This window comes from Aotus nancymaae, unplaced genomic scaffold, assembly GCF_030222135.1.
Source record: "Aotus nancymaae isolate 86718 unplaced genomic scaffold, 86718_ANA_hifiasm-v0.15.2.pri h1tg000069l, whole genome shotgun sequence".
Classification (NCBI taxonomy): domain Eukaryota; kingdom Metazoa; phylum Chordata; class Mammalia; order Primates; family Aotidae; genus Aotus; species Aotus nancymaae.
In genome coordinates, this window is record NW_026988484.1 from 64,014 (window position 1) to 205,921 (window position 141,908).

Genomic DNA, 141,908 nt, shown 5'->3' on the forward strand with positions numbered 1-141,908 from the left:
CGACCCTAAACCCTGCAGAGAAGGGGGGACTACTGTATTTTTAAAAAGTACGCAAATCCAGAGACAAGACAGGAGATGTGAACCCGCCTCTCCCAATAGCTGATGCTATAAGCAGTCAGTCTCATCAGCAAGAATGGAGAAGGCGTCAGCTCCACAATTTTAAACATAAGCAGCAGGAGAGTGGGTGCCCTGTGTCTCCTCAGCCACTGTCACCCCAGCAGCTGGCTCGGCACCTAGCGTGTCATCGGTGCTCAAATATTAAATGGCTAGAGAGTTACTGATTGTCAAAAGGGACTTGCTTCTGATAAGGCAGCCCAGGAAGTCCTCCCTGAGGAAGTGGCGCTAAGGTTGGGACCAAACACATAAGGAAATAGCTCGTCGTGTGAGGAGGAGAGAGTGTCAATGGAAAGAAAAATTGAGGGGACAGAAACCTCATGGCTCAGTGATAGAGAAAATCTTAGCGTTAAACAGAAAATGTGAATATTTACTAGAACCTGATGAAAACACACAGAGAGCCCGGGCGTGGTGGCTCCTGCTTGCAATCCCAGCACTTGGGAAGACTGAGATGGACAGATCGCTTGAGTCTGGAGTTCAGACCAGCCTGGGCAGCATGGCAAAACCTTGTCTTATATAAAAAAATACAAAAATTAGCTAGGCATGGTGGTGCATGCCTATAGTCCCACATACTCAAGAGGCCGAGGTGAGAGGATCACTTGGGCCCAGGAGGTTGAGGTTGCAGACTGCACTCCAGGCTGAGCAACAGAGTGAGGACCTGTCTCTAAAAATAGAAAGTGAGATGGCGGACGTGAAATGCTATATACTTCAGCTGTTGCTACCATTCTGCTTTTGCTTCCTGGGGATTTAGAGTTCCTCAGTGTAGCTGTTCAAACCCCCAACTCCTGCTTTTACCTAAGGGAACCATTGACCAGGATTGTGATATTTTTTTCTTTTCTTCATCTTCACCTTTTCTTCTTAAACGACTGAGTTTGTTATTGGCACTTACCAGTTGCATAGCTGTGAACAAGTTAGCTTATCTTTCTGAGCCTCGATTTGCTCATCTATAAAATTGGGATGGTGTCTTCCCGCATGGAGATTTTATGATGACTGAAAGAAAAGTCATACACACGGCACTTAGCACAGTGCCTAGCGCGTGTTCTCAACCAGTGGTGGGTTCTGGGTGAAGGATATATTTTTTCCTGGTGTATTAGTCATCTATTTCCATGCAATGAATTACTTCAATGCTTAGTAACTTAAAGCAATATAAAGATGTGTTGTCTTACACAATTTCTGAGGGTCAGCTATACAAAACTGACATGACTGGGTGGTTCTGGCTCGTGGCCTCTCACAGGGTCTCAGTTGAGCCACTGCCTGGGGTTTGATGAGGGCTGTTGAATCTGCTTCCAGGCTCACTTGTGTGGCTGTGGGCAGGGGACCTCAGTTGTTCTCCAGAGGGCTGCTCATGATATTCCAGCCGGCTTCCTCCAGAACCAGAAGCTGAGAGAGGCAGAGGCAGAGGGAGACGGTGGCCAAGAGAGATGATCGACAGCCCAAAACAGAGCCACAGTCTTTTATTACTTAACCTTGAAAGTGACGCCCCATCACTTCTGCCTTGTTCTATTGGCCACACAGTCCAGCCCTGGTCCAGTGAGAAAGGGAGCCATGCAAGCGTGTGATTAGCAGGAGGAGGGATCATTGAGGCTGACTTGGGTGAACCCCAAGGCACTTTGAATTCATTCCTGAGCTCCTGAGAGCACCCCTATTTATCTTGACCTACTGCAGGCGGCCAGGGTGGCCTCCTAGGTGGTAAATTTGTGTTCTAGATGTTTTGCCTACTTTTGGGGGGGCTCCAAAAGAAAACCAAATGTAAGAAAACAAAACTTTGTTTTTATCCTTCCCAGGGAGAAGAAAGACAGTGATGAAGTGGATATGCTGGCAGGGCTGGAGGGCCCCACGGTGAAAGGAGACTTCCTGAGGCTAGTACAGGACTGGCATTCTTAGCGCTACGATGAAGCAATAGAAACCAACCTATCTGGACCTCTGGTGCCTGATCTGGTGGCCCTCTGGATACGTTGTTTTTCCTAGTGAGAAATTGAGAAGCAGTTGCCTGTTTTGTGGACCGTCCTGAGTCTGGAGTGGCTCCATTAGTTCTGGGAACTGGTGTAGGTTTGACCTCCAAATAGCTCCCTCAACGTTATGGGGTGTCACGTGTTAACACATAGATTAGTCACTGCATTGGGGGCACCAAGGTAAGGCGAGTTGCAACCCACATCTACTCCTGGCTGCCGGAACGTCTTTGAATATGTGATGTAAACATCTCCTCCTGGAGATATGTCTTCATATCTTCAAGAATACTAAAAAATTTTTAATTAACATATGCATACATGCAATTTGAAATTTTTTAGAGTGTTATTTATTTACCAGTAGGCTGGTCCATCAACTCTTAAGGAAGAAACCTGTTTCTTAATGTGTCTGGGGAAAGTGTGCACAAGGAATGTCTAAGGAAGATAATAAATAAGTACTGAAAAAAGGGAATCACCTCATGTTTAAGGAGCTCTAAAAATGAAGTGTAACTCTTAATTTTTTAAGGTCCTAACTAATTACTACATTTTTTTTTTTTTGAGACGGAGTCTTGCTCTGTCACCCAGGCTGGAGTGCAGTGGCAAGATCTTGGCTCACTGCAGCCTCTGCCCTCTGCTTCCTGGGTTCAAGCAATTCTCCTGTCTCAGCCTCCCGAGTAGCTGGGACTACAGGCGCCCACCACCACGTCCAGCTAATTTTTTATATTTTTTGTAGAGACGGGGTTTCACCACATTGGTCAGGCTAGTCTCGAACTCCTGACCTTGTGATCCGCCCACCTCAGCCTCCCAAAGTGCTGGGATTACAGGTGTGAGCCATCACACCCAGCCACTAACTGGTACATTGTTAAATTAGATATGGCAGCATTTAGAACTCAAAGATCCAGAAAGCAATCACAGTGGGTTGTTTTTCTTCCTTCTGAAACAGCCTTTTTTTTTTTACAATGTAGCAATCATCCAGGTTGGTTTCTCAATTCAGAAGAAATTTCATTTCAAAAGCCAGAGCAGTTGGGATCCTCAACCCCACCCTAGCAATCCAACTGCTAGGTGTGTACCCCAAAGAAATCAGGTATCAAAGAGATACCTTTTGCAAGCATAGCCCCCTCCCAATTGTTAGTTCCCCTCCCCTTCCACCTGCCCGCCTGCCCGCCCGCCCGCCCGCCTGCCTGCCTGCCTGCCTTCCTGCCCGCCCGCGTGCTTACCTTTAACCTCCACCCAGTTGTTATTTAACTCTCGGTGAAGTTCTGACCAGTCCCACACTCCCCTCCAGAAACCTGCACAGAGGCTGAGAAATCCCTGGGGTGATCCTAGGATGAAGGCAGGAACCTATCAGAAGGGGAGCGGGAAACCGAGGGATGAAAGGTGCCAGGTTCCTGGCTGCCTCCCTGCCGATGGCTGAGAAGTTCTGGTGGGAAGGAACCATGGAGGGCCCATCCGGACATTCTTCCTCAGCGAAAACTGCCTCCTTTCAGAAAGGAAAAAAGAAAAAGCAAGAAAGAGAAAGAAAAAAAATGAAAGAGAAGAAGAAAAAGGAAGAGAAAGAGGGAGAGAGAACGGGAATATTGCTTTATTGCCCAGGCTAGAATGCAGTCTAGAAATGGGAATTGAAAACCTCTTTCATGCCAATAATTGTGCTTAACAATGGAGACAGGAAGGAATAAGGGAAGAAAATAACAAACAAGCAGCCAACCAATATTTCATTTAAACCTATGAAATGCTATGCGATTACTGAGGAGTGATTTACTTCCAATTATATAGTCACTTTTGGAATAGGTGTGATGTGGTACTGATAAGAATGTATGTTTTGTGTATTTGAAGTGGAGAGTTCTATAAATGTTTATTGAGTTAAAAAAAAAAAAAAAAAAAGAGATACCTGCACTCCCGTGTTTACTACAGCACTATTCACAATAGCCAAGATTTGTAAGCAACCTAAGTGTCTACCAACAGATGAATGGATAGAGAAAACATGGTGCTTATACCCAGTGGAGTACTATACAGCCATGAAAAAGAAACTTACATCTAGAAGCCATGGTATCATAGAAACAGCACACTGGTGCTCAGGTATTGTTTTCTAAGTACCATTCTTCATTAAAGAAACCCAGAATCTTGAGAGAAAGAGCTGACACCACAGTTAGTGCTGGGAATGTATAGAGTGGGCCCGGAACATCTTGTGCCAGAAAGTGAAGTGGGAAATCAGAGACTTGGAGGCACTGATGGGGAAGCGGGAGGATTTTATTTAACGTGATCTCTGTGATACGGGACGAAGCAGGAAATGACTTTACAGACAAAGAACAAACAGCAGTTAACCTGTGACATGCCTTGTGGTGTGCTTGACATTCTAAAAATAGCATCTTGAGAAACACATTTTACATTCTTCAGGCTTTATCTGCCCTATGACCTTGCAGGTGGTCAGTGAGAAAAACAGGGACCCCTGGATGCCTGGGAACTTTGCTAAGAACGTGGGGAGGATAGATAAGGTTGAATGGTTTACAGAGTTAGTCAGTTTTAAGCAGAGCTGGGGAGTAGGTTTTATATTGAACACAACACAGTAAATTTCACTTTATTGTACAGCAATTGCAAATTATTAATTTTCCTCTTCCAAATGAAGATGATGCAAAGAGAAGAATGAGAGCCAGGCCAGTGGCTTATACCTGTAATCTCAGTACTTTGGGGGTTGAAGTGGGAGGGTGGCTTGAGTCCAAGAGTTAGTGACCAGCCTGGGCAACATAGGGAGACCCCATGTATATTAAAAATGTTTTTAAAATGGCCTGGACATGATGGTGCATGCCTGTGTTCCCAGCTATTTGGGAGGCTGACGTGGGAAGATCACTTGAGCCCAGAAGTCCAAGGCTGCAGTGAGCTGTGATGCCTGCCGCACTCCAGAGTGAGACCCTGTCTCTGAAAAATAATAATAATAATGGGGACATAGCAATAGGAACAGAGAGCCTGATTGAATGAGTTCCCACTGGCCGAATCTGGAGTAATTTAATCATCAAACCAAATAATGGTAGAAATGTTGATGGCAGTCGTGAGGGCTCTGTTCTTGTCTTAGTTTAAAAGAATTTAAGGCCAAGTGCGGTCGCTCACCCCTGTAATCCCAGCACTTTGGGAAGCCAAGGTGAGCAGATCACCTGAGGTCAGGAGTTCAAGACCAGCCTGGCCAACATGGTGAAACCCCGTCTCTACTGAAAATACAAAAATTAGCCAGCCGTGGTGGCGGTTGCCTGTCGTCGAAGCTACTTAGGAGGCTGAGACAGGGGAATTGCTTGTACCCAGGAGGGGGAGGTTGCAGTGAGCCGAGATCACACCGCTGCACTCCAGCCTGGACAACAAAGAGCAAAACTCCGTGTCGAAAAAAAATTTAAACAGACACACAGCAAAGGAGGTTCAGCATAGGGCAATGTATTGCAAAGGAAAAAGAATATTTTGAAAGTTAGGCGCAGAATAGACAGGACACCCTGAGAGAATTCACAGCGTGCTGCTCATGAGGATGAGACAGCAAAGGCTGGCACTCGGGAGACTCCCTTTATGGAAGTTTTACGTGATTCTTCTTCCTAAGGAGGTGGAAAGAGGCGTTCCTAGTCACCATGTTCTGGGTGCTCCTCTGGGCGCACATGCGCAGCAGCTGTACACACTTGTTCATACGTCACGTTTCATTAGCATCTTAAATCTCCACCCAGAGGTGTAATTTTTACTATTATAATGAGCAAAAGGTCGGTTTGAGGACGGGTAAAGTCAAAAGAAAGGAAATTAAATAACAGCAATAGTAGTAAAAGAAAACCTTATAATTTGTAGTTGCTATGTAATAAATTTTGCTGTGTTGTGTGCTGTTTAATACAATACCTCCCCAGCTCTGTTTAAGGCAAAATAACTGCCTTCCTGCAAACCACTGGACCTCATTTATCCTCCCCACATTCTTAGCAAAGTTCCCAAGCACCTAAAAATTCCTGGTTTTCTTGCTAACCAGCTGCAAGGTCACAAAGCCAATAAGCTCAAAACTGCAAAATGTGTTTCTCAAATGTGACTTTTCCAATGTAAAGTACGTCACAAAATACGTCACAGGTTAATTAACTGCTCTTTGTTCTGGCTTCTGTAAACCTGCTTCCTGCTTCGTCATCCTGCACCATCCAGGTGCATAAAAGGCACCCAATTTCTTTGTCCTTTGCCCAGAATTAAAAAGCAATTCCACTAAGCCCGTAATCATGTTAAATAAAATCCTCCTGCAACCCTACCAGCCTCTCCAAATCTCTGACTTCCTGCTACAAAGGTTCAAACGCTCTCTACAGGGGAAAGTTCTTCCTGAAGATGGCTTTGCTTCGCTGAGCTGAGCTGCAGTGCAAATGCTGAGGCTTACTAAGTTGATGGGGTGGTCGCCTTAGTTGTCACGTTCCAAGGACATGTTTAATTCCTTCACTACCTACCCTGCACCAGTAACAAATAATAATCTAATAAAAGAAAAATCTGGCTGGGCGCGGTGGCTCACACCTGTAATCCGTGCACTTTGGGAGGCTGAAGCGGGCAGATTACCTGAGGTCAGGAGTTCAAGACCAGCCTGGCCAACACAGTGAAACCCTGTCTCTACTAAAAATACAAAAATTAGCCGGGCATGGTGGTGAGCGCCTGTAATCCCAGCTACTCAGGAGGCTGAAGCAGCAGAGTCGCTTGAACCAGGAAGGCGGAGGTTGCGGTGAGCCGAGATCACGCCACTGCACTCCAGCCTGGGCCACAAGAGCGAAATTTCATCTCAAAAAAAAAAAAAAAAAGGAAAAAGAAAAATCCATGAGTCATAATGATATAATAATGTATCCATTTAATGGTAGCTAAAATAGAGAAGAGGGTAAAATGCTCCCTTACGGTAGATTACCAAGCACACATTTTAAAAGTGAGCAAATAAGTGAAGAAATGTGGCATTAGAGAAAGCACCAGCAGATGCTGAAACCAGTGGACGAGGCCCGATGCACCCCCGTGAGTCTTTTTTTTTTTTTGAGACGGAGTTTCGCTCTTGTTACCCAGGCTGGAGTGCAATGGCGCGATCTCGGCTCACCGCAACCTCCGCCTCCTGGGTTCAGGCAATTCTCCTGCCTCAGCCTCCTGAGTAGCTGGGATTACAGGCACACGCCATCATGCCCAGCTAATTTTTTGTATTTTTAGTAGAGACGGGGTTTCACCATGTTGACCAGGATGGTCTCGATCTCATGACCTCGTGATCCACCTGCCTTGGCCTCCCAAAGTGCTGGGATTATAGGCGTGAGCCACCGCGCCCGGCCCCTCGTGAGTGTTTAAGGTTCTCCCAGAAGCTACGCGTGAATCACAACGTGAGAGTAGGGGCAGAACAGGGCAAACGGTGCCTTAGCCACGTGCTCAAAGTTAACGTCACGGATAATAAGACCAGTGGATGGGATGATGTGCCTGCGGAGAGCCAGTGCTGAGCTCGATGAGGGAAGAAGGCGGCCCAGGTGCCACCGCAAGAGACTGAAGTCACAATCTGTCCCCACGTAATAAATGACCGATTGCTTAGTTACAGAAATGACACCAAACAGGTGTTAGATTCAGTCACGTAATCAGTTATATAATCAATCTTATTACCTCATTCTCTATTAATCTTTGTTTTAGTGTAGGAACATTTTAGTCTTATAGACATAATCGGGTGAAATATAATTCGGAACTGAAGGGACATTCTGAGAAGTGATGAGGAGGCGAGGGGGAGAGCCTTGCGCCAGCGTCTGGGAAGCCGCCCGTTACTCAGCAGGCCGTGAGGGGCATTTCCCTTTCACTGGGGCGTTCAGAGAAAACTCTGCTCTGTGGCTCTCGAGGAAGGTCTGACGCTGGCCAGGCCGGCCGCAGACATCCAGGGGTTTAAACACTTCTCCGTGGTGCTGTGCTCTGACGGTCACCATCCTCGTCCACTTTCCTGTTCACTTTCCCACGCAATGCTGCCTTGTAAATTCTGAGAAGCTGTGAGAAGTAGGACTAGAGGAATCCTAAAAGCCTTTGATCTCTCCGATAAGTGCATAGAAAGATGCTGACGCATGTGCCTCCCCTCCTTGAAGGGGCTACCTGAGAGAGAGGGGCCCTCTGCACTGCACCCATGTGACCCCCTGAACTGTGCCCACGTGGCCCCCTGAACTGTGCCCACGTGGCCCCCTGAGCTGTGCCACGTGGACCCCTGAACTGTACCCACATGGCCCCCTGAGCTGTGCCCACGTGGCCTCCCCGTATTGTAAGAATGTGATTTGCTTGACCCCTACGAATTATGTCAGATGAGCCACTCAGCAACCGTGCCCCCTGCCCTGCGTACAATAAACATCAGTGTGCCAGGCATTCGGGGTCACTGCTGGATTCCGCCCCGTTGGTAGCAGTGGTCCCCCAAGACCAGCTGAATTTTTCTCGTTTATCTGTGTCCTTGTTTCTTTCTTTTCTATGATCTACCACCTCCACACACAAAAGAACGCCCACTACACGCTGCTGGGCTGGACCCTGCAGATCAACACGACGAGTCACAAGGAATGTTGGCAGGAGCCGTTTCAGACGCAGGAAGACCAACCCAGTAGACGAAAAAAAAAAAAAGTTGGCCGGGCCGGCGGCTCACAGTTGTAATCCGTGCACTTTGGGAGGTCAAGGCGGGCAGATCACCTGAGCTCAGGAGTTTGAGACCAGCCTAACCAACACAGTGAAACCCTGTCTCTACCAAAAATACAAAAATTAGCCGGGCATGGTGGCGTGCACCTGTCATCCCAGCTACACAGAAGGCTGAGGCAGGAGAATCACTTGAATCCGGGAGGCGGAGGTTGCGGTGAGCCGAAATCATGCCAAGCACTCCAGCCTGGGCGACAGAGCAAAACTCAAAAAAAATTGATAAATTTAACATCAATTTATGATTTTTTTAAAAAACCCTAGCTGTCTTCACGAATAACCACAAATAGCAGCTGAAATCACACCCATTTCCTATCCCACAGTTGTGTGGGGCTGAAGTCCAGCCACAGTGCAGCTCCACATGGGCCTGTGCCGAGCGTTCCTAAGGACATAGTCACCAGGCAGCCCTGCGCTCCTTTCAGCCCTGGAGGAGAAGCCGTTAGTACAAGGAGCCACACATATAATCACACACTGCATGATTCTGTCTACATGGAACTCTAGAGAAGCTAAAACTGCGGTGGTTGAAGTCAGGTCAGCGGTTGGTTGCCAGAGGCCAAGAGTTTTAGGTAGAGGACTGACTGCAAAGGGTCACAGAAAACCTCTTTGGGGTTTTTATTAAAGATAATAACTCTCGCTTTCCTTTGCTCTATGTGCCCTCACCAGTTTCTCTATACGTGAGACCCTCCTGCAGAAGTCAGTGTGCTTTGCTGAAAAAGCCTTTAAATGCTCATTTTCCCTTACAGCTCCAAGCTTTATTTCTAACACTATTCGTGAAGTTTGTGTATTTCTCCATTTATTAGGCATTCCTTAATTTTGAGACAGGTTCTCACTCTCTCACACTGTCTCTCTCACACACACACTGTCTCTCTCACTCTCTCACACACACACTGTCTCTCACACACACTGTCTCACACAGTCACACACACACTGTCTCTCACACACACACTGTCTCAGACACACACACACTCTCTCACTCTGTCTCACACACACACTCTGTGTCTCTTACACACATTCTCTTACAGTCACACACACACTGTCTCACACACACTGTCTCAGACACACACACTATCTCTCACACACAGTGTCTTACACACACACTGTCTCACACAGTCACACACACACTGTCTCACACACCACTGTTACACACACTATCTTACACACACACTGTCTCTCACACACTCACACACAGTATCTTACACACACACAGTCTCACACACTGTCTCACACACACTATGTCACACACTGTCTCTCACACACTCACTGTCTCTCACACACACTGTGTCTCTTACACACACACACTGTCTCACACACTGTCTCTCACACACTATCTTACACACACAGTCTCAGACACACACACAGTGTCTCTCACTCTCCCACACACACACTCTGTGTCTCTTACACACACACTGTCTCACACAGTCACACACTATCACACACTGTCTCTCTCACACACACACTATCTTACACATACACACTGTCTCAGACACCCACACACTGTGTCTCTCACTCACACACACACTCTGTGTGTCTTACACACACACGCTGTCTCACACACCCTGTCTCTCACACACTCTCACACACACTAATTGCCGCAGGACAGCCAGGTGAACGCGGTAAGCATCTAGGTGCCCTGAGCACAGGTCTGCGGGGAAGGGCAGCATCTCTGCAGCAGCAGCACCTGTGTGAGCGGTCATGCAGGTGCAGAGAGCACCTGATCCCTGGGCTGGTCGTTGAGAGCCGGCTGCAGCCAATGGACAGCGCTCCCCGAGAACTACTGCCACGGGGCGTGGGGCTGGGCGTGGGGCCGGGCGTGGGGCCGGGCGTGGCCTTCTTTTTTCTGTAGCTGCCCGTGGGCCCCGAGCAGGACCTGATCTTGGAGGTGAGGGGTGAAGTTGGTGAGTATTCCTCCCGCCCTGCTCCCTGGTCTGTCTGCTTTTTCCTCCACTGCTGCTTAGTACCTGCATACTGAGCTCGCTAGCTTCCCCCACCCACTCCCTTCTGGCTGCTCAAAGCCAGGGACCAAAGGATTCCTCTGGAGAACAAAGTCGCGTTACCCCATTTTGCCGAAAAGATCTTCCTCTAAAATCTCATATGTATTTGGGGTTTTAGGTAAGTCTCTCTCTTCTTCCAGACATTCTGTCTAAAATACGGTACAGAGGGCTAGGCACGGTGGCTGATGTCTGTCATTCCAGCACTTTGGGAGGCCGAGGCATGCAGATCACCTGAGGTCAGGAGTCCGAGACCAGCCTGGCCAACATGGTGAAACCTTGTCTCTAACGAAAATACAAAACTTAGTCGGGCGTGGTGGCAGGTGTCTGTAGTCCCAGGTACTCGGGAGGCTGAGGTACGAGAATCGCTCGAACCTCGGAGGGGTAGGTTGCAGTGAGCCAAGGTCACACCACTGCACTCCAGCCTGGGTGGCACTGAGACTTTGTCTCAAATTTAAAAAATTAAAAAGTGAATAAATACAGTACAGAGTAGAAGGTACTGTGACTTGAATGCCAGGGTTAGCTAACGTCTGGTCCACATTTGGTAGGAGTCTGTGGGGGGGGGGGTGTCACGGTGCTAATTGTGCTAATATGTTAACGGTAACTTGGTTATTAAAATGCCATAAAATTCAGACTCTTGTTTGTCCTGTTTACAAGAAAGTAAGTTGAGCCTCAGATAAACGGCTTGCCTGGGGTAGAAAGCGGCAAATCAGTATGCAAAGCTGGGTCTGAGGCTTCAAGCCCTACGAGCTTAACTGCTTCTTTTTAATCATTCAGGACACCTGCGTAGAAGAGTGTCGTGGGCCAGGTGAGGTCTGTAGAAAAAGCGTAGCAGCGAAGTGCAAGCTTAGGTAAGTCACTCATCCTCAGAAAATCGCCTCAAGCGCTAGCCTGCCTTTACCTTGCCCCAGCCGCAGTCCTGCCTGGACTCGAATAATTCTCCCCAACTCCTCCTCACCCACCAACTTCACGGGAGAAAGTGACCGTGCCTATCCCCAAACCATCCCTACGCCTGAGCTGTAGTCCACTCAGTCACCTTTCTCTGTGACGACTGGGAAATACGGGGCATTATAATCACGTATGCATTAAAGCACCTTCCCGTAAGACCAAGAAACCGAGTCAGCATCCCAGAACCTCAGCTTTGAACTTGAGTGAGGAGGGTGATGCTCTTTGTAAATCAATATGCTGTGTGAGGCCGGGCGTGCTGGCTCGCACCTGTAATCCAGCGTGTTGGGAGGTCAAGGCGGGTGGATTACCCGAGGTCAGGAGTTCGAGACCAGCCTGGCCAATGTGGAGTTACCCCGTCTCTACTCTTTAAAAAAAAAAAAAAAAAAAAAAAAATAGCTGGACGTGATTGTGGGTACCTGTAATCCCAGCTGCTTGGGAGGCTGAGGCAGGAGAATCGCTTGAACCTGGGAGGTGGAGGTCGCAGTGAGCAGAGATCACGCCTCTGCACTCCAGTCAGGGTGACGGAGAAAGACACTGTCTCAAGAAGAAAATAGATACATAGATAAGCTATATAGAGTTTAAATGAAATGCTATGCGTCACCTAAGGCAGGAGGAAGACAAGAGTCTTCATCATCTTATTACTGCTTCTACCTTCATTCTCAGCTCTGAACATACGAACTTGCTCAATTACCTCATCCTCAAAATAAAACGCCCGTCCCTACACCACACTGATTTCCTTACCCACCCCTGAGGGTTTCATTATTTTTTACAGCCCTGATTCTCTTCTTGGTCCTCTAACCCCTTTAGAAGATTGTGTAGTGTGGTAAGGCAAATGTTTAAATTACACGTATTTAGGTAGCGTTTAGAGCATTTAGATATGACAATCCGAAATTCGTTCTCTTTTAAATAAACTTCCCTTCTTAATTTCATTGCCTAAGTTGAGAGTCTTTGTCTTCTATGTATCCAGATGGTTTATGTTGACCTAGAGGGGAGAAAAACCAGAAAATGTTTTGTTCTGTGGTTAGGATGTAACCTTCTTGACACGTGCTCAAAAAGAAGTGTCTTTCCATTTGCCAATGGTCAATATTGTCCCTAAAAATTGGAAGGTGTAGAAAAACTGACTTTCTTGCCACTGTTCTATTTGAAGCAACACAGCACACCGGCTTCAGTGTTCCATCATCAGTACCACGTGTACCTGCTCTTGTGGTCTTCCATGGATGGATAATGGTAAGAATGCTCAACTGTTTTGGTGAAATTCATTTGTCTACTTCTATTAAAATGACTTTTTAATGGGGGTTGTACTTTTTAGTATTAATTTGGTGATTTGGGGTTTTTGTTTTTTGACGGAGTCTCCCTCTGTCGCCCAGGCTGGAGGGCAGTGGTGATCTCAGATCCCCACTCTCGGCTCACCGTAACCTCCGTCTCCCAGGTTCAGGCAATTCTCCTGCCTCAACCTTCCAAATAGTTGAAATTACAGGCACCTGCCACCACACCCAGCTAAATTTTCATTTTTAGTAGAGACGGGTTTCACCATGTTGGCCAGGCTGGTCTCAAACTCCTGATGTCAATTGATGCGCCTGCCTCGCCCTCCCTAAGTGCTGGGATGACAGGTGTGAGCCGTGCGTCCGGCCTTTCTCAGTATTACTTAGAGCTGCAATACGAGAAGGTCTGGCGTGAAGTGAGTCCTTCTCTGCCCCGCTGGGTGTCTCCTCCCTGTTTTCTGCTCATCGCCCAAAGATGTTCTGTGCACGTGTGTGGTGTTAAGCACCTTACAGGTGGGGGCACCTTTCTGCGCCGATTGTTAGGCCTTTTTAAGGATGCAGGGTACTTTGGTGCATAAATTAACACAGCTGTTATTAATCGACTCCTATATGGTCTTCAGTCTTGCTGTTTTGAGCAAGGCTGGGTCTAATAATACTTGTGTTTAAAATGGATCGATAGTGCCAAAGTACCCTCCAAAAAGATGGGACCCATTTACACTTCCGGTAATGTAGGAGCACTTTTTCCCTCACCCGTAGCACAGCGGGATCCAGGCGACCATCGTGGACATCAGCCTCACGTGTCAAACGTGGTGCATCATTTTGGCTCTTATTTATGTTATCAGTAATTCTGGCTTTTCTTAAAGTACATTTAAAAGTCACATGCTGTTTGGCTTTGTTTTGTTTTTTTGAGACAGCGTCTTAAAAAAACCCAGGCTGGAGGGCAGTGGTGTGTGCTTGGCTCACTGCAACCTCCTCCTCCTAAGTCTAACTAATTCTCCTGCCTCAGCCTCCAGAGTAGCTGGGGTTAAAGGTGTGCAGTACCACGCCCTGCTAATTTTTGTATTTTTAGTGAGAAGGGGTTTTACCATGTTGGCTAGGCTGGTCTTGAACGCCTGACCTCAGGTGATCCACCTGCCTCAGGCTTTTAAATTGATGGGATTACAAATGTTTTATGCAGTTTCTTAATTCTTCAACATCATTTTTGTAGGCTGGGCACAGTGGCTTACGCCTGTAATCCCAGCACTTTGGGAAGCAGAAGCAGCCAGATGATCTGAGGTCAGATGATCAATTCCAGCCTGATCAACATGGCGAAACCAGTCTCTACTAAAAATGCAAAAACTAGCTAAGTGTGGTTGTGGGTGTCTGTAATCCCAGCTACTCGGGAGGTTGAGGCAGGAGAATCACTTGAAGCTGTGAGGTGGAGGTTGCAGTGAGCCGAGATCACACCACTGTACTCTAGTCTGGGCAACAAGAGCAGAACTCCATCACAAAAATATCCTTTTAATATGCTAAGCTATTGATCATTTTCACGGGTTGGGAGAGCTGTTTACGTAATGCATTCTTTGTCATAATCTCAAATTTATTTGTAGCAGTTTTTTTAGGGGGGCTTTAAAGTTTTGTTTTTCTGGAGCGGGGAGGGTACTGCATTGAATTAATCTGTCATTGTGTGTCGTTTATACCATTCAATTGCGACCTCCTATTCCATTTGCTCATTGGGGCTAAATGTAAAGTAGGAATTGACACAAATATTTCCGGTTTTAGCACGTCTGTGTGAGGCCCCAGGAAATGGTGACATTCTTTCTTAGAATGTAAAAGTCCAGCCTAAGCATCAATAGAGTGAATATAGTTCTGTTTAGAATTCTCTTGTCTTGTTTTGGCTTTTTATAGAAAAGTTAATGAGCTTCTTGTCCTCTTAAAATACATCATCGGGACTTCTTGGATGATACTACCCTGATGAAGGATCATTGATATGTTGGAAATCTGCTTCCTGTCTCGCCACATCAAGGTTTTTATCTAGCGGAAGCCTTTTAAAGCTGTCAAAGCAGATACGCCACTTTGCTAAATTCCGTACACTTTGTTCTTTTTCTTACCTCTCGTTGCTGTTCATCTGATCTCATGTTTTTTTAACTGGTTATTTAGTGTGGGATTTTAGTTAAAATTATTACCAGCCCAATTTAATAACTGCATATAATTTAAGTAATTCAAGTAATTTCTTTATTAGGCATACATATAGGTAAATATAAATAATGGAATATCGGATATAAAAACGAGTACAAAACCGAACAGAAGTGCTGACAGCTGACTTTAACGTTTAGTTTTGGGGGTACACGTGAAGGTTTGTTAGGTAAGCTTGTGTCATGGGGGTTGGTTGTACAGACTTTCATCACCCAGGCGTTAAGCCCAGGACCCAGTAATTACTTTTCCTGCTCCCCTCCCTGCTCCCACCCTCAAGTAGACCCCAGTGGCTGTTGTCCCCTTTTTGTGTCCATGTGTTACTTAGCTCCCTCTTATAAGTGAGAACATGTGGTATTTGGGTTTCTGTTCCTGTCTTAGTTTGCTAAGGATAATAGTCTCTAGCTCTTTCCACGTTACCGCAGAAGACATGATCTCGGTCTTTTTTATGGCTGCATAGTATTCCGTGGTGCATATGTAGCATGTTTTCTTTATTCAATCTGTCATTGATGAGCATTTAGGTTGACTCTATGTCTTTGCTGTTGTGAACAGTGCTACAGTGAACATTTGTGTGTGTGTGTCTTTATGGGAGAATGATTTGTATGCATCTTAATGTGTGTATATACACACACGCACACACACACCCAGTAATGGGATGGTTGGGCCCAATGCTACTTCTGCTTTTAGCTCTTTGAGGAATCACCACACTGCTTTCCACAACAGTTGAACTGATTTACACTCCCATTAACAGTGTATAAGTGTTCCCTTTTTTCTGCAACCTCAAAAGCATCTGTTTGTTTTGTTCTATACTTTAAGTTCTGGGGTACATGGGCAGATCATGCAGGATTGTTACATAGGTATACACATGCCCGCACACGTATGTTCATTGCGGCACTGTTGACAATAGCAAAGACTTGGAAGCATCTGATTTTAATAATAGCTAACATTTTCTTTTTTATTTTTGAGATGGAGTCTTGCCCTGTCACCCAGGCTGGAGTGCAGTGGCACGATCTCCACCTCCTGGCTTCAGGCAATTCTCCTGCCTCAACCTCCCGAGTAGCTGAGACTAACAGGCATGTACCAGTGTGCCTGGCTAATGATTATTATTATTGTTTGTATTTTTAGTGGAGACAGGGTTTGACCGTGTTGGCCAGGCTGGTCTCAAACTCCTAACTTTGTGATCCACCTACCTCGGCCTTCCAAAGTGTTGGGATTACAGCTGTGAGCCACTGCACCCAGCCGATGACAGCTAACACTCTCAAGGGATTCTCTGTAGGGCTTGTGTGTCAAATCCAGCCCAGTGCCCATTTTGTAATAGATTTATTAGAACACAGCTTTTCTCCTTTGTTGACAAATTGTCTACAACTGGTTTCACACCACAGCAGCAGCTAAGTAGTGGTGGCAGAGCACATGGTCCCCAAAGCCGGAGATTTGCTGATCCCTGATCTTTGTCAAAATTACATCTATTTGTTGCAGTTTTTCCTTTATTTTAGTTGACATATAATGGTACATGTTGAGAGAGAGCGATAGTTTGATACTCATATACAATGTGTCATGATCAAATCAGGATACTTAGCATATTCATCACCTCAAACATCTGTGTTGTGAACACTGTCATCTGTTCTAGCTTTTTGAGAATAGACAAAGCCGGGCGTGGTGGCTCATGCCTGTAATCCCAGCACTTTGGGAGGCCAAGGCATGTGGATCACCTGAGGGTCAGGAGTTTGAGACCAGCCTGACCAACAGGGAGAAACCCTGTCTCTACAAAAAATACAAAATTAGCCAGGTGTGGTGTCCTGGTCCTGTATTCCCAGCTACTGGGGAGGCTGAGGCAGGAGAATCACTTGAACCCAGGAGGCGGAGGCTGCAGTGAGCCGAGATCACGCCATTGCACTCCAGCCTGGACAACAAGAGCAAAACTCCATCTAAAAATAAAAGACAAGTCAACCATATTCACCTACAGTGCTGCAAAACACCTGCACTCAGTTCTCCTGTGTACCTGTAACCTCAGTTTCCATGAACCATCCTCCCCTCTTCCTCCCCTTCCCAGCCTCTAATACCCACAAGTCTATCCCCTCATTCCATGCGCGGCCCATTTGCTCGGTTTCACTCACACCCACATGTGAGTAAAAGCACGCAGTATTTAGTTTTCCACGCCTGGTTTGTTTCCCACAGTGAACTGTAGGCTCATCCATGTTGCCACACATGGCAGGATATTTTGAAGGCTGTGTTCCCTTGTATGTGTACCACGTTTCCTCTTTCCATTTGTCTGTTGATGAACACTTAAGTGGATAACACATCTCAGCTATTATGCGTAGTGGGATGGTGAACACAGAAGCACAGACATGCCTTTGGCATGCTTGGGGTGAATGACCAGATCGCTGGATCATATGGTATTAATAATTCTATTTGCAGTTTCTTGAGAAAGCTCTATGCTGTTTTCCATAATGGCTGTGCTAAGTTACATTTCCACCGACAGTGGAAAGGAGTTTTTCTCTGCATCCTTGCCAGCATTTATTATTCGTGTTTTTTCGTAATAGCCATTCTAACTGGAGGGAAATGCAAATCACAACCGCAGTGAGATTGTGATATGAGTAATGTCGGATGTGTTCGCATGTCTGTTGGCCCTTTGTGTGTCTTGTAAGAAATGTCTGAGGTTTTTGCCCACTTTTTAAATGGCTTAGTGGGAATTTTGCTATATAGTTCTTTGAGTTCCTTGTATATTCTGGGTATTAGGCCTTTTCCAGATTATTTTGCAAATATTTTATCCCATCCTGCAGGTTGGTTGGTTGGTTGGTTGGTTTGAGACAGAGTCTCACTCTGTTGCCCAGGTAGCAGTGCAGTAGCGCCATCTCGGCTCACTGCAACCTCTGCCTCCTGAGTAGCTGGGATTATAGGAAAGTACCACCATGCCCAGCTAATTTTTGTATTTTTAGTAGAGACAGAGTTTCACCTTGTTGGTCAGGCTGGTCTTGAACTCCTGACCTCAGGTGATCTGCCCGCCTCAGCGTCCCAAAGTGCTGGGATTACAGGCATGAGTCACATACAGCCATCATTGTTCTGAGTTACATTTCTTCTGTGTTTTTACCGTAAAGGGATGTTGAATTTTATTCAAGTCTTGTTCTGCACGTCTTGATGACTATGTGGTCTTTGCTCGTAATTCTGCTGACATGGTGTATTACATTTATTGATGCACACATGAGGAACCATCCTTGCATCCCAGAGATGAATCCCGCTTGATCATGGTGGATGATCTTGATGTAATCTTAGATTCGGTTTGCTAGAATTGCGTTGAAGATTTTTGCGTCTATGTTCATGAGAGATGCTGGCCTCTAGTTGTGTTTTCTGCATGTCCTTGTCTGGTTTTGGTGTCAGGACAGTGCTTGGCTCATAGAATGAGTCGGGAAGAATTCTTTCCCCTTCGGTTCTTGGAATAGTTTGAAGAATTGATGTAAGTTATTTTGAAAGTTTAGAAGGTACCTGGGCGTGGTCATGCCTGTAATCCCAGCACTCTAGGAGGCTGAGGTGGGCAGGTCATTTGAGGACGGGACTTTGAGACCAGTCTGGCCAACATGGTAAAACCTCATCTCTACCGAAAATACCAAAAACTTTGATTAAAATACCAAAAAATTAGCTGGGTGTGGTGGCGGGCACCTGTAATCCCAGCTACTCGGGAGCCTGAAGCAGTAGGATCACTTGAGCCCAGGAGGCGGCAGTTGCATTGAGCTGAGATTGCATCACTGCACTCCAGCCTGGGTGACAGAGCGAGACTCTACCTTATTAAAAAATAAAAAAATCTAATGTGAAGGGTATCTAGTGCTAGTTTGTAAAGTGTTTCTGTTGATACTATTTATGCATCCATTGAAGGTACATATTTTTTCTTTATTCTCTGAGTGTTGGAGGTAGGGGGCAAGAAGTACCATCTACTCTTAGAAATGCTTTTATCATAATCAAAACAACCATGGTAGCACAAAATCGGACATCTTTTTCTGGAGGGTGGGTAGGTTAATGGAAACATTGCCTCTTCCAGTGAAATTAAGTAGGAATTCCAAAGATCTGATTAGATTCCTCTTATCTCTGTCCTGAATTTCAGACATTCTAAAATTATAAAAATAGAAACCTGGTATGGTAGTCTGCGCCTGTAGTCCCAGCTACTTGGGAGTCTGAGGCAGAAAGATCACTTGGGCCCAGTTCAAGGCTGGGCCATATGATAGTCGCCGTACTCCAGCCTGGGACGGAGTGAGACCCGACTCTAAAAAATAGACATATATGAGGCCAGGTGTGGTGGCTCAGGCCTGTAATCCCAGCACTTCGGGAGGTCAAAGTGGGTGGATCACAAGGTCAGGAGTTTGAGACCAGCCTGATCAACATAGTGAAACCCCGTCTCTACTAAAAATACAAAAAAATTAGTGGGGCATGGTGACAGATGGTATTTGATATTTTGGTACTCGGGAGGCCGAGACAGGAGAATCACTTGAATCTGGGACGCAGAGGTTGCAGTAAGCCAAGATGGTGCGATTGTACCCCAGCCTGGGCGACACTGAGACTGTCTCCAAAAAAAAAAAATACACACACACACACACACACACAAACACACGAATACTTTACCCTCAACTGCACCTTCACAAATTGAAGCAAATCCTAAATCCAGCTTTATTTTTAATTGACAATAATTGTATATATTTGCGGGGTACAATGCGACATTTTGATATATGTATACCTTGCAGAAAAAAAGCTAACATGTCCATCACCTCAGTTACTTTTTGTGGTAAGAATGTTTAAAATCTACTTTTAGCCACTTTGGAGCATAGATTAATAATACATCTTTTCTTGAATTCCATGGCGGATTAGATGTATCATCATTAACTCAGTCACCATGCTGTACAGGAGATCCCAAAACTCATCTCTCCGATCTCACTGAAACATGTTTGTACCTTTTCACCAACATTGTTTCCCCATTTCTCCCCCAGTCTCTGGCAAACACCTTCCTACTCTCTGCTGCTATGAATTTGATTGTTGAAGAATCCATGTAATTGAGATCCTACTAAATCTAAAGATCCCAGTAGCCTCTTAAACCTGAGTGTTTATTAAGTAGCAGACTCTTCTGCTCGGGACGTCTGGGTCTGCGTCTGGCTGTAGCTTTCGAGCAGCTGGTGGTCAGGGTCCACATGCATGCTCTGTGCGAGCCCTTCAGACCGGCTCACTTGCTGCCTCACTGAAACCCCACAATAACCCTTGAGGAGGTAGATTGTCTGATTTCCAGCTTCCAGAGGAAAGATCCCAGCCTTAGATGTTGAGTTAGTTTCCGTGGGGATGTATCACAAGGGTTGTGGAAGGGCTTGAGCTTGGAGCTGCCACTCCGCTCTGAGAATCGCCACAGGAGTCTACAGCCTCTGACAGTTGGGTCACCTGTGAGGAAACTGACCCTCAGCCTCGGTACCATGATACATAGATCTAATCCCTGCCCTGGCTGCTGGTTGCTGCAGTGTTATTGGCGATGCATTGTAGCAGAACTCTACTGGGGTAGAAAGAAAATAAGGAAGGCAGGAAAAAGCCTTCTTAGCTTCTCCAGGAAGTTGGTCAACCCATGGCAGTTGTCCAGGGAATGCCACCTCGGCTCTCTTCAGAGACCCTTCCTGTAAAGAGGTTATTTGTGATAACCTGTTTGCTATATGCCAGGAAAAACTTGTGCCCACATATGTCACCTCATCTTTTAAATTGTATTAAGTTACTAAATCGGAACAGGGCTAGAAATACTCAAACTTGGCTGGGAGCAGTAGCACATGCCTGCAATCCCAACACTTTGGGAGGCCAGGGCAAGAGGATCACTTGAGCCCAGGAGTTTGAAGCCAGCCTGAGCAACATAGTGAGAACTTGTCTCTACTGAAAACATGCAGTGATTGCAAGCCTGTGGCTCCAGCTACTAAGAAGGCTGAGGCAAGAAGATTGCTTCAACCCAGGAGTTCAAGGCTGCAGTGAGCTGTGATTGCGCCACTGTACTCCAGCTTGGGCAACAGAGCAAGACTCAGTCAAAAAAAAAAAAAAAAAAAACTCGAGGCCGGGCATGGTGGCTCATGCCTGTATTTTCAGCACTTTGGGAGGCTGAGGTCGGTGGATCACAAGGTCAGGAGTTCGAGACCAGCCTGGTCAACATAGTAAAACCACGTCTCTACTAAAACTACAAAAATTAGCTGGGCATGGTAGTGCATGCCTGTAGTCCCAACTGCTCAGAAGGCTGAGACAGGAGAATCAATTGAACCCGGGAGGTAGAGGTTGTGGTGAGTGGAGATAGCACCATTGCCCTCCAGCCTGGTGGCAGAGTGAGACCCCATCTCAAAAAATAAATGAACTCAAGCGTATTAGATTTTAGCTATTATGGCATCTCTAAGGTCTTGTCCCCCAGGTCAATCCTTCTATAAATATATTCTGTGTAATTTACAATTTATCTTCTGACTCTGATGATTACTTTAAGTTAATCTTAGCCCATCTTAAAGCTTTCTCGTTGAAACAAGGGTAGACAGAAGGAAAGACAGGTGGTAACTACTGGGGACAAGTTTGTGCTTGCAGGTCCAAGGAGCGTAAAGCAGGTGCCCTGTCTGAGCGAGCAAAACAGACATCATTGTTAACCGGACCTGCCCCTTGCAGGCTGATCGTTACCTTGGTGGGATGGTGCTTCCAGTACCAGGGAAGTGACATGCCAGGACCGCACTGTGTATCTGCAAGTCTAGCTCAAAAACTGCTATAAATCCACAGATGTCAGCAAGGGTGGCCTCGCCAATAGCGCCCCTCAGAAAATGACAAGCTGCCGCCTACTTGAGCCTTTAAAACATTTCATTACCCGGCCTTCCTTGGATTGCCCTGTCATCTACCACAAGTTAACGGTTGGTGAAAACCAGATTTGCTCAAACTGACCAACTAGGACTGGTTGTTGCTATTTATAGAGCTTTTATAATGGTTAAAAAAGGAAATTTGAGACATTTAGGAAATACCGCTGGGGCCTTATAACAAGTGCTACGTTTTGGCGTCATCGTGGACCAGGATTCGAGACAACATTGAGCAGTGATCATAGCAGAGGTCCCGAATGTGCACCTGTAAAACGAGCTGGCAGGCAGGGAGGGATAGAGTCAGTCCTGATGTGAGTTACAACGTTAACCTTTTCTGTGGTCGTTAGCCATTTGCGTAGCTCTCTGGAGAGATGGGTATTCAGACCCTTTGCCCATATTAAATTGGGTTATTTGCCTCCCTGTTAGTGTATGTATATTATCTAGATATAAACCTCTTATCAGTTATGACCTTCAAGTATTAGTTTATTGTTATACCAGGACTGTTTAACTGTGTTTATGGAACTCGGTCTTTACAGGTGAAACAGAAATCAACTTCGCTAAGAACCCTGTAACTGGTTATTAGTAACTGATGGGAATCTCTTTGCCGGGATTTTTTGTTTTTTGAGATGGAGTCTTGCTCTTGTTGTCCAAGCTGCAGTGCAATGGCGCAATCTCACCTCACTGCAACCTCTGCCTTCCAGGTTCAAGCGATTCTCCTACCTCAGCCTCCCAAGTAGCAGGGATTAGAGGCATGCACCACCATGCCTGGCTAATTTTTTTTTTTGTATTTTTAGTAGAGATGGGGTTTCATCATATTGGCCAGGCTGGTCTCGAACTCCTGACCTCAGGTGATCCACCTGCCTTGGCGTCCCAAAGTGCTGGGATTACAGGTGTGAGCCACCACGCCTGGCCGTTGCTGGCATTTGAGTATAATGTAGTAGCCGAGAGCATCCGTGACATGCATGTCAAATTTTATTCTAAGATGCTGTTTGGGAACTGAGGGTACAGCCCACAAAACACCCAGCACTGATGTTCCAGTAACAGGATAAACAGGTACTGTGGCAATAAATGTTTTGTCCATGAAGAATTGAAAGAGTGAAGTCTGTTCGTTAGTGAGGTGACCGACGTGAGTTGTATTAACTTGACAATTCGCTGCAAACTCGTCTTTTGAGCCTTGTCACTCTTTCCACAGGTCCTACCTGCCCTGTATCGCCAAAGAATCCGCTTCTCCCACCAAACCCCCACTTCTCAGCCTCCTATCAACATGGAAGAAAACAAACTGCTCACCTTTTCCAGCTACGGACTGCAGTGGTGTCTTGACGAGCTAGACAAGGAAGAATTCCAGATATTCAAGAAATTGCTCCAGCAGACATCTTCAGAGTCGACCACATGCACTATTCCACAGTCTGAGATAGAGAATGCCAACGTGGAATGCCTGGCACTCCTCTTGCATGAGTATTACGGAAGATCGCTTGCCTGGTCCATATCCATTAGCATCTTTGAAACGATGAACCTGCGAACGCTCTCCGAGAAAGCAAGGGATGACATGAAAAGTAAGTGACACTTCGGGCAAGTCGAGGGCAGGGGAGGTGGCTTCGGATTCTCGTGGGAACAGGGAAGGCTCATTGTTCTGTAGTCGGTGTCACACCTCTGCAGTGTGAGTCTCGGCTGTGAGAAGGGTCTTGCTGGTCGTTGTTATTGGCTGGACATTGGTCTCTAGCCTGTGAAATGAAGGAGGGAGAAATGGGTAGACAGTGACTCCCCTCCCCACGGACTCCCGTGGAACTTCAAAGGATTTGAAGTGTCTGTGCTAAGCTTGAGCTCTGGAGCTATCACGGGTCAGTCGTGAGACCTTGGGAACGTCTCCTTCTATTCTGACCCTTGGTTCCCACATCTCGGAATAGGGAACGCGATACCGTGTGTGCTATCGCAGGAGTTCACTGGTGCAATGCACGGAACTGGCTGAGGACCTCACTGGGTTATTGAGAACACTGATGGTCGTTCGGGCAGGTCTCGCGCTTGGTCATGGGGTGGAGGGCTCGGGTTCCAGGTGCTGATCTGTGGCTCGGTCTTACTTAGATTGTTGGCGTCCGTATTGCAGCAAGAATTCAGATCAGATTCTGTGATTATTTTAGGGTATTGAGGAGAAAGGTTATTTTTTTAAAAAAAGTACTACTTTTATCTGGAAAATCTCGTCAACTGTAGACTGAAAAGAAATCCCTCGACAGCCCCTGAATTGGCCCTACAAATACAGGTGTGGGCTGGGCGCTGTGGCGCATGCCTATGATCCCAGCACTTTGGGAGGCCAAGGTGGGTGGATCACCTGAGGTCAGGAGTTTGAGACCAGCCTGACCAACATGGTGAAACCATGTCTCTATTAAAAACACAAAATATTAGCCGGGCATGGTGGTGTGTGCCTGTAATCCCAACTACTTGGGAAGCTGAGGCAGGAAAATCGCTTCAACCTGGGAGGCAGAGGTTTCAGGGAGCTGAGATCGCACCATTGCACTCCAGCCTGGGCAACAGAGTGAGACTGTGCTCATCAGTCATCTGGAAGCAGCCCAGCAGTTTTAGCTGCAAAGGACTCGAAGCACACTCTGTTCTGAACTTGGAAGACGCCCCGTGTGCAGGGCATGTTGGTATTATTCACAGGAAGAGAGGGCATAGGAATGAGAGCTGGGGTTCATCAAGTCAGCACTGCCCTGAAACTGTCATGTACCCCACCACTGACTCTCAACCCTCCCCCTCAATGAAGTGGACTCCTGGTGACTGAAGCTGTGATACAGAATCTTCTACATTACGTAACTTGGCCAAGTTCACGGGCTAATAAGTGGCAAAGGTGAGTTTCGTGGTTTAACGTTCATCTACCATGGCATGTGTTTAAATTCTCAGAGGTCAAGTGCCAGAGATTCGCAGCTTTCCATGAGGTAGGAAGAAATGGGCAACTTTAAAAATGGATGGTATAGGCCAGGTGGGGGTGGCTCATGCCTGTAATTCCAGCACTCTGGGAGGCTGAGGCGGGTGGATCATTTGAGGTCAGGAGTTCGAGACCAGCCTGGGCCAACATGGTGAAACCCCATCTATACTAAAAATACAAAAATCAGCCTGACGTGGTGGTGCTTGCCTGTAAACTCAACTACTTGGGAGGCTGAGGTAGGATAATTGCTTGAACCCGGGAGGCAGAGGTTGCAGTGAGTCAAGATGGAGCCAGTACACCCCAGCCTGGGTGATAGAGTGAGACTCTGTCTCAAAAAAAAAAAAAAAAAAAAAAAAAAAAATATATATATATATATAAAATATAAACGTCTTAGAGTTCCTATTCCAGATGAGAGGGAAGTCTACAGTCACTTCCTGGAAGGAATAAGCTTTAGGTTGAGACGAATGAAGAAAAAAAATGGCCAATTTGCCTGATCATGACAGAGAAAAATATTCTGAGCATAAGCATTACAAAGTCTTTAACAGAGGGCTTGGCTGGGCCATGGAGAATGAGGAGGTGAAGACCAAGGATACAAGTCAGGTGATGGAGCATCTTGAAAATATTTGTAATAGGCCGGGTGCAGTGGCTCACACCTGTGATCCCAGCACTCTGGGAGGCCTAGGCAGGTGGATCATAAGGTCAGGAGGTGGAGACAATTCTGGCCAACATGACGAAACCCCGTCTCCACTGAAATACAAAAAACTAGCCAGGTGTTGTGGTGGGCACCTGTAATCCCAACTACTTGGGAGGCTGAAGTGGAAGAATTGCTTGAACCCGGGAGGCAGAGGTTGCAGCGAGTTGAGATCGTGCCATTGCACTCCAGCCTGGTGACAGAGCAAGACTCTGTCTCAAAGAGAAAATATTTGTAATTGCAGATAGAAGCAATTAAATAGCTTTAAAGGGTTGATAGTAGAAATAATCACTTTGATTTCGGCACTGTTGCAAAGTGCAGAGTGACCCAGGAGGGACTGTCGGATAGATGTGGGGAGAAGAGTTTCGGGTCTTGTCCATGAGAGAAATAAAGCGGGGGTCAGAATAGGATGATGGCAGAGAAACAAGTAGAAATGGAAGATGCTTCAGAAGCATACGAGACAGTTCCTAAGAACTAAACGCAGAGACAAGACAGTGTCATGGGTGATCCCCGTGTTTCTGGTGTGATAAACTGGGTGGATGGGGTTCCATGACTTCGCCCCACGGAAGGGATGTTTTGTGAAAAGTAGATTGGGGGATGGGTAGCCGAGGTTGGACCTTGTAAGTTGAGGGCACCTGTATTTGGATAACTCACAGGCATCGAGTGAGTCATTGACTCACTGGGTCTGGCGTTCAGGCCAGGTTTTGAGAAGGAGTCCTGAAAATAAACAGTTAATCACCATAACTAACCTCGTCGTGTGACTTGCCCAAGGCCATCCAGCAAAACTGGGGCCAGAGAATTCTTTGTAAGCCTCCGTTCATCAGTGTGCCGCCGGCCCAGGCAGGTCCGACTCCATCGTTGCCGTTACAGGCTGAGACCCTGAGGTTTCTTGTTCCCTCCATAATCTGGGCACAGGAGATTCTTAACCTTGGATTGGGGAATTACTATGACTTCATTGACCCCAGTCTCCCCTTTTCTTTTTTCCTTGCAGTACATTCACCAGAAGATCTTCAACCAAGAACGACTTACCAAGGACCAAACGAGAAGGGAGTGCCAGGTTAGTGGGGTGGGGGAAAAAAGGGTGTGCTGAAGGCCACGTGGCAGCCAGTTTGCACCTTTTTTTATTTTTGAGATTGAGTCTCGCTCTGTGGCCCAGGCTGGAGTGTAATGGAGCGATCTCGGCTCACTGCAACCTCTACCTCCCAGGTCCTGGTTCAAGCAATTCTCCTGCCTCAGCCTCTGGAGTTGCTGGAATTACAGGCATGAGCCACCATGCATAGCTAATTTTCACATTTTTAGTAGAGACGGGGTTTCACTGTGTTGGCCAGGCTGGTCTTGAACTCCTGACCTCATAATCCACCTGCCTACACCTCCCAAAGTGCTGTGATTATAGGCATGAGCCACTGCGCCCAGCAACCAATTTGCACTTCTGGGAGTAAAACCATGACTTCTGATAGCCCAGCGTTCTGTGTACTCTAACCGCCTTACCGTTAGCTTACCAGGTGGGCTCTGAGGATCTGATCATTCTGGTCCCTCTCTTTACAAGTTCAAGAGTTCTGTGGTCTTAAGGCTTTCTTACAACGTGAGGGCCTCCCGTCTTCAGTTTGGATAACTCTATGACGCTACTATGACAAGCTCCTCCCATTAACCCAGTTCGGAGGCTTTGGTGGGGAGAACCAGATAGCATGAACCCAGACTCAATACAATTCCCCAAACGTTTGAGTCCTGACCCCGGGCCAGGCGCCGCTCTGCACACTTCCTACACGTCGCTGGCCAGAGCACAGGTGGGTCCTGTGTGTTCATGAAGTTCACACGGTGGGACAGGAGAGACAAACCGAAAAATGAAGATGAAACCGGGGAGGCAGAACCGACAGGGAGAAACGCAGGCTCGTGTAGACAACACGCGTTCTCTGCTGCACCCTCGCCGCCACCAACTCGCCCACCTCCCAGCAGCCAGTGCTGACCATGAAACCTAGTCTGGTTTGGAAGGGGTTGAAACCAATCTCGTTTTGATGGAGTTTGTTCAGGCTGTGGGAAGGAAAGAACCCTTCAGCCGGGCACGGTGGCTCACGCCTGTAATTCCAGCACTTTGGGAGGCTGAGGCAGGCAGATCACAAGGTCAGGAGTTCGAGACCAGGCCTGGCCAATATGGTGAAACCCCATCTTTACTAAAGATACAAAAATTAGCCAGGCATGGTGGCAGGTACCTGTAGTCCCAGCTACTTGGAAGGCTGAGGCAGGAGAATTGGTTGAACCCAGGAGGTGGAGGTTGCAGTGACCCAAGATTGCACCAATGCACTCCAGCCTGGGCAACAGAGCAAGACTCTGTCTCCAAAAAAAAAAAAAAAAATTGAAAGCTGACATCTGAGTCAGAGGCCCTGAGTCCCAAACTTCTACATTGCTCAGAGTTTGGTGTTAATCTAGGCTTTACAAGGTGAGTGTTACGTGTTATCCTTAATATGATAAAACTGTGTTACAGGTGTAAGGTCCTCCGAAAGGATGGACAGGCACACCCAGGGTCAGGATTAGCAAGTTTATTTCAAACTGCCAGGCTGGCTGCCTCACCAGAGGCAGTGAAGGCAGCAGCCTGGCTTTCAGACTACAGGGATTATGTAGAGGGTTGGCAGGTAACCAGGTGCTATTCTAAGAAAAACTGCCTCTTGGTTCTTAAGTGCTAACATCCTGCTTAATTGGGTCACCATCCTGGGTTTAAGAGCCGGGTACAACCACATCCCGGAACCCAGGTGCCCATGAGGCTGTTTTTGCTGTGAGCTCGGCTTAGCAGGGGAGAACGGGGAAGGGGGTCTATGGGCTTGCCTTGCTGTGACCCTAACAATAGGTTTTATAAGTGACTGAATGGTGGCTTTAGAGATAGCATAAAATACACACACACAGTAACCTCGATAGCAGGACCAAAGGAAACTGTCAAAAGCCAGGAGTCTTGCCATCAGCCACAGGAGGAAATTGCTCTGAACTACCCCTGTACACAAGAGCTACCACTTGAGACCCTGTGGGTCACGCATGGCACCAGTGCTCGAGCTCATGAGTCTGAAACCTGTGTGTACCTTAGTGACTGCTGTCACTTGTCCGGTGAGACCCAGAAGCTCAATGGCACACTAAAACCTCATATGGTAAATTGAGGCAAGGCCAGCTTGTGCCAGAAAGACTTGATTCCTGGTGTTGTCCGTGTACAAAGACCCACTCTCCCCTCAGAGCTTACATCGTAGGGGATCACAAGCCTCATCATCCCTCCTGATTAGCTGGATACAGAAAGGTGTCCGTTGAAACTAAGCCAACCCAATAATGCAGTTTTTTTTATCAAGCTGTAGAATCCAATGTGATATATGCATACAATAATATTTGGCATAAAAAGGAATGACATGGCTAGACACGGTGGTTCATACCTGGAATCCCAGCACTTAGGGAGACTGAGGCAGGTAGATCGCTTGAACCCAGGAGATCAAGACCAACCTGGGCAATGTAGCAAGATCCCATGCCTACAAAAAAAAATTTAAAACAGCTGGGTGTGGGAGTGCGTACCTGTGGTCCCAGCTACTTGGGAGGCTGGGTCATGAGGATTGCTTGAGCCTGGGGGTGGGTTGAGGCTGCAGTGAGCCGTGATTGAACCACTGCATTCCTGCATGATAAAACGAGACTGTCTCAAAAAAGTACTAACGTATGCTCCAAAATGGATGGGCCTTGAAGACACTGGGCTAAATGAAGGAAACCATTGCTAACGGATATATATTGAAGGATTCCCTTCATATAAAATGTCTAGAATTGGCAAATCCATTTAAATACTAAAAGTAGATCGGTGGTTGTGTAGGGCTGGGGTGAATAGGGATGATGACTAAGAAGGCAGCGTTTCTCTTTGAAGGTGATGGGGAAAAAAATGTTCTAAAATTGTAGTGATGGTTGCAGTCTGAATATTCTCAATCATGATTGTACACTTTGAATGAGTGAGTTGCATGATTTGTGAATTTTATTTCAATCTATGACAAAACTCTAGAGAAGACACGTATATCCCTCTGATGTCAGCATTGTACACATGATTCTAAAGCCCAGAGAGACAGATTTGCCCAAGGTAGATCAGCCAACAGAAAGCCTGATTTCTTTTTTTTTTTTTATTTGGACTAAGATGTCATCTTTGTGTTAGATCTTAGAAATTCTGTGTAACTTCAGATTGTTTCATCTCTTACGTGGCTAATCGATTTAGTCTAACAGGTTGAATGTATTATGATGCTGAAGCCATAGCTCCTCAAATAAACCCACCCCCACAAGGGAAAGTGTTCTTCCCTGGTGTTTTTCTTCAGATAACTCGATGCCAGTTTACATATCGTAAAATCTTAAGAGTACAATTCAAGGATTTATAAACATGAAATGATCGCCACAATCCAGTCTTAGTACATTTCTATCTACCTAGTAGGTGTGAAGTACTCACTGTGGTTTTTATTTGAATGTCCCTAATTACATTCAGATTCTTCTCGGGTGCTTACCGGCCACTTCTATGTCTTCCGATAAATGTGTGTTCAAATCCTTTGTCCATTGTTAACTTCATAATATTGTTGACTCACAATACTTTTATTTTATTGTACTTTAAGTGGGGTACACATGCAGATCTTGCAGGATTGTTGCATGGGTACACGCAAGCCATGGTGGTTTGCTGTCTCCATTCCCCCCATCACCTACATCAGCCATTTCTCCCAGTGTTACCCCTCTCCAACCTCCCCGCCTCCTGCTATCCCTGCCCTGGCCCCCTGCCGTCCAACATAACCCACTGTGTGATGCTCCCCTCCCTGTGTCCATGTGTTCTCATTGTTCACCTGCCTTTCAGTGAGAACATGCGGTGTTTGGTTTTCTGTTCTTGTGTCAGATTGCTGAGAATGATGGTTTCCAGATTCATCCATGTCCCTATGAAGGGCACGAACTCCTCATTTTTTATGGCTGTATAGCTTTCCACGGTACCACATTTCTTTGTCCGGTCTATTGCTGATGGGCGACTTGCCATACTTTGCTAAGGTTCTGACCAAAAAAATGTTCTTCAACAGGGACAAAAGAACAAGGTGAAGAAAATTGGCCTGTTTTATTTTTGTGTAATTTGGCGTGATCTTACAATTATTTACCCTAAACCTGTTATTGTCATGAATGACACAGATTTATTTCCAGTGTTAAATTGCTCTTGCTTTCCTGGAATACATGTGACATAAGCACCGTTATATACCTCTTGATACGCTTCTGGACACAGTTTGCTGATAAGTCTCTTAGGATTTGGCTTCTGTGTTTGAACTGGCGTATAATTTCTTTATTTTGCTTTTTTAAAGTTGAGATGAAATTCACATACCATGAAATTAATCTTAATACAATTTACTGTTTAGTGTGTTAACAAAGTTGTGTAACCATCACTGCTACCTAATTTCAGAAAACTTGCATCACCCCAAAAAGCCACATACCTGTTAGCAATCATTCCCCAACACCAAACCCCTGGGAACTGGTCATCTACGTTGTTTCTGTGAATTTTGCCTTTTCTGAACCTTCCATATAAATGAAGCCAGACACTTTGTTGTATTTTGTGACTGGCTTCCTTCATTAAACTTTTTTTATTTATTTATTTATTTTTTTTGAGACAGAGTCTTGCTCTGTCACCCAGGCTGGAGTGCAGTTGTGCCATCTCGGCTCACTGCAACTTCCACCCTCTGGGTTCAAGTGATTCTTCTGCCTCAGCCTCCCAAGTAGCTGGGACTACAGCAGCCTGCCACCATACCCGGCTAATTTTTGTATTTTTTAAGTAGAGATGGGGTTTCACCGTATTGGCCAGGCTAGTCTCAAACTCCTGACCTTGTGATCCACACACCTCAGCCTCCCAAAGTGCTGGGATAACAGGTGTGAGTCACTGCACCTGGCCCATTTAACATAATACTTCAAATATTAGTCAATATCGTACCGTGTTTCAGGACTTCATAACTTGTTATGGCTGAATAGTATTTCATTTGTATATACCACTTCTTATCACATGATGGACATTCGGGTTTTGTCTTCTGGGCTATTATGAATGATGCAGCTATGGGTTCTCACATGCGTGTTTGTGTAGACACGTGTTTCCAATTCAGGGAGGTGTATGCTCATGAGTGGAATTGGTGGGTCCTGTGCCAACCATGTTTAACTTCTTGAGGAACTGCCAAATGGGTTTTCCTAAGTGATTGCACCATTTTGCATCCTCACCAACACCTTAATGAAAGCTACAGTAACATTTGCTACTCCATTTTTTATAGTAACCATCCTAGTAGGTGTGAAATAATCACTGTGGTTTTGATATAAATTTCCCTGATGATGTTCAGAATCTTTTCATGTGCTTACTGGCCATGTCTATGTCTTTAGATAAGTGCGTATTCAAATCCTTCGTCCACTTTCAACTTGATCATGTTGTTGATTTGCAATACTTTACTGAGGTTCTATCCAGGTTATGTAGAGACAGGATTTTAAATAGAGATTCCTCTGTTCTCTGGGTTGTCTTTTCACATTCCTGATATGTCCTTTGAAGCACAGCAGGCTTGAATTTTATGAAGACAAATTTATTTCTTTGATTGTGCTTTTGATGTTATACCTTTTTAAAAAATTGCTTAACCCAAAATCAGAAAGTTTACAACATTTCCTCTTAAGGATTTTGTAGGTACAGGTCCTTTTTATTTTATTTGTTTGAGATGGTGTCTTGCTTTGTAGCCCAGGCTGTAGTGCAGTGGCCCAATCTCAGCTCACTGCAACCTCCACCTCCTGGGTCCCAAATAGGATTCTAGCTATTCTCCTACCTCAGCTTCCCAAGTAGCTGGGACTACAGGCACGTGCCACCACGCCCAGCTAATTTTTGTATTTTTTAGTAGAGACGGGGTTTCACCATGTTGACCAGTCTGGTCTTGAACCTCTGACCTCATGATCAGCCCTCCTCGGCCTCCCAAAGTGGTGGGATTACAGGCATGAGCCACCGTGCCCAGCTGTAGGTACAGCTCTTAAAGGCATTTAGGTCTTTAAACATCTTGAGCCAATTCTGTATATGGCATGAAGTAGAGGGTTCACTTCCATCCTTCTGTGTGTAGATAACCAGTTCTCCAGCAATGTTTATTGGAAGGACTATTCTTGCCTAGATATTCTTGTGTAAAATCATAGATGTATGGATCTATTTGCAAACTGTCGAGCCTATTCCATCGATCTCGATGACCTTGTGCCTGAACCACACTGACTTAATTGCTGTTGCTGTATGGTTTTGAAATCAAAGCGTGATTCTCCAGCTTGACTTCAAGATAGATTGGCTGTTCTGGGTCTCTTGAATTTCCATGTGAATTTTAGTGTCAATCAGCTTTACAATTTTGGCAAACAAAGGTAGCTGGAATTTTGATTAGGTTGAATGATGTCATGTAGATGAATGTTGGGTATATGACACATTAACAACATTGCCTTTCAACCCGTAGACACAAGATGGCCTTTGCATTAATTTAGGGTGTTCTCAACTTTTTTATTTTACAGCTTTCAGAATAAAAGTCTCTCATTTCATTTGTTAAATTTATTCTGGAATATTCTATGCTATTATGAATGGAGTTGTTCGCTTTGTTAATTGCCGGTGCATAGAAAACCTCTGGATATTGAATCATCTGATCTTGAATCTAACGCTCATGTTACCAGCATGCTCGGCCCTGGCGCCCGGCCAGTGGCTCTGTGCTCTAAACCGGTCAGAAGATTAGATGTGGCATGTAATCTAAGTTTATCTGGGATGTCCAACATCTCTGATTTGAGTAATAACACAGTGTATTGGTGTTTATTCTTCTCTCTTCTCTTTTGCAGAAATTTCACAAGCTATGAAACGAGATAGTGCCACAGCTTCAGAGGCAGAAGAACAAGGTGAATGCAATAGTCATTCGTTTGTTGCCCTCCTGGAAGGAAGTTGGGTGAGAGACATCCACATTGTTTAAATGGCAGGGAAATCCACTTTCCCTTTCTTGATCTTCATTTGTCTCTGGTGTGTGAGTCCCTCCCTAAGAGACCTTGGGGTCAGCACCATGGACACAACCTTGCACATTCACTATGATTACCTACATTACAGCTTTTTATTTTTAACTGAAAAATAAAAATTGTACATATTTATGGGGTTGTGAAGTTTCAATACATGTATATATTACAGAATGATGAAATCAGGCTAATGAGCCTATCCATCGCCTCAAATATCCTTTGTGCTGAGAACATTTAAAATCCTCTTCTAGCTATTTTGAAATATACCTTGTTATTAACCTGTCACCATGTTGTGCGGAACACAAGAACTTAACTCCTCCTTGTCCAGCTGTCACTTTGTACCTGTTGACAAATGTTTTCCAACTTTGCCTGTCCACTGTCTACCGCACCAGCACTGGTAACCGCCACTCTACCCTCTCATTCTGAGTTTGACGTTTTTAGATTGCGCATGTGAGATCCTCTGGTGTTTCTGTGTGCCGGGCTTACTTCACGTAACATCACATCCTCTAGGTCCCTTGATGCTGTAGCAAATAACAGAATTTCCTGTGTGTTTTAGGGCTGAATAACCCGTTGTGTATATAAACCAAATCTTTTTTTTGTTTGAGACGGGGTTTCGTTCTTTTTGCCCAGGCTGGAGTACGATGGCATGATCTCTGCTCACTGCAACCTCTGCCTCCCATGTTCAAGCCACTCTCCTGCCTCAGCCTCCTGACTAGCTGGGACTACAGGCATGCACCACCATGCCTGGCTAATTTTTCTATTTTTAGTAGCGAAGGGTTTCTCCATGTTGGCCAGGCTGGTCTCAAACTCCCGACCTCAGCTGTTTATTCTTATCCCTTTTCTTTTGCAGAAAATTCACAATATGGTCATTGCATTTTTAGTGTTCTGAGGAATCTCCGTGCTGTTTTCCAAAACACCTGTACTAATTTACAATCCCACTCACAGCGTATAGTTGTCTTATAAAGATAAATTCCAAAGATCCATAATTCTAGTGGACTGGAGCTTCAAGCACAAGCTTGTTCAGTTGTAAAGATAGAGCTGAGAGTAGAGAGTAGTCAAGTGCTTTGTTCTAAATTAGGTAGAATCTTTAATTCCTTCTAGTAACCAGTGCTTAGTGAATAACTATCATTTGAAGAACTGTGATGGGAGTAAATGCTAGGAAAAACATTTCTTGCCTTCACGGCGTTGAGAACTCCAGAATTCCATATTAATTAAAGATTAATTAATCTTTAAGATTAATAAGATTAATCTTTAATGTTAGTGAATAAATCTTTAATGATAGTGAATAACTATCATTTGAAGAACTGTAATGGGAATAAATGGTAGGAAAAATTCTTGCCTTCATGGTGTTGAGAACTCCAGAATTCCATATTAATTAAAGATTAATAAGATTAATAATCTTTAATGTTTATTATATTTACATATTATATATTTAAATATATTTATATTAATTATATATATATTTATACATATATAAATATGGTTAAATGTAAATATTTATAAAATATTAATCTTTAAGCCGAGAAGAATGTTTCAGAATTTTTCACTGTTGTAGCTCCTATCAGCACTTCTTTAGTTTTTATTGCCAAGAAGTACTCCATTGTACAGATACACCATTTTCTTTTTCTACTTATGGCCGTGTGTGTTTTGTTCTGATGACATATTACAAATATGCAATCTTTAATATGGAAATAATTAGGATTAATTTATGATTGATTAATATGGAATTAGGATTAAGACAATATAGAATTAATTGGGATTAATTTGATGTGGAATTAATTAGGATAAAGATGGTATCCACCACTGGACATTTTGAGATGGGAGTGGAACAGTCTAAGAGCAGGCTTCCCCCAGGAAATGGGGCTTGAGGCTTTTTATTGAGATACAACCCACACTCCATAAAGCTCATTCTCTTAAAATGTGAAACTGAGCAGGTTTGCTAGATTCCCAGTCGCACAGCCGTCTCATTCTACAACATTTTCCTCTCCCAGAAAGAAATTCCTCGCCCTTGGCAGTTGGTCCCTTTTCTCTTTTCCCTCAAGCCCTGGAAACCATTTAACTTGTCACCTCTCTATGGATTTGCCTCTTCTGGGTCTTCTGTATAAATGGAATCATTCAAGATGTGGCTTTCTGTGACTAGCTTCTTTCTTTTTTTTCTTTTTTTGATGGTGTCTTGCTCTGTTGCCCAGGCTGGAGTGCAGTGGCATGATCTCAGCTCACTGCAATCTCCACCTCCTGGGTTCAAGCAATTCTCCTGCGTAAGCCTCCCAAGTAGCCAGGACTACAGGCGTGCACCACCACACCCAGCTAATTTTTTTTGTTTTTTAATAGAGACGGGATTTCACCATGTTGGCCAGGATGGTCTCCATCTCCTGACCTTGTGATCTGCCGGCCTCAGCCTCCCAAAGTGCTGGGATTACAAGTGTCAGCCTCCACGCCCGGCTACTGGCTTCTTAAGCTGAGCATAGCATTTCAAAATTTCTTGCTGTTATAGCTCACATCAGCACTTCCTTAGTTTTTATTGCCAAGAAATATTCTAGCATAAATACGCCATTTTCTTTATCTACTTATCAGTTGATGGCTCTGTGTGTGTGTGTGTGTGTGTGTGTGTGTGTGTGTGTGTGTGTGTGTGTGTGTGTGTTTTGCTCTGATAACATAGTGCTATAAACATTCATGTGCAAGTTTTTATATGACATGTTTTCACTTCCCTGGGATTTATACGTAGTGTGTGAACCAACAATTCCATTCCCATGTCCACTTAGCCTTTGATGGGACTGCCAGACCGTTTTGCTAAGTTGCTCTATCATTTTGCATCTTCAGCAATTAAGGAAGATTCTAATAACATTTGCTGTTACCCGTCTTCACTATAATCATCCTAATGGCTATAAAGTGGTACCTCTATGGTTTGGATTTGAATTTTCCCAATCACATTGAAATCTTTTTTTTTTTTTTTTTTTTTTTTTTTTTTTGAGATCGAGTCTTATTCTGTCACCCAGGCTGGAGTGCAGTGGCACAATCTCGGCTCACTGCAACCTCTGCCTACCTGGTTCAAGTGATTCTCCTCTCTTAGCCTCCTGAGTAGCTGGGACTACAGCTGTGCACCACTACGTCCAGCTAAATTTTTTTATATTTTTAGTAGAGATGGGGTTTCACTATGTTGGCCAGGATGGTCTTGATCTCTTGACCTTGTGATCCGCCTGCCTTGGCCTCCTAAAGTGCTGGGGAGTACAGGCGTGAGCCACCGCGCCTGGCCTAAAATCTTTTCATGTGCTTATTGACCATTTCCATGTTTATTGAAAGAAATGTGTATTCAGGCCGGGCGTGGTGGCTCACGCCTATAATCCCAGCACTTTGGGAGGCTGAGGCTGGTGGATCGTGAGGTCAAGAGATCGAGACCATCCTGGTCAACATGGTAAAATCTCGTCTCTACTGAAAACACAAAAAATTAGTTGGACAAGGTGGCGTGTGCCTGTAATCCCAACTACTCAGGAGGCTGAGGCAGGAGAATTGCCTGAACCCAGGAGGCGGAGGTTGTGGTGAGCCGAGATCGCGCCATTGCACTCCAGCCTGAGTAACAAGAGCGAAACTCCGTCTCAAAAAAAAAAAAGAAACGTGTGTTCAAAACTTACCCAAGTATGCTGTCTTACTGAGTTGTAATACATCCTTATATATTCTGGACGCTAGAACCTTAGCAGATAAGATTTGCAAAGGTATTCTCTCACTCTGTGAGTTGTCTTTTCGCTTTCCTGATAGTGTTGTTTGAGGAACAAGGGGCTTTAATTTTTATGAAGGCCACTTTGGATCTGGTTGGTTGTTAATGCTTTCACTGTCGTATCTAAGAAACCACTGCTTAATCCAAGACCGTGAAAGTTTACACCCTGTTTTTCTTTTAAAGTTTTATATTGGTAGTGCCTACAGTTATGTCTTCGATGCAATCTATATGAATATTCCACCCGCACCACCCTTTGTGCACAAATTGAATGATTCTAGAATTTATACAAAAATTCAGAGGACCCTAAAATAGCCAAAAAGTTTTCAAAAAAAACTTGGAGTTAGGTTTTGCAAGGGATATGGGGTGGAAAGCCAAGCTCATTGTTCGGCTACTCCGGTGTGCCAGCAACACTGTTAAACACTCTCCTTGGCCAGGTGGGGTGGCTCACGCCTATGATCTCAGCACTTAGGGAGGCCAAGGCGGGTGGATCACCTGAGATCAGGAGTTCAAGAGCAGCCTGTCTAACATGGTGAAACCCTGTCTCTACTAAAAATTAAAAAACATCATCAGGTATGATGGCAGATGCCTGTAGTCCCAGCTACTCGGGAGGCTGAGGCAGGAGAATTGCTTGAACCCAGGAGGTGGAGGCTGCAATGAGCCGAGATTGCACCACTGCACTCCAGCCTGGGCGACAGAGAAAGACTCCATCTCAAAAACAAACAAAAAACCCCCTATTCTTTCCTGATATATTGATTGCTGTTGCTTTTTATAGTAAGTTTTCGAATAAGAAATGTAAGGTTTTCAACTTTTTTCTGAGACTTTTGGCTACTTTTCGGTCCCATGAATTTTTGTATAAATTTTATGATTATCAGTTTCTGCACAAAAGATGGGGCAGATGGAATATTCACACAGATTGCATTAAAGCCTACGGACGCACTTAAGGCAGATTGCCACATCGGCAATACTAGTTGTTCTAATACAGGAATACAAATTCCCTTTGTACTTGAGGGACGCCTTTAATTTTTCATGTTTGATTTGTGGTTCAGTATGTAAGTCTGGCACTTCATTTGTTAAATGTATTCCTAAGTATTTTGTTTTGCTATGATAAATGGAATTGTTTCCTTAATTTCATCTTGTCTAATTTATTGCTAATGTATAAAAACACACAATTGATGTTTTTGTTTGATCCTGTAGTCTACATTCTTGCTGAACTTTTTATTAGCTGTAATTTTCTGTGGGTTTCTTTAGGATTTTCTCAATATACGAGATCATGTCTTCTGCTAAGAGATTAGTTTCTTCCTTTTCCTGTCTGGATGCTGTTAATTTTTTTAATTGCCCGGGATAGAGATTCCAATGCCATGTTGAATAGAAATTGTGACAATAGGTCTCCTTGTCTTGTTCAGATCATGAGGGTAAAACTTTCTTTCACCTTTACATTGTGTGGCTTTTTAAAAAAATACATAAATTCCTTTTAATGGATTAAAAAAATTTATCTCTATACCTTATATCCCTTCGTCATGAAATAGGTCTGATTTTTGCCTAACATCTTACCTATGGAGATGATGGGGGTTTTTCCCCCTTGATTCTATTAGTATTCTGTATATTACAGTGATTTTTTTTTTTTAATGGTTAAAATAATCTTGCATTTCTGGGATAAATCCCACTTAATTATGATGTATACTTTTTATATATTGCTGGATTCCATTTGCCAGTGAAGATTGTTAGATTTATATTCATAAGTGATATTTATTTTAGCTTCTACAATGATAAGAGATGATCTTTTCTGGTGATGTCTTGATTTTTAGAATCACTAATTTAGAATACAGCAATTACTGTATTAACTGGTTTCATGGAATGAGTTGATGGGTATTTCCTTTTTTTTTTTTTTTTTTTTTGAGACGGAGTTTCACTCTTGTTACCCAGGCTGGAGTGCAATAGTGCAATCTCGGCTCACCGCAACCTCCGCCTCCTGGGTTCAGGCAATTCTCCTGCCTCAGCCTCCTGAGTAGCTGGGATTACAGGCACGCGCCACCATGCCCAGCTAATTTTTTGTATTTTTAGTAGAGATGGGGTTTCACCGTGTTGACCAGGATGGTTCTCATTTTCTTTACTTGTAAGTGCATTCATATTTTTCTATTTCTTTTGGAATAACTTTTAGTGATCTGAGTGTTTCTAAGAATTTGCCCAGTTCATCCAGGTTATCTATGTCGATAAACAATTCTTCATAGTGTTCCCTTAAAACCCTTTTTTTTCCTTTTTTAAAAATAAATTAAGCACCCAACACACACGATTAGTAACAAAACCCTTTTTTGTTTTTTTGAGATGTAGCCTCATTCTGTCTCCCAGGCTGGAGTGTGGTGACATGATCTTGGCTCAGTGCAGCCTCCAACTCCTGGGTTCAAGTGATTCTCCTGCTTCAGCCTCCTGAATAGCTGGGACTACAGGCGCCCACCACCATGCCTGGCTAATTTTTGTGTTTTTAGTAGAGGTGGGGTTTTACTATATTGACCAGGCTGGTCTCGAACTCCTGACCTTCTGATCTGCCCGCCTCAGCCTCCCAAAGTGCTGGGATTACAGGCTTGAGCCACCGCGCCCAGCCCCTTTTCATTTCTTTAAGGTTATTGGTTGTGACTCTCCTTCATTCCCGATTCCAGCAATTTTTTTTTTTTTTTTTTTTTTTTTTTTTTTTTTTTTTTTGAGACGGAGTTTCGCTCTTGTTACCCAGGCTGGAGTGCAATGGCGCGATCTCGGCTAACCACAACCTCCGCCTCCTGGGTTCAGGCAATTCTCCTGCCTCAGCCTCCTGAGTAGCTGGGATTACAGGCACGCGCCACCATGCCCAGCTAATTTTTTCTATTTTTAGTAGAGATGGGGTTTCACCATGTTGACCAGGATGGTCTCGATCTCTTGACCTCGTGATCCACCGGCCTCGGCCTCCCAAAGTGCTGGGATTACAGGCGTGAGCCACCGCGCCCGGCCGATTCCAGCAATTTTAGCCATCTCTTTTTTTATTCTTGGCCAGTCTGGCTAAAGCTTTGTCAATTTTGTTCTTCTGAAAGAACACGCTGCTAGCTTTCTGCTCTCTATTGTATTTCCACTCTATTTTGTTTACCTCTGTTCTTTATTCCCTTCCCCTGCCTGTTGCAGGGTTTACTGTTTCTTTCCTACTTTAAGGTGGGAAGTTACGTTATATTTCAGATCTTTCCTTCCTGGGCATTTAGAGCTGTAAGTTTTCCTTTACGCACGGGTCTAGCTACACGTCATAAATACTGCTGTGTTTTGTTTCTGTCCATTTCAAAGGATTTAATTCCCTTTTGCTTCCTGTTTGACCTGTTGAAGACTATGTTGCCTCACTTCCATATATCTGGAAATTTTCAAATTTTCTTACTGATTTCTAATCTCATCTCAGTGGGATGAGAGAGCATACTTGGTATAATTTGAATGCACATCAACTTGAAACGTGTTTCATGCCTAATACATCTGTCTTGGAGAAGGTCTGTCTGCAGTTGAGAAGGGCGTGTTTTCTGCTGTTGAGTGGAGTTTTCTCTTGATACCTGCCTCCACTGTTTTCCGTGCCAGTAAACAACATCACCGTATGCCTGGTCATTCATATCAAAAGCTTAGTTATCTTTTCTTGGTTTGTTTTTGAGATGGAGTCTTGCTCTGTCTCCCAGGCTGGAGTGTAGTGGCACAATCTCAGCTCACAGCAACCTCCACCTCCCAGGTTTAAGCGATTCTCGTGCCTCAGCCTCCTGAGTAGCTGTATTAATATTTCTTTTGTCCACCTTGTATCTAGCAAATCAGAAAATCATATGGTCTTTAGCTGTAATATGACCCATTTTTACACAGTTCTTCCCATCTGCTGCATTTAAAGGCATTCACTTGCATCTCAGACACAATCCCGTTTTGCTTAGAATCCGTGTTCATACAATAACCAAGGTGATGCAAAACTTTACGTCTGTAAATTTGCTCCCACACATAAAAATCCTAAAGTGGTTTTTATTCTATTGGTCATAAAAATCTATAATTTTTCTCTGATTTACAAGACAAAGACCACCCTAATGATTATTCTTTAAAATGGCAAATCTATTCCCATGCATTCTAAGATGAATTTGTATTTACCCTCTACATGGTAACTATTTCCCAATATGCATCATGGTTATTCTCAGTCCGTGGTAGCTATTGTGTGCCAGAGGCTGTGTTACGACTCTACCAAATCATCTCCACGGCCACTCAACAATGTAGGAACCATTTCTTTGCTTTTCTGGATGAACAGACAGAAACATGTAACTTCACTAATTTGATGAACATCTTACAAGTAGCATATGATAAGTCCCATTTGAAAGCTGTGTCTGACTCAAGATCTTTAATTTTATTTTTTTTTTAAGAGAAAGAGTTGTGCTTTATTGCTGAGGCTGCAATGCAGTGGCTGTCCACAGGCACGATCATAGCACACTACAACTTCCAGCTGCTGGGCACAAGCGATCCTCCTGCCTCAGCCTCCCAAGTAGCTGGGACTACAGGCATGTACCTCAACACCTGGCTCTAAGATCCTTAATTCTTTACTATAGGTTTTATCCCTTATTTAATTTTCTTTTTATTACTGAGACAGAGTCTTACTCTGTCACCCAGGCTGGAGTGCAGTGGCACAATCTTAGCTCACTGCAACCTCTGCTTTCTGGGTTCAAGTGATTCTCTTGCCTCAGCCTCCTGGGTAGCTGGGATTACGGGCAAATGCCACCACACCTGGCTAATTTTGTAATTTTTTAGTCGAGATGGGGTTTCACCATTTTGGCCAGGCTGGTCTTGAACTCCTGACCTTGAGTGATCTGCCCACCTCACCCTCCCAAAGTGCTGTGATTACAGGTGTGAGCCACCACACTTAGCCTACCCCTCATTTTAATAGCTTGTGTGAGGCTCTCCAAGGAGAAATGAGCCTGGAACCCACACCCTCAGTCTTTGAATTAGTGCATGTTGTATTAATGCACTCTGTCCTCCAGCTAAGCTGGTAACTGCCATGCTTTAAACTGCCCCAGAAATTAAATACCACATGACTCAGCTTATCTTGGGGGTGTCTGACACATCTGATTTGAACACTAAATGCAGTATGTTGGAATTTATTCTTGTTTTGCAGAAATTTCACAAGATACAGAACAAGGTGTCACAGCAGCAGAGACAGGAAAACAAGGTGAGGAAAATATTTATTCCCTCCTCACCCTCCTGGAAGAAAGTCGGGTGAAAGAAAAGTGTATGTGGTTTAGATTGCAGGGGAGTCCACTCTGCCTTTTTTGATTTTAGGTTTTTTTAAATTATACTTTAAGTTCTGGGGTACACATGCAGAACGTGCAGGTTTGTTACTTAGGTATACATGTGCCACGGTGGTTTGCTGCATCCATCACCCCGTCATCTACATTAGGTATTTCTCCTAATGCTATCCCTCCCCTATTCCCCCACCCCCTGCTAACCCTCCCGTAGCGCCACTCCCCTCAACAGGCCCTGGTGTGTGATGTTACCATCCCTGTGTCCATGTGTTCTCATTGTCCAACACCCACTTACGAGTGAGAACATGCGAAGTTTGGTTTTCTGTTCTTGTGCCTTTGTTCGTTCTCATTTTCCTCTAGTGTCAATTCCTTCGCTACGAGCTCTTGGTCAGTACCATGGATAGAGCTACTCAGGAAAGAACCCATAATTCTAATGGGCTCGAATCAATCACAACTTTGTTTGATAGATGCTAAACATGTAGCCAAGAGTAGTCAAGTGCTCTCTTTAAACCGAAGTGGCAGTCATTATTAATCCCTTCTATCAACTAATATGGAACGAACGCCTGTCATTGCAGAAATTTCACAACCTACGGAACAAGAAGGTGCCATGGCAGCAGAGACGGAAGAACAAGGTGAGGAAAATGGGTTTATTCCTTTGTGAAGGAATTGTGATGGAATTGCAGTGGTGAGGAAAGCATGTCTTGTGTTAATGGCATTTGTAGTCCTGAGTTACACACGAGTTAAACCACATGGAATGAAGACGAACGGAAAGGGTTATAACTTTGCAGGATGGTGATTGAACAGCCAAGGTTACGAGCAGATGTCCCTGAGAAACTCTTGATTGAGGCTTTTTCGTTGAGATATAATGTACTTGCCATAAAGTTTACCCTGTACATGATTCAATGATTTTTAGCCTATTCAGTTGTCCAACCACCATCATGAATTACAAAACATTTTTTTCTCCCAAAAAGCAACCCCACGCCCATTTGCGGCCACCAATGTACTCTCCCTCAAAACTCTATACAATCACTAATCTACTGTCTCTATAAGCGTTCTGATTCCAGATCGGTCATGGAGATGGGATCATGCATTTTCCGTGACTGGCTCCTTTCACTTAGCATAATGTTCCAGAGTTCATGTTGCAGCGTGTATCAGCATTTCATTGTGTGGCTGAATAATATTGTGTGGAAAGACCCCATTTTCATTTTTTTTTCTTTGCTTTTTTTTGTGGTGGTGGTGGTTGAGATGGAATTTTGCTCTTGTCATTCAGGCTGGAGTGCAGTGGTGCAATCTTGGCTCACTGCAACCTCCACCTCCCAGGTTCAAGCAATTCCCCTCCCTCAGCCTCCTGAGTAGCTGGGATAACAGGCGGGTACCCCCATGCCTGGCTAATTTTTCTTTCTTTTTTTTTTTTTTTAGCAGAGACAGGTTTTCTCCATGTTGGTCAGGCTGGTCTCAAACTCCTGACCTCAGGTGACCCACCCCCCTCAGTCCCCCAAAGTGCTGGGATTTCAGGCGTGAGCCCCCTCGCCCACCCAAGATCCCATTTTCTTGATCCATTGTTCAGTTCATGGAAATTTGGCTTTTTCCTCACTTCGGGGCTGGTAATAGTGCTCTGTGAGCACTCACACCCTAGGATGCAGTGATGGGAAGAAGCGATTTTACTAGCATGAGATATTCAAGATAAAAAACTAATAAGAATTGACGATTGGCAGAGTTCTGAAAGAAGCTCTGGGAATTGCTCTGACTTTTCTTCTGAAATGAACTGGTGGGTGGTGATGCCAGGAGTCAGTGGCTTTTTCTCCCCCTGTGCAGTATAACATATGTCTACCCATGTGAGCTACTGAATCATTCACTCAACCAATATTTGAACAACTGATGGTTGCCTGTATTGTCAACTTTAAATTGGAATGAATAATATGTATAAATATTGGTGACATTTACAGAATAGTCACCGTGGGCTAGGCACTGTTACCCACCTTTTCGTTGTCATGATACCTTCACACTAAGCTAGGAAGGGGAGATACTAACACTCTGCGTTGCACCCCCTTTTTGAGATGGGGTCTTGCTTTGTCACCCGGGCTGAAGTGCAGCGGCACAATCGTAGCTAACCGCAGCCCCTAACTGCTGGGCTGAAGCCATCCTCTTGCCTCAGCCTCCTCAGTAGCTGGAGATGAGCCAGGTGTTTGCTACCACACCTGGCTAATTTTTACATTTGTTACAGGAAGGGGGGGGTCAGGCTGGTCTTGAACTCCTGGCCTCAAGTGATCCACTCATCTTGGCATCCCAATGCAGTAGGGTACAGGAATGAGCCACTATTCTTAGCCAATATCTCTATTTTGTAGATGAACAAAGTACCAGATAGAGGATTGATAGAGGCTACAATTAAACAACAACAAACAATAAGCTCAGCTTCTGCTCCAAAGTAAGATCACAAATGCAACCATTTTTTTAATTTATCACTTAGAGAAAACCTATGAGAGAATATTTTTGGTTAGAGGCAAAAGATGAGTTTTTGATGCTTTGAATTTGAGGTCCCTGTGACCCCTTAAGGTGGTGAGTTAGACAAATGAGTCTGGAGTTTTAGCAATAAAGCCCTCTGAAGAGAGGACTAGAACTCTGAAACACAGACCTAATAATTAAATTCATAGAAAAAGAGGGGGCTGAGGAAGAACCAAAGGAGGACTGGGTTTGGATACAGACTGTCTTCCTGGGATTTCCCTCCCTCTATAAAAACCTACATTCTGGCCGGGCACAATGGCTCACACCTGTAATCCCAGTGCTTTGGGAGGCCGAAGCGGGTGGACCATGAGGTCAGGAGATCGAGACCATCCTAGCCAACATGGTGAAACCCCATCTCTACTAAAAATACAAAAAAATTAGCTGAGCATGGTGGCGCATGCCTGTAGTCCCAGCTACTTGGGAGGCTGAGGCAGGAGAATTGCTTGAACCCAGGATACAGAGATTGCAGTGAGCAGAGGTCGTGCCACTGCACTACAGTCTGGGTGACAGTGCAAGACTCCGTCTCAAAAAAAAAAAAAAAAAAAAAAAAACCTACATTCTGGCCAGACATGGTGGCTCACACCTGCAATCCCAGCACTCTGGGAACTTTGGGAGGCAGGTCACGAGGTCAGGAGTTCGAAACCAGCCTGACCAACATGGTGAAACCCCGTCTCTACTAAAAGTACAATAATTAGCCAGGTGTGGTGGTGCATGCCTGTAATCCCAGCTACTTACGAGGCTGAGGCGGGGGAACTGCTTGAGCCCGGGAGCTGAAGGTTGCAGTGAGCCGAGATCACGCCGCTGCACTGTGGCTTGGACAATAGAGACTCTTCTCAAAACGAAAAAGAAAAACCCACATTCCAGTGGCACAACCAGCCCTCTGAGGACAACACGTCAGTCTGAGCTCAGCAAACAGAGGTTCCAATCTCAAGGTCTGCTTCCTGTGGTTTTAACACGGATCTCTTAATGGCTTCCCCTGATGTGGACGACAGATGGCTCTGAATGTCCATGGGTTCTGTGTCCATGGATTCAACTAACCATTGATCAGAATAATCAGGAAAATTCTACAAAGATCCAAAAAGCAAACCTGAACTTGGCACTTGCCAAGCAGTGCACTGAATCCACACAGATGAAGCAATGTGTAGACACTGTGTTAGATATTACAAGTCACCTAGAGATGACTTAGAGTACATGGGAGGATGTGTGTAGGCTATATGCAGTCATAGCATTTTATGTCCGGCACTTGGCCATCTGTAGATTTTGATGTCTTTGCGGATGTCCTGGAACCCATCTTGGACAGACTCGGAGGATACATCTACAATGAAGTATATAAGTTCTAGATTTTATGTGGAGATTGTGCATAGAGTTAGTAATTATGTTACACATTTGTGCAGAGAGACTCCTGCCTTGTTAAGGCAAATGGTAGTATGAGCAAACTTTTTTTTTTTGGAGACATAGTCTTGCTCTGTAGCCCAGTGTGGAGTGGAGTGCAGTGGTGGGATCTCGGCTCAGTGCAACCTCCACCTCCTGGGTCCCAGTTCAAGCAATTCTCCTGCCTCAGCCTCCTGAGTAGCTGGGATTACAGGTACACGCCACCATGCCCAGCTAACTTTTGTATTTTTAGTAGGGACAGGGTTTCACCATGTTGGCCAGGCTGGTCTGGAACTCCTGCCTTGTGATCCACTTGCTGGGATTACAGGCGTGAGCCACCGCACCCAGCAGTCCCAGCAAACTTAAGGTCCCAGGATATGGATCTCTTTCGTGTTTATTGAGTGCCTAGTGGACATCAGACACTGAAGAGGCTAGAAGTGTTGAGGCAAAATGACAGGTATTTTTCTCATGGAGCTTACATTGTAAGCTAGGGGCTAACAAAAATTAAATGCATAAAAGAATTGCATTTTGTGATAAATGTCAGGTGGTATGAAATGATGGTTTGTGATAAGTTTCATTTTTTCACATTTGTCAGGCCCTGTGCTAATGTTGAATGCATATTCTTAAATCTTTATCAGGTGGGCCTGGCGCTGTGGCTGGCACCTGTAATCCCAACACTTTGGGAGGCAGAGGTAGGCGGATCACTTGAGGTCAGGAGTTCAAGACCAGCCTGTCCAACATGGTGAAACCCTGTCTCTACTAAAAAAAAAAATTTTAAATATTGGCATGGTGGCAGGCACCTGTAATCCCATTACTCAGGAGGCTGAGGCTGGAGAATTGCTTGAACCTGGGAGGTGGAGGTTGCGGTGAGCCGAGATCATGCCACTGCACTCCAGCCTGGGTGACAGAGTGAATCTGTGTCCCCCAAAAAATTTGTCAGGTGGGGAAACTGAGCAACAGCTTGTATGAAATCACAGATGCTCTCCAGCAGCGGTGGTCCCCAACCCCCAGGCCATGGGCTGGCACGGCGGCCTGTTAGGAACCAGGCTGTACAGCAGGAGGGGTCGACGCTTCATCTGTATTTACAGCTGCTCCCCATTCCTCACATGGCCACCTGAGCCCGGCCTCCTGCTGGATCAGAGGTGGTGCTGGATTCTCACAGGAGCATGAGCCCTCTTGGGAACTACGCATGTGAGAGACCTAGGTTGCCTGGTGCTCGTGAGACTCCAGTGCCTGAGGATCCGTCACTGTGTCCCATCACCCCAACATGGGACCGTCTAGTTGCAGGAAAGCCAGCTCAGGGCTCCCACTGATTGTACCTGATGGCGAGTTGTATAGTTACTTCATTACCTATTACAATGTAATAACAGTCAAGTGCACAAAAACTGGAATGTGCTCGAATCCTCCCCAAACCATCCCCTTCCACCCTGGTCTGTGGAAACAGTCTTCCACAAAACCAAAAAGGTTGGGGACCACTGCTCTATAGAGCTTGGGTTCCAGGCAGGATCTGTCTCTCAAGGGATGCACTCCCCTCTTTATGTAGAGAAGAATTCCCCCAGTGCTTGGGGAAACCCAGGGATGGAACAGGAGAAGCACACCTGTCCAACAGGTGTAGAACTTGGGGCCATGGAATAGCATCCTCAACTGCCCCCTCCCTGTCCCCTCCCTGTCCCCTCCCTGTCCCCTCCCTGTCCCCTCCCTGCCGGCCTCCCTCCCGGCCTCCCTCCCGGCCTCCCTCCCGGCCTGCCTCCCGGCCTGCCTCCCTCCCTCCCGGCCTGCCTCCCTCCCTCCCGGCCTGCCTCCCTCCCTGCCTCCCTCCCTCTCCCTGAGACTACATATGTTGACATAAATAATTCATTTAACAAACATTTGAGTTCCAGAGTGCCAGACACTGTCATCAGTACTGAAGATCCAAGTCTGAGTAAGAAAGTCCGTGCTTAGAGTCTCCCGGGGTAACCATCAGCAAACAAAATGTAACCCATCAGGTCCCCAGTGCGAAAAAGAGAACTCGGGTTGGCCGAGGGGGAAGGAGAGCTGTTTCCTGGAATGCTAAGAATCTTTAGAGGCCTTTGAAGAAGGGAATGAAGAGGGCGCTTGTTCTCGGCACGTTGCTAGGAAGAAACCAGACGCACGTCTGGAGGCTGAGTAGGACCCCACTGATGCGGGGTCCAGGGTTTCTGTGATGGCGTACTTTACTGAAATTCAGACTGGATTCAAATTTTGTTCCCTGATTTTTTATTTTTAGTTTTTATTTTTGAGATGGAGTCTTGCTCTGTTGCCCAGGCTGGAGTGCAGTGGTGTGATCTCGGCTCACTGCAACCTCTGTCTCCCTGGTTCAAGTGATTCTCCTGCCTCAGCCTTCCAAGTAGCTGGGATTACAGGTGCCCACTATGATGCCCGACTAATTTTTGTATTTTTTAGTAGAAATAAGGTTTCGCCATGTTGGCCAGGCTGGTCTCGAACTCCTGACCTCAGGTAATCCACTCACCTTGACCTCCCAAAGCGCTGGAATTATAGGCATGAGCCACTATGCCTGGTCTGTTGCCTGATTTTTATTCTACCCTCTCTGACTTCAGGCCCCGGAGGTGACGCAGGGGACTACAAGTGTCACGTGATGACGAAATTCGCTGCAAAGGAGGATGTACCCCGTGGTTTTGAAAAACCTGCCGCTGACTGGCTGGAAATACAAATGCTGGTTGGTGCCTTCGGTGCGGACCAGTGGGGCTTCCAGCCCCACACGGTGGTTCTGCATGGGAAGTCGGGAATCGGAAAATCAGCTCTGGCCAGGAGGATCGTGCTGTCCTGGGCGCAAGGTCGACTGTTCCAGAATATGTTCTCCTACGTCTTCTTCCTCCCCATCAGAGAGGTGCAGCGGAGGAAGGAGGCCAGCATGGCAGAGCTCATCTCCAGGGAGTGGCCGGACTCCCAGGCTCCCGTGACGGAGATCATGTCCCAGCCAGAAAGGCTGCTGTTCATCCTCGACGGTTTTGATGACCTGGGCTCCGACGTCCACAGTGACACGAAGCTCTGCAAGGCCTGGGCTGAGAGGCAGCCCACGGTCACCCTCATCCACAGTCTGCTGAGGAAAGTCCTGCTCCCCAAGTCCTTCCTGATCGTCACAGTCCGAGACGTGGGTGTTGAGAGGCTGAAGTCGCAGGCGGTGTCACCCCGTTACCTGCTTGTGAGAGGAATCTCCGCAGAAAGAAGAATCCAGCTGCTCCTGGAGCACGGGGCCGGGGAGCATCAGAAGGCGCAGGTCGCACGTGCCGTGATGAGCGACCGTGGGCTGTTGGACCAGTGCGAGGTGCCCGCCGTGGGCGCGCTGGTGTGCGTGGCTCTGCAGCTGCAGGACACGGACCGGGAGGGCGTCGGCCTCACACTCACCGGCTTATACGCCGCCTTCTTGTTCCATCAGCTCGCCCCTCGAGTCGTGGCCCAGCGCCGTCTCGACCTGGAGGAGAGGGCCGTCCTGAAGCGTCTGTGCCGCATGGCCGTGGAGGGCGTGTGGAGTATGAAGTCTGTGTTTGACGGCGACGACCTCCTGATTCACGGACTCGGGGACTCTGAGCTCCGTGCTCTGTTTGGCATGGACATCCTTCTCCGGGACGGCCACTGCGAGGAGGAGCACTTCACGTTTCTCCACCGCAGCCTCCAGGACTTCTGTGCGGCCTTGTACTACGTGTTAGAGGGGCTGGACGTCGAGCCGGCGTGCTGTCCTCTGTTCGTGGACAAGGGGAAGAGGTCGGCGGAGCTGACACAGGCGGCCTTCCACAGCCACCTGCTTTGGATGAAGCGTTTCTTGTTTGGCCTCATGAACCAAGACGTAAGGAGGCCGCTGGAGGTCCTGCTGGGCTGCCCCGTTCCCCTGGGGGTGAAGCAGAAGCTTCTGCACTGGGTGTCTCTGTTGGGTCAGCAGACCAACGCCACCGCCCCAGCGGACACCCTGGACGCCTTCCACTGCCTTTTCGAGACTCAAGACAGAGAGTTTGTTCGCTCGGCGTTGAACAGCTTCCAGGAAGTGTGGCTTCCCATCTGCCAGAACATGGACTTGACGGTGTCTTCCTTCTGTCTCCAGCACTGTCTGAATTTGCGGAAAATTCGGGTGGATGTCAAGGGGATCTTCTCGAGGGATGAGTCGGCTGAGGCATGGCCTGTGGTTCCTCAATGGTGAGTGCCCCGGGCAGTTTTATTCTATGCCGTCTACCGGGCTCTGTGTCCCTGATGCTGGGACTTAACATATTTCCAGGAATTTCAAGATCCCAGGTAATTGATTCAGGATGAATCGCCCAGATGACGTCCAGTCGGCTAAAACGCCAGGACCTGAATCTGGCTCATTGTCCATACCTCGGAAAGGTCTTTGAAAATGCAGGGCCCCATCCACAACTCTAAAGGCAAGGCTCTGGGGTTGAAACCCAGGAACATGTGGTTTCTTTTATTGTTTAATTAATTTTGTGACATAGTCTTGCTCTGTCGCCCAGGCTGGAATGCAGTGGTGCGATCTCGGTTCACCACAACCTCCACCTCCCGGGTTCAAGCAATTCTTCTCCTGTCTCAGCTTCCTGAGTAGCTGGGACTACAGGCGTGCACCACTACGTCCAGCTAATTTTTATATTTTTAGCAGAGACGGGGTTTCACCATGTTGGCCAGGCTGGTCTCGAACTCCTGACCTTGTGATCCGCCCACCTCAGCCTCCCACAGTGCTGGGATTACAGGCGTGGGCAAGCTCCTGCTATCAGTGTTATCACTCAGGTTTGTGTATTGCCTGTTTGGTATGGGGTCCAGGGCCGTGCTGCCCAGTAGTGTTCTGTGATGAAAATACTCCACATGCCTTGTCCAGTAGGGCAGCATCTGAAATGTGAGAGAGACTGGAGGTGAAACTCGTCTTATTCCATTACAACTCATTTCTAGGTGTTTTTGTTTTTGTTTTTTGAGGCAGAGTCTCACTGTGCTGCCCTGGCTAGAGTGCAGTGGTGTTAGCTCACTGCAGGCTCTTCCTCCTGCATTCAAGCAATTCTCATGCCTCAATTTCACAGGTAGCTGGGATTACAGGTACCCACCCCAACCATGCTCAGCTAATTTTTGTGTTTTTGGTAGAGACGGGGTTTCATCATCTTTACCAGGCTGGTCTCTAACTCTGACCTCATGATCCACCTGCCTCAGCCTCCCAAAGTGCTGGGATTACAGGCGTGAGCCACCATGCCTGGCTTTTTTAATTTTTTTTTTTTTTTTTTTGAGACCATCTCTGTCACCCAGGCTGGAGTGCAGTGGTGTAATCTTGGTTCATGGCAACCTCACCTCCCAGGTTCAAGTGATTCTCCTGATTCAGGCTCCTGAGTAGCTGGGATTACAGGCGTTCACCACCACACCTGCCTAATTTTTGTATTTTTAGTAGGGACAGAGTTTCACCATGTTGGCCAGGCTGATCTCGAACTCCTGATCTCAGATGATCTGCCAGCCTCAGCCTCTCAAAGTGCTGGGGTTACAGGCATGAGCCACTGTTCCCGGCCTCATTTGTATTTAATCACACGTAGCTGATGCTCACTGAATAGTGCAGGTCTAGAAAACACTTTGCTGGACTGTCTCGGCGCCCATCCTCCTGTGACCCAGAACACAGCAGGGAGAAAGTGGACAGGCTGGGTGCGGTGGCTCATGCCTGTAATCCCAGCACTTTGGGAGGCAGAAGAGGATTGCTTGAGGCCAGGTTTTTTAGACTAGCAACAAAGTAAGACCCTGTCTCTACAAGAACTCTTAAAACTAGCCAGTGTGGAGGTGTGTGCCTGTGGCCCCAGCTACTCAGGAGGCTGAGGTGGAAGAATCATTTGAGCCCAGGAGCTGAGCGTTGCAGTGAGTTATGGTCACGCCACTTCATTACAGCTTGGGTGACAGGGTGAGATCCTGTCACTAAAAAAAATAATAATAAAAATAAGAATGTGGACATTCCCTGGTGGTCTCGTTAGGAAATTTAAAACAATAATAAAAATGAATAATCAGGCCCAGCGGTTTATGCCTATAATCCCAGCACTTTGGGAGGCCAAGGCAGGTGGATCACAAGGTCCAGAGATCGAGACCATCCTGGCCAACATGGTGAAACCCTGTCTCTACTAAAGATACAAAAATTAGCCAGGTGTGCTGGTGGATGCCTGTAACCCCAGCTACTCAGGAGGCTGAGACAGGAGAATCACTTGAACTAAGGAGTCAGAGGTTGCAATGAGCAGCGATCATGCCATTCCACTCCAGCCTGGCGACAGAGCAAGACTGTCTCAAAAAAAAAAAAAAAAAAAAAAAAGCGTGGTGAGCATTGCCACCCATCTGCTAATTCCTAAATCCCAGGCCTGCTACTTCCTGGCAGTGTGACCTTGGGCAAGTTACTCTGCTGCTCTGTGCCTCGGTTTCCCCATCTGTAAAACAGGTCATGGCATCTGCCTATCCAGTTGCTAGGAGACAGGTTTTACAGCTGCAGCTCTCAGGAACTGTGCCTGGCACTTAGGTGACAGATGTCAGCTAATGATACTACCAGAGCTAAATTGACTGCTGGCGTACATGGAACCCTGGATGAACCTGGTTTTGAATTTTAGCCTTGACACTAACTAGCCCTGTTGCCATTCACAATATAGGGAAAATAGCACCAACCTCACGGGTTTGAAACAGCATCAAATTCTCAAGTGGGGCTTGGCGTGGCGGCTCACGCCTCTCTAATCCCTGCGCTTTGGGAGGTCGAGGCGGGGGGATCACTAGAGGTTAGGAGTCTGAGACCAGCCTGGACAACAAAGTGAAACCTCATCTCTGCTAAAAATGCAAAAATTATCTGGGTGTGGTGGTACATGACTGTATTCCCAGCTACTTGGGAGGTTGAGGCAGGAGAATTGTTGGAATCCAAGAGGCAGAAGTTGCAATGAGCTGAGATGGTGCCACTGCACTCCAGCCTGGGTGACAGAACCAGACTCCATCTTAAAAAAAAAAAAAAAAAAAATTTCTTGACCATGTGCAGTGGCTCATGCCTGTAATCCCAGCACTTTGGGAGGCCGAGGCGGGTGGATCACTTGAGGTCAGGAGTTCGAGACCAGTTTGGTCAACGTGGTGAAACCCCATCTGTACTAAAAATATAAAAGTTAGTCATGCATGGTGGCACACGCCTGTGATCCCAACTACTGGGGCGGCTGAGGCCAGAAAATCACTTCAACTTGGGAGGTGGAGGTTGCAGTGAGCCGAGATCACACCGCTGCACTCCAGCCTGGGGGACAGAGACTGTCTCCAAAAGAAAAAGGAGTAGAATCATGAAGTCTTTGTCCTTCTGTGGCTGGTATATGTCACCTAACATACACTCCAAGTTCATCCATGTTGTCGAAACGGGAGAATGTTCTTGTTTAAGGGTGTGTAACGTTCCGTTGATGTACGCATCATGTGTTCTCTCTCTTATCCACTAGTGGACATGTAAGTTTTCCACATCTGAGCTATGATGAATAATGGCACAGTGAACGTGGGAGACCACAGACCTCTTCCCTGTTCTCCTGGGTGCATACGCCCGGAAGTGGGATTGCTCGGCCCTACGGTAGCTCTATGGTAGTATTTTCAGGAATCTCTGTACTGTTCTCCAAGCTGTTGCACCATTTAATGTTCAAGTGCGGGCTAGAATTGAAGCAATTATGTGATTGAGGAGCTAGCAGCTCCTAGTCATGCCTGCAATACCCTCTTGGGTACCGATATGTCCAGGAGGAGGCAGGGTGGACACAGGGGCCGTCATCCAGGCTTGATAGCATCTGCTAAGCTGCTTCAGAGCCTCTGAAGCCACCCCGGTCTTGCCTTGGTAGGTCAGTTCCTCTCCTCTGACGTGTTGTGTTAAACCCCATCCCGCCGGAGCTCACGTTTCCATTCCTCTCTGACATAGGATGCGGGGTAAGACCCTCGTTGATGAGCAGTGGGAGAATTTCTGCTCCGTGCTTGGCACCCACCCTCACCTGCAGCAGCTGGACCTGGGCAGCAGCGTCCTGACCGAACGGGCCATGAAGACCTTGTGTGCCAAGCTGAGGCCTCCCGCCTGCAAGATACAGAACCTGAGGTAAGGGTGTCCTGCCCCCTAGGAGAGATTCCCTTCCGGTGATGCTGCCCCAGCTCTCCCCCAGCTCCTGAGTGAAGGCCCATCGGAAACCCCTCAGGTGCATCCTGAGGGCATAAGTGCCATGAAAGGTGTGGGAACCGAGTTCCCAAGAGCACAGAGACCTTGTGATGATGTTACTGAAGCAGGTTCCTTGATGCTGGCTTTGGAAGGATTAAGCTCCCCGACGCAGGGATTATTAATACTGCTTAATACGCTGTTCCCAGTAGCTGGCCAGTCTCAGGCACTCGGGCATTTGTTGCTTTAAAATGAAATACAATTAATTAGAAATTTTCAAGTTAGAATGGGAGAAGGGGCCGGGCATGGTGGCTCCCGCCTGTCATCCCAGCATGTCGGGAGGCAGAAGCAGGTGGATCACGAGGTCAAGAGTTTGAGACCAGCCTGGCCAACATGGTGAAACCCCACCTCTACTAAAAATATAAAAATCAGCCTGGCGTGGTCGCGGGTGCCTGTTATCCCAGCTACTCAGGAGGCTGAGGCAGGAGAATCACTTGAACCTGGGAGGCGGAGGTTGCAGTGAGCCGAGATCATGTCACTGCATTCCAGCCTAAGCGATAGAGCGAGACTTCATCTCAAAGAAAAGGGAGAAGGGGGCCGGGCGCGGTGGCTCACACCTGTAATCCCAGCACTTTGGGAGGCCAAGGTGGGTGGATCACAAGATCAAGAGATCGAGACCATCCTGGTCAACATGGTGAAACCCCGTCTCTACTAAAAATACAAAAAATTAGCTGGGCATAGTGGCACGTGCCTGTAATCCCAGCTACTCAGGAGGCTGAGGCAGGAAAATTGCCTGAACCCAGGAGGCGGAGGTTGCGGTGAGCCGAGATCACGCCATTGCACTCCAGCCTGGGTAACAAAAGCGAAACTCTGTCTCAAAAAAAAAAAAAAAAAAAAAGGGAGAAGGATGAGAAGAAAAATGAAGATATAACTAAACATCACCAGTGTCTAATGTACCTCCCTTTCCCCATCTCCTGCAGGTTGAGAAATGCACAGATGACCCCTGGTCTGCAGCACGTCTGGAGAACCCTCATCACCAACCGTAACCTAAGATCCCTCAACGTGGGAAGCACGCACCTGAAGGGAGAGGATGTCAGGATGGCGTGTGAAGCCTTAAAACACCCCAGATGTATGTTGGAGTCTTTGAGGTACGTTTTTGGTAGGGATTTTGCCTTTTGTTTCTTCATGTTTACTTGTTTTTGAAATGAAAGAAAGTGGCACAAATTTAAGAGTTGTAAAGATAAAAAACCTCTGGTAATGCGTGGTGGTGGTGGTGGTTGCAGGGGTTTTTAGTACCACTGAATTGTACAACTAAATAGTTAAAATAGTCCATTTAAGGTTGTAAATACTTTATCACAATTAAAAGTTTCACAATTTTTCCTTTTGGAGACAGAGTCTCACTCTGTTGCCCAGGCTGGAGCACAGTGGCACAATCTCGGCTCACTGCAACCTCCGCTTCCCAGGTTAAAGCGATCCTCCTGCCTTAGCATCCAGAGTAGCTGGGATTGCAGGCACCCACCACCATGCCCAGCTAATTTTTTGTATTTTTTAGTAGAAATGGGGTTTTGCCATGTTGGCCAGGCTGGTTCAAACCCCTGACCTCGTGATCCATCCGCCTCTGCCTCCCAAAGTGCTGGGATTACAGGCGTGAGCCACTGTGCCCGGCCTGTAAAAACGTTTTTATGCAGAGGCAGGGTATCACTTGGTTGCCCAGTCTGGTCTTGAACTCCTGGACTCAGGAGATCCTCCCACCTCTGCCTCCCAGAGCACTGGGATTATAGACGTGAGCCACCATACCTGGTGAGATTTTAATTGTATAATGATCAAATGTGCCCTTCTGGGCCTGTTGTGGTGGCTCATGCCTGTAATCCCAGCACTTTGGGAGGCTAAGGCAGGCAGATCACCTGAGGTCAGGAGTTCAAGACCAGCCTGGCCAACCTGGTGAAACTCCATCTCTACTAAAAAGACAAAAATTGGCCAGATGTGGTAGGCACCTGTAATTTCAGCTACTTGGGAGGCTGAATCAGGAGAATCTCTTGAAGCCAGGGGGCAGAGGTTGCAATGAGCTGAGACCATGCCACTGCACTCCAGCCTGGGCAAGAAGAGTGAAACTCTGTTGCAAAGAAAAACAAGTGCCCTTGTGGCCGTTCCTCCCAGTGGTTAATCTTACATACTATAGCATAATATCAAAACTGGGAAGCAGAGCCTGGTACGGTGTGTGCACATTATTCTACATCAGTTAATCACATCTAGATTTGCGTAACAATAAGTTACCAAGGTGCTCTGGAGCCACATAGCCCTCCCCCGCCGCACAGCTCCTGCTCCCCATCTCTGTATAATCTTGTCATTTCGACTATGCTCTTAAAGTGAAATCAGCGTGGTACTGAGACTGGCTTTGCTCCATCAGCCCTTAAGCTCCACCCACGCAGAGTCATGTGTTACACATTTTGTTCCTTTCTGTTGGTGACAGCCATTCGATGCTGTAGAGTACCACAGTTTAACGACTGACCTGCCCACTCACCCGCCCGCCTGCTCACTCGCCTGCCCGCTCACTCACGTGCCCACTCACTCACTCACTCACTCACTCACCTGCCCGCTCACTCGCCCGCCCGCCCGCTCACTCACTCACTCACGTGCCCGCTCACTCACTCACTCACTCACTCACCTGCCCGCTCACTCGCCCGCCCGCCCGCTCACTCACTCACTCACGTGCCCGCTCACTCACTCACTCACGTGCCCGCTCACTCACTCACTCACGTGCCCGCTCACTCACTCACTCACGTGCCCGCTCACTCACTCACGTGCCCGCTCACTCACTCCCTCACTCGCCTGCCCGCTCGCTCACGTGCCCGCCCGCTCACCTGCCCGCTCACTCACGTGCCCGCTCACTCACTCCCTCACTCGCCTGCCCGCTCGCTCACGTGCCCGCCCGCTCACCTGCCCGCTCACTCACGTGCCCACTCACTCGCCTGCCCGCTCACTCACTCACTCACTCACCTGCCCGCTCACTCACTCACGTGCCCGCTCACTCACTCACGTGCCCGCTCACTCACTCACGTGCCCGCTCACTCACTCCCTCACTCGCCTGCCCGCTCGCTCACTCACATGCCCGCCCGCCCGCCTGCCCGCTCCCTCACTCACTCGCCCGCCCGCTCACCTGCCCGCTCACTCACGTGCCCACTCACTTGCCTGCCCGCTCACTCGCCTGCCCGCTTACGTACCCACTCACCTAACCACAGAGGGACACTTGGGTTGGTTGGTTCCAGTTTGGGGCTCGTAATGCAGTTTGTAAGTCCTGGGAAGCTGGTTTGTTCATTAGCTTGGTCTAAAGATACTACTCTTTAAATGTATATAGTTTTTTTTTGAGACTGAATCTCGCTCAGTGGTCCAGGTTGAAGTGCAGTTGGTGCAATCTCAGCATGTTGCAGCCTCGACCTCCTGGGTTCAAGCAATTCTCCTGCCTCAGCCTCCCGAGTAGCTGGGATTACAGGTGCCCACCACCACACCTGTATAATTTCCGTATTTTTAGTAGAAATGGGGTTTTGCCATGTTGGCCAGGCTGGTCTTGAACCTCTGACCTCAAGTAATCCACTCGCCACGCCCTCCCAAACACAGCGTTCCGAGACAGACAAGCACAACCCCTGCTTTGAGCTTTGTTAGTGACACATCAACTAACATCAAAGAAGAATAAGAAGAATTTGCTTTGCACCGTACATGTTTTGCCTGGCAACCAGGAACTGCGCTTAAAAAAAAAAGCAACTCGGGGAAATTGGCCACAGCGTGGATGTTCTCTCGGGATGGAAACACTGCCTGATACTGTTGGGGGTTTATCTGGGAACAGATTGGAGGAAGCTGCGTGCTCAGTCTTCTGCTCACTCTCTGCACCACAGGTTGTGGGACTGGAGCTTTGAGTCGAAGAATAAGATAGACGTTGTCAGAAAAGATGGATGAAGGCTTTTTGGGGACGAGGAAGGAAAAGGCGTGAAGTCACTTAGGTCCGGTTTCCTGGAAGACAAACGAGTTTGCCTTCTCATAGCTCACAGGGGCAGGAGTATTGCTCTCTTCACTCCTGTATTCCCAGAACCTAGAACTGTTCTCTTCCCAACACCTGGCCCATATTCTAAATAATCCAAAAATGCCATATTCCAAATATTCCAAAAGTACGTATTGGATAGAGGGATGTGTATTCCATATTCCAAAGTACGTATTGGATAGAGGGATGATGGGATGGTGAGCTAACTCTCTCAATGGGAGACTTTGGCTTTGAAAGATGGATTGGGCCACATTGTGAAGGGTTTCCATTCAGTATCACATTGAGAAGCTGGAATTTTCTTTTATTCAGTGGCAGATACTTGATTACGCATATAGTATGACGACACGTTCCGGGGATGTGCTGATGAATAAAACAAGATTCCTGCTCTCATGATGCTCACAGGCCAGCACAGGAGATCAGAACAAGACAAAAAGAATGCTGCGTGCACAGACGCAGCAGGGGCTTGTAAGGCTTGGAGAGCTCTAACAGTTCTGCCTAAAATTCAACACAGGCCGGGCACGGTGGATCTCACCTGTAATCCCAGCACTTTGGGAGGCCTGAGGTCAGGAGTTTGAGATCAGCCTGGCCAGCATGGTGAAACCCCATCTCTACTTAAAACACAAAAATTAGCTGGGCACCTGTAATCCCCGCTGCTTGGGAGGCTGAGGCTGGGCCGTCATTTGAACCCAGGAGGCAGAGGTTGCAGTGAGCCGAGTCTGCGCCACTGCACTCCAGCCTGGGCCACAGAGCAAAAAAAACTCTGTCTCAAAAAAAAGATAGAGCTGCTCCGTTCACGTCTGCGCCAGCCAGGCACTGGTGTAAGTGTTGCGTGGCTATTCTAACGTTCTGATGCTCACAACCACCACTGAGATTGATAGTGCCGTCTTCCTCATTTCCAGGGTGTAAACTGAGTCACGGAGCTGCTAAACTACTTGCTTAATAGGAAATTAAGTGACGTGTTGGACTTGGGTGGACGTGGTGGCTCGTGGGGCAGCTGTACATTCATCTTTTGTAAATACCGCTGGTCATCGCGGAAGCTTGTGCCTTTCAGCGAATGCTTGAGTGCCTGCTGTATACCAGGCACTGTTGCAGCTGCCGAGAGGAGCGTAGAGAACAAAACAACCAGGCCTCCGCCTTCATGGAGATGACATTCTAGGAAGGAAGACAGGCAGGAAACCAGCACTCACATAGTACGTAAAATGTTGGCTGGAGGCCAGGCACTGGGGCTCACGACTGTAATCCCAGCACTCCGGGATGCTGAGGTCAGGAGTTGGAGACCAGTCTGGCCAACATGGTGAAACCCTGTTTCTACTAACTAACAATACCAAAATTAGCCAGGCCTGGTGGCTCACAACTGTAATCCCAGCACTCCGGGATGCTGAGGCAGGCAGATCACTGAGGTCAGAAGTTGGAAATCAGCCTGGTGAACATGGTGAAACCCTGTTTCTACTAACTAACAATACCAAAATTAGCCGGGCCCAGTGGCTCACGCCTGTAATCCCAGCACTTTGGGAGGCCTAGGTGGGTGGATCACCGAGGTCAGGAGTTCGAGACCAGCCTGGTCAACGTGGTGAAACCCCGTCTCTACTAAAACTGCAGAACAGTAGCTAGGCGTGGTGGCAGGTGCCTATAATTCCAGATAGTCAGGAGGCTGAGTCAGGAGAATGGCTTGAACACAGGAGGCGGAGGCTGCAGCGAGCTGAGACCGCATCACTGCACTCCAGCCTGGGTGACAGCAAGACCCTGTCTCAAAAAATAAAAATGTTGGCTTAGGCGCATTGCTGTGAATGTTGAATAGAGGAGAACAGAGGAGGGAGGTGGGGTAGTTGAAGGTCTGCCTAACCTGAAAGGCAACTTTCAAAAGACGTGAATGAGGACACGAATCCCATGAAGACCTGAGGAAGCAGGGAGGGGGATTTTGAAACGGAAGGAACAGCAACTTCTCAGACAGAGTCGCAGGGCAAGGAGCAGGGGCCGGCATGTGCCCAGCGGAGGGGAAATGGGCTGCTGTGGGTGGGAGCGGAGGGGAAATGGGCTGCTGTGGGTGGGAGCGGAGGGGAAACGGGCTGCTGCGGGTGGGAGCGGAGGGGAAATGGGCTGCTGTGGGTGGGAGCGGAGGGGAAACGGGCTGCTGCGGGTGGGAGCGGAGGGGAAATGGGCTGCTGTGGGTGGGAGCGGAGGGGAAATGGGCTGCTGCGGGTGGGAGCGGAGGGGAAATGGGCTGCTGCGGGTGGGAGCGGAGGGGAAATGGGCTGCTGTGGGTGGGAGCGGAGGGGAAATGGGCTGCTGTGGGTGGGAGCGGAGGGGAAACGGGCTGCTGCGGGTGGGAGCGGAGGGGAAACGGGCTGCTGCGGGTGGGAGCGGAGGGGAAATGGGCTGCTGCGGGTGGGAGCCACGGTTCCCTCATGCTGCTGTTGTCTGCAGGCTGGATCGCTGTGGACTGACCCACGGCTGTTACCTGAAGATCTCGCAGATCCTGACCACCTCCCCCAGCCTGAGCTCCCTGAGCTTGGCAGGAAATGAGGTGACGGACGAGGGAGTGAAGGCTCTCGGTGAGGTCTTGAAGGTCTCCCAGTGCGCCCTGCAGAAGCTGACGTGAGTTCCACCTCCTTTCCACCAGGATTACCTTCACTTGGCTTCTCCAGGTCACAGTGGGAGGGGGGTGAGCAGGTGCACAACGCAGGGGTGAGGAGGGAAGTTGGGACCTCCCAGGGCTGCCCCAGTGTCGGGGGGTAAGAATAACCTGATACACAGCTGTCCTTGCCACGAAACTCCAAATGGATATAAAAGGTTGGGGCTGGAATCAGCCAGGTGGAAATTACACAGTGACCTTCCCTCCTGACAAAGCTCTCTTGGGCGTGAGGCTTACGTGTGCAGCTTACACAGCGGGTTGGTGAATGCTTGGCCTCACAACTGAAGAGATACATCCGCTCAGTCACTCAAAGAGCGTGGGTGGCGGTCAGGCTCCCCTCTGCCTCGTACAGTCCAGGCTGGAGCTTATGCATTCTGGGCTTCTGGGCACAGAGAGGCTCAAAAAAGGAGGAGAAGGGTCTGAGCAGAGCATCACGCAAAATCCCAATCCTCCCCTCCCTGTGGATATGAGGATGCCGAGAGCAGGGATGAACCCTGCGTGTGTTATTCTAGCACCAGTGCCTCCAAGTAGAAACACGCGGGGTGGCAGCTCTGCACCCCAACATCTCATGGTGCAAAGGATACCACTTGTTTCTTTTCTCTATTTCTTTTTTCCTTTTTTTTTTTTTTTTTTTGAGAAGCAGTCTTCCTGTCGCCAGGCTGGAATGCAGTGATGTGATCTTGGCTCACTGCAACCTCTGCCTCCTAGGTTCAAGAGACTCTCCTGCCTCAGCCTCCCGAGTAGCTGGGACTGTGCCCGCCACCACGCCCAGCTAACTTCTTTATTTTTAGTAGAGACAGGGTTCCACCATGTTGGCCAGGATGGTCTCGATCTCTTGACCTCGTGATCCGCCGCCTCAGCCTCCCAAAGCTCTGGGATTACAGGTGTGAGCCGCTACATCCAGCCCGTTTTTATTTCCTGTGTCAGAGTTCTGCTGTTAAAGGCTGAGTGCAGTGGTGAGATCCTAGCTCACTGCACCCTGGACCTCTTGGGCCCAAGCTATCCTCCTGCCTCGGCCTCCCAAAGTTCTGGGACTACAGGTGTGAGCCACCGCATCTGGCCCAAAGGATATCACTTGTTTACTGAGAAATGGTCTAGAAGGGGAGGAGGGCCAGGCACCGTGGCTCATGCCTGTAATCCCTGTACTTTGGGAGGCCAAGGCGGGCGGATTGCCTGAGGTCACAAGTTCAATACCAGCCTGACCAACATGGCGAAACTTCATCTCTACTAAAAATACAAAATTAGCCTGGTGTGGTGGTTCATGCCTGTAATTCCAGCTACTCGGGAGGCTGAGGCAGGAGAATCACTTCAACCCAGGAGGCGGAGGCTGCGGTGAGCTGAGATTGTGCCATTGCACTCCAACCTCGGCAAAAAAAAAAGCAAAACTCCGTCTGGAAAAAGAAAACAAGCGGGGGGCGGGTGGGGAGGAGGAAGCAGCAGTGACAGTTACAGGAACCACTGTTCAACACTTATGAGCTGTGCCAAGCGCAGCACCAAAACTCCTCCAAGACTTCCTCTCTGAGTTCTGAAAACAGGTCTGCGGAGTAGGTGCTGTTGATAACCCGATTGACAGACGCTTCGGAAAGGCTGCATCACTTGTCCACATTGGACGGTGCTCAGGTGGTGATGCCAGGAGTGAAGACTAGGGCTGATTCCGCCGAGCCATCTGGCATTGCAGCCACTATCCATGTGTGGCCAGCCAAATCTAAATTAAATGGAAAAGTCCCCATCACACTAGACCCATTCAAGAGCTCATAGCCATGTGGGGCTAGCAGCTGCCATTCTGGACGGCACAGCTCTAGGTGACCGTTAATTTTACCTGGATGGCAGTGCTGGTATCAGCGAGACACCCAGGCTCATGGTGATGGACTGTGACCCCGTCACAGCCTGAGCGCAGAAAGGGGTGTTCAACTCAAGTTCTTGTTACAGCAGAACACCCGTCACTCATGTAGCAGACTGTCGGGAATCACTTCAGTGCTACATAAAAAGCTGCTTAGATGGCCAGGCATCGTGGCTAATGCCTGTTATCCCAGCACTTTGAGAGGCCGAGGTGGGCAGATCACCTGAGGTCAGGAGTTCAAGACCAGCCTAGCCAGTGTGCTTGAAACACTGTCTCTACTAAAAGTACAAAAGAATTAGCTGGGTGTGGTGGCATGTGCCTGTAATTGCAGCTACTTGAGAGGCTGAGTCGGGAGAATGCTTGAACCTGGGATGTGGAGGTTGTGGTGAGCCAATATGGAGCCATTGTACTCCAGCCTGGGCGACAAGAGCAAAACTCTGCCTTTAAAAAAAAGTTGCTGGCCGGGCGCAGTGGCTCACGCCTGTAATCCCAGCACTTTGGGAGGCCGAGGCAGGTGGATCATGAGGTCAAGAGATCAAGACCATCCTGGTCAACATGGTGAAACCCTGTCTCTACTAAAAATACAAAAAATTAGCTGGGCATGGTGGTGCGTGCCTGTAATCCCAGCTACTCAGGAGGCTGAGGCAGGAGAATTGCTTGAACCCAGGAGCGGGAGGCTGCGGTAAACCGAGATCGCGCCATTGCACTCCAGCCTGGGTAACAAGAGCGAAACTCCGTCTCAAAAAAAAAAAAGTTGCTTTACTTTTGCAAAAGAAGAGGATCTAGTTCATGTCTGAGGCTTATGATGTGTTAAATGTACCTTTTTTGGAGGTGGTCTTGCTCTCTGTTCACCCAGGCTGGAGTTCAGTGGCACAATCACGATCACAGCTGACTGCATTCTCTACATCCCAGGCTCAAGGGATCCTCCTGCCTCAGCTTCCCAAGTAGCTGGGACTACATGCATGCACCACCAGGCCCAGCTAAGATTTTCTTTCTATGTTGCCCAGGCTGGTCTCAAACTGCTGGGCTCAAGCAATCCTCCTGCCTCAGCCTCTCAAAATCCTGGGATTACAAGCATAAGCCATGGTGCCCAGCCTAAGTGTACTTTTAAATTGGAAAAATCAGCCAGGCACAGTGTCTCATACCTGTAATGCCGACACTTTGGAGGCCGAGGCAGGTGGATCACTTGAGGTCAGGAGTTCAAGACCAGCCTGGCCAACATAGTGAAACCCTGTCTCTACTAAAAATACAACAATTAGCCGAGTGTGATGGTGTATGCCTGTAATCCCAGCTACTCTGGAGGCTGAGGCAGGAGAATCACTTGAACCTGTGAGGCGGAGGTTGCAGTGAGCCGAGATCATGCCACTGCACTCCAGCCTGGGCAACAGAGTGAGACTCTATCTCGAAATAAATAAGTAAATAAATTGGAAAAGTCACTGATTTTGGCAAAGCCTTACATTATAGCCACATGGGGGCTGGAAGTGGCCGAGCAGTGAGCACACCCATGCTGCCCGTCCATTTCCCATCAGGACTGGCAGATCTCGTCACCCACGATACCTGTGGTATTTTGGGGGGCTGATGCATTGGAGTTTGCAAGTTAAAGGCAGAGCCAATGTGAACTGGCCATATGTCTGCAAGGACATGCCAGATGTGGGGGTGACACCTCTTTCCCTCTCTTGCAAAGGAGGGAGAGATGGACTTGAAGAATGCACCTCATCCCATTCTCTGGGGTTCTCTTCTTGCAGACTGCAGGACTGCAGCATCACAGCCACAGGCTGCCAGAGTCTGGCCTCGGCCCTCGTCACCAACCACAGCTTGACACACCTGTGCCTTTCCAACAACCCCCTGGGGAATGAAGGTGTGAGTCTGCTGTGTCGATCCTTGAGGCTTCCCCACTGTGGTCTGCAGAGGCTGATGTGAGTCTGGCTTGCTCCCCTCGGGGGCTTCCTAGCTTTCTAACATAGCGTGGTGCAGCTCTCAGAGTGGAAAGCAGGGTTGGGAGTGTGGACCTCGTCACGTGAGGGTACCGGGCACGTGCTGAATCCTGTCCCTGTTCACGGCTCCTAGATCGCATCCTTTCATGGGAAGTTCTGTATCTGCCTTTGTGTTACCTTACAGTGGGAAGTCATCTGTTCAGACGGTGAGCTCTCATAGTTTGAGGTCATCATGTTCTACAAAGTCACCCTTGAGCACTGAACCAGCCCACACGGAGCCGTTGCCCAGGGAGGGTTAGGGTTAGGTTCCTGCAGGCCTCCAGTCACGTTTTCATCCAGCGATGAAGACTCTGTATTTCGTGTTTCCATTCACTGGCTTACTTTAATACCCATCGTTGATTCGTTAACATTGAGCACGTGATCAACAGCACTGTGACCCGTGCCTGACAAAGCCCCTCTGACACAAGTGATGGACCTTCAAGCCTCCCCACCTCCCCAGCACTTCAGCGTTACATTAGGAGGTCATTTTAAACAACAAAATTGTGGCCATGCCGTTGGCTCACACCTGTAATCTCAGCACTTAGGGAGGCCGAGGAGGGCAGATCACGAGGTCAGGAGTTCGAGACTAGCCTGGCCAACATGGTGAAACCCCATCTCTAAAAATACAAAAAATTACTTGGATGTGGTGGTGTGCACCTGTAATCCCAGCTACTCAGGAGGCTGAGGCAGGAAAATCACTTGAACCCAGAAGGTGGAAGTGACAGTGAGCCGAGATCGTGCCACTACACTCCAGCCTGAACGACAGAGTGAGCCTTTGTCACAAAACAAAATTGTCCACAAAAAGCACAAAAAAATCAGCTGGGCACAGTGGTTCATGCCTGTAATCCCAGCACTTTGGGAGACCAAGGTGGGTGAATCACAAGGTCAGGAGTTAAAGATCAGCCTGGCCAACATAGTAAAACCCCATCTCTACTAAAAATACAAAAAAATTAACTAGGTATGGTGGTGTGCACCTGTAATCCCAACTACTCGGGAGGTTGAGGCAGGAGAATCGATTGAACCTGGGAGGTGGAGGCTGCAGTGACCCAAGGTTGGCCCATTGCACTCCAGCCTGAGCAACAGAGTGAGACTCCATCTGAAAAATAAAAAAAAGTCCAACAAACACGGCACTAAGACCTCAGAAAGGCACTTGGTGACGGTGGACAGCGGAAAGCAGCGCAGCCTGCACTGGGAGTGACGTGTGTGCTTGGAGACTCGCGTTCTTCTCTGCTGCGCGCATATGCGTGTCCAGGAGGGCCTGTGAGCACTGCCAGTGTTGATTCGGAGAATTACCAAGACATTTTAGCAAGTAGGAAAATCCACAAAGACAGAATCGGTGAATGATGAGGATCGACTGTATTGATTTACTGTGTTTATTAGTTGCTAGTGATACAGAGACAAAATACAGATCAGTTCTCATTTTTTTATTTTTCCATAAGTTATTGGGGTGTAGGTCGTATTTGGTTACATAAGTAAGTTTTTTGTTTTTTGAGAAGTTGGAGTTCAGTGGTGCAATCTGGGCTCACTGCAACCTGCGCCTCCCCTCCAGGGTTAAAGCGATTATCCTGCCTCAGCCTCCCGAGTAGCTGAGATTACAGGCGTGCACCACCACACCCGGCTAGTTTTGTATTTTTAGTAGAGATGGAGTTTTTCCATGTTGTCCAGGCTGGTCTTGAACTCCTGACAGGTGATCTGCCCACCTCGGCCTCCCAAAGTGCTGGAATTACAGGTATGAACCACCATGCCTGACCAGGGTATGTGAGTAAGTTCTTTAGTGGTGATTTATGAGATTTTGGTGCACCCGTCACTCAAGCAGTGTACACTGCACCATATTTGTTGTCTTTTATCCCTCGCCCCCCTCCCACTCTTCCCCCCAAATCCCCAGAGTCCATTGTGTCATACTTAGGCATTTGCAGCCTCATAGCTTAGCTCCCATTTACCGGCGAAAACATACAACATCTGGTTTTCCATTCCTGAGTTACTTCACTTAGAAAAAATAGTCTCCAATCTCATCCAGGACACTGCAAATGCTGCTAATTCATTCCTTTTTATGGCTGCGTAGTATTCCATTGTATATGCATACCACAGTTTCTCTACCCCCCCATTGATGGGCATTTGGGTTGGTTCCAAGATTTTACAATTGTGAATTGTGCTGCTATAAACATGAGTATGCAAGTATCTTTTTCACATATTGACTTCCTCTGGGTAGATAGCCAGTAGTGAGATTGCTGGATCAAATGGTACTTTTACGTTTAGTTGTTTAAGGAATGTCCACACTGCTTTCCACGGCAGCCGTCCTAGTTTGCCTCCCCACCAGCAGTGTAGAAATGTTCCCTGTTCACCGTTTCCATGCCAACATCTACCGTTTCATTTTTTTGATTATGACCATTCTTGCAGGAGTAGAGGGATGTCACATTGTGGTTTTAATTTGCATTTCCCTAATGCTTAGTGATGTTGAGCTTTTTATTTTTTTCATTTGTTGGCCATTTGTATATCTTCTTTCTGATGGCATTTTTTTTTCTTTTTTTTTTTTTGCTGATCTGAGTTCATTGTAGATTCTGCATATCGTCCTTTGTCAGATTTATAGACTGTGAAGATCTTCTCCCACTCTATGGGCTGTCTGTTTACTCTGCTGACTGTTCTTTCGCCATGCAAAAGCGCTTTAGTTCAATTAGGGCCCAGCTATTTATCTTTGTTTTTATTGCATTTGCTTTTGAGTTCTTGGTCATGAACCCCTTGCCTAAGCCAATGTCTCTAAGGGTTTTTCCAGTGTTATCTTCTAGAATCGTTGTAGTTTCAAGTCTTCGGTAGGTTTAAGTCTTTTTTGGGCGGAGCCGGGGGAGGGGAGATGGAGTTTCACGCTTGTCGCCCAGGCTGGAGTGCAATGGTACAATGTTGGCTCACTGAAACCTCTGCCTCCTGGGTTCAAGTGCTTCTCCTGCCTCAGCCTCCCCAGTAGCTGGAATTACAGGTGCCTGCCACCATGCCCAGCTAATTTTCGTATTTTTACTAGAAATGGGGTTTCACTGCGTAGGCCTGGCTGATCTCAAACTCCTGACTTCAAGTGATTGGCCCACCTCTACCTCTCCCAAAGTGCTGGGATTATAGGCATGAGCCACCACGCCCAGCCAGGTTTAAGTCTTTAATCCATCTTGAGTCAATTTTTGTGTAAGGTGAGAGATGACTATCCAGTTTCATTCTCCTGCATGTGGCTAGCCAATTATCCCAGCGCCATTTGTTGAAAAGGGTGTCCTTTCCCCACTTTGTTTTTGTTCGCTTTGTCAAAGGTCAGTTGGCTGTGTAAGTATTGGGGTTTATTTTTAGGTTCTCCATTCTGTTTCACTGATGTCTGTGCCTATTTTCGTACCAGTACCATGCTGTTTGGTGACTATGGCTTTATAGTATAGTTGGAAATGAGGTAAGGTGATGCCTCTAGATCTGTCGTTTTTGCTTAGTCTTGCTTTGGCTGTGCAGGCTCTTTTCTTGCTTCCATTTGAATTTTGGAATTGTTTTTTCTAATTTGGTGAAGAACGATGGTGGTATTTTGATGGGGACTGCATTGATTATAGATTGCTTTTGTCAGTATGGTCATTCTCACAGTATTCTACCCATCCAGCCATGAGCGTGGGGTGTGTTTCCATTTGTTCATGTTGTCTATGATTTCTTTCAGCCGTGTTTTGTAGTTTCCCTTGTGGAGGTCTTTCACCTCCTTGGTTAGGTATGTTCCTAAGTTTTTTAGTTTTTTTACAGGTGTTGTAAAGGGGGTTGAGTTCTTGATTTGATTCTCTGCTTGGTCACTGTTGGTGTATGAAAGAGCTATTGATTTGTGTACATTAATCTTGTATCTGGAAACTTTGTTGAATTCTTTCCTCAGTTCTAGGAGCTTTCTGGAGGAGTCCTTAGGGTTTTCAAGGTAAACAATGACATAGTCAGCAAACAGTGACAGTTTGACCTCCTCTTTACCAACCTGGATGCCCTTTATTCTTTCTCTTGTCTGATTGCTCTGGCTAGGACTTCCAGGACTGTGTTGAAGAGGAGTGGTGACAGTGAGGATCCTTGTCTTGTTCCAGTTCTGAGAGGGAATGCTTTTAACTCTGCCCCATTCAGTATTATGTTGGCTGTGGGTTTCTCATAGACGGCTTTTATTACATGAAGGTATGACCCTTGTATGCTGATTTTGCTCAGTTTTAACCATTAACTGATGCTGGATTTTGTCAAATGCTTTCTCTGCCTCTACTGAAGTGATCATGTGATTGTTGTTTGTAATTCTATTTATGTGGTGTATCACATTCATTGACTTGCATATATTAAACCATCCCTGCATTCCTGCTATGACGTCTACTTGATCATGGTGGATTATCTTTTTGATATGTTGTTGGATTCGGCTAGCTAGTATTTTGTTAAGAACTTTAGCATGTATGTTCATTAACAATATTGGTCTGTAGTTTTCTTTTTTGGTTGCATCCTTTCCTAGTTTTCATATTAGGGTGGTGCTGGCTTCATAGAATGAATTAGGTAGGGTCCGTTTTTCCCTATCTTGTGGAGTGGTGTCGAAAGGATTGGTACCAATTCTTGTATGAATGGTAGAACTCTCCTGTTAATCCATCTAGTCCTAGACGTTCTTTGCTGGTAATTTTTAAATTACCATTTCAGTCTTACTGCTTGTTACCGGTCTGTTCAGGATACCTAATTCCACTAGGAGGGTTGTATCTTTCCAGGAATCTATCCATCTCTTCTCGTTTCTCTAGTTTATGTGCATAGAGTTGTTTGTAGTAGCCTTGAATGATCTTTAGTGTTTCGTTGGTGTCAATTGTAATGTCTCCTGTTTTCTTAGTGAGGTTATTGAGGTTTTTTCAGTTCTCTTCTTGGTTAATCTTGCCAATGGTCTATCAATTCTGTTTCTCTTTTCAAAGAACCAGCTTTTTGTTGCATTTATCTTTTGTAATTTTTTTTGTTTGAGTTTCATTTAGTTCTGCTCTGATCTTGGTTATTTTCTTTATTCTGCTGGGTTTGGGTTTGGTTGTTCTTGTTTCTCTAGTTCCTTGAGGTGTGACCTTAGAGTGCCTGTTTGTTCTCTCAGTCTTTTTGATGTAGGTGTTCAGGGCCATGAACCTGCCCCCTTATCACGGCCTTGGCTGTGTCCCAGAGGTTTCGATAGGTCAGGGCCACGAACCTGCCCCTTATCACGGCCTTGGCTGTATCCCAGAGGTTTCGTTAGGTCAGGGCCACGAACCTGCCCCTTATCACGGCCTTGGCTGTGTCCCAGAGGTTTCGATAGGTCAGGGCCACGAACCTGCCCCCTTATCACGGCCTTGGCTGTGTCTCAGAGGTTTTGATAGGTCAGGGCCACGAACCTGCTCCCTTATCATGGCCTTGGCTGTGTCCCAGAGGTTTCGATAGGTCAGGGCCATGAACCTGCCCCCTTATCACGGCCCTGGCTGTGTCCCAGAGGTTTCGATAGGTCAGGGCCACGAACCTGCCCCTTTATCATGGCCTTGGCTGTGTCCCAGAGGTTTCGATAGGTTAGGGCCACGAACCTGCCCCTTTATCATGGCCCTGGCTGTGTCCCAGAGGTTTCGATAGGTCAGGGCTATGAACCTGCCCCCTTATCACGGCCTTGGCTGTGTCCCAGAGGTTTCGATAGGTCGTGTCATTATTGTCCTTCAGTTGGAAGAATTTAGTTTCCATCTTGATCTCATTTTTGACCCAGTGCTTACTCAGGAGCAGGTTATTTAATTTCCATGTGTTTGCATGGTTTCGAAGGTTCCTTTTGGAGTGGATTTCCAGTTTTATTTCACTGTGGTCTGACAGTGCTTGATATTACTTTGGTTTTCTTAAATTTATTGAAGCTTATTCTATGGCCTATCATGTAGGGTCCAGCCCTGCAGGGTCCTGTGAGCCCCTCTCTACAGGTATGGAGATCAGAAACTGTAGAAATAAGACACAAGACACAAAGAAAGAGAAAATAGTTTGGGCCCAGGGGCCCACTACCAACCACAGCGTGGAATCCAGCACTGGCCCTGAGTGTCTGGATGCTCTGACTTTTATTGAGTACAAAGCAGGGGTAGGGTAGGGCGAGGTATTGGTGGTCAGTGACCGGCCCTGAGTGCCTGGACACTGACTTTTATTGAGTACAAAGCAGGGGTAGGGTAGGGCAAGGCATTGGTGGTCAGTGACTGGCCCCGAGTGCCTGGACGCTCTGACTTTTATTGAGTACAAAGCAGGGGTAGGGTAGGGCGAGGCATTGGTGGTCAGTGACTGGCCCTGAGTGCCTGGACGCTCTGACTTGTATTGAGTACAAAGCAGGGGTAGGGTAGGGCGAGGCATTGGTGGTCAGTGACTGGCCCCGAGTGCCTGGACGCTCTGACTTTTATTGAGTACAAAGCAGGGGTAGGGTAGGGCGAGGCATTGGTGGTCAGTGATAGGGTGAAGTGAATCCTGTGTCTTGGAGACAGGGGCCCAGGACTTTCAAGTAGCTGAGGCGAGGAGAAAATGTGTAAACACTTTTCACATACTTGTCAAAAGTATCAAGGACATTAAGATTTATGTTACTATTACTAATTCCTCGAAGAAAAAGGAACCAGGTGCAGAAGTGGAACATGAAAGTAGACATGATTGTGACCAGTGAAGCACAGCACCACATAGAGACACGCCCCAGGATGTCTGCAGGCCTCCCTGACACAGCCATCAGGCCTTACCACAAGAGCTCAGAGGAGCAGAGTTTTCTCCTGACTCCCCCAGGAAGGAGATGTCTCGGACATCTTCAACGTCTCCTTCCCTAGCTGCCTAAACAGCAGGCACTTTCCCAGTGCTGGCACTGCCGCACAGCTGAAGTGCCCTCCAGCAGCCCTTATGTGGGTGTGACGGAGGGCTTAGAGCATTTTGCCTTAGGGCCTCCTCCTCCCCAATACCACTTCAGTTCCACACTTGATGACCCCAGAATCATTAGTAAGATTAAAAGGTTATATTGAGTATATAGATATTTATGATTATAGGTAACTACATGATTATATATGATTATATATAGGAATAACTATGTGCTTGTATTTCTAATTCTTTTCTAGTTCAGTATTCACATTGGAACAGGCTGAGGCTTCAGACCCTTGCCTCGGCACTTGCGGGGTTTCCCTCCCACACACTTCCTTCCCACACAGTCTATCTTAGAGAAAGTTCCATGCACTGTTGATTAGAATGCGTTTTCTGCGGTCGTTGGATGAAATGTTCTGTATTTATCTGTTAAATCCTTTTGTTGCAAGGTGTAGTTTAAATCTGTTGTTTGTTGACTTTCCTGTTTTGACGACCTGTCTAGTGCTGTTAGTGGAGTATTGAAGCCCCCCCATTACTGTGTTTCTGTCTTTCTCATTTCTTAGGTCTATTAGTAATTGTTTTATAAATTTAAGACTTCCAATGTTAGGCGCATATATCTTTAGAATTGTGATATTTTCCTTTTGGACAAGGCCTTTTACCATTATATAATGTCCCTCTTTGTCTCTTTTAACTGCTGTTGCTTTAAAGTTTGTTTCATTAGATCTAAGAATAGCTACCCCTCCTCACTTTTGGTGTCCATTTGCATGAAAAGCATTTTTCCACCCCTTTACTTTATGTCAGTCTTTAAGTTTTAGGGGAGTCTCCTGAAGGCAGCAGATGGTTGGTTGGTGAGTTCTTATCCATTCTGGATTCTGTATCTTTTAAGTGGAGCATTTAGGCCATTTACGTTCAATGTTAGTATTGAAATGTGAGGTTCCATTGTGTTCATCATGCTCTTTGTTGCCTGTGTATTTTTGTTTTGTTTTTGCTTTTTGACTTGTATTTTTGTCTTATAGGTCCTGTGTGATTTATGCTTTAAAGAGGTTCTGTTTTGATGTATGTCCAGGATTTCTTTCAAGACTTAGAGCTGCTTTTAGTGGTGGCTTGGTAATGGCAAATTCTCTCAACATTTGTTTGTCTGAAAAAGATTGTATCTTTCCTTCATACATGATGGTTAGTTTCACTGGGTACAAAATTCTTGGCTGATAATGTTTTGTTCAAGGAGGCTGAAGATAGGGCCCCAATCCCTTCTAGCTTGAAGGGTTGCTGTTGAGAAATACGCCGTTAATCTGATAGGTTTTCCTATATAGGTTACCTGGTGCTTCTGTCTCACAACTGTTAAGATTCTCTTCTTCATCTTAACTTTGGATAACCTGATAACATCATGCCTAGGTAAAGATCTTTTTGCGATTAATTTCCCAAGTGCTCTTTGTGAGTCTTATATTTGGATGTCTAGGTCTCTTAGAAAGGCCAGGGAAGTTTTCCTCAATTATGCACCCAAATACGTTTTCCAAGCTTTTAGAATTCTTTCTCAGGAATACCGGTTTCTTAGGTTTGCGTTTAACATAATCCCAGACTTCTTGGAGGCTTAGTTCGTATTTTCTTGTTACTTTGTCTCTGGGGCGAGTGGGTGTGGGGAAAGGTTTGTGGTTGGGGAGCCCTCTCCTGCCCTGCTCATGCCTGACTAGCTACCTACTATAACAAAATCACAAGGGTCCTTCCAAGGGAAGGTAGGAGAAAGGGAGGAAGAGGTGTGGTCAGGGAGGTCACGGGACATGAAAAAGCAAGTACACGGATTCTCCCGGAGTCTCCGGAAGGGAGCAGCCCTGCTGGTGCTTTACCCCGTGAGGCCTGTGTTAGACTTCTGGCCTGCAGAACTGTCAGATAACAAATGTGTTTTAAGCAACAAAATGTGCGGCCCTTTGTTATCTCAGTCACAGGAAACTCTAATACGTTGAGTATGAAGGAAAATTGAAGAGGTCAGAGGACCTTGAACCACACCCAGCCCGTGCCTCTTGCCAGTCACAGGGCCAGGGACCTGTGGTCTCCTGTTCATGAAGGCCTGGTGACCATCTTAAGCACAAATATGACCCCCTGCAGCCGAGCACAGTGGCTCAGACCTGTCATCCCAGCATTTTGGGAGGCCAAGGTGGGCAGATGACCTGAGATCAGGAGTTCGAGACCAGCCTGGTCAACATGATGAAACCCTGTCTCTACTAAAAATACAAAAATTAGCCAGACGTGGCAGCATGTGCCTGTAATCCCAGCTACTCGGGAGGCTGAGGCAGGACAATCTCTCGTGCCCAGGAGTCAGAGGCTGCAGTGAACTGCCGCATGGTAAGCAAGGCATTAAGTACTTGCCACTGTGTTCCAGCCTGGGTGACAGATCAAGACTGCTTCTCAAAATAATAAAATAGAAAAAAGAAAATGCAAATTTGACCCTCTCCTCCACAGAAGCAGACTGGAGCCAGGAGGAGAGCAGCATGTGACCTGAGGTCATGCTGGGGAACAAGGGTCACCGTCTCCTTTCCTGTGTGTGTCCCACAGGCTGAATCACTGCAACCTGGACACAGCTGGCTGTGGCTTCCTCGCACTTACGCTTCTGGGCAATGCACGGCTGATGCACCTGAGCCTCAGCATGAACCCCTTGGAAGACAGCGGCGTGAAGCTTCTGTGCGAGGTCATGAGAGAACCATCTTGTCATCTCCAGGACCTGGAGTGAGTTTCCCATGGGGGTTCCACATGGGGTCTGGGGTTCCCGAAAGGTGAAGAGAGAGGAGCAGGCAGACCGGATGCAGAAACTGCTCTCGGGGTGAGCCGACACTGATCTCGCCAAAGGTGTTCCTAGGTAAGCTGAGGTGTTGCCACCACGGAGAGTGTGGGAAGGGCCAATGAGCCTCATGGGAGGAACCGTGAGTTCTGAGTCAGCCTCAAACTCTAACCTCTGTCCATTCCTCAGAGGAGGGCATCTTGTCCTGAGCTCATCTTCAGCTGTTTTTCTGTCTGTAGGGAAGGGAGAGTTCATGTCTCTTAATCTTGTTCTCTTTGGGGCTCAAATTTCTTCACCCTTGGTTGAGATGAGGAATATCCTATCATTAAACAGACAGTAGACAAAGTAGAAGATCTCAGTGAGCAGAAACAAATCTTCAGCCTCACAACCTTGCCCTCAGCCGAGTTGTTTCGATGTTTTCTGTGATTCTTTTGTCCCAGATGCAAACACGCATTTGATGTTTTACAAAGAAAGGATCATAGGATCATAGTAAGTCAGCACTTAATACAACTTAATGCATTTTTTTTTTTTTTTTTTTTTTGGGAGTGTTGCTCTATTGCCCAGGCTGGAGTGCAGTGGCGTGATCTCAGCTCACTGCAACCTCCACCTCCCAGGTTCAAGGGATTCTCCTGCCTCAGCCTCCTGAGTAGCTCGGATTACAGGCATGCATCACCACGCTCAGCTAATCTGTTGTGTTTTTCGTAGAGATGGGGTTTCACCATGTTGGCCAGGCTGGTCTTGAACTCTCAATCTCAGGTGATCCTCCTGCCTCGGCCTCCCAGAGTGCTGGGATTACAGGTGTGAGCCACCGTGCCCAGTCAAGCACTTAATGTACTCTTACCATGTGGCAGAAGAGCACTGAATGTTTTGTTTAATCTCACGTAGCCTCGCCACCCCCATCATATCAGGTGGAGAACTGTGGCATCGGGCTCACATTCTGTCTTCGAGGATACGTCGGTTATGATAAATGACATGGTACGGTGGCATTCCATTGAATGGTGAATCCTAACTTTGAGTGTTCTAAACCTGGACACTTACATCTAGTGTTTTCATCCTGAGCATAAATGATTCCATTATAAACCTTCGTGTACTTGGTAGCATTTGCTCATGAATTATGAAGGTAGACTTAACGGACAAGTAGGATATCATTTTGACATCTCTCCCTTCCCAAAAATAAAAGGACTTGGGTATGGATTCTAGTTCACAAACTTCCAAGTGCCCCCCAGTATTAATTCCACTATTTGTTTTAATTATTGTTTAAAGCCCTACTCCTGCATGCTGTCAAATCTTAGCCAATTAGAGACAAAGTTGTCCTGTTTTTTTTTTTTTTTTTTTTTTTTTTTGAGACAGAGATTGTTGCTCTTGTTACCCAGGCTGGAGTCCAATAGTGCAATCTCGGCTCACTGCAACCTCGGCCTCCTGGGTTCAATCTCCTACCTCAGCCTTCTGAGTAGCTGGGATTACAGGCACGCACCACCATGCCAGGCTGATTTTTCTGTTTTAGTAGAGACGGGGTTTCCCCATGTTGGTCAGGCTGGTCTCAAACTCCCGACTTCAGGTGATCCTCCCGCCTCAGCCTCCCAAAGTGCTGGGATTGAGCCACTGTGCCTGGCTTAGACATCTTTTTCTTTTTTTTTTGAGGTGGCATTTAAGTGCTGGGAGATTATCTGGACCTCTCCATCACCATTTATCCATGCTAGCAGCAAAGGCTTGGTCATCCCCACCTGACCTTCAAGGGTTAGTCCTCATAACTGCGTCCCTCTTTTTTTTTTTTTTTTTTGGATGGAGTTTCATTCTTGTTGCCCAGGCTGGAGTGCAATGGCACAATCTGGGCTCACTGCAACCTCTGCCTCCCAGGTTCAAACAATTCTTCTGCCTCAGCCTCCTCAGTAGCTGGGATTACAGGTGCCCGCAACCACGCCTGGCTAATTTTTGTATTTTTAGTAGAGACAGGGTTTCACCATGTTGGTCAGGCTGGTCTCGAACTCCTGATCTGAGGTGATCCACCTACCTTGGCCTCCCAGAGTGCTGGGCTGGGATTACAGGCGTGAGCCACCGTGACTGGCCTGCATGCCTCTTGGTTCTTGACCTGATGGCTCCTGAGGATGGACTCTCCCAGCCCTGGTACTCCCATTCTCTACCCTTAGTCTCCCAGGCTGAAGACGGGAGACTTGGAGGCTGTTTCAGTCATTTCCCCTGCCATAAACCAGGTGTTGTTTTGGGGGCCGCCCGCCCCATCTCCCCCATTTTTTCTAGGAATAAAAGCACAATGCTTCCCCTTTTGGATCGCAGATCTTTCAGCGTTTCAGTAACTTCCACCCCTTTTCTCTCCCTCTCTGGGCTTTGTCAGAGGCTTTCCCCCTTGTACTCCTTCCTGCCTTTCTCTCTTCTCCCCCATGGAGAATCTTCACCTCATCTCCAAGTGGGACGCAAACTCAGCTGTGCTCATTGCTTTTAAAGATACAGCCAGGCGTGGTGGCAGGTGCCTGTAATCCCAGCTACTCGGGAGGCTGAGGCAGAAGAATCGCCTGAACCCAGGAGGCAGAGATTGCAGTGAGCCAAGATTGCCCCACTGCACTCCAGCCTGGGTGACAGAGTAAGACTCCGCCTTGAAAAAGAAAAATAAAGATACCACCGAGTGCGGTGGCTCACGCCTGTAATCCCAGCACTTTGGGAGGCAGAGATGGGCAGATCACCGAGAGGTCGGGAGTTTGAGACCAGCTTCAGCAACATGGAGAAACCCCGTCTCTACTCAAGATACAAAATTAACTGGGTGTGGTGGCGGACACCTGTAATCTCAGCTACTCAGGAGGCTGAGGCAGGAGAAATGCTGGAACCCGGGAGGCGGAGGTTGTGGTGAGCTGAGATCGTATCACTGCACTCCAGCCTGGGTGACAGAGCCAGACACTGTCTCAAAAAAATAATTAAAGGTCCCTTCAATCACAGCTGGCACTTTCCCCGCCCTCTGCTGTCACCCCTCTTTAGCCAAGAGATACCACATGGTCTAAGCCCTTCACAGGAATGGACAGAAAAATCCCCATCAGGAAGGAATAAAGAATCCTCGGTCAGTGCTGCTGAACATTCTCCCACTGTCCACGGTCCCCGAGAGAAGCCGACTCGCTCTGTCTCCCGCTGTCCACGGTCCCCGAGAGAAGCCGTCTCGCTCTGTCTCCCGCTGTCCACGGTCCCCGAGAGAAGCCGACTCGCTCTGTCTCCCACTGTCCACGGTCCCCGAGAGAAGCCGACTCGCTCTGTCTCCCACTGTCCACGGTCCCCGAGAGATGCTGACTCGCTCTGTCTCCCGCTGTCCACGGTCCCCGAGAGAAGCCGACTCCACGGTCCCTGAGAGAAGCCGTCTCATTCTACCTCCCACTGTCCACTGTCCCCGAGAGATGCTGACTCGCTCTGTCTCCCACTGTCCACGGTCCCCGAGAGAAGCCGACTCACTCTGTCTCCCACCTCTGCAGGCTGGTCAGCTGCCGTCTCACTGCTGCGTGCTGTGAGAGTCTGTCCTATGTGATCGCAAGGAGCCGATACCTGAGGAGCCTGGATCTTGCGGACAATGCCGTGGGTGACGTCGGGGTCACTGCGCTGTGTGAGGGGCTGAAGCAAAGGAGAAGTGTTCTAAGGAGACTTGGGTAACTTCCTGGGGTGTCTCTGAGGGCCAGGCTGGGAGGAGGTGGGGTACCCCAGTGTGAGGTTGTTTGAATGCACATGATGACGGCCTGCTTTCCATCAGTGCCTCGTTAGATGCCTGGCAGTGTTTATAGCACCACAGGTCTGGGTATAAGTTCCAGCTGGGCTCCTGCAGTGTGGGGTGGCTGCCTGTAACCTCAGCTACTCTGGAGGCTGAGGCAGGAGAATCACTTGAACCTGGGAGGTGGAGGTTGCTGTGAGCCAAGATTGCACCACTGCATTCCAGCCTGAGTAACAGAGTGAGACTCTGTCTCTTTAAAAAAAAAAAAAAAAAAAGTGCTGGTATAGCACTGACAGACGCCACAATGTGGGTGAGCCATGAAAACATCCCGCTAAGTGAAAGAAGCCAGCCACAGAAAGTCACAGGGTGCATGAGATGCTCGGGAACAAGGTCTGGGGGTGGAAAACCCTCAGCTGCCCATTGAGTGACCGCTGTGTGCTAGTCCTGGTGCTAAGTGGCAGGAGTACGGAAGTGAGAAGACGTTTGCGTTGTGGTGTGAATGGTCTAGAGACAAAGACAGGCAGAAAGCAAGGGATGACCCGAGTGGCCCTCAGAACTCAAGTGAGCATCAGAATCACCCGGGGGCTTGTAAAGACGGCGTTCCAACGTGAAGGACTGTGGTTCAGTCATAAAAAGGAGAGTGCTGAGGCCAGGCATGGTGACTCATGCCTGTCATCCCTGCACTTTGGGAGGCCGAGGTGGGCAGATCACTTGAGGTCTGGAGTTCGAGACCAGCCTGGCCAACATGTTGAAACCCCGTCTCTACTGAAAATAGAAAAATTAGCTGGGTATGTGATGGCAGGTGCCTGTAGTCCCAGCTACTCTGGAGGCTGAGGCAGGAGAATCGCTTGAACCCAGGAGGTGGAGGTTACAGTGAGCCGAGACTGCGCTATTGCACTCCAGCCTGGGTGACACAGTGAGACTCCGTCTCAAGAAAAAGTGTCAAGGTGAAATTCATAGGGGTTGAGTGAAGGATCCGTTGTTGATCTTTGGGGTTATTTCCCGGGTGTCCTGGGTGACCCTGCAGGTTGAAGGCATGTGGATTGACCTCTGGTTGCTGTGAGGAACTCTCCTTGGCCCTTTCCTGCAACCGGCACCTGGCCAGCCTAAACCTGGTACAGAATAACTTCAGTCCTACAGGAATGAGGAAGCTGTGTTCAGCCTTTGCATGTCCCACGTCTAATCTACAAATAATTGGGTAAGTCCCTGGCGATTGTCTTCTGAGCTACAGACCTGCTTCTGTTCCAGGCTTCGTAGCTAGTGGAGAAGCAGTTTATGGGGAACGTGGAGGTCACGGCTTGGCAGCCAAATTTTACTCCATTGGTGAGTGCCCACTATGTTGTGGGTATTGTGCTGGGTGCTGGAGATACGGGGACGTGGGAGATAGAGGCCAGGTGCCTGATAACACAGAACTTACTGCTGGGTGGCTTGGAAAGTGTGCAGAGAGAGCATTATTAGTGTTTATGCTGAAGAAAACTGGAATTGCTCTATGATCCAGCAATGTTACTTCTGAGTATAATATACCCAAAAGAATTAAAAGCAAGATCTGATTTCACACTCGTTCCTAGCAGCATAATTCACAATAGTAGCCAAGAGGTGGAAGTAACCCCGGCGTTTCCGGATGAAAGGGTAAACAGAATGTGGCATGTACATGCAATAGAATTGAGCCTTAAAAAGAAAATTCTGATACCTGCTACATGATGGAACCTTGGCCTGCCAAGTGGAGTAAGCCAGTGCTAAGAACACAAATACCATAGGATTCTACTTAACTAAGGCTCATAGAATAGTGAAGTCCAAAGAGACAGAATAGTGACTTCCGAAGGGCTGGGGTGAGGGGTTGGGGAGTTCTGGAATAGGTGTGGAGTTTTAGTTTTGCAAGATGAAGAATTCTGGAGACGGATGGTTGTAGTGACGGCTGCACAGCCGTGTAAATGCACTTAACACCACTGAACAATACACTCAGCAAAACATTTATTAAAGAGCTCACGCATTTCAACTTCTGTTACCCAGTCCTTGTACCAGTCTGGAGAGCTAAGTTGATGGAGTTCACAGAAGTTCTTCAGGACTGTCCCTTAAGACTAGGAGTTTTCTTCATCAGAAAGTGACAGTTTGAGATGCCTTCAGCGTTTGATGGTAGAAAAAGCATTCGTCGCCAGGTGTGGTAGCTGATGCTTATAATCCCATCATTTAGGGGGGGCCTAGGTGGGCAGATCCTGAGGTCAGGAATTCAAGACCAGCCTGACCAACATGGTGAAACCCAATCTCTACTAAAAATACAAAAATTGGGCTGGGCGCGGTGGCTCAAGCCTGTAATCCCAGCACTTTGGGAGGCCAAGGCGGGTGGATCACGAGGTCAAGAGATCGAGACCATCCTGGTCAACATGGTGAAACCCCGTCTCTACTAAAAATACAAAAATTAGCTGGGCGTGGTGGCAGGTGCCTATAGTTCCAGCTACTCGGGAGGCTGAGGCAGGAGAATTGCTTGAACCTGGAAGGCAGAGCTTGCAGTGAGCTGAGATTGCACCACTGCACTCCAGCCTGGGCAACAGAGTGAGACTCTGTCTCAAAAAAAAAGCAAAGCATTTGTCATTTAGGACCTCATACTCATCGACTTCATAGACAAATAGGAGTTCAGAGATATCGTTGAGTGGGAAGGAACACAGTAGTACTTGAAGGGAGTAAAACCTTGACCAGAGAAATATACGGCTGGCAGCATTGACCACCCATTTAAATTTGGTTGTGGTTTCTTGGTTTCTTTATTTTTCTGAGACTGAATCTCACTCTGTCGCCCAGGCTGGAGTGCAGTGGTGCAGTCTTGGCTCACTGCAACCTCCACCTCCTGGGTTCAAGCAATTCTCCTGCCTCAGCCTCCCAAGTAGCTGGGATTATAGGTGCACACCACCATGCCCGGCTAATTTTTGTATTTTTAGTAGAGACAGGGTTTCACTATGTTGGCCAGGCTGGTCTCAAACTCCTGACCTTATGTGATCCACTCCTCTCAGCCTCCCAAAGTGCTGTGATAACAGGCGTGAGCTACCACATCTGACCTGGTTGTGGTATATTTATATCAATAGAAAATTTATCAGTTGAGTAACTATTTTGTCCAGTATGGTCCAGCTGATGGCAGTTGAGTTTATACAGATTTCAAGTTCTGGCATGAGGGTATAACCAGGAAGAAGGCAAGAGTGGCTGTGGTGGACCCTGGGATCACAGGAGGAAAGTGAAGACAGGAAGGGGAAGATGGATTGGGAAACATGGCTCAGTGAATGTGGGAGTTTGGGTGTGGTCACAACTGTTACAGTGACAAAATGAGCTGAAAAGGTAGAGTGTTGTTGAAAGAATGTGTATCCTTAACTTAGGAGGCAGTATAGCTGTTGACAAGATTGGTGGTGACTACAGGACTTAGTAGTTGAAGTAGGATAGAAGTCAGAACTGGATTTACTGATTGACCTTTTATGGGGCTATTTCACCATCTGTGAAATGGGGATGGTGCTATGTACCTATGTAAATGTTTATTTCTCCTGTAGTAGACTTAAAGCTTGGTGAGGGTGGGAACTTTGCCTTGTTCATCCCTATGTGGGAAGTCTTCACTTAATGTCATTGATAGGTTCTTAGAAACGGTGACTTTAAGCAAAATGATGTGTAATGAAACCAGTGTTTTCTCATTGTTATTATAACAATGACTCCAAAGGAAATGATGTTCTTCATGAACTTGCAGTAGTTTTGCTTAAAGTCACTATTTCCAATCAATGACATGAAGGGACAACTTACTGTACCTCCTCAAAAGTTATAGCAGGACCTGGCACAGAGACTGAGGAAGGAATTCATAGATGGACTGAAGGATCATACCTGCCTCTTAAGACTCTTAGGACTGTTGTGAGGAGCAGATGGCTTTAAAAGCTCAGCATATCAGATCTCATGAGACTTTAAAAAAAAAAAAAAAGCTCAGCATAGTCTCTGACATGTCCAAGTTTCTTTACATGCAGAGAATTACTTTTATTTTATAGAGAACATGCTATAGTTACAAAGCAAAAGAGACTCACTGCCTGATGTGCTAGAAACCAATACTGTGACATTGGAGATTTGAGGGGGGAAGAAAGGTTCTACATTACAGGTCAACTCGCAAGGAGACAGGATTCAAACTCAAATCTGTCTCCCCATGCCCGCTTCAAGGTAGTATTTTTATTGGAAGAGGTTCAGGGAGTAGACTCTGAGATTAGAAGGTGATGGGAAGAAAAGAAGAGGTCTGGAAAGTCCTTGGACATTCATAATTACCTGCTCATGCTACCTCATGGGTTGCATGTGTCACTTTAGGGAAGGTTAGTATAAAACATGGTGGAAATTCAGGCTGTGACATCAGCAAGCTCATTCTGTGCAAACTCCAATCTGCCATACTGCTTCTAACCAATTTCAGCCAGTTTTTTCAACTCATAAGTGGAGTGGGGAATCTGTTTCAGCATGGTGTTTCTTTTCTGCTATCCTGAAAACTCAAGAATTCCTGTTAGTCATTGGTTTCTTTAACTCTTTGGGGGCACATTTCACTACTGTTCCTTAAGAGTACAAGAAAAAGTTTGAGATCCTTGAGGCTTCCAGGAATTTTGAGGAAGGGAGAAGAGTTTAAAGCAATGTCTGAGTAACGAGTTCCCTCTCTGCCTCCCTAGGCTGTGGAAATGGCAGTACCCTGTGAAAATCAGGAAGCTGCTGGAGGAAGTGCAACTGCTGAAGCCCCGGATGGTAATTGACGGTAGTTGGTATTCTTTTGATGAAGATGACCGGTACTGGTGGAAAAACTGAAGATACAGAACCCTGCCCCACTCACACCCATCTGATGGAGGAACTTAAGAAGCTGTTGTCTCAGAGCAAGTCATGCCTAGGAGTTCCTTCTCAGGTGCAGAATGATTTCTGATTCTCGCAAAGCCCTCAGTGCTAGTGATTTTTCTGTGTTCAGTATACCTTGATTACTGGATTTAAAGGCTGGTGACCTTCAAATCATAGGGCCTTAGTATCTGCAAAATGTCTGTCCTACCTCAGAGCACACAGAGGGAATGAAATAAACACAGAGCATTTGGAAAAGGTGTCAAGTGGTTTTCTTAGCTAGTTGGGGATATGGTTGAAGAGCAGAGGGGTTGGGAGAACCTAGATCTTCAAAAGCGGCCTCCGAATTTGGGTACCACAACTGCTGGTGTTAAAGCACATACCTGAATGCCAAAGGGTGGTGTGACTATCACTCCATATCAGGCCTATGAACATAGAGCCGAATGCATTGCTTAGTGTAATGAGATGCTGGTATACTGCAGTCTCTGAGTAGAGCAGACTTCTGATCTTTGTAGGTAGGAATTTGGGGAGGTACAGAATGAGACTGAATCTTGACAGTATGAGCTGGCCTGTGGTTACTTGGGTGAGGCTGATTGGCACAGGTGTGTTTATCAGAGTGCATCCCTTCCTGACTGGCTGAATTTCAGATGCAAAGGACAGCTGTGGGTTGGTTTGCGAAAGCACGTTCACTGAGGTGAGTTGTCTTGGATCGATTGACTGGATTTAAACCTGTCTGGGTAGCTCCTTGTTACCATGGCTATAGAACCATCAGTCTATTCCTAGGAAAGTGGAAAACTCTTATATCCTTTTTAAATTTTTTTTTTTAATTATTATACTTTAAGTTCTGGGGTACATGTGCAGATCGTGCAGGATTGTTACATAGGTAAACATATGCCATGGTGGTTTGCCGCTTCCATCCCCCCGTCATCCACATTAGGTTTTTCTCTTAATGTTATCCCTCCCCAATCCCCCCACCACCTGCTATCTCTCCCCTATGTCCAGCCCACCTCCCAGGAGGCCCCAGTGTGTGATGCTCCCCTCCCTGTGTTCATGTGTATGTTCTCATTGTTCAACACCCATTTATGAGTAAGAACATGGGGTGTTTGGTTTTCCGTTCTTGTGTCAGTTTGCTGAGGATGGTTTCCAGCTTCATCCATGTCCCTGCAGAGGACATGAACTCATCCTTTCTTAGGGCTGCATGCTTTCCAAAATGTACGTTTTACGATTTCTTGTATTTTTCTCTACATGTTGATGAATGATACTTAACACAGCCATTACTGTGTACCATGCTCTGCCCTAAGCACTATGAATTATTTGCTGTTTACAACACCCTAGAGGTAAGTATATTTTATGCTTCCGTCTTACAGATGAGGACATTGAGGTGCAGAAAATAATACCACACAGCCAGGCTGGGGCACGGTGGCTCACACCTGTAATCCCAGCACTTTGGGAGGCCGAGGCAGGCAGATCACCTAAGGTCAGAAGTTCAAGACCAGCCTGGCCAACATGGTGAAACCCTGTCTCTACTAAAAATAGAAAATTAGCCAGGCGTGGTGTTATATGGCTATAATCCCAGCTACTCGGGAGGCTGAGGCAGGAGAATTGCTTGAACCCCGGGAGCAGAGGTTGTGGTGAGCTGAGATTGCACCACTGCACTCCATCCTGGGTGACACAGCGAGACTCCATCTCAAAAAAAAAAAAAAAAAAAAAAAAAATGCACAGCCAGTAAGTAGCAGAGCTGCCATTCAGACCCAGGAAATCCATTTCTAGGGTTCATTCTACTACCTGAAATGTTGCCTCTACCATACAACCACCTTGGACGAGCCATTCACTGTGCTGTGTGTAAATCCGTTAACTCCAGCCACCCCTTTAAACCGGGAAATGTTTTAGCCTCGTTCCCTGTCAGCACGTATCAGACAGGGACTGGCATGCCCCCATTTCTGCTCCCACGGCAGTGGAGCTGGTAAAGTTTATATCGGGTACAGCAGAGATGTCAGCTCTGTGGTTCATCTGTACATACAGTATCAGCATTATCTTCAGTCTGTGGTGTCTTCGCAGGAATACTTTTTTAAAAACTTGTGTGTTCTGGGAGTGTTTGTTTATAAAACACTTGGACATTGGACCAGTGTGATGCGTGTAGGAGGTGACGGGGTGGAGGAGTGAGAGGAGAGTTAGCCCTTCTGAATCGGTATCCGTCTTTAGAATACCTTTGCTCCCACATGGGACACGTGCCCACCTAAAATAGAGACAGGGCAAGGAAACCGCCATTAGTACCTGTGTTAACAAAGCATTACTGTTAGTCTTGTTGAAGGTCTGTCACCTTAAGTATAGCTAAAAATACACAGTGTTCTCCTGTGTCTTGAGGACTGCTGCCTACCCCACCCTCAACGGTTACAAATTCCATTTCGTAAAATTACAGCCAAAGGGAAGGTCAACAGGAGAAGCCAAATTTAGAAACAAGGTTTTATTTATTTATTTTTAGAAACAACATCTCGCTATCTTGCCCAGCCTAGTCTTGAACTCTTGGGCTCAGATGATCCTCCTGCCACAGTCTCCTGGAGTGCTGCAATTACAGGTGTGATCCACTGTGCCCAGCTTCAAGGTTCTGTTTTGTTTTGTTTTCTTGAGACAGGGTCTCCCTCTGTTACCCAGGCTGGAATGCAATGGCATGATCTCAGCTCACTGCAACCTCTGCCTCCCAGGTTAAAGCGATTCTCCTGCCTTAGCCGGCTTCAAGTTTTTGATGCTGACCTGTGTTCAAATTCTGGCTCTTCTGACTGACTTTTGTGATACTATACAAATGTCAACCTCTATCTTTTGATTTCTTTTTTTTTTTTTTTTTCTGAGACAGAGTTTCGCTCTTGTTACCCAGGCTGGAGTGCAATGGTGCGATCTCGGCTCACCGCAACCTCCGCCTCCTGGGTTCAGGCAATTCTCCTGCCTCAGCCTCCCGAGTAGCTGGGATTACAGGCACGCACCACTGTGCCCAGCTAATTTTTTGTATTTTTAGTAGAGACGGGGTTTCACCATGTTGACCAGGATGGTCTCAATCTCTTGACCTTGTGATCCACCCACCTCGGCCACCCAAAGTGCTGGGATCACAGGCGTGAGCCACCGCACCTGGCTTTTTTTTTTTTTTTTTTTTTTTTTAAAGAGACGGGGTTTCACCATATTGGTCAGACTGGTCTCAAACTCCTGACCTCAGGTGATCCACCCGCCTCGGCCTCCCAAAGTGCTGGGATTACAGGCGTGAGCCACCGTGCCTGGCCTGCTTTTGATTTCTTATCTGTAAAATAGAGAAAAATGTACTGACCTTACAGAATCAGTTTCAGGAAGAGATGAGTCTCTGCAAAGCAGCTCTGGAAGTGGCTGGAGCATTCCCTCCAATATTTACCTACTTGTATTGTCTGTTGCTGTTAATGACATGACCTCGAATGAAGAAAGCTCTTAGGCAGGTGGTCTACATCTGCAGCTTCCTAGCACTTTGCCATAAGCAGTCTTCTGGCCACCCATCCCACCTATGGCAAAGCTTCATGAGGAAAGCGTGTACACATGCAGAGACAGGCTTGTGAAGAGCACTCAAAGTCCAGTTTCTCCCTCCTAGCTGTACTGCCTGGGTACTGTGTGGTGGCGCTCACCTGTAATCTTAGCTACTCAAGAGGCTGAGGCGGGAGAATCGCTTGAACCCAGGAGGCGGAGGTTGTGGTGAGCTGAGATCCTCCCACTGTGCTCCAGCCTGGACAGCAGAGCAACACTGTCTCAAAAAAAAAAAAAAAAAAAAAAAAAAAAGCACAGCCAGTAAGTAGCAGATAAACACATGACCTGTTAAAGCACATATGATCTCAATGTTTGAGGCGATACGACTCAGCTGGATCCTCTGAGAGTCTCAAGGCTGCAGTGAAGGTGTTGACCAGGGCTGTGGTCTCACTTGAGACCCAACCAAGGCAATGACCTCTTCCAAGTTCACGTGAGTTCTGGGAGCATCTATTTTCAGGCTGCTGGACTGGAGGCCTTGGCTTCTCAACTGTCCGCCCCCGGCCATCCCCAGCTCTCTGCTGCTTGCTCTTCTCCACGTGGCAGATGGCATCTTCGCAGCCAACGAGGCAGTCGGTCACTCGGCAAGACAGACAGTCTCATGTCATCACAGAAGTCGGATCCCATCAATGCTGTCATATTCTGTTTGGATAGAAGTAAGTCACAAGCTCCTCCCACGCTCGAGGGAAGCGGGTGCACCAGGAGGAGGATCACGGGACCGCCTAGAGTCAGAGGCAGTACTTGATACAGGCAGAAAGCCGTGCTCTACGCACTGCTGCGTGCTGGAAAAGGCAAAAATAGAACAGTTGTGGTCTCTTGCTAACATGTCATTTAGCTGTCGGAACACCTGCGGTTCAGATATTTGTCCTCTATTAGAAGGGAATACATTTTGGGAGAACAGAGACCTTTGTCTTGCTCCATCAGCCTGAGGGCAGTGCCCAGCACACAGGGTTTCTACAGACTCATCATTACTTCATCCTTTACTTTTGCCGTTTATAAAAAGAAACAAGGAGTTGGGTAGAAATCAAGGCGTCATCTCTATTACTCAAAGCCCTGAGGCCAGGCCCGGGAGCCCAGGTTTCTTTGTCCTGGGCCTCTTGGCCATCTCCTAGGGTAGAGGGAGTTACCCAAGTGGTGCGGTGAGGAGGGAGAAACCGGACCTTCGGAGTGCTCTTCACAAGCCTCCTGTCTCACTTTCTTTCATGCAGTAAGCTTTGCTGTGTGCGGGATGGGTGGCCGGAAGACTGATTATGGCAAAGCGCTAGGAAGCTCCAGATTCAGGCCACCTGCCTGGGAGCTTTTTTCTTTTTCTTTTTTTTTTTTTTGAGACAGTTTTGCTCTTGTCACTCAAGCTGGAATGCAATGGCGTGATCTCAGCTTACTGCAACCTCCACCTCCTGGGTTCAAGAGATTATCCTGTCTCAGTCTCCCAAGTAGCTGGAATTAAAGGTGCACGCCACCACACCCAGTTAATTTTTGTACTTTTAGTAGAGACAGGGTTTCACCATGTTGGCCAGGTTGGTCTCAAACTCCTGTCCTCAGGTGATCTGCCCGCCTCTGCCTGGGCCTCCCAAAGTGATGGGATTACAGGCATGCACCACTATGCCCAGTCTTTATTATTATTTTTTTTTCCTTTTTAAATAACATTTGTACAGCAGGGAGGGAAGAGCCCCCAGGATGACAGGGGACCCGGTCCTGGAGGGCAACCTCAGGGAGTCTCAGGCCCCACACCGCCTGGCACATCCCGCCATGAGCAGGACTGGCAGGGGCGCTGCCTCCCTGCTGATCTGGGCTCTTGTCAACCTCTCCATGAGGAAGGACCCTTTCCTCACCCACGAGTCACACGGTCAAGAATTCACCTCCACCCGCCCGCCACGCTCTGTAGCTGGGTTGTGTGTGGAGTCGCACGAGCTCTAATGCTTGAAGCCGCATGAAACAGAATGTGCACCTGCCGTCGCCGAGGAGATGCTCCCCAAGTCGATGTCCTGGGAGGCAATTCCAGGGTCAGAGAATCCCGGGGACTCTTTGTGCTGCCGTTTCCCGGATGCCCGCTGGGTGGCGGCAGAGCGTCGTCTCTGGTAGGAAGCAGGTGCTTCAGTGGGAGCCGGGCGGGCTCCCCCACATTCCGCACTGAGGGTTTTCTCATCCAGGCCCGCTGACCGTGGGGCTGGCCCCTTCCACGTCGGGGTCCGCCTGGGGGTGGTAGGGTGTTCAGTTTCGTCCTTCCTTTTACCTGCCAGGTGCCTTCTCTGTCCCGGTTGTGACAATCACGAAATTCTCCAGATGCAGCCAGATGTTTCCTGGGCACCGGCCTGAGACACAGCCTGAGTCCGCGTGAGGCAGGGAGCCCGCCCTCACCAGCACACCCACCACTTCTCCATCCCCTCACTGGCCAGGACTGGAGGAAATCCGCGTCAGCAGTGCTGAGGAGGTATCGGCCGCTTTTGGGTTCTATTGGAGTGACAGCTGTTTTGCAGATGCCAAGAATGTAGTTTTATTCCTTATCTGTGGCTTTATTCCTCATTGCCAAAATGGAATCAACCAAGAGTCTGGAGGCCCAGGTGCAAAATGAAAAAGTGGATGCGCTATTCAAAAAGCAGGAATTTTGGCCTGGCACGGTGGCTCATGCCTGTGATCCCCGCACTTCGGGGGGCCAAGGCAGATGGATCACCTGAGGTCAAGAGTTTAAGACGAGCCTGGCTAACCTGGTGAAACCCCATCTCTACTAAAAACAAAAAAAATTAGTTGGATATCGTAACACACACCTGTAATCCTAGCTACTTGGGAGGCTGAAGCATAAGTATCACTTGAACGAAGGAGACAGAGGTTGCAGTGACATGCAATCATGCCACTGCACTCCAGCCTGGGTGGCAGAGAGACTGTCTCAAAACCGGGGAGAGAGCAGGCTTCGGGTTCCTGGGCCCCATGGCCAATTCTGGTATAGCAGAACCCAGGTGAAGCCTGGAAATAGGCGTTTTTAAAAAGCTTTCCAGCTAGGCATGGTGGATTATGCGGGTAGTCCTAGCGCTTTGGGAGGCTGAGGTGGGCAGATCATGAGGTCAGGAGATCAAGACCTGGCTAACACAGTGAAAAATAAAAAATTCAAAAAATTAGCCAGGCATGGTGGTGGTAGGTTCTGTAGTCCCAGCTCCTTGGGAAGTTGAAGCAGGAGAACAGCTTGAACCCAGGAGGCAGAAGTTGCAGTGAGTCGAGATGGTGCCAGTGCACTCTAGCCTGCTGGCAGAGCAAGATGTGGCCTGGTCACTAGGAACAGCTGGGCTGGAGGGGCTTGGGTCTGACGGTGCTGATGACGGCCACGGCGTGTGGCCTGGTCACTAGGGGATAGCTGGGCTTGAGGGGCTTGGGTCTGACGGTACTCATGATGGCCACGGCGTGTGGCCTGGTCACTAGGGACAGCTGGGCTGGAGGGGCTTGGGTCTGACAGTGCTCATGATGGCCGCGGCGTGTGGCCTGGTCACTAGGGACAGCTGGTCTGGAGGGGCTTGGGTCTGACAGTGCTCATGATGGCCGCGGCGTGTGGCCTGGTCACTAGGGACAGCTGGGCTGGAGGGGCTTGGGTCTGACAGTGCTCATCATGGCCACGGCCTGTGGCCTGGTCACTAGGGGATAGCTGGGCTGGAGGGGCTTGGGTCTGACAGTGCTCGTGATGGCCACAGCGTGAGGCCTTGTCACTAGGGACAGCTGGTCTGGAGGGGCTTGAGTCTGACAGTGCTGATGATGGCCACGGCGTGTGGCCTGGTCACTAGGGGATAGCTGGGCTGGAGGGGCTTGGGTCTGACAGTGCTCATGATGGCCACGGCGTGTGGCCTGGTCACTATGGACAGCTGGGCTGGAGGGGCTTGGGTCTGACAGTGCTCATGATGGCCATGGCGTGTGGCCTGGTCACTAGGGACAGCTGGTCTGGAGGGGCTTGGGTCTGACAGTGCTGATGATGGCCACGGCGTGTGGCCTGGTCACTAGGGGACACCACATCTGCTTTCCTACCCTAACCGACTCCTTCCAGCTCCGCTTTGTTCCATCTGGGATGCTTTGTATTTTTGGCTGTTGTTGCATTTCGACAAGTGCTCCTGGCGTCCCACCCCACAGGGCCTCTCCCTGGCGGTGGCCCTGCCTGGACTGGGCTTCCTCAACGCCCCTTGGAAGCTCCCCTCATCCCTCATGACTCGGCTTCTCCCACTGAGTCAACATCCACTTACTCACCCCTGTTTATTGGGCACCTACTTCCTGCCAGGGGCTCTGCTGAGCAAGGGGACGCAGCGGTGACCTCGACAGGCACAACCTCTGCTCTCATGGGGCAGGGGAGTGGCTTGGAGGGGACACACACAGCTGAGGGTTCATGGCACAAAAAGAGGCTCCCCAGGCCAAGTGTGGTGGCTCATGCCTGTAATCCCAGCACTTTGGGGAGGCCAAGGCAGGCAGATCACAAGGTCAGGAGTTTGAGACCAGCCTGTCCAATATGGTGAAACCCTGTCTCTAGTAAAAATACAAAAACTAGTGGGGCGTGGTGGCATGGGCTTGTAGTTCCAGCTACTCAGGAAGCTGAGGCAGGAGAATTTCTTGAACCTGGGAGATGGAGGTTGCAGTGAGCTGAGACCACGCCACTGCACTCCAGCCTGGGTGACAGAGTGAGACTTTGGCTCAAAAAACAAAGCTCCCGGAGGTGAGACATGGAGGACATCCTGGGCGTGGGCAGGTGTGACAGGCAGCCATGTGGGAGGTGGGTCTTTTGGAAAGTGAGATCCAGGCAGACATGGGTGAGAGGAAGGGGATCCTCCACCCAGCTGGCTTCCTGGTCTGAAGGCCGCGGTCTGTGCCCCTGAGGGCAGGGATTTGCGTGTCTGCCCTGCTGCATCCCCAGTGCCTGGAGCGGATGCCAAGTGGGAGGGCGGCTCTGCCAGGTGGCGTGCAGCGTCACAGCAGCTCGGCGTGGGGTCTGAGGGTCCTGAGTCTGCATCAGGTTCCTCACTTAGCGTGTGATCTAAGGTGAGTGGCTTCACTTCTCTGAGCCAAATTGCTTCTCTGTGACTAGCAAGATCCAGCCATGGTGAAACAGTGCAGGCAAAGCCAGGTGGCGGAAACTAGCTTCCCTGTGTCTCGTTTGAAGTCCTGGATAAGTCCCTTCCCTCTGAGCATGCTTCCCTGTTGGTAGAGCAGAGAGTTAAACAAGGTTGTTTTGTTTTGAGACGGAGTCTGGCTCTGTCGCTCAGGCTGGAGTGCAGTGGCATGATCTCGACTCGCGGCAATCTCCACCTCCCAGGTTCAAGCAATTCTCCTGCCTCAACCTCTCCAGTAGCTGGGATTACAGGTGCCCACCACCATGCCTGGCTAATTTTTGTATCTGCAGTAGTGACAGGGTTTCACCATGTTGGCCAGGCTAGTCTTGAACTCCTGACCTCAGGTGATCCTCCTGCCTTGGCCTCCCAAAGTGCTGGGATGACAGGCATGAGCCACCATGTCTGGTCTACATGAGGTAGTAATGAAGCACCTGGCACACAGCAGTGCACGTTAAACCATCACCCTGCTCCCTGGAGTGTCAGGTTATCGGTCATATCCAGGCCCCTCACTGTGAAGAATAGGTAGGAGACAGTCACTTCACACACTCTTGGGGACATGATGAGCGTCTGACCTCTGGTGAGGGTGATACAGCCAGATCTGCTGGGATCCAACTGCACAGTCACCTTCATCCCGCAGTTCCTGCCAGGACAGGCAGCACAGGGTGTGGGTCAGACTTGGTTGGATTCTTCCTGCCGCACTGCTACAGTAGCAGAAGACTAGCAACAGACCGACTGCACATCAGTCAGGAAGTAAACACTGTATCTGCACAAAGGAATGCTTCGAAAGTGTTTTTTAAAGTAAGAAATGTAGATAGGCCTCTCTGGAACAATGACAGATACATACATAAATCCGTACATATAGCTGATAGATACATAAACAGCTAAAGGCAGTCGATGATAGTACACAAATAGATTATTGATAGTAGATGGTGAAAATAGGGAGATCACAGGTATGTACTGCAGAGATAGGTGATATATTGATACATACCTATGTAAGATAATAGATGATACATACATGACAGAGGTAGGTAACAGATTATACATGATTGATAACATGGATAGATGGTGCAATCATAATTGATAGATGACTGATACATAAATTATAGCTACCTCTAGATGGCAGATGATACAGATGATTGATACATAGATGGAATGACAATAGAAGGAGGACTGGTATAAATGATAATGCATATGTAGAAAGATGATATAGTTAATAGATGCATAGATGATACATGATGATACAGATAGGCAAGTGGCAGAATAGTATGCAAGGTTTTCTTCCATTTGATAAACGTATTTATTTTATATATTTTTCTTGAAGACGGAGTCTCGCTCTTGTTGCCCAGGCTGGAGGGCAGTGGTGTGACCACGGCTCACTGCAGCCTCTGCCTCCTGGGTTTAAGTGATTCTCCTGCCTCAGTCTCCAGAGTAGCTGGGATTACAGGCACCCACCACCACACCCGGCTAATTTTTCTCAAAGTGCTGGGACTGCAGGTGTGAGCCACTGTGCCCAGTGATACATTTATTTTTAAAACTCACTTGTAGATTCACTGCATATTTCAAGGCATTATGCCGGGAGAGGAATGAGGAATCTCGGATTGAGTTGTGAGTAATCTCTCCCTCCAAGTATCTATTCCTTTTTTAAAAAAATCTTATTTGCGACCAAACAATTGCTGATCCAGATCCCCTTGGCAGAGTCCCCACCAGCCCGAATGAGGCTGTCTGTCCAGTCTACTTGCTCCCATGGCTAGTGGCCACCCCACTTCACAAGCATCTCTTAAGGTACAGAGAGACCGATGGAAGTGTTGGCATTAGATTCTGAGTATTAAGCTCTGCTACTTATCAGTTGTGAGAGCCTGGAGAAATACTAAACCTCCCCAAAGCCTCTGTTCCCTTATCTGTAAAATGGGAATGCCGTTTTCGAAGTGGTCAGGAGGCTTTAAAAGAGAATGCGTTTGCATTAAAGTCAGCTCCATCATGAGAGACCCAGCAGGGGGCTTGGGGCGATGATGGGGAGAACCTCTGTCCATGGTGCTGAAAGATGGGCACCAGAAGATAGGAAATTTTTTATTTATTATTTTTTGAGACGGGGTTTTGCTCTTGTTGCCCAGGCTGGAGTGCGATGGTGTGATCTTGGCTCACTGCAACCTCCACCTTCCGGGTTCAAGCAATTCTCCTGCCTCAGCCTTTAGAGTAGCTGGGATTACAGGCACCCATCACCACACCCACCTAATTTGTTATATTTTTAGTACAGACAGGATTTCACCATTTTGGCCAGGCTGGTAGCTAACTCCTGACCTTGTGACCTGCCCACCTCAGTCTCCCAAAGTGCTGAGATTACAGGCACTAGCCACAGTGCCTGGCCAAGATACGGAATTTCTACATAGACTTGTCTGTCAAGGCAGGAGAGGCAGCAAAATCAGTGGTGCCAGAGGCAACTCTGTCCGTACCCACAGCCTCTTCAAGAGATAGATACAAGGAGAAGGAAGGGTGGATGTATACCACAGACACCGACACACACATACCCACATGCACATACAGATACACGTATGCACAAAGATACACACCATGCACAGACAGAGACATACACAGGTATGCACTCATACATGCAGACACACACACAGTTAACATGCATGTGCTTCTCTAAGGATGGCCTGGAGTATAGCAGCTCCAAGATGCTCTATAAATGGGAGGTTTCCTGACAGAACAAGCTCAGAAAATGCTGCATGCTGTCACCTACGCCTGCCCTGGCCCCCGGCCCCATCTGGGTGTAGACAATCATAGTGAAAAGCTCTGGGTCGGGAGGGTGTAGGGGGCTAGTTTTATAATTCATCCAGTCAACTAAATCTTGGCTCAGCACCTTCCACATGCCAAGTACTGTTCTGTGAAAAATCTTGAATCTGGCTGGGCACAGTGGCTCACACCTGTAATCCCAGCACTTTGGGAGGCTGAGGTGGGTGAACCTCTTGAGGTTTGGAGTTCGAGACCAGCCAGGCCAATATGGTGAAACCTGGTCTCTACTAAAAATACAAAAATGAGCCAAGTGTGGTGGTGGGCATCTGTAGTCCCAGCTACTTGGGAGGCTGAGAAAGAATCACTTTAACCTGGGAGGCAGAGGTTGTAGTGAGCCATGATCGCACCACCACACTCCAGCCTGGGCGAGAGTTAGACTCCATCTCACAAACGCACACACACACAAAAAAGAATCCAGCATTTTCCCAGGTTATTTGAACACAAGATCCTGTTTTCTCCAAACATGAATATTCCCTGGAACCTGCACTCTCCAGGCTACCCTTAGGGAAATGGGGATATATGGAGTAAACATTTCCAGATGAACGCTGCCTTCAGGCTGGGGAGAGTAAGCTGGGTGGAGGGTCCCTTTCCACTCACCTGTCTGCCCCCCTCCCCTGGGACTGCCTGTCACACCTGCCCCATGCCCAGGACTCCTCCATGTCCTGCCTCCTGGCAGCACCCCCCTCGCTTTTTTTTTTTTTTTTTGAGACAGTTTTGCTCTTGTTGCCCAGGCTGGAGTGCAATGGCGTGATCTCAGCTCAGTGCAAGCTCTACCTCCCAGGTTCAACTGCTTCTTCTGCCTCCACCTCCCGAGTAGCTGGGACTACAGGCGTGGGCCACCATGCCCAGCTAATTTCGTATTTTTAGTAGAGATGGGGTTTCTCCATGTTGGCCAGGCTGGTCTCAAACTCCTGACCTCGAGTGATCCACCTGCCTTGGCCTCCCAAAGTGCTGGGATTACAGGTGTGAGCCACTCCGCCAGGCCGGAAGCCTCTTTTGTCCCTTCAGGCCTTAGCTGTGCGTGTCCCCTCCCAGCCACTCCCACCCCCACGAGGGCAGAGATTGTGCCTGTTGAGGTCACTGCTGTGCCCCCAAGCTTAGCAGGGTCCCTCGTAGGAAAGATGTGCCCCATAAACATCTAATATGTTAAAGGGTTTGTGAGCACGGAGCGCTGCCCAGCCTCCCTCACCTTGCCGTGGGTGAGCCGCTCCAGCACAGGTGCACGACAGGGCTGACAGCAGGTGCCATTAGAACCTGCATTCCTTTCTCTACCTGAGACCCACACAGCGCCCAATAGGCACAAAACTGGTGCCCAAAAGACATTTGCCGTATGAGTGAGGGCTGGCTGATGACCACCCGAGGGCATGAATACACCAATAATGGATGCCATGTGACACCAGAGCCCAGGTCCACTGCTGGGTTCAGTGCAAGCTGATACCATGGTGGTTATGTGAGCCGGCTGAGTTCTGGATTACAGAGTGAACTGCAGCCTGGGGGATGAGTGCAGAGCCTGGATTAGAGCCGGGCTCCCCTCCCGGCATCTTCGCTCATGCCTGGGGAGGCACGGCACCTCTAGTGAGTAAACACAGGCTTGGGAATCCCCCCTCCCCACACACAGTCACACAAGGCAGGCAAGTTCTTCATTCCACAGGGCAGGAAACCCAAGGGTCAGAGAGTTGAGGCCTCTTGCCCAGGGTCACACAGCCTGAAGGGGCAGGGTAGAGATTGGCCCTGGGTCTTTCTTGCTTTAGGTGTCAGCTCCTGCCATCATTTCCCGGGGCAGGCAGAGAAGGCAGGCCTGAGACTCCGCGTCCCTGAGTCTTACAGGGCACCTCTCATCCTCCCAGGCCTCCAGGAGTGTCCAAGGCCAGAGCTCCACAGAATGACCGTAGGGGCACTGAGCGACACTTCCTCAGTCTGCTAACACAGCCTGCTGTGAACAAACCAAGTTTCACCCCCTCCTTTCGGGTGACCTGAAATTCCGAAATAAACAAATGCAATGCCAGTTATCTCAGCAAGGCACTGGCCACCTGAGAACGTGCTTTTCTGACCCACAATCACTCCCTCATCCTCCAACAAGTCCTTCAGGATCCGCAGACCTTCAGTGGCCCTGGTTTCTGAGTCCCCATCCTCCTGAGGAGGCCCCGGGACCCTGCTCAAGCACGTCTGGGTGTGAAAGGGTAGTTTCAGGGCTCTAACTGGAAATCCAACTTTCTCCTTCAAGCTCCTCTCAACCACCCAACCCGGAAGTGAAAGACGCCTGCCTGCAGTGTGCCTCCTTCCATGGCTCCTGAGTAACTGCGCCTCGGCCAGGTTGGAAACCCCTTTGGGACCTTCACTGCAGCCTCCCAAGGCCCCAGGAACATGGGTCCTCAGGACCTGGGCTATGGGTCCAGGAACCCTGTTGCCACGGGTGAGTCCCCCCCAATAATGAACAACAGCACTCATCTGGCAGGGCAGAGACGTTCCATATGACCAAGTCCCTCAGGCATGCAAAGTGCCTGAAGTGCCCTAAGCACTGGGCTGGACTGTGGCATCCCTGCCCTCCCCCGAAGGCACTGGCTGGCTTGTCCCCTGCAGCAGACACAGCTGAGCGCACCCTCCTCCTCCTGTGGGGGTGTCCTGTCCCGGGCGGTCCCCCTCTCCCAGCTGCCTTTGCAGGGAGAGGCAACTGCAGGGCAGCCCCTACACAGACCCAGGCACGGAGATATGCGCCTTTTGCAGGCCGAGCCTCCCTGGAGGCAGGAGGAGGGTGCTTTTGAGGTTAGGGGTGGGAGGCCACACACTAGGCGAGCAGAGGAAGCTGGCTGCCCCTGTAAGAGCGTGGCTGAGGCTGTGGGGCTCCTTCCACAGCAGCGAGCAGACCTGGCCCCAACTGCGACCCATCCGCAAAGGGCTTCCAAGCCCTGTGAACGCTGCCACCACAGTGAGGATACTCGGACCAGGCTGCTCCTACCCAGTGCTCTCCACGGGCCCCTCCCACCACTCTGCAGCTGCTGCCCCAGCAGGAGCCTCTGTTTACCCCTCCCAAACTCAAAAACCACGCCGAGGGGGACGTTTGATAGTGCCATTTATTGATCTACCCCCGCTTCCTCCACCAGGCCCACCCAGGCCAGGGACAAATGGACACCCGCCCCTGCGGGGCTTCGCTGGGCACGGGCAGCCTGTGCTGCCCGGAATCCAGGAGGGGAAGGAACGACTTGAGCTCTAAGAAACGATGGGACCCAGAGGGCAGGAAAAAAATAAAGGACTTTTGGGGAGGAGGCGGGGGAGTCAAAAGGTGGGCTGATTTAAAGAAAATTCTAAAAAGGGGCCCCTATTTCCCTTTCCTCTCTGGGAACCTCTAAACTGCCAAGGGCCCGATTCCCCCCCTCGTCCTCGCAGCACCCCACCCCCGCGGAGGAGGAGGGAAAAGGCCTTGCTGCTTGAGACCCTGGCTGCTACAGTTCTTGGCATTGTCCGTCTCTGGCTCGCAGGCCGAGAACTTAGGAGGGCGGGCCAGGCTGAGGGGGCAGAGTGTCAAGGCGGAGAAGTGAACCGGCCCTGATGGCCCCCGGTGCCCACATGGACAGTGAGGGGGCAGAGGGACGGGGACCCCTGATGCCCGCCGCGGGGTCCATCGCACCCTTGGCCGCTTCTCCCTGGGTCTCCTGGTCTTGCACATGGTGGTCATTCCCGCCAAGCCCGAGGGGCCCTGCCCCCCCCCGGGCCCCCACCCCTACCGGCCCTCCCCAGCGCGGCACTCGGGGCACCGCCCACCCGCACCCTCCTCCTCCTCCTCGTCGTCGTCTTCCTCCCCGCCGGCCTGGTAGTAGCTCTGTCCGCAGCCGCTGCAGACCGCGGGCGCGCCAACCGCGTGGATCTTCTTGTGTCTGCGGAGCGCGGCGCCCTGCACGAAGCCCTCCCCGCACTCCACGCAGATGTGCGCCGGCTCCTCGCCGCCCGCCGCCCCGAGCCCGTCCCCGTGCTGCGCCCGCTGGTGCGCCAGCAGCCCGGCCCCGTGCCCGAAGCCCTTCCCGCACTCCAGGCACACGTACGGCTTGGGGGCCGGGGCGCGCCGCGAGCGGGGCCCCGCAGCCTTGGCCCCCGCACCCGCCATGGCAGCTGCCGCGGCCGCGGCCCCCTCGCCCGGCGCGCCCACCACGATGATGCCCTCGCCGTCGCCCACCGGGATGGCGATCTCGCCGTCCGCCGCCTCCTCGGGCCCCTTGGCCCGGCGCACGCTGGCCGCCAGCACCTTGGCCGCCACGCCGGGCCCCGACAGCTCGGGGTGCAGCCGCAGGTGGCGCGCGAGGCTCTTGGGCTGGCTGAAGCCGCGGCCGCAGCGCGGGCACACAAAGGGCTTGAGGCCGCTGTGCGAGCGCCGGTGCTTGGCCAGGCTCTTGCTCTGCGTGAAGCTGCGGCCGCAGTCGGGGCAGGTGTAGGGCTTCTCGCCCGTGTGGATGCGCTGGTGCTGCATGAGGTTGGAGCTCCAGCTGAAGCGCTTGCCGCACTCCAGGCAGGCGTAGGGCTTCTCGCCCGTGTGGATGCGCCGGTGCTGCACCAGGTGCGAGCTCTGCGAGAAGGTCTTGCCGCAGTCGGCGCAGGCGTTGGGCCGCTCACCCGTGTGCGTGCGCTGGTGCCGCGTCAGCTTGGACCAGTGGCTGAAGCTCTTGCCACACTCGTTGCAGATGTAGGGGGCGGGCGGCCGCGGCCGGGGAGGGGGGCCGGCTGGGGGCGCGGACTGGGGCGGGGACAGCTTGGTGGGAGGCCAGCTGGGGACGTCGTCGTCATCCATGATGAGGATGTCCACTGCAAGGCAAGACGGTAGGAGGGGCGAGTCAGGCAAGGGCTCCACCCAGGCCGCGGCTGCCTCACCGCGGGGCTTTTCCAGGCTTGCCTTGGCGCGGGACCCGCCCTGGTGTCTTCAGAGCACGCATCGTTCCCTGCATTTTACTAGATATTATGCCTCTCCCCCACTAAGAGTTAAGACCCTTGGTTTATCTCCAAGCTCTAGAACAATGCCCTCAACACAGAAGGCCCAGTCTGTAAACAACCAGTCAACTTAAGAGGCGAGGGCTGGGGACCCACAGAGGGTTCCCAGGAAAGGACCCTAGGACCCAAAGCGCCAGCCTGGACGCAGGGACACAGGATGAGGAAGGCCAGGGACAAAGGCTCCTCTGGGCAGAGGCTGCAGGGCTTGAGTGCAGCCCTGGGCACGTGGCCTGAGCCAGCCGGTGGGTTTGGCACCCTGCACTGGTGATCTCGGGAGTGATGGTGTCACTTTTGGGCTCCAGGAAGACAGTCCTGGTTACAAGTGGAGTGGGCAGGGGGCAGTGGACAGGGAACAGGATTGGACGCCAGCATGAAAGCCCCGCCTCACAGCCTGACAGTACAACCCCGCTCAATGCAGCCTCCACTACAGAGGATCTCACCAGCCCCAGGTCGGGGGGTGCTCCTGTCGGCTTTGGCAGCACATCTACACACTGACGATGCCCTCACTGCAGCCAGCAAGGCCTTTCCTGCTCTGCACTAGGCCTGCCTCGGCGGGGGGGGGGGGTCTCCCCGGAGGGGTGGGCTTGCCGCCTCCTCCCGACTTCCTTGCTCCTCAGAAGGGTCTGTGTGCAGCTTCTACATTCGCTCTCCCTGCAGGGCCTAGTCCAGAGCTACAGCATCAGGTGTGGGGGCCCGAACAGGTCAATCTCTCACCCCCACAGACACCCCAGGTGCACCCCACAGGGTTTCTTCAAAGCATGAATCACAATTACAACGTTCTCACTAATGACCTCACTATAGACTGTAAGCTCCTAAATCTGTATCCCAACACCTGGCACAGTGCCCAGCACACAGAGCCCAGACCATCTCAGACACCATGCTGGCAAACACAAGGAAGGGCCGTGACGTCCCCTGCGTGACACTTCCACATCCATCAATTCCTCATCGGGGTAGCCACGAAACTAAGCCTTTACCAGGAGAAACTGAGGCACTAGGAAGTTGACTCACAGCCACACAACTGCAAAGTGGCAATCCCCAGAAGCACATTAGGAGTGTGGGTCCAAGCAGCAGCTGCCTACCGCTAAATTCCCCCACCCCACACACGGCACACCCTACACACTGACGGAGCTTGCCACAAAATGGGATCCTGCAACCAACAGCATCGACACCACAGAAAACACGTTAAAAACGCTTACGCACAGCCGGGTGCGGGGGTTCTCGCCTGTGATCCCAGCACTTTGGGAGACCAAGGTGGGCAGATCACTTGAGGCCAGGAGTTCGAGACCAGCCTGGCCGACATAGTGAAAGCACATCTCTACTAAAAATACAAAAATTTGCCAGGTGTGGTGGTCCACGCTTATAATCCCAGCTACTCGGAAGGCTGAGGCAGGAGAAGGGCTTGAACCCAGGAGGTGGTGTTGCAGTGAGCTGAAATCATGCCACTGCACTCCAGCCTGTGCGGCAGAGCCAGATTCTCACAAAAATAAAAATCCGCTTATGCTCAGGCCTCATCCAGACCCACTGTTTGAGAAACTCCGCAGACCGGGGCCTGTGCTTCAGCAAGCCGCCTGGTGATTCTGATGCCAGCTCCTGTCTGAGAATCACTATTCCTAGTAGAGAGTACTCCAATATGGCTCTTGAATCACCTGGGACAGAAGAAACTCCAGGTGAAGTCAGGAGCGAGGACCCTTCTGGAGAGAGAGCATGGAGCCCCTACATTGTCAACACGAATCAAGAAATGTAAGTTATAAGCACATTACTTAAAGACGTAGAGAGAATTAACTCGCATCAGAAGCTATTTGCCCCGGGGCAGTCAGTGAAGGGGACAGAAAGGGATGGGTAGGAAAGAGATTTGATTATCACTGTAAACCCAGTCATGCTATCTGAACCTTCCAAGTGCTTCTACGCTTTAAACTCACTTTGTTTTCAAGGTTGTGAAGAAAGCATAGCAAGGCTCCCTGTGCACTCAGCTGTCATGATGACGTGAATTCTGAACGCAACCCTTGTGACACAGTGGCAGGTGAGTCGAGGGCACTGGGGCAGGCATGCTGTGCGTGGAGGGTGGGGAGGAGAGCACATGGGAGCCACTTCCTCACCTCCCATTAGAGCTGTGACTGGTAAAGCAATTACCCGAGCTCCTTACCCAGAACCAGGGAGAAACCCAGAGTGCGTGAAGGGGCTCCTTCCTCTAGAGGCAAGCTGGGAGTGGGGGAGGGCAGGAGCTGGGAGCTGTTTCCTGCTTCAGTCCCTGGGCAATGTGGCTTCTCCACAGGTGTCTCTGCACTGCTTTGTCTAAGTAAGCACGGTTAAATGGACATGGCTCTTTTACAGCTTACAGATTCCTGGGCTCTGGCACATCTTCCTGCACTGCACCTCAGGGAAGCCAGGAGGAACCCGAGTGTCAGAGGGACAGGCCGCTTCTGACAAGTCTGTGTCTGCACCGAGCACGGGCCGGGCCAGGCCACTCCGCTTCCTGCAGCTGCGACAGCAGCCTCCCCCGCACAGAAGCGAAGAGGCTAACGGCTCGCTCCACCTCACAGCACCATCTTTAAAGGGATTCGGCAAGTTTCCAGAAAGAGAAGAGCACACTGAGGAGCAGAGTTCTCACTCCACTAAAAAAATAAGCAGGAGGGCCAGGACCACTCTGCAGGTGGCCACAGCTACCCTTGGGGGAGGGAGGGCAGTGTCCCCAGACACCTGGCCCTGGGCTAAATGTGTTCCACGGATTACCACGTTTAATCCACGGCCGACACCATCACTGCGCTTCCCTCACTGACTGAAGGACTCGGCTCAGGTCCCGAGGGCACGGCGGGGAGGGGGGCCTCAACTCCACATCGCCCAAAGCAGGACCTCTGCCCCAGGGAGCTGCGGTTTCATTAGAGGTTAACCTTCAGCACAACAGGGGCAGACAGTGACATCCACCGCAGAGCTGGAGAGCTCAACACCTAAGACAAACCCTGGGCTGGGCAGCACTCCGACACCCGCGGGGTCTCCGCCGTGTCCCAGTCCCAGCAGCACCCAACGCCCCAACTGTACCCGCTGCTTTTGCTGCGTGTTTTGTTTTTTTTTTTTGAGATGGAGTCTCACTCTGTCTCCCAGGTGGGAGTGCAGTGACATGATCTCAGTGCGTTCTAAACCAGGGGCCCTCTCTCTGGCATCAGGGACTGGCTTTGTGGAAAACAGTTTTTCCACAGACAGGGCGAGGAGGTCTCAGGGAGATCCATCCACGGATCTCAGAAATCTCTGGAAAAGGGCCTGAGGTGCTTTACAAAATCCATCCCCAGCTTCACCACGGTCTTTCTCTGGGGCTGGCAGGCTCTGCTGCCTGCCTGTCTGCATGGAGTCTCCCCGGCCCGCTGGGCCCACGCGTTCCCGTGTGGACTGTGGCTGCGTGATGTCCACAAGGCCCGCAGCCTGCCAGATGGAAAGTATTTCCTCTCTGGCCCTCTGCAGAGATCTGCTGAGCTTACACAACCATGAGAAGCAGCCGCACCTTATTCCGCAGGTCTCACGGCAGGCACGCAGCCTCCGTAGATGGGAGGGAGGCCGGGAGGTGTCGGCGGCCGTGGTGGGGTCGTTGTGGGGCCTTAGCAAGCAAACCTGGGCCCCAAGTAGCCCACAAATGAGTTTCGCACAACCCAAATACTTGACTAAATGATACACGTTGCCAATGTCCAAAACATGAAGGATTTCACATAACCCAAACTGGCAGCTCTGCCTGAAAAGTCAGTGTCGGCCCGTGGGTTCCCCAAACTCCTGTGCCACCCCTGGTCTAAGGAGTTTCCTGCCAGGGAAGGTTACAGGGCTGTCCGAAATCACAGTGGAGGGTCCAGGCTGTAAGGAGAGGAAGGGGGAAACCTCCGCAAACGGGGGTGCTGCCAGGCTGGTGGCAAAGACGGTGGCCCCCAGGGGCCCTCACGATCATCCGGCGGAAAGAAAACGGGGAGCCCCAGCCCCTCCCTACAGCTAGGAGTGCAAGGACCGGTCAGGGGGTCAGGAAGGCTGGGGTCAGGCGGTCTCGTGCCCCGCCCCGCCGTGAGAGAAAAACGGGTGAGAGGAGGGCTTCCTCCCCTCTGGAGGCAAAGGAAGCCAGGGCCAGTGGGATGCGGGATGGCAGCAGGGTCAGCTGGGAACTACTCAGCCGCTCACCTGGATTCTCGTGACTGGCCATCTGCTGGTCCTCAGAATCCAGCGGCCCCGGAGACCATGCCTCTTCCCGCAGCTCCATGTCTGGGTCCCTGTGAGAAGGGGACGAGATGGAAGGACAGAGGTTACGGGATGCCAGGCTGTACCAAGGGCTCTGCGGACCCGGGCACGGCAGGCACAGGGCCTGGCAGACAAAGCACGCAGCGCCTAACCAAAGACGGCGAGAAATGGGCCGGAGCAGACCTGCCTGCTCCCCATGGCCAGAGAAAGGACTCACGGACGCACACAGGCTGCAGCCACTGCCACTTCCCGTCCAGCTCCGCCACTCCCAGCCAGACCTGGGGCCGGCAACCCCACCTTCTGCCTCAGTCTCCCCACTGGCAAGACGGAGAACGTGTTCCTGGCAAGTGTGCACAAGACAGTGTCTATGCGCCGCTCATGCCAACCCAGAGGGGACTGGAGTTCCCACACCCTGGCAGATATGGACACGTCACAGCAGGAACAGGGCAGCAGGCGTGTGAGGGTCTTGACAGGAAATCGACCCATCCACACACTGTGAGGGTCTCAACACAAAACCAACCCCGTCCACACACTGTGAGGGTCTCCACACATGACACCAACCCCGTCCACACACTGTGAGGGTCTCCACACACACCACCAACCCCGTCCACACACACTGAGGGTCTCCACACACCACCAACCCCGTACACACCGTGAGGGTCTCCACATACGACACCAACCCGTCCACACACCGTGAGGGTCTCCACACACACCACCGACCCCGTCCACACACCGTGAGGGTCTCCACACACACCACCGACCCCGTCCACACACCGTGAGGGTCTCCACACACACCACCGACCCCGTCCACACACCGTGAGGGTCTCCACACACACCACCAACCCCGTACACACCGTGAGGGTCTCCACATACGACACCAACCCGTCCACACACCGTGAGGGTCTCCACACATGACACCAACCCGTCCACACACCGTGAGGGTCTCCACACACACCACCGACCCCGTCCACACACCGTGAGGGTCTCCACACACACCACCGACCCCGTCCACACACCGTGAGGGTCTCCACACACACCACCGACCCCGTCCACACACCGTGAGGGTCTCCACACACACCACCGACCCCGTCCACACACCGTGAGGGTCTCCACACACGACACCAACCCGTCCACACACCGTGAGGGTCTCCACACCCTACACCAACCTGTCCACACACTGTGAGGGTCTCCCCACACACCACCGAGCCGTCCACACACTGTGAGGGTCTCCACACCCCACACCAACCCGTCCACACACCGTGAGGGTCTCCACACACATCAACCCGTCCACACACTGTGAGGGTCTCCACACACACCACCGAGCCGTCCACACACTGTGAGGGTCTCCACACCCCACACCAACCCGTCCACACACCGTGAGGGTCTCCACACACATCAACCCGTCCACACACTGTGAGGGTCTCCACAGACGACACCAACCCGTCCACACACTGTGAGAGTCTCCACACACACCACCGAGCCGTCCACACTGTGAGGGTCTCCACACACATCAACCCGTCCACACACTGTGAGGGTCTCCACAGACGACACCAACCCGTCCACACACTGTGAGAGTCTCCACACACACCACCGAGCCGTCCACACACCGTGAGGGTCTCCACACACATCAACCCGTCCACACACTGTGAGAGTCTCCACACACACCACCGAGCCGTCCACACTGTGAGGGTCTCCACACACGACACCGAGCCGTCCACACACTGTGAGGGTCTCCACACACGACACCAACCCGTCCACACACCGTGAGGGTCTCCACACACGACACCAACCTGAGCCCCACACACACGCAGCTAAGGCGGGCAGCAGAGCCTGTGCCAGACACACCAGCTGTCGAAGTTCATGCCTCTTCTCCCTTTTAAAACAGGCTCCCTGGCCGGGCGAGGTGGCTCCCACCTGTCATGCCAGCACTTTGGGAGGCCAAGGGAAGCAGAGAGTGGAGGTCAGCAATTCAAGATCAGCCTGGACAACGTGGCGAAACCCCATCTCTAGTGAATACACTAAATCAGCCCGGCATGGTGGCGCATGCCTGTGATCCCCGCTTCTCAGGAGGCTAAGGCAGGAGAACTGCTTAAACCCAGGAGGCGGAGGCTGCAGTGGGCCGAGATCACACTCCAGCCTGGAGAGCAACACTGTGTCTCAAAAATTAATAGAAAAACAAAATGAAACCAGCTGTGAGGCAGCCTTTCCCCCACCCTCCCACCCCACACCCTCCAGCAGGTGCAGAGGGAACCTGAACTCTGGCACAGATCAGGGCCAGGCAGGGCCGCGGCCAGCGTGCCCTCCCAGCTTTCCAAACGCAGGCCAGGGTTTCATAAACTAGGAGCGCCTCAGCAGAACTCCACGGGGCGGACACACAGGGCTGCCAATTTCCACACCCAAATAAGGGCAATTTAAAAAAATGTCCTGCCTGCCAAGGGCAGCGGTGTTTACAGCTGCTCACCAGTCCCAGAGCTCTTTGTTCCCTCTCCACGGCTTCATTTGACCAGCCTAAAACAAAACACCTCCTGCATCCCACAGCAGGGCTCTGGGGCTCGGCGCACCGAATCCCGGCACCTGCAGGAGACAGGGCTGCGGCCGCCCCGCCTCTCGGGGAGCCTCCTGCAGGAGACACGAGAAACCTGCCCGAGGAGCCACAGCCTCCCAATGCCAGGTCCGGCGCTCACACCCCAGGGCCCACACTTTATTAAAAACTGCTTCACTGAGCTGTGACTCCCTTCCACAACGCTCCCCACTTCAAGAGTACGACGCAATGGTGTTTAGTACGTTCAGTTTCACAGCCATCGCCATATCAACTTTACAACAGCCGCGAAAGCCCCCGTGCGGGCAGTCACCCGCATTCCCCAGCCGGGCCACCCTGCAGCCTCTGAACCCCCTTCTGTCCCTCTGGACTGGCTGCCAAGTGCCCTGCCCGGGAAGGGGGCAGCACCTGTCCCTCCGTGTCTGTCCTCTCCCATAAGCGTGGCGCTGTGGCGTGCCAGGTGATTCGCTCCGGTCTCGGGCTGAACCCCACGCCATGTGCAGCCGGCCACAGTGGACCACGCACCCACGCATCGTTGGTGGACTACTACGGGCCTTGTGAACAGTCTGGGTCAACGCTGGCGTCCACCTCTGTATTCCTGTGGACGCTCGTTTTCATCTCTGTGGGGAGGAGATGTGCACAGGCCCGAGCCCCCAAGGGTCTTCAATTCTGTGTTTGATCAGAGCTGCGCACTGAGATGGAGGCGGGCACAAGGCTTGACCAGCCACGACGACCCGTTCCCCGGTGTGACTGCACTCCCAAGCGGGCAGGACTCCCTCCCCTCAACAACCTGAACACCAGAAGAGAAACCCAGGCCAGGCCCCTGGGCTGAATGCACTCAGTTCTGAGGAAATCTCAGCCTGCATCCATCGCCTCTCACTCAGGGTGGGGTCTGCCGACCAGCGTGTGGGAACGGGAGGTGGGGGCGTCCACTGGAGCATTGGCAAAACCCACCTGAATCTCAGCACTATGCAGGCGCAGAAGGGACCCAGCCCCACTGCTGGGTGCTGCCCACCCACCACTGAGGAAGCGGTGAGAGTCAGATGAGAACTCAGGACATGTTCCATCACCGAAATTCATGTGCACAGATCTGCTGTGTGGGTCACTTGGCAGCCCCGGGCCACCCCACCCTACAGTTCCAGGCCCTCTAGACGGCTGATCAAATGTGAATCGCGGTCCCCCACATCCCTCGGGGTAGGTCTGACCGCTGTCCCCATTACACAGATGAGGACACGGAGTCCCAACCTCTCAGTGGGGAAAGGAGAGGAAAGGCGGGGCGCAGAGGCACAGCTCACACACAGACCATCAGGCCCCAAGTCTTTGCTAGAACCACCCACCCTACATTCCCTGCCGATGCTGTACTCAAATCCCGCGCAGGATCCTGCCGGCCGCACTCTCCAGGGTCCTCATTTACTGAGCCCCTGTGAGGACCAGGAGACACGGGGTCACCAGGAAAAAGGAAGGTCACTGGGACACATGGAGTCACTGGGAGCCACGAAGTCACCAGGACAGCCGAAGTCCCGCCCCCAAGGCTCACAGACAGCAGGAAGGAAGCACATGGGGAGGGGGCCGGGGGAAGGAAGGGACAGGCAGCTCTGTTAGGGAGGCTGGGGGGGGCCCTCAAAAGGAGGCACCCGGAAGCAGGCCCTGGATGGGGGCGTGAAGAGGAGGGACATGCTGGGGGCTGCAGGAGAGGCTGCTGCTGCTGTGAGACGGTTCCTGCCAGGAGGACTGCGAGGCCTCTGAAGCACAGGGGATCCCTGAGAGGTGGGCACTGTTCTGATGCTTGTCTCACAGATGTGGAACTTGAGGCTGAAGGGCCAGCCCCTCGGGTCCCCTGCAGCACGTGAACAGCAGTGCTGGTGGCAGCACCAGGAGCAGGGTCTGTGCGAGCACAGAGCCCCAGGGACTCCCAGGAGACTCACGGCTTCAGAAGCAGGAGGCACTAAAGGTGGCCCTGCCAGGAGCCGCCTGCTCCCCAGCCCTCCCAGCTGCCTCCTCCGGACTCTAGGTGAGGGCCCCCCTCCTCAGGGTCCCTACCCGCTCGCTCTTCTCTTCCTAATCCTGCTACTCTGCCACACTCCGTGTCTGCTTAGCTGGCCTGTCCTCCCGGCTCCTGTGATGTCGGTGCCCACTCTGACACCCATGGGTCCCTAGCACCCAGGGCAGCACCGGGCACAGGCAGGTGAGCACCCCAACAGATGGGTCGGGGCAAAGCACAGGCTGGAGACCCGACTTGGCAAATCCCAACACTCAGTCCCTTGCCAGACCCTCTCAGGAAAAGGTGAGACCCACGCGGAAGGACAGGTCGACCTCCCCTCACACACTCGCACAGGCTCTGGGTCCCTGGGATGGAAGCATTCAGGCTAAACTGCTGTGAACATGCTCCCAGCCCCTGCTCAGGCTGCCTCTGCCTTTCCAGAGGCCGGGAAAGCCCACATCTCAGGAAACGCTTCTTGCAGAGCTGCCAAGACAGTGAGGTTCCGAAAGGGGCGACCAGGGGGAACCTATTAAACCCACAGCGGTAATGGACGGAGTCACCCCTCCTCCGCGGGAGCCGGCGGGCAATGGCAGCCGGCACACCCCACACTCCCAGCATCAAGAGTGAGTGATCGGCCGGGCGCGGGGGCTCACGCCTGTAATCCTAGCACTCTGGGAGGCCGAGGTGGGTGGATCACCTGAGGTCAGGAGTTCGAGACCAGCCTGGCCATCATGGTGAAAACCCATCTTTAAAAAAAAAAAGAATGATCTCAACCTTTTTATGTTCATGTTCCTAATATTTTAATAACAGGCAATTATGTCTTCATCAAGGGGAAAGGCCTAAAGGGGCGTTCTGGACAGCCACTGGGCTATGCATCGGGATGAGGAGGTGGCTGGGTGCTAGGGGGCCAGCCAGTGAAGACGCCAAACAGAACAGGTCACCCCAGGGCAGCCCCAAAGGCACAGGGCCAACAGCAGGTGCAAGAAGGGGGCTCTGCCTCCCATTCCGTCCCAACAGCAGATGAAACCCCACGTGCAACATGCCCTCCGTGTAGAGGGAGAGGACGCCTCATCACCAGCACTGGGGAGCTGAGACGGAGAGACACCTGCGCAAACCAAGCCTTAGCTCTCCCAGCCTCCCCACGTATTTCAGAAACTTCCTCAGTACTGTTCAGTCACTAGTCTTGGGGATGGAAGCCCTCAGGCCTAACCGCTTCAGGGATCTTCATGTTCCCGAGTCTCCTATGTGCCTGCAAAAATAACATTCGAGAGCTTTCTCCCGTTATTCTGTTTCATGTCAACCTAATTCTCAGATGCTGCCAGAGACCCCAGGAGGGGAGAGGAGTTCGGCCTCCCTGCATGGGTCAGAAAACTGTATGCGCCTCAAGATTCCACACCACAGACCTTAAAAACGCCTCAGGAGTTCCACTGCAAGAAAAAAAAAAACGCCTCAGGGCCTCGGAGAAACTCACACGGGTCAGCCACTTTGGAAAAGAGTCCGCTGATTCTTCAAATGATTAAACAGCGATATCCTGTTTTTCTTTCTGAGATGGAGTCTCATTTTGCTGCCCAGGCTGGAGTGCAGTGGCACAATCTCAGCTCACTACAACCTCTGCCCCATGGGTTCAAGCAACTTTCGTGCCTCAGCCTCCCGAGTAGCTGGGATTACAGGTGCACACCACCACACCCAGCTAATTTTTGTATTTTCAAAGAGACGGGGTTTCACCTGCTCAGCCAGGCGGATCTCGCTCCTGACCTCAAGTGATCTGCCCACCTCAGCCTTCGAAAGTGCTGGGATTACAGGCAGAGCCACCGCGCCTGGCCTAAACAGCACTATCTTGTGACCCAGCAATTCCACTCCCAGTTACACCCAAGAGAAATGCAAACACAGGGCCATGCAAGAAGCCACACACAAATCCTCAAAACAGCAGCGCTCACCAAGGCCAAGGCGAAACCAGCCAAACGCTCAGCGACAGCAGACAGACGCTGAGGGCTGCCGAGGAGAGCGAGCGCGGGCCGAGTGAGGAGACAGCAGGCAGAGGGCCGGCTGCTGCAGGAGGGGCTGGGAGAGGAGTGACTGACGGGGGCACGAGGTTCTTTTGGGGACCAACGAAAATGTTCAGGATTTATTTATTTATTTGCTTAAAGACAGAGACAGATGGAGGCTCGCTCTGTGGCCCAGGCTGGAAGGCAGTGGCACGATGTTGGCTCACCGCAACCTCCGTCTCCCAGGTTCAAACGATTCTCCTGCCTCGGCCTCCTGAGTCGCTGAGATTACAGGTATACGCCACCACGCCCGGCTAATTTTTGTACTTTTAGTAGAGACGGGGTTTCACCACGTTGGCCAGGCTGGTCTCGAACTCCTGACCTCAGCTGATCCATCCGCCTCGGCCTCCCAATATGCTGGGATTACACAGGTGTGAGCCACTGTGACCAGCCTCAGGTTCAGGAATTACATAGTGGTGACGATCACACAACTTTGTGAATATATTAAAAACCACAAATTGTGCACTTTAAAAAAGCAAACGTTGCTCATGGTGTGATCTCAGATAACTGCACTCCAGCCGGGCCACAGACCAAGACTCCGTCTCAAAAAAAAAACCAAGTGTTGTAATACATGAATTGATTAATTGTACCTCTATTAGAAAGTAAACTTTAAAAAAACGTACAGGCCTTCTAATTACAACACCCTAAACATTAAAAATGCTAAGAATCGGCACTGTGGGAAAGGTTAAAAAAAAGCACAGGGAAAACAGTTCAGAGAGCAGTGTGCAACCAGGGGCTGAGGAGGTGGGAGGGGCCGCCCCTGCCTCCTCTTCTGGGGAAACCTGTTTGCCAAGTGGTGATAATGTGCTTCCAGTGAAACTCTATCGCATAACTCAATAAACGCAGGGACTTTCCAACTCAGAGCCGTCCCCTGGCCTCCACCGCAGGCCAGCTTCCTGCAGGGCTAAGGCCTTGGCGGGCTGTGGATGGGGGAGGTGGGAGGGGCTGCCCTCTACACCCCTCCTCTCCACCACACAGAGGCCTGCCAGGCGGCCAGCAGAGATCACCTCTCACTCATCAGGGACCTGCAGCAAGCCAGCACAGAGCATGGAGCATGATTTCTGCTGTGGTAATGGGCGGGGGAGTCGGGGGAGGGAGTGGGGAGTCTACAGAGGCCGAGGGGCTGACCCTGGGTGGGGTGCACTGGGCTACAAACTGCCCTCCAGATACCAATGCCTTTTACATGTTTAAATGGCCACACTTTAAATGACAACCATATACCTACATGAAAAGTGGTCTTCATTGTTCCTCTTGGTGCATAAAGCCTAAAACATGTGCTATCTGGCCCACTGCAGGGAAAGTTTGCTGACCCTGATGTAAAGAAATGACAGTGCCAGGGTTTGGGGCACCCTTTCCAGGCAACAGCCAGGTGGAGGAGGGGAGGGAGGGGCAACCTACAGGGAGGCCCCGCCTGGGGCTCCGTGCTCCCCAGCTGCTGCTCTGGAATTCCGAGGGCACAAGGGCACAGCGCTGGGGGCTCACAGCCTGGGCTTGGGGGCTCTGCACCCACCCATGGGTGAAATGCCAGATACAAAACACCCTGGCAGACCCAGAGACCTCCAGGAAAGGAAGACACTTTTTTCCTGCCTTTTTGCAAAAGGGCCCACAAATTCCACAGCCAGAGGGGCCGGGGGCAGCTGAGGGGGCGTAAGGGGCCAGAGCTCAGAGTGGTCTTCTAAGAGGGAAGCGGGAAGAAAGGCCGCACCGTGGTGACTTGGGAGAGTCCTGACCTGTGACAGGCCCATGCTCTCTGCATCCAAACTCCCTCTACGAGTAACACCTACCAGGGAGACATGAAACTAATCATCTAGGTGACAGCAACATGCAGCCATGGTACCGTCCCTGGTGCAGTCAACACCCTGAGAAGAGGCTAAGCCTCAGCTGCCTCGTCTGCAAAGTGGGACTGAGTGGAGGCCTCTGAGTGCTCATCAGGGTTAAGTCGGGTGCCCACTCAACGCGCCCCAGTTCTCTTCCTCTGCCGCCCCTCCAAGCATGCACTCAGCCCTTGCTGAGGCCTGTGTCCCAGGACCTCATGGCGGGGGCGGGGAAACGGAACCCTCATCCGCAAGGTGAGTGACAGGAGAGGCGGGGGCACCAGGAGAGGTAGGGACCTGAGGCAGCTCCTGACCCAGCTGTCAGGGTCCACGCCAGCTCCCTAGGAGAAGGCCCCCCACTTGCTCTCAGGGAAACCGTGGGCTCTTTAAGGAACCTATCAGAAGACTAGGAATTTAACATCTTCTGAAACAGAGGGTCCCACCCCCCTGCCTGCCGCCTCTCAGGCTCTCCTGGTCTCCAAAGGTGCTCACCTGGCTCTGACCTCCGCTCCTGAGAGGAAGCACCAGCAGGGGTGCCTTCTCCTGGCCCCTGGCCCTTGAGAGATCCAATTAGCACAAATGATTGTTATTATTGTTGTTATTAGGGCCCGCCCACCCTCTGGAGGCCTGCCTGCAATTATGCCCTTTCTTCTGCTGCCAGTCTCACCCCCTTCTCCCCCGAGCTCTCGGAAGGAACTCCTCCTGGCCGTCTGTGGCCCTCCCAGCCCAGACCCTTCTCCGGCACCCACCTGCTTTCTGCCCCACCCCAGCCCCCGCCCAGTCTCTTACTCCTTCCCCTCTACCTGCAGCCTGGAGCAGCCAACCATCTCCTTTCCTTCCCCCACTCATCCTCTTACCACTCAGCTCTCAAACACCCTCTCTGACTTTCCACCAAATTCTGTGCCTCCTTCTCAGCCTGACTCCACGGCTGCTTTGCAGCACAGGGGAGGGGCCCTGGGATTCCCAGATGGGCCATCCCCCCCACCCATCCACCCTCACTCTCTTCTCCCAATTCCCCTCTCTCAGGGCTTTGGCTCCCTCCCACCAGGACCCTGACTCCCACGCTGCCTCTTGGAAGTGCCCTCCCCACACCACACCAACTCATCTTCCTAAAGTCACTCAGTTCAAACAACCAATTAGAACCCGGGCAAAGGATCTGAGGAGGCATTCCTCCAAAGAAAGACGGCTATGTGGCAGGCACATGGAAGGGTGTCCTCATAAGCTGAGTGGGAGAGACGGCTCCCTGGCCCAAACCCGCAGGGAGTCACCACCTCACACCCACTGTGCCAGAGGAGGGAAAACAGAGAACAGCAAGTGCCGATGCGGATGAAGAGAAGCGGGGCCCCCACCGCCGGGGCAAGGGCACAGCAGGTGCACTGCTGCCATGGGAAACAGCGGTTCCTCAGAAGGTGACGCCCAGAACTCCCATCAGAACCAGCAATTCCACTTCTAGGTATGTTTTCTCCACCCAAGAGAAAACACGTCGATCCACACAAAAATCCGTACACAAACGATCATAGAAGCATTAGGCATAACGACCAAAATGCAGAGACGACCTGGATGTCCATACGGATGAACTAATGATGGTCCATCCATGACCAGCAGGGAACGCAACTCAGCCATAACAGGCGTGGAGCTCCGCTGCAGCTGGGATGACCCTGGAACCCGGCATGCTGGGTAAAAGAAGGCAGATGCAGAGCAGTGCAGGGTTCTATTTATACACCTGCCCACAAGAGGCACAACCCGGGAAAGAAAGCAGATCAGCGCTTCCCAGGGACCTGGACACAGGGAGGGTTACAGAGGGAGGGAGGGCTGCTGAAGAGCATGGCATTGCTTTTTGGTATGAAGAACACGTTCTAAAATCAATCGACTACGGTGATGGCTGCATAAATCACTGAATATGCTAAAAACCACTGAGCTGTATACTTTTTTTTTTTGACAGAGTCTCACTCTGTCGCCTAGGCTGGAGTGCAGTGGCACAATCTCAGCTCACTACGACCTCCCCTCCCAGGTTCAAGCAATTCTCCTATCTCAGCCCCTGCCTCCCAATAACTGGAACCACAGGTGCACGCCACCATACCCGGCTAATATTTTCTATTTTTCGTACAGACCAGGTTTCATCATGTTGGCCAAGCTGGTCTTGAACTCCTGACCTCAGGTGATCCGCCCAGCTCGGTCTCCCAAAGTGCTGGGATTACAAGCATGAGCCACCATGCCCAGCCCTGAGATATATACTTTTTTTTTTCTTCTTCTTTCTTTTTTTTTTAAAGACAGGGTTTCACCATGTAGGTCAGGCTGGTCGTGAACTCCCGACCTCAGGTGATCCGCCTGCCTTGGCCTCCAAAGTGCTTGGATTACAGGCGTGAGCCACCGCACCCAGCCGAGCTGTGTACTTTTTTGTTTGTTTTGAGACAGTCTGGCTCTCTCGCCCAGCCTGGAGTGCAATAGCACGATCTAGGTTCACTGCAACCTCTACGTCCTAGGTTCAAATGATTCACCTGCCTCAGCTCCTGAGTATCTAGGACCACAGGCGATGACCTGTATACTTTTAAAGGGCAAATTGTACACTATGGGGATCATATCTTAATAAAACTGTTTGCATTAACAAAAAACAACTTGGTTCACCACCTCCTTGCCCAAACCACTGCCCTGCCCTCATTCCAAAATCCAGGTTCCTCCCCAGGCACTGCAGGGCCCGATCTGGCTCAAGCATCTGTGCAAATCCCTGCTTCCAGCCCGCCCGGACCTCCTGTCCCCTGCAAGGCTCCTGACGCACCAACAGGCTTGCTCCCAGCCAGGCCCAGTGTTCCTCTCTAGGGACCCGCCCACTCCTCCACCTGCCTCGCTTGGTCTCACGTTTCAAGGGTCTGCTCAAATGCCAGCCTTTCCCTGAGGCCCATGCCCCAGCTTTCCCATGGCAAGGCTGACTTCCCGGCCGGTCAGCATCTTCTGTTACCACGTCACGAGTGTCCCGTCTATTGATATGTCCTTCCTCAGGCTCTGCATCTGCTCCTGGGTGCAACGCTCCCTAAGGGCAGGTGCCAGGGGTGCCCAGCACCGGCTGCCGCAGTCCCCATGGCTGCTTCCAGAACCAACATCACCGCCTGGCCCCTCCCAGAGCCCCCTCCGGCTCGCCCCCACCCCCACGCTCCTGGCTGGAGACGCCCACAGCGTAACCCCTCCACTCCCCCACCAGCCCCTTCTCCCCTGCCCTTTCCCATGGCCACTTCATCCCTCACTCCTGGCCGGAAAACCTCATTCTTCTTTCCTCCTGCATCTCCACCTGGCTCCCCAGCCTAGACCACATCCCAAATCAGACCCTCATTTCCTCAGCCCTGGGATGTCTCTGGGACACGGCTGAGATCCCAGGCCTGCCCTTCCTGAGGGTGCTGGAGAAAGTGCCACGGCACCCTCTCCTGGAACATTCTATAGTGACTGATCTGCCACCCTCTCCTGGAACATTCTATAGTGACTGATCTGCGGAGACCTTGTTCCTCCTCTGAGCCGGTTTTGGCAGGTCACGTTCTCCTGGAGCGCAGCCTGCACCTCTCTTGGGCAGGGCTCAGGGCGCAGCGCTCAGCCATCCCCTGCTCTGGCTCCCCTCACCCTCTCCTCTCGAGGGCGATTCGGAGCATCTATTTCGCTGCTTTCTTCTTTTCCAGCCGCCTCACACCCAGGCTCACCCGCACCACCCACATGGGTCCCATCAGAGCCGCCTTCCTCGGGTGCACCAGCACAGCCACGGCAGAGCCACTCACAGCCCCAGAGGGCATCTACCCTCAGGTGCAGCCTCCTGGGGGGACCCAGTGCCTGCAGACCTGCAGATCCCTGAGGATCTCAGGGCAGGCGAGTAAGTAACCATGAAGTCTTTAAAAGACAAACAAAACAGTCTTCAGGCCAAAAGTCCCCACACAGCTACAAGGTACACTATGGACTCTGGTGACAAGGCGGTGCTGTCCATGTACGTTTATCCACTGTAACAAACACACCGCCCTGGAATGGAAGTTGGGGGGGGCAGGGGGCGGGGAGAGGTTGGGGGAGGCTGTGGGGGGAGGGAGCAGGGGGATATGGGAAGTCTGTGCACCTTCCTGTCAATTTAAAATAAAGCAGTCACTACTCAAGTAGCTGAGGAGGCAGGATCACTGAAGCCCAGGCGTTCGAGACCAGCAACAAAGCAAGACCCTATCTCTTAAATATACATATTTATATGAAATAAAAAACAACCCTTTCTATGAAAACACACAAAACCACACCCATGGAGCACCTTACATTCTGTCACCCCTCAGCGGGACCAATGGGGCAGGCTGGTCGTTTTACAGATAGGTGGATTCCCCACCAGGTCCTCTGCACGGCCCCTTCCTCCCACCTTGAGGGCATCTGCTTGGCCCATCTGCCAAGGTTCAGCACCCACAGCAAGGAAGGTGCTTGGAAGGAAGCCTTCCCAGACCCCTCCCTTCCCTCAGCTCTGTCCTCTCTTATCCAGCAACAGAAGATCACAAACATCAACCACAGGTTAAATCCCACGTCCCGGGTGCAGGGCGCCCTAAGCACATAAGCTCTGATCCGGGCCCCACAGTCACGCCGTGAGACAGTGTGAGGCCATGAGGCCAGCGCAGGGGCAACAGGACAATCGCTCTGGGCAGGCCAGGGTCGGATCCGGCCCCCCAGGAACCAGCCACATGACCTGGGCAAGGTGCTTGGGCTATGCGTCCCTCCTGATTGAGATGACAATGTGTCAAGTGCTCCCCCAAAAGCCAGATGCTGAGGCACCCAGTACGTACCACTTATCACTGTGGTCACCCGAGTCGCCGGACGCCAAAGGCACCTTGTTTCCCTTTAACTCCTGGGACACTGGCATTTGTTCCCTTTTAATGCCCACCACTATGGATGGTCCACCACTGTGCGGGTCCCCAGGGGGATCTGCATCCTACTCACCCCCACGGCACCTACAGCAGGTCCTCATCAGCCCCACAGGGCATCCAGCGGACTGTGCACGTGAGGACCTTGCACACAGCAGCCTCAGGAATCCATGGCTCTGACTGGCCTGACCCTGGCTGAGACCAGGACCACTTCTGGTGCATCTCTGGGGCCCAGCATCTCCCACCGCAAGGCCTGGCACTACTGTGGCCCCGAAACAGGGGGGCCAGATGGGATCCCCATTTAGCACAAGAGAGACGTCTGTGTTCTGTGAGCCCAAAGGGAAAAGGCTCAGGCCAAGGCAGAGGCGGAACCAGGAACACTTTACTAAGGAGGGCCCCAGGGTGCCAGGTCCCCTGCAGGAACAGATGGGCCCCGGGCCACCCCACCTGGGCTCGGAGCTTGGGCTGGTTTCTTGGCAGCAGTAAGGCGACAGCTCTGGGCTCCGGGACAGGGCCCCTGGCACTGGTGGTGTGACTGCCCCAACTCCACACCCACCTTGCTCTCCCTGATGCTGGGTGAGTGAGGTCTCCTTGGTGGCTGCACGGGTCGCAGCACTCAACTTCCGTGCCACTTCTGCTTCTCCCACCATGCTGGCCTCCCCAGAAGCAGCAGCAGCCCCGTGTGTAGAGTCCTCACGGACAGCACACCCCCCAGGGCAGAGAGTCCAGCGCACCCAAGTCAACAACTAACACCTACAGGATCTGGGGACAGCCTTTGTTCCCTCAGGCCCCAACCTGGAGCGGAAGGGGGAGTCATGGCGGTCAAGGGCCTGCGCTCAGGAATCACCCGTAGACTCGGGTTCTGAAGCTGCTGGGGGTCTTGCTAACAAGTGCAAGCCAGAGCCTCCGTCCCGAGCCTCCATCCCATCCCTCTAAAACGGGGCTGACCACCTCCATCCCAGGGCCTTGAGAATTTAGGACGGTGAGGACCGGGCACTAGGCCAGGTTCCGGCAAAGTGTTCACCAGCAAGTGTTGTCGAATCTGCAGCTTCTCATGCTACAGAGGCCCCAGCACCCAGCACAGTCCTCACTAGGCTGAAGGCCTCAGGATGCCCCAGAGGACACATGAACGAGGGCTGTGTGTGCCCAGTAACGAAGGACCTCCCATGGCGGCCAAGCAGTAGCTGGTGGCCTCGAGCTGTGACTCCTGCCAGAAGCCCGCTGTCATCCTCCCTTCAGTACCAGCCTTCTGGAAGCCAATCCCTCCTTTCTATCCTTCAATACACACGCCCTCCCCTGCACCACTCACCCCTCCCTCTGTGCTGAGAGCTCCCAGGACCCCTCTGGCAAGTCTCCCCCACCCCTCTGCTTGGTGTGAGTGGGTGGAGGTGTCTCCCTTGAGGGTCTGAGCTGTGCTGGGACACGGACTGTATGATACCCGCCAGGCTGCCCAGCACTGAGTACCACTGTACCTGGCGCTTGCATTGGGGTGGGGGGACTGGAGACTCTGCTCACCCAGGCTGGGCCCTCACAGGACAGTGCTGTGCCAAGACCACGTGTAACCCCATGCCCAGCATGGGGCCTGGCCGGTGCGGCAGCCTGGCTGGATTACGTTTATTCAGGGAATGGTGGCTTTGCTCTCCTTTTTTAAGCAACTGAAGGGAAATTAAACCTGGGAAAAGGGAAGTGACATGTCCAAGGTCACAGAAGTGGAAGAGACAGCGCCAAGGCCAGGGCCCAGGAACGCCTGGCTCGGGAGCCCTTTCCATCTACTTCACACACATCTGTTGAGGTCTGCTCTGGCTCTAAAATAAAAGCATTAAGAACCTTCCCACTGAGGTCAATACTATTATTACCACCCTCACTCTGTCCTGGTGGGAAGACACTCATCCAAGGCCACAGAGGTGAGTGGTGGGGCTGGGACTTGAACCCAGGCCTGCCTGGTCCCAGAGCTCTTGGGGAACACAACCAAGTGCCTGCAAGCACTCTGGCAATGCGCCAGGGAGGGGCCAGGCGGGGTTATGAGCCCTTTCCATCCCTCAGCTCTGCTGAAGCCTGGATGGATGGATAAGAGGTGAGATAAGCAAGCAGGAATCTGATCTGTATGTTGTCTGGGGCCCAGGCAGCAGGACCACAGGGGAACTGCGCAGAGGCAGGCAGGTGAATGTCAGCTGCGTTTAGCCAAAGAGGCTTACAGTCTTACAGAGGAGCTAAGCCAGGATCAACGCAACTGTGCTTCCCGGTGCTGGGGCCAATCGGATCCCCAAATGGGTCGTAAGCACTGCCCAACATGGGGCCTGGTACCAGGAAACCGCAAAAAGCAGACCAAGTCATTCCTTCCCTAAAGCCCTGCCCATCCCCCGGACCCAGCTGAGTCAACATGCCTTCCCTGGCTCACACAGCCCCCAGACCTCTCTATCCGGGGTCTGGTGACCTGGGGTGGCGACTCTGTGGCTCAGGTCTCAGTCTCTGCCCTCAAACCCGACTCCAGGCCCTTGTTAGCTCCCTGCGCCCTGTCTCTAGTGCCAGCCACAGGGCCTGGCTGTGACTGAAAAAGCTTCTGCCTCCACTCACACCTGCCTTCTGTGTCTGTGGGTCACTTTTCTGTCCGACTCTGCAGGTCCCAGGGGCACTCGTCCACATGAATTGGGGTCATCTCCCTGAACTGGGAGTAGGGGTGGGGTGTCAGAGGGGCGGGGCTCCACTCTGATCCCCTCGACGCCGGCGAGGGAGGCCTCAGGAATCGCCAACTGGTCCAGTCCCCGCCTTCGCCCTGCCCCATGGGCCACGCGGTGGCTGACCTTGGCCCAGTCACTTCCCCCCCCGGGACGCGCTTCCTGCCCGCCTGCCGCGCAAGGGCGAATGAATGGGCCTCCAGCCGGCCTGAATCTCCGTAATTACCAGCCTGATCAAAGGCCACGCGCAGCCCGCCCGGGGCAGCAACGGGACCCGGGCTGACTCGAAAAGGGGAAGGAAGGGCTGGTGGGGGAGCCGAGGGCTGAGACCGTGCCCTCGAGGCCGCGGTATCCGGCCAGACCAGCCCGGCCCGCGCCGCCCCTTCCCCCACCCGGGCCTTAACTTCCCTCAGGAGTTGCCACCACTTCCGGCCACGACCGGCGGAGTTGGGACGTGGGGGGGTCGGACAGCGCCTCGGACCCCGAGGACCACGCAGGAAAGGGACCCCCACCAAGGCCCCCGCCCCAGCCCGCGCACGCGCGCGCCCCTGCCCCGGCCCCGCGCACGCGCGCCCCCCCCGGCCCCCAACGCCGCCCGCGGGCCGCCCGGGCACGCATCCCCTCCCGACGCCTTCGGCGCGCACGCGCACTCCCCCCGCCCGCGTCACCCCGGCCGCGCGCCCACTCACGCCCCCCCAGCAGCGCGCACGCGCGCCCGCCGCCCAGTCGCGCTCGCCCTCCCGTCTCCCCACCCACCCCCAGACCAAGCCCAGCTTCCCGAAGCGCGGTCCCAGCCGGCCCCCAGTGCACAGCCCTCGCCCTCGCCCCTCACCTCCTCGGTCCCGGGGCCGCCAGGCCTCACTCCTCTTCCTCTCTCCTGCCTCGCGGATGGTGGCAGCGGCGGCAGCGGCGACTCAGACCCTGGGGTCAGGGGGACGGGCGCCCAGGCCGGAAGTGACCTTCCCGGCCGCTTCCGCCCGCGCTGCTCCCCCCTCCCCTCGGCGCCCTCCCCCCAGGCCGCCACCCTGTCCTCGCCGCTCTAGGAAGGCGAGCCCGCTACCCGGGCCGCCGCCCCCAGCTCTATGGTGCCCGGCGGGCGGCTGAGGGAGCCACTTCCGGACGCATCTAGGACGCAAGTCCTCCGTCCATGCTCTATGGCGCTCCGTGCCGAGGGGCTTCGGCCCCGCCCCCTTCCTGGACAGGAGGTGCGGGCTGGGCCCGTTAGGCGGAGACTTCCGGGTGTCGAGGGCGGCACCCCCCCCGCCCCGCAAGCTTGGGCTCCTCGCGCCTGCGCGGCGGGCTCCCCGCGTTTGCCATGGGGAGAGTGTGAAGTGGCGGAGAGAGACGCTCGTGCCACCCCAGGTCCTCCTGCCGTCTCTATCATGGTAACCCCTTGTATGCTGCCGCTCCTCCCGGTGGCCCGAGTCCAGGTGCCCAAAGGGCTCCGTCCCCTGCGACCCCGGATTCCTTAGTTACTGGATGGAGAGTGCTGCGCTTCAGGTGCCATAGCCTCAGTTTCCTCCTTTCTGAAGTAATAAAAATACACTCTGCACCTCCAAGTGCTTCACATGCGCTAGGTCCTCATTCTAACTAGGGCCTCGGGATAGGTCCTGTCCCCATTTTGCAGATGAGGAGTCAGATCACCTACCGAAAGTCACACACCCAGAATACTAGAGCCCGGGCGGAACCCGTGGAGTTTGGCTCCAAATTCGTGTATTTAACCCTTGACTGTACACACTGCCTCCTGTCATAGCAGCGGAGAATCCACCACTTCCCCGTGTTAGGTAACCACCTAGTAATCACGCACTGGATGTTAGCTGTTACTGTTAGTATTCTTTCAAAAAACACACATTTTAAAATCATTGTTCAAACGGTGGTGTCCTTGCAGGCTGGTCCTTCTGGTCCCTCCTCTGTTCTGTACTTGGCTGACTTATCATTTATAATTGTTTTATTATCATCCTTATTGCGAGTCAGAAATATAGGAATCTACAGTTCACTTGTGGAATAACACCTTTCTCAGCCTCAATTCTCATCTGCGAAATGGGAAAAAGTAAGATCACATGTGAGGTGGTATGTGTAAAAGCTGCTAAGTTCATTATTGGCCTTGTAGTAAACTCACACAAATGTTAGTGGTCTTTATCACTTATTAGTGTTATTTAAAGTCTATTGCTGCGGCCACTGTGTACCGTCAAATCTCAGTCAGCATCAGTCATAAGATGTGCATTATTGATTTAATAGCATCTTTCCGTGGGGTGGGGGCAACAGTGCTGTATTAAATTTGTGTGTCGATAGGAAGATGTCTGCGTCCCTCGTTGAAGTATCACAAAGGTAAATTTTTAAATATACCTTAGAACATAAGGAAGTGAGGCCAGGCATGGTGGCTCATGCCTGTAATCTCAGCATTTTGGGAGGCTGAGGCGGATGGATCACTCGAGGTCAGGCATTCGAGATCAGCCTGACCAACATGGTGAAACCCAGTCTCTACTAAAAATACAAAAATTAGATGGGTGTGGTGGCGCTCACCTGTAATCACAGCTACCCGGGAGTCTGAGGCAGGAGAATCACTTGAACCCAGGAGTCAGAGGTTGCAGTGAGCTGAGATCACCCCACTGCATTCCAGCCTGGGCAACAGAATGGGACTCTGTCTCAGAATAAGAAAAAAAAAGAACAGAGGGAAGTGCTATTACAATAGAAACAAATTACTGAGGGTATGAACTGTACATGAGGAAACCTGTGTATAGGAAAAGCCGCGTGCTTCCGCTCCTCTGAATCAGATCATTCAGTGGGTGTCCTACGATGACCTGGTTGTTGGGAGGGACAGCCTCCTCTCTCTCCCAGCTCACGCCCCTTCTTCACTGGTCAAACTGACAACTTAACGGCGAGATCTGGAACAGCTACACTGGCACCCCAGACGGAGGCTAACACTGAGAATGGAGGAGAAAGGAGACAGAAGGAGCCAGCTACACACTGCATGGCTCCGTGAAAGAAGCTCCCTGCCAGCTGAGACCTAACGGGAGAGAAATCACGTTCACACTCACTGAAACCATTGGTAATTCTGAGTCTCTCTCTTAAGACAACCAAACCAATACTGGCACATTTCCCAAACATGGGATGGGTTGCAGCAGACATGGCCAGTTCACAGTTAACATCTGTCCTTCCCTTCCACAGTACCAAATCCTTCCCGGGATGCTGCTTCCCATCCATGGCTTAGGGTTTCCACTCCTCTTGGCATCTAAGCATGGACTTGTGATTGGTTCTCACCAATGGGATGGGATGGAAGCAATACAGGCCTCTTCCAAGCCAAGGATCTTAAGAAACATGAATGCCCAGGCCAGGCGCAGTGGCTCACACCTGTGATCCTAGCACTTTGGGAGGCTGAGGCGGGAGGATCATGAGGTCAGGAGTTCGAGACCAGCCTCACCAACATGGTGAAACCCTATCTTTACTACTATTTTGTAAAAATACAAAAATTAGCAGGGCACAGTGGTGGGCGCCTGTAATCCCTGCTACTCAGGAGGCTGAGGCAGGAGAATCGCTTGAACCCAGGAGGTGGAGGCTGCAGTGAGCCGAGATCACGCCGCTGCACTCCAGCCTGTGCAACAGAGCCAGACTGTCTCAAGAAAATAAAATAAAAATAAATACAATGGAATATTATTTAGCCTTAAAAAGAAAGACAATTCTGATACATGCTACAACATGGATGAACCTTGAGGACATGATGGTAAGAGAAATAAGCCAGTCACACAGGACAAATACTCTATGATTCCACTTTGAGGTACCTTAAGGAGTCACATTCATAGAGACAGAAAGCAGAATGGGGGTTGCCAGGGGCTGGGGGAAGGGAATGGGGAGTTAGTGTTTATTGAGGACAGAGTTTCCATTTTGCAAGATGAAAAGAGTTCTGGAAATGGATGGGGGTGCTGGGTGCACAAGACGTCAATAGGTTTAACACTACTGAACTGCACAGCTAAAAATAGTTGAGACATGGCCAGGTGCGGTGGCTCACACCTGTCATCCCAGCACTTTGGGAGGCCGAGGCAGGTGGATCACCTGAGGTCAGGAGGTCGAGACCAGTCTGGCCAAGATGGCGAAACCCCGTTTCTACTAAAAATACAAAAATCAGCTGGGCATAGTGTTGCATGCCTGTAGTCCCAGCTATATGGGAGGCTGAGGCAGGAGAATCGCTTGAACCTGGTAGGCGGAGGTTGTTGTGAGCCAAGATCACACCACTACACTCCAGCCTGGGCGACAAGAGTGAAACTCCATCCCCACACCAAGAAAAAAAATAGTTAAGACATTTAATTTTGTGTTTTTTATATATATATATATATCTTTCTACAATTTAAAATGTTTTTAAAGAAAAAAGAAGTACCCCTCTAACGTGCTGTGCCATTACCATGTGTGGATTTATTACGGTGGCTTCACCCTTCCCTAACTAATACAGAGTTTTCAGATGCTAGGTAGTAAAAACGGCAAAGCTCCCTTTCAGGGATGCATCAGCATCAAGATGGAATTGAAATCCTTGAGACTGAATAAAACTGGGTGGAGGAGGTGTCGGTAAGTCTGGAGACAATCGGAAGTGGCTATAACAGCATCATCCCACCCAACCTGGCCCATCAGTGGCTTTCTCTGGATCCTTCTCTCTGGAGAGTCCACTGCTCTGGCACAGACGCCGAGATGTGAGAGGCTGGGAAGCTCACGGCAGCCTTGTTTCGCACCACGGGGAGGAAGCCGGTCTGCAGGAGAAGACAATGAAGCCTCCAGAGAGGTGAGAGCTGGAGAGAAACAGGGTCCCCGCTGAATTCTGTGCCCAGGCAGTAGGCTCGGCTGCTTCCTCTCTGCCTAAGCTTCCCGAGGGCTGGGTGTTCCACTCTTCCTTCCCTTGAGTGAGTGAGTCTCTCTAGACGTCTTCCAGGAAAGCCCCGTTTTGGATTCTACATTGATTGAGTGGTGGGCGAGGGGAATAGCCACATAGCTCTGTAGTAATCTAGAAGGTCTGAGGTCCCTGGTGCGGGGCATGGGCTGCAGCTCCCACTGGGGAGACCTTTAGAGCTTTCCTCACGGTTTCCTCCTGAGGGTGTGGCCCTGGGCCCAGCGACAGGAACAGCTGCAGCTGGCAGATTGGAGAGGGAGAGTTTGCAGCTGTTGAAATACAATTGCTTAGGAGTCCCCCACACACAGAGAAACGCACACAATCACACTTTTCAGACGGTCCTCCTTACCATGACCAACAGCGACTTCCTGAGTTTTCGTCATGTCCTGGACATTCTGCTGGGTGCTTTGCTTAGAAGAACATGCTCAACCTTCATCTCTACTCCCAGACATAGCTGGGCCCTGGGAGGCAGCATTGGCAGCATCCACGGACCCGTGAGAAATGCAGAATCCCAGGCCCTGCTCCAAACCTACAGAGTGAGAATCTGCATTTTAACCTAGTGCTCAAGGGATTCTTAGGCATGGCAGACTCCAGGATACCCAGTTAAATGTGAACTCCAGATGAAAGATGAGAAATTTTTTAGTGCAAAAATGCACCAATGCTGGCTGGGCACGTGGCTCATACCTGTCATCCCAGCACTTTGGGAGGCTGAGGAAGGTGGATCACCTGAGGTTAGGAGTTCAAGACCAGCCTGACCAACATGGCGAAACCCCATCTCTACTAAAAAAACACAAAAATTAGCCAGGCATGGTTGTGCATGCCTGTAATCCCAGCTACTTGGGAGCCTGAGGCAGGAGAATCACTCGAACCAGGAGGCGAAGGTTGCAGTGAGCTGAGATCGCGCCACTACACTACAGCCTGGGTGACAGAGCGAGACTCCGTCTCAAAAGAAAGAAAAGAAAAAAGAAGAAAATACAGTACATCATCCTCATTATTTGTGGATTCCGTATTTGTGAATCTGCATCTCGCTAACATTTACTGGTAGCCTTACAATGATACTCACAGTGCTTCTGTGGTTTTTCTGGTCATTCAGAGACATGCATAGAGCAGCACACCAAAAACAAGGAAAACAGCGGCTGAGATGGAACAGGGCAGCCCCTGCCTTCTCCCTTCAGCTCTCGTCTCGCAAACAAGCATCCTTCTCAGCCTATTTAGTGCCACATTTTCCACGTTTTTATGCTTGCTGTTTAAATGCCCCCGGGTGTAGAGTTGAAGTGCTAGCTAGTGTTCCTGTCCATAGACTGTGATGTGCAGAACCTAAATGGGATTGGAGGCTGTTCTTCTAAGTGAACTAACTCAGGAATGGAGACCCAACGTCGGATGTTCTCTCATGAGTGGGAGCTAAACTGTGAGGATGCAAAGGCATAAGAATGACACAGTGGCCGGGCGCTGTGGCTCACACCTGTCATCCCAGCACTCTGGGAGGCTGAGGCGGGCGGATCACAAGGTCAGGAGATTGAGACCATCCTGGCCAACATGGTGAAACCCCATCCATACTAAAACTATACAAATTAGCCAGGTGTGGTGGTGTGCATCTGTAGTCCCAGCTACTTGGGAGGCTGAGGCGGGAGAATCGCTTGAACCCAGGAGTCCGAGGCTGCAGTGAGCTGACTGCATCACTGCACCCCAGCCTGGGCCACAAAGCAAGACTCTATCTCAAAAACAAACAAACAAATCAACCTCACAGGTGTGGCCAGTGCTAAGTGAGGTGCATGAAGCCACTGATCCCAGTGCTCAGACACATAGGAATCGCACATAACCATGAGTCGTTATGACAATCACGGCAATTGTCTAAAGCGGAATGGAGAAGTGGCTCAGTCTGGTTTCAAGGGAGGAAACAGGCAAACAGACCCCACCTCAGGTATTTTATCTACCAAGGATTTGATACAGGAATTAAATGTTCGAGAATTGTTGAATGGGCTGAACCTCCTGAGATAACTCACAGAATCACACGGAACCATCCCAGCCAGGAGCCACTGCCTTTGACGACTCACCTGTAGCTCTGAGTTCCAGAACATACCCCCGAGGCTGTGATCCAGGGGCCAAAAGCGGCCACCCTCCAAAGCTGCAACCTCTGCCTCCCAGGTTCAGGCGATTATCATGCCTCAGCCTCCCGAGTAGCTGGAATTATAGGTGCCAGCCACCATGTCCAGCTAATTTTTGTATGTTTAGTAGAGACAGGGTTTTGCAACATTGGCCAACCTGGTCTCGAACTCCTGACCTTGTGATCTGCTCCCCTCGGCCTCCCAAAGTGCTGGGATTACAAGCGTAAGCCACTGAGCCCTGCTGCCCTGCTTCGTAAGCCTTCAGTAGAACTGCTCCCCACTTCCCCCTACACCCAGTAGAGCCCTAATGCTCTGAAAGGCCTCTTCTGCCTCCTTGTACAGTGATCCCCTGGAATGCGTCCTCCCTTGCTGAACCAAGATAAATAAACCTCACTGACTGCCAGTGGCCCTTGAACAGCTTTCCGCATCTTACTTGGGTGCTCTTAATTAGCAAAGCCCAATTCAGTCCAGAACTCTAGCTCTCAGGAGGTCTGGGAAAGGCAGCTGCAATCTCCAACCAGAGAGATTTCTCTCCAGAGAGTAAAGGGGTGGAAGTGGGGCGAGACAGAAGCCCGCAGTATCACCCTCTGAGAAGCCGCTTTCACTCTGGCCAGACGTTGCGAGATACAGCTGGGAAGAATTTCCAAGGAATTCTCTGCTTTGGCAGTGAGGGTAAAGTCTGCTTGACTCCCTCCTCCTGTAAGCATTGCTCACTCTCTGAACATCTAAGGAAGAGGATATATCTGGCCGGTGGAAAACCTGCTGCCAGCGCTGGGCAGGGACTTCAGAATACCCTTCTTTTTTTTTTTTTTTCCCCCTTGAGACAGAGTCTTGCTCTGTCACTCAGGCTGGAGTGCAGTGGTGCAATCTCGGCTCACTGCAACCTCCGCCTCCCAGGTTCAAGTGATTCTCCTGCTTCAGCCTCTGGACTAGCTGGGATTACAGGTGTCTGCCACGATGCCTGGCTAATTTTTGTATTTTTATTAGAGGCAGGGTTTCACCATGTTGGCCAGGCTGGTCTCGAACTTCTGACCTCAGGTGATCCACCCACTTCTGCCTCCCAAAGTTCTGGGATTACAGATATGAGCCACCACGTCCAGCCAGAATGCCTCTCTTGAGCTTCAGTTTCCTCCTCTGTGAGAGAGGCTCAGGACACCCGCTCTTGGCCTTAAAACCCAGGTCTCTTGCTGTGTCACCTGGGAGAGTACACTTGCCCCTCTGAGCCTCGATTATCCCAGCCGTAAAATGGGGTGATTCTCTGATCACGGGGTGAGCATGGGGGGAAATCAGATAATGGGCGGTGTGACCCATCATTAAGCATGAATTGCTTCATTAATTTCGTTAATTGCATTATTCTTTTTCAAACGTTTCCTGGGGCCTTGGGGAGCCAAAGATGACTCAGGTTGAGATCCAGCCCACTGGGAGCCTGCACTGCAAGACACAGACTGACATCCGTACATATGTAGGCCATCCCCACTTCTGCTGGCTCTTCCCCTCACAGGCTCACTCACTAGTCCATCATCCACTCACCCATAAACACAACCTGAGCCTCCAGATTTGAACCAAGCCCATCCCTGCCCTGGGGGATCGTACTGCTTCAAAGCATCATACAGAGAGAAAAACCTTAATTATTATTTGGGGCAATAATTATAGCAGAGCTACAAAGGAGCCGAGAAGCAGGAAGGTAGGAGCTAAATTTGCTGCCAAAGGAATTCTCACCCTCAGGCCTGGGAAGTAGGGTAAGAACCACTTTCCTTCACTCTCATTGACTCATTCCCAGGCAGGCCCCAAGACAGGAGCTCGGTACAACCGGCAAGAAGGGTTGGTCTCTGTTGCTGACTTGCTCAGCGTGAGGTGTGCAGAGCAGTCACCCAAAAATTGTTGTCGTTTCGTTTTGAGACGAAGTATCGCACTGTTGCCTGGGCTGGAGTGCAGTGACTCCATCTCAACTCACTGCAACTCTGCCTTCTGGGTTCAAGGGACTCTCCTGCCTCAGCCTCCTGAGTAGCTGGGATTACAGGCACATGCCACCATGCCCAGCTAATTTTTTGTATTTTAGTAGAGATGGGGTTTCATTATGTTGGGCAGACTGGTCTCGAACTCCTGGCCTCGTGATGGGCCCGCGTCAGCCTCCCAAAGTGCTGGGATTACAGGCATGAGCCACCATACCCGGCCTGCACTGGAGGGTTTGAAGCAAAAGTTACATGACGTTATTGAAGTTTCAACAGGATCCCGCTGGGGCCAGGCAAGGTGGCTCATGCCTCTCATCCCAGCACTTCAGGAGGCCGAGGCGGGTGGATCACGTGAGGTCAGGAGTTCGAGATCAGCCTGGCCAACATGGTGAAACCCCATCTCTACTAAAAATACAAAAAAAAAATTAGCTGGGCGTGGTGGTGCGCACCTGTAATCCCAGTTACTTGGGAGGCTGAGGCAGGAGAATTGCTTGAACCCAGGAGGCAGAGGTTACAGTGAGCTGAGATCACACCATTGTACTCTAGCTTGGGTGACAAGAGAGAAACTCTATCTCAAAAAAGAACAAAAAGGGATCCCTCTGATGAATGGGTAAACAACATATGGTCTGTGTATACAACAGAATATTATGCAATCTTGAAAAGGAAGGAGATTTTGACACAGGCTACAACATGGATGAAGCTTGAGGACATTATTCTGTTAAACAAGCCAGTCACAAGAGACAAATACTGTATGATTCCACTTATATGAAATATTAATGGAGTCAAAATCACAGAAACCAGGCCTCGTGTGGTGGCTCGTGACTGTAATCCCAACACTTCAGGAGGCCGAGGCAGGTGGATCACTTGAGCCCAGGAGTTTGAGCCCAGGATTTCAAGCCCAGTCTGGGTAACATGGCGAAACCCTGTCTCTACCAAAAAATGTGTATGTATGTATGTGTGTGTGTGTATATATATATATATATATATATATATATATATATGAAAAACCTGGGCGTGGTTGTACATACCTGTAGTCTCAGCTACTTGGGAGGCTGAGGTGGGGCAATTGCTTGAGCCTGGGAGGCGGAGGTCACAGTGAGCCAAGATTGAGCCACTGTATTCCAGCCTGGGCAACAGAGGCAGACCCTGTCTCAAAAACAAACGAACAAACAAAAATACAGAAACTGAAAACAGAATGGTGGTTGGCTAGGGGCTCAGGGGAGAGAGGAATGGATGGTTCACGTTTAACGGGTACAATTTCAATTTGGAAAGATGAAGAATTCTGGAGATGGACAGTGGTGATGATTACACAGCTTGAATGTACTTAGTGCTACTGAACTGTATCTTAACGATGATTAAGATGGTAATTTTTATGTTGTATATATTTTACCACAATAAAAAAAAATAAGGAAGATCCCTCTGTTTGCTGTGTGGAGCAGGAACAGAGGGGCAGGAGGCAGAAGAGGCCAGAGTGGAAGCATGACAATGTCTAAAGACGCCATGGGGACTTTGACAAGGTGGTAGCTATGGACAGAGGAGTTGTAGACAGATTCTGACTCTATTTTGAAAACAAAGCCAATAGGACCTGATGATAGATTGCATGTGAAGGATGATAAAAAAGAAACTGGCCAGGCGCAGTGGCTCAGCTTGTACTCACAGCACTTTGGGAGGCTGAGAAGACAGATTAGTTGAGGCCAGGAGTTCAAGACCAGCCTGGAAAACACCACAAACCCCATCTCTATTAAAAATACAAAAATTACCTGGGCATGGTGGTGCATGCCTGTAAGCCCAGCTACTCAGGAGGCTGAGGCACAAGAACCGCTTGACACTGGGAGTAGGAGGTTGCAGTGAGTTGTGATTGCACCACTGCACTCCAGCCTAGGCAACAGAGCCAGACTCAGTATCGAGAAGAAAAAAAAAAAAAGAATCAAGGGCTGCTTTTCTATTTTTGGCCTGAACATTTGGATGAATGATGGACTTGCTTTCTAAGATGGTGAAGTAGTGGGGATGAACAAGTTACTTTCCAAGGTGAGGGAGGGAGTGAAAAATTCTCTACTGCCCACCTTAGGTTTGAGAGGCCTATTAGGAAATCCAAGTGGAGATGTCAAGTAGGCCATCAGAGATAACTGGGAAGATCAGTGCGTTCTAGGCGCAGAAAGGAGACATGATTGGAACTCATTAAACAAGAGGAGAAGACAGGAGCAGACAGAGGGGCCAGGGCAGGTTAGGCCACCGTGGGCAAACTGGTCACAAAGTTCTGAGTCAGCCACTCATCGCTTGTGAATCCTGGGGACAGTTGTTCATTTATGAATATGGTAAGAGGAACAACTTCCACTGTCTTCCTTTTGATGGCAAGGAGTCATCAGATCAGCCGGCGAGGTAGAGGAGGGGAGGGAGATTCTCTTATCCTTATTGTACAGAGGAGGAAATACACTGCTGGCTGGGGTAGGGCTAACCCTGGCCCACTAGGCTTGCATGAGCCATAATCAGTCCTGGAACTATCTAGATAAAGAGCGTCAGTTGATCTCTTAAGATGTCTTTCTGCTCTAAAATGCAAATATGCTTCTTCAGTTCTGAGATGGACAAAAGAAACTGAGGCCTCAGGACGGGGCAGTAGTCTGTCCAACAGGGGCACATCGAGCACGCGTCGCAGGTAGCGCTCTCCCCCAATTCACACCAGGGAAAACGGGCCAAAGAGAGGGCGGTGTCCGGTCCAGGTTCACACAGCAAGAGCCTAACCGAGGCCCCCGCGCTGGCCCCCTCCTGAGCCACCGCCCACCCCGGAACAGGAGGGCAGCCCGCTTACGTCCTGATTCCTGGCACCGACATCGATCCTTAAGTTCTGCCCGGGTGGAGAGGGAGGACAAGAAAAAAAATGCAATCCGTAGTCAAGGAGACGTAGCCGGCACTCCTGATTGGCGCAGAACTCTAGCCTGGTCTCCTCCTCCTCCTCTTCGCTTGCCAGCTTCTAGAGCTCCAGAGGCTCCACCTACCAAATGCCCGGTCGATACCCGGCCTCCCTTGGTCTCCACGGCAACGCCGCCATGGCGCCTCCTCGGCGCCTCCTCGGCGCCTCCTCCTCCCTTTTTTTTTTCCCCCGGCATGTCTGCGCACGCCCAGGGTCCGCGCGCAGACCACTGGGAAGCCTCTTCGTGCATTCTGGGAAATGTAGTCCAAAACCTGATGCGCTCAGCGAGCCCGCGACAGTAGCGCCTTCAAGGCCCAGTAGGCCGGAGACGACGCTTTTGTGCATCTTGGGAAATGTAGTTCCAGTGTTGGCGAAGACGCCAGGCGGTGATAAACCGGGGTGAGCCCACGGCGAGGGCCAATGGGCAGCCGCCTTTGCCGCGGTGCTTCCTGGGAAGTGTAGTTCGGGGCGTGGCCGGGGCCGCAGGAAGCGGGTTGTTGGGTTGAACGATCGACTCGGAGTCTGGGGTGGCGGGAAGGGGACGGGGGAGTCTGGCGCAAAGCCTGCCGGGGCATGGAGTTCCCGATGAGCTTTGTGCGCATGTGCGGGGAGGAGATGGGGCTTGGGGGGCCTCGCCTGAGAGAGTGAGGTGAGCGAGGGGGGAAGGAGGGAGGGATTGGAGCGGGGCGGTTGGAAGAGGGAGGGACCAGCGGTACGACGGGAAGAGGGGCGCCGGGGGCCTCTGGAGGGAGGATGGGAAACTAGGGGGTAGGGGAGGAGAAGGGGGCTGAGTGATGGGGGAGGGGCTTGGAGAGGGAGGGGTGGGTAGTGGGAGGGGGTCGTGGATCCTGAGGTCCTGGACGCGGGAGAGCTGAGGGAGGGGATGAGGGAGGGGATGGGGGAGGGACGGGAGGGGGAGGGGAGGGAAGGGGGAGGGACCGATGGGGGAGGGACCGATGGGGGGGAGGGGACGCAGCAGGGGGTGGGCTGTGAGATGAAAGCCGAATGGGAAGCTGGACCCTACAAGGACGTGCTGGGGCGCCAGGACCCGACCCCTTCGGAAAGGTTTGCGGGAAGGGGCTTCCGGGGACGTGGGGGTTGTAACGTAGATACGGTTCAGGCTGCTCATTTTGTGCACTGCTTTTGCAAGTGCAACTTTTACAGAGTTGTGGGGTTCCTGAAGATGAGAATCAGTGCCCCGTTTTGCTGCTTTCTCGATGAAGAGCACCTGCCTTTTTAGCTTGTTGCAAGGCATTAGGTTCGGTAACGTGTAAAGTGCTTAGAAACTGTGTTTATTATCATCTGAAGTTGACCCTGCCACCTCTACCCCAGTCAGGATGAAGTCACTCTCCTTTATATCCGATTTTAACGCCTATTGCAATTTACACGTAGTGTTTTCAGTCTGTGTGCGTGTTCACAGCAGTGTCCCCCGGCACCTCGCAGGGAACCTTCTGCAAAGTAACCTTAAGTCTCGGCACTCACTAGCCGGGTGCGGTTCTCAGCATTTTTGGTTTCCTTCTGGCACTCTACAGCCAAGGAAATGGAGATACCGTGTACTACAAAAGGTGCCTTGTACCTTGTCCAAGGACACAGAGCTGGTAGGAGGCAGAGCTGGAATTTGCTCCAGGGCCTTTGTGCTGTGGGTAAATACTTGTCCAGTGGGCTAGGGCTCTCAACCAGGAGTGGTTTTGTCCCCCAGGGGACACGTGGCAATGTCTGGAGACTTTTTTTTTTGGTTGTCCCAAGTGGGGAAGTGCTCCTGGCATCTCCTGGAAAGAGGCAGAGATGCCGGTAGGCGTTGTATGTGGCACAGGATAGCACCCCACACACACACCACTCAGAGTCATCCAGGCTCAAGTGCCATGAGGTTGGGAAACTCCAGTAGACAAACCGGTCTTCGCGGAGAACTGACTCTTTGGACAGCCACTTCTAACTTGGGCTCCCAGCAGCCTCTTGAGAGGAAGGAGCTGTTGTTAGTCCTGTGTCACAGGTGGAGAAAGGAAGCACAGAGAGGGCAGGTCACATGTCCAGTCACACTGCTGATGGTGGCAGATCTGGAAGTTGAAGCCAGCCAGCCAAGCTCCACAGACTCTTAGCCACGATACTGACATGATATTAACCCAGGATGCGTGGGTGCTGGTGCCATGGTACTAGGTGGAACTGGTGTGGACTCTGGAATCACATCTGGGTCCCATTTGTGGCTCCTTCACTCTGAGCATCTCCCTGTTGTATAAGGGGACCCATTTCCCCAGAGCTCACAGGTCTGTTGGGAACCCATCTTCCCAGCTCGCAGGTCTGTCTGCAAGACATCCAGGGTGCCTGGCTCTAGGCTGGACTGTGCTTTGCAGACACAGCTAGACAGAAGGCTTACAGCTGTTGAATGCATGTAGCGCAGGATGCTCATTGGATGCTAGGGTAGATTTACATGCTGGAATGCCCTAACTTTTCAGCATGTGCTGTCTTGGGGGCAGACCCCGTGCTGGGTGGCCCCAGGGACCCAGAGAAGAGTTGGACCTGGTCACTGCCCCAAAGAGCTTACTTTCTGGACAGCCTAGGGCGTAGTGTGACCTGTGTTCACCTCTGAGATTGCAGACAGAGTCAGCTTGACGCCTATGGCCTTGCTCTCTGGCAGAAATTCCTCCCTAGCGCCAGAGGGATCTTTTTTTACAACAGAGCAGGCATCTGTGTGGCTGTTGAGACTCGGATCTGGCCCGGGTGTTCTGATAAGCCTTCCTGCCTGCTCCCAGCTGAATCAGTCCTTAAACTGATGGGTGGGCGGAGTGGTAGTTGACGCTGTGGCCTGGCTCTGGAGCCAGACAGACATGGATGTGCGCATCCAGGCTCTGCCACGTGTGAGCTGAGTGACTTTGGGCGAGACATCTCCACTTTCTCCATCTGCAACTCGGGGGTAATAACGCCAGCCTCCTGGGATTGATCAGCCTATGAAGTTTATTTGAGTGCTAGCCAGAATGCTGGGGTTGGAATTTGTAGTCTCTTCCACGCATGGAGCTTAAATTGTAGTGAAGAAAGCACACAGATATCCTAACACTAGATCTTGTTAAATGCTAAAAGAAACTAATAAGGGTGCCGTGTTAGCAGCTGGGGGAAGGCATGCGGGTGCAGCACTGGAGGGGGTGATCTGGGGAGGCTCTCCGAGAGGGGAGTGATTGCACTGAGGCCTCAGTCATGAGGAGTCAGGTAAGCAAAGATCACAGAGAGGGAGCAGCAGGTGCAGAGGCCGTGGGGTGGGCACTAGCCTTCAGTCTGGGAAGATGGAGAGTGAGCCAGACCCGTTGTGGTGGCTCACGCCTGTAATCCCCACACTTTGAGAGGCCAAGGTGGGAGGATCACTTGAGTCCAGGAGTTTGAGACCAGCCTGGGCAATATAGTGAGACCCCCATCTCTGCAAAAAATATAAAAATTAGTTGGGTGTGGTGGTGTGCACCTGCGGTCCCAGCTACTCGGGAGGCTGAGCCAGGAGGATGGCTTGAGCCCAGGAGGTCGGGGCTGCAATGAGCCGAGAGGTCACACTGCTGCACTCCAGCCGGGGTGACGACAGCCAGCCAAGGGAGCCACTGTGGCTGGAATATAGAGAATCAGGGAGTGAGGAAGAGACGAGAAAGCAGGACCAGGCTGCATCGCCTCGTGGCCATAGTAAGGAATTTGCCTTTTGAGCGTCATAGGAAGCAGTTGGAGGGTGTCGAGCAGGGAAGTGACGGGGATTTACAGTGAAAAAGTTTTTGTGATCGCTGTGGAGTGATTCCACTTCAGGTGGCGAGAGCAGGCAGACACAAGGGGCCTTGAGGCAGCCGCCCCTGCAACAAGCTGATGTTTGTGGTTGGCGACATGGCGGTCAGGAGCCCAGGCGGAAGACTGTCTGAATGCAGACTTCCTCTCAGACTTCAGCGGCTAGAAGCAGATTACGTGGCCACCCGCTGCCTTGTGGTCAAGGGGACTTTGCTGTGGTTCCTTATGATACAGGCCAAGCTGCTGTAATGAGGAGACCCCAAGTACAGTGCCCCAGAGAAGACAGCAGTGATTCTTTTCTCCCATACTAGTCCACAGGAGTTCTGGGACGGCCGGCGCCTGAGCCCCATGGGGTCATCAGGGGCCCTTTTATCCTGATCTTCCGGTGTCCTTGAGGTCAGGGTCGGCAGTCTTTCTGTGAAGAGGCAGTGAGTAACTATCTCTGGCTCTGTGGGCAGCCTTGCCAGCTGTCCAGACCCTGTCGCAGCCACTCGGTAGGTCCAAGGCAGCCGTGGACAGTGCATGACATCTGCCAATCCCAAACGTGAGTGAGGCCGCAGCGTGCTCGGCCGGGCTATGGACTCATTGTCTGCATCCATTCAAACTCATATGCCGGCACCTTGGTCCCCCGTGTGATGGCGCTGGGAGGTGGGGCCCTCTTGCATGGGATTAGTGCCCTTCTAAGAAGAGACAGGAGAGCTCGCCGCCAGGTGAGGATCCAGGAGGAGGCCGTCCGCAGCCCGCAAGAGGCACTCACCCAAACCCGACAGTGCTGGCCCCCAGACCGCAGACTCCCCGAGAAGGGACCGAGACAGGCTGCCGGGCGAGCACTGCGGACTGAGCTGCTTAAACAACACGAGTTGATCTCTCAGTTCTGCGGGCTGGAAGGTCAGAATGCTGGCATGGCTGGTTGCCGGTGAGGGCCTCTGCCAGGCTCTGGGAGGCCTCCTTGCTGTGTGCTCCTGTTGGCAGAGATGGACAGATTCCTGGTGTCCCTTCCTCTTGTAGGGTCACAGTCCTGTTAGGCCCAGCTCTTGTGACCTCAGTTAACCTCCATTACCAGCTAAAAGCTCCATCTCCAAATACGGTCACACAGGGTGAGAGCTTCCACACGTGAGTTCTTGGGGACAGATTCAGGCCACAGCAGTTAGTTGGGGTGGCTTCTGAGCAGGCTGCAAAGTATCTGCTGCCGGGGTGTGGGGTGCTCTGCCCCACAAGTCCAGCGAGGGTGGTGCTGAGGGTGTCCCGCTGCTGCCAGGCCTGCCGCAAGCTCTTCTTGTGTTTTCTGGTTGAATCCTCTGGACAGGCTGTGGGAGGAGCTGCAGGACTGAGGCACAGAGGCTCGGAGCCCAGCCAGGGGCCAAGCTGGGACTTGACCCCGTGGGATTCTGGGAAGCAGACACCGTTTCATCACCACCCGAGTGAGTGCCACCCCTCACACAGACCTCTTTGCCCCCTGGGACACACGGGGCAGGTGAGTGCTTTATCTTACAGGGAAAACCGAGGCACACAGGCCGGGCCTATCCTGGACATGTGGGCGGCTCAGAAGTGAGGGTTCCACACCCGGCACAGTGGCTCACGCCTGTAATCCCAGCACTTTGGGAGGCTGAGGCTGGTGGATTGCTCGAGGTCGGGAGTTTGAGACTAGCCTGGCTAACATGTGAAACCCCGTCTCTGCTAAAAATACAAAAATTAGCCAGGTGTGGTGGTGAGCACCTGTAATCCCAGCTACTTGGGAGGCTGAGGCAGGAGGATCACCTGAACCCAGGAGCCGAGGGTACACTGAGCTGAGATTGCGTCACTGCACTCCAGCCTGGGTAACAGAGCGAGACTCCGGTTAAAAACAGGAGTGTGGGTCCTGCTGTGAGTCTGGGCACCGCAGGCGGGGGTCTCGATGGGTGGGGATCTTGGTGGGAGGGCAGAGTGGGGGAGGCTTGGTGGACTGGGGTCTTGGCTCTGGGGGCAGGGTTCTAACCGGTTTGTCCCCTTGCAGGCGCTGCCGTCCGGGAGGCCCCATGGAGGTGGCGGTACCTGTGAAGCAGGAGGCCGAGGGCCTGGCGCTGGACTCTCCGTGGCACCGTTTCCGCCGCTTCCACCTGGGCGATGCACCAGGCCCTCGAGAGGCTCTGGGGCTGCTCCGCGCCCTGTGCCGGGACTGGCTGCAGCCCGAGGTGCACACCAAGGAGCAGATGCTGGAGCTGCTGGTGCTGGAGCAGTTTCTGAGCGCGCTGCCTGCCGACACGCAGGCCTGGGTGTGCAGCCGCCAGCCGCAGAGTGGGGAGGAGGCGGTGGCCCTGCTGGAGGAGCTCTGGGTGAGCCTGGTGGGGCTGGGATGGGGTGGGGGGACAGAGAGAGGGGGCAGGGAGAGGGGAGGGTGTCAGGGAAGCCACCAGGAGGCTGAGGGAGGAATACTGCTTAACCCCAAAAACCAGCGAGACGCACGGTGGGGAGGCCGAGGGACAGTGCGGAGGGACAGTCCACGTGGGGCACCCTCCATCCCAACACCAGCCGCAGTCAGGAGGCCCTCAGACCCGGGCATACTTGCGAGTTCTCTCAAAGGACGCATAGCCATGTTCACAGTCATGAGGACGCGCTGGAAGCAGCTGGGAAGAGGGCCAGGAAGACGCCACGGAGAACGGCTACCAGCTGTCCTCTCCTCTCACTCCTCTCGAACCAGCAGGGATGTTCCTCAGACCTCGGTTCTTACTGGGGACTCCTCCCGGCTCTGTGAGTCTGACCTCAGCCTCCAGCCCCGCGAAGGTCAAGGATGTCACCTGGCCCAAACTCCACCCCAAATCTATCTTGCTGTGGGCTGGCCTGAGGCCCCCCAGGCAGGCAGACCCTCCTCACGCCTGAGACTCCAGGGGCTGAGAGGTGACTTCCCAGGGGCGGAGGGCAAAAGCCAGGCCTGTCGCTGGGCAGGTTTGGATTCTTGACCACACAGCAGGCCTCTGCCAAGTCACTGTCCGGGTGAAGTCTGGGTGCACAGCCACACCCATTTGCTTACGTCATCCGTGGCTGACTCTTGCCACCTCGACGACAACAGACGGCCGGAGAAGCCGGACGCGTTGACTGCCTGGCCCCATAGGGGAAGCCCCATAAGGGAGGCCGGCAGCCTGGCTTAGAGCGCCCTGTCCGGGGGGATGTGCAGTGTGAGCCGCAGATGCCATCTGAAGGGTTCTAGTCGCCACGTTAAAAAAGGTGAAAAGAAACTGGTGAATTTAGTTTTAATAACCTATGTAATTGACCCCAGTGTGTTCAAAATAGTGTCCTTTCATTACGTGGCACTCTCATGCGGCCGGCAGCTGCCGTGTAGGGCATGGGTGATAAACAGCGGGCAGCCACACAGAGACGTCTGAGAAGAGTGGGTCCAGGCCACGGGAGCAGCCAGCGCAAAGGCCCTGAGGCGCCTCGAGCAGCAGAGGGGCCCGGGTGTGAGGGGTGTCCCTGCAAAGGACATGAACTCATCCTTTTTTATGGCTGCATAGTATTCCACGGTGTACTGTGGCCACTTCTTAGGATGCCTGTGATGACATTGGGCCATCAGGATAATTCAGGGTAGCTTCCCGATGTCAGTGCTCAATTCCCTCCCATCTGCAGAATCCCTGTTGCCCTGAGACAGCATGTGACAGGTTCTGAGGATCGGGACGTGTGTGTCCCACAGAGGCGAGGTGAACGTGAGGTGAACCAGGGGTGGAATAGAACTCGTGTGGAATCGGTCAGTGTGGGTTCTGCCCTTTCCAGTTTTCATGAATCTCAGAACAGGACCTGGCACATAGGTGCTATATAGGTAGATTTCAGCCACTGTTACTACTGACCTCATGCCATCTGTTTCTTTGCCATTAAAATGTTCTTTTAGGAAAAGATGGTTAACGTAGATGGAGGTGGTGGTTGCTTTTAATGTGTATACCTTGCAAAATAAATTCCTTCCATTTGGGGATGCAGTGGGAGGTCTACTGATTAGTGAATCTAAAAGTTCAGGAATCAGCTGGGTGAAGTGGCTCACGCCTGTAATCCCAGCACTTAGGGAGGCCAAGACAGGTGGATCACAAGGTCCGGAGTTCGAGACCAGCCTGGCCAAGATGGTGAAACCCCATCTCTACTAAAAATACAAAAACTGGCTGGGCGTGGTAGTGGGCACCTGTAATCCCAGCTACTCGGGAGGCTGAGGCAGGAGAATTGCTTGAACCCGGGGGTTGGAGGTTGCAGTGAGCCGAGATTGTGCCACTGCACTCCAGCCTGGGTGACAGAGCGAGACTCTGTCTCAAAAAAAAAAAAAAGCTGGGGAATCACTGGGCTCCTGGGCCAGCAGGATTCCTGTGCGCTGCCCTCCGGTTGCTCCGGGGCGAACCCTCACTGTCTCTAACATCTCTCCTGTATCTGTTCTTCTCTTTCTTTAATGAGAGCAGATCTCAGGCTCACAGCCTTCTCTTATCGGTGGCCCCGTGGACTGGAATAACACTGCTGTGAGTGACTGAGTCTCCCGTGACACCTCTCTCTGCCATGATGCTGGCTTTCCATTTCCAGCAGTGATACAACATGGTCTTAAGTCAGTGTTGTTTTAGTTTTAGGTCAAAGTAAAGAAGAGTAGTAACAGCCTGGGTGATCACCACTGCAGCCAGTGCATAGACAGCTGACGTCTGCAGGCGAGGCTGTGGATCGGGGTTTCTTGGCATCTGGTCTGAGGGTCCTTGCCTACCTCAGAGTTTTCACCGAGGTACTGCAGGATGAGAAAGACGAGGACAGCCGAGGAGAGGCTCACGTGCTGGTAGAAAGCGGTGAAGATCGCCTGGAAACCTCTTCTTGTCCTGCAGTAGAGGGAATGGCTGACCCTCCCAGCCTCCTCTTGTCCTGCTTTGAAACACAGGGTTTGCCAGGAAGACAGGGCGTAGTTGGCTTCCTCACTTCTGTGGAGAGAGAATCTGATCTGCCCAGAGAGATCCAATGGCCTGGCTGTAGTCACTCAGCATCTAGCCTCAGGCACACAATAGTCAAAGGGGACAGTTTGAGACATGGGGGCAGGGTGTCCACCAGCAGGGGAAATGAGAAGGGAGGCCGGGAGAGGCAGGTCAGACCAGTACCTGGTTAGCGTGACGCGAAGTGCCCCTGGGGCTCCAGAGACAGCCAGGAGCACAGGAAAAGAGGCAGGTTAGCAAAACCTAGCGGGAAAGCAGGGGACAGGCTGATGATGAAGCCCCAAAGTCAACATTTGAAAAGAACGCTAGAGCAGCGCAAACCTTCCGCAAGTGGCCTAGGAGGAAAACGGACGCGGTGCAAACACCGATGGTGGGAGCGGGCAGAGCCGGGCCGTGGAGCAGATCTGAGAGCTGCTGAGAACACCACGTTCCGCACGTACGATGCATTTGGAGTCCTGGATGAAATGGACGGTTTCTAGGAAAACAGAACTCACCAACACGTGCTCATGACCAAGTGGCAGGTGCAAGAGCCTGGAAACCAGACGGGGGAGAAATAAGGTGATTAAAGACCTTCCCTGACAGAAGGCATAGGTTCTGGCAGTTTCCATGTAACTTCTGCCAGACCTCCAAGGAACTGACCATTTTTTTTTTTTTTTTTTTTTTGAGGTGGAGTCTTGCTCTGTCGCCCAGGCTGGAGTATAGTGGCGTGATCTTGGCTCACTGCAGTCTCTACCTCCCAGGCTCAAGCAATTCTCCTGTCCCAGCCTCCTGAGTAGCTGGGATTACAGGCGCTTGCCACCATGCCTGCCTAATTTTTTTGTATTTTTAGTAGAGATGGGGTTTCATCATGTTGGCCAGGCTGGTCTTGAACTCCTGGCCTCAAGTGAGGCTGGAAAGGGTTACCCATTCCCTCCACAGCAGAAGAGGAGGAGGACTCCTGGAGTGCAGTGGCACGATCTCAGCTCACTGCAGTCTCTGCCTATGGTTTCAAGCGATTCTTCTGCCTCAGCCTCCCCATTATCTGGGATTATAGGTGCCCACCACTGCACCCGGCTAATTTTATGTATTTTTAATAGAGAGGGGGTTTCACCATGTTGGCCAGGCTGGTCTTGAACTCCTAACCTCAGATGATCTCCTCGCCTTGGCCTCCCAAAGTGCTGGGATTACAGGTGTGAGCCACCCCGCCCAGCCCAAACAATGTGCTTTTAAGGAAGACTAGGAATGCTTCCTGCTGAATCTTATCACCAGCCAATGAAATTTTAGGTATTGCTAATTTTCTTTTTTTTTCTTTTGTGTTTTTTTTTTTTTTTTTTTTTTTAAGACAGTCTCACCCTGTGGCCCAGGCAGGAGTGCAATGGTGTGATCTCAGCTTACTGCAATCTCCACCTCCCGGGGTTCAAGTGATTCTCCTGCCTCAGCCTCCTGAGTAGCTGGGATTACAGGCGCTCACCACCACGTCCAGCTAATTTTGTTATCTTTAGTAGAGACAGGGTTTCACTGTGTTGGCCAAGCTGGTCTCAAACTCCTGACCTCATGATCCACCTGCCTCAGCCTCCCAAAGTGCTGGGATTGCAGGCGTGAGTCACCACAACTGGCCTAGGCATTGCTAATTTTCACACCAACCATTGTTTTATGATCCAGGTACTCCTCTGGCCAAAAAGTTTTGAGATGGAAAATGTGTGTGACACATGGGCCAGCTCTCATCGGCACCAGAAGAATTCTGATCCTCTTCCCATGGGGGCATGGTTTTAAATGAATGATGTAGCAGTGCAGAGAAACCACAGCCAGAGTTGGACTGAAACTTTTTAAACCTGGTCTTCCTGGCTGGTGCCATCCCACCTGGCAGCCGTTCTGCCGTCTTACACCAAGAAAAGTTGTTTCTGA

The 141,908-nt window shown here is 50.4% G+C and overlaps 3 protein-coding genes and 1 long non-coding RNA gene across 10 annotated transcripts in view; 2 read left to right on the forward strand and 2 right to left on the reverse strand.

The window, feature by feature from the left end:
* Positions 1–12,799: 12,799 nt before the first annotated feature.
* On the forward strand, positions 12,800–83,119 carry NLRP5 (NLR family pyrin domain containing 5). The gene is given in 16 exon segments (XM_064367330.1): positions 12,800–12,871; positions 23,095–23,135; positions 23,137–23,455; positions 26,502–26,567; positions 33,341–33,397; positions 42,352–42,405; positions 43,054–43,110; positions 48,928–50,518; positions 54,237–54,407; positions 55,442–55,609; positions 60,919–61,089; positions 64,712–64,882; positions 74,294–74,464; positions 77,984–78,154; positions 79,241–79,411; positions 82,875–83,119. Coding segments are annotated over 16 exon segments (3,522 nt in total). The 5' UTR covers positions 12,800–12,861; the 3' UTR covers positions 83,008–83,119.
* A 14,364-nt stretch (positions 83,120–97,483) lies between these two features.
* Positions 97,484–120,479, reverse strand: ZNF787 (zinc finger protein 787). Of its 3 annotated transcripts, none has more exons than XM_064367343.1 (3): positions 120,356–120,479; positions 103,554–103,642; positions 97,484–99,221 (listed from the first exon to the last, which is right to left on the reverse strand). In XM_064367343.1, the coding sequence occupies exons 2-3, from the start codon at positions 103,630–103,632 to the stop codon at positions 98,149–98,151; spliced, it is 1,152 nt and encodes a 383-aa protein (XP_064223413.1). In that variant the 5' UTR covers positions 103,633–103,642; positions 120,356–120,479; the 3' UTR covers positions 97,484–98,148. The 3 variants fall into 3 exon arrangements, with proteins under 3 accessions (XP_064223413.1, XP_064223415.1, XP_064223414.1); XM_064367345.1 differs by lacking the exon at positions 120,356–120,479 and adding an exon at positions 117,405–119,718 and having other exon boundaries at positions 98,149–99,221; XM_064367344.1 differs by lacking the exon at positions 120,356–120,479 and adding an exon at positions 105,401–105,790 and having other exon boundaries at positions 98,149–99,221.
* Positions 120,480–123,868: 3,389 nt separating this feature from the next.
* Positions 123,869–131,515, reverse strand: LOC135270921 (uncharacterized). Of its 2 annotated transcripts, none has more exons than XR_010339068.1 (3): positions 131,260–131,515; positions 124,746–124,925; positions 123,869–124,636 (listed from the first exon to the last, which is right to left on the reverse strand). It is a non-coding gene; the product is annotated as an uncharacterized LOC135270921 (long non-coding RNA). The 2 variants fall into 2 exon arrangements; XR_010339069.1 differs by lacking the exon at positions 124,746–124,925 and adding an exon at positions 129,482–129,599.
* A 390-nt stretch (positions 131,516–131,905) lies between these two features.
* Positions 131,906–141,908, forward strand: part of ZNF444 (zinc finger protein 444) — a 12,087-nt gene continuing 2,084 nt past the window's right edge. For 2 of the 4 annotated variants that reach the window (XM_021673462.2, XM_064367346.1), the window contains exons 1-4: positions 132,317–132,426; positions 136,117–136,205; positions 136,415–136,529; positions 137,102–137,420. In XM_021673462.2, the coding sequence (XP_021529137.2) occupies positions 132,356–132,426; positions 136,117–136,205; positions 136,415–136,529; positions 137,102–137,420 (594 nt within the window). In that variant the 5' untranslated portion in view covers positions 132,317–132,355. Of the gene's footprint in view, positions 132,011–132,316; positions 132,427–136,116; positions 136,206–136,414; positions 136,583–137,101; positions 137,421–141,908 lie in introns of those variants that run through there. The other 2 variants (XM_064367347.1, XM_064367348.1) reach the window with 2 other exon arrangements.

What these genes read in the sequence shown, in the direction of transcription:
- ZNF787 (XM_064367343.1), bottom strand. Translation starts at nt 103,632, where the DNA reads ATGGAGCTGCGGGAAGAGGCATGGTCTCCGGGGCCGCTGGATTCTGAG. An exon ending in GGCCAGTCACGAGAATCCAG is followed by an intron (nt 99,222 to 103,553) that starts GTGAGCGGCTGA and finishes CTTGCCTTGCAG; the next exon opens with TGGACATCCTCATCATGGAT.